The sequence below is a fragment of the Panthera uncia genome, chromosome A2, assembly GCF_023721935.1.
Source record: "Panthera uncia isolate 11264 chromosome A2, Puncia_PCG_1.0, whole genome shotgun sequence".
Taxonomy (NCBI): domain Eukaryota; kingdom Metazoa; phylum Chordata; class Mammalia; order Carnivora; family Felidae; genus Panthera; species Panthera uncia.
In genome coordinates, this window is record NC_064816.1 from 1,973,714 (window position 1) to 2,106,192 (window position 132,479).

General features: G+C 51.6%; 4 protein-coding genes and 1 long non-coding RNA gene across 11 annotated transcripts in view; 2 read left to right on the forward strand and 3 right to left on the reverse strand.

Annotated features, from left to right (window-relative positions):
• Positions 1–15,088: 15,088 nt before the first annotated feature.
• Positions 15,089–33,414, reverse strand: LOC125930515 (zinc finger protein 77-like). The gene is made up of 4 exons (XM_049642341.1): positions 32,982–33,414; positions 25,626–25,752; positions 17,836–18,016; positions 15,089–17,431 (listed from the first exon to the last, which is right to left on the reverse strand). The coding sequence occupies exons 1-4, from the start codon at positions 32,982–32,984 to the stop codon at positions 16,420–16,422; spliced, it is 1,323 nt and encodes a 440-aa protein (XP_049498298.1). The 5' UTR covers positions 32,985–33,414; the 3' UTR covers positions 15,089–16,419.
• LOC125930511 (zinc finger protein 77-like) lies at positions 15,089–73,113 on the reverse strand. Of its 2 annotated transcripts, XR_007460169.1 has the most exons (5): positions 72,784–73,113; positions 54,052–54,178; positions 52,625–52,805; positions 49,810–52,215; positions 15,089–15,154 (listed from the first exon to the last, which is right to left on the reverse strand). XR_007460169.1 is itself a non-coding variant. In XM_049642332.1 (4 exons), exons 1-4 carry the CDS (start codon positions 72,784–72,786, stop codon positions 50,520–50,522), a joined length of 2,007 nt encoding a protein of 668 aa, XP_049498289.1. In that variant the 5' UTR covers positions 72,787–73,113; the 3' UTR covers positions 49,733–50,519. The 2 variants fall into 2 exon arrangements, 1 of the variants encoding a protein (XP_049498289.1); XM_049642332.1 differs by lacking the exon at positions 15,089–15,154 and having other exon boundaries at positions 49,733–52,215.
• Positions 62,642–63,507, forward strand: LOC125930533 (uncharacterized). The gene is made up of 2 exons (XR_007460172.1): positions 62,642–62,786; positions 63,297–63,507. It is a non-coding gene; the product is annotated as an uncharacterized LOC125930533 (long non-coding RNA).
• Positions 73,114–104,373: 31,260 nt separating the features above from the next.
• TLE6 (TLE family member 6, subcortical maternal complex member) lies at positions 104,374–113,838 on the forward strand. 4 transcript variants are annotated; one of them, XM_049642338.1, is made up of 16 exons: positions 104,374–104,482; positions 105,020–105,078; positions 105,435–105,480; positions 106,484–106,525; positions 109,486–109,614; positions 109,702–110,020; positions 110,132–110,154; positions 110,404–110,464; positions 110,544–110,647; positions 110,736–110,773; positions 111,344–111,596; positions 111,693–111,943; positions 112,231–112,372; positions 112,794–112,944; positions 113,195–113,271; positions 113,557–113,838. In XM_049642338.1, the coding sequence occupies exons 1-16, from the start codon at positions 104,414–104,416 to the stop codon at positions 113,659–113,661; spliced, it is 1,869 nt and encodes a 622-aa protein (XP_049498295.1). In that variant the 5' UTR covers positions 104,374–104,413; the 3' UTR covers positions 113,662–113,838. The 4 variants fall into 4 exon arrangements, 3 of the variants coding, with proteins under 3 accessions (XP_049498295.1, XP_049498294.1, XP_049498293.1); XM_049642337.1 differs by lacking the exons at positions 104,374–104,482; positions 105,020–105,078; positions 105,435–105,480; positions 106,484–106,525 and adding an exon at positions 107,318–107,549 and having other exon boundaries at positions 109,552–109,614; XM_049642336.1 differs by lacking the exons at positions 104,374–104,482; positions 105,020–105,078; positions 105,435–105,480; positions 106,484–106,525 and adding an exon at positions 107,318–107,549 and having other exon boundaries at positions 109,552–109,614; positions 111,344–111,943.
• Positions 113,839–115,648: 1,810 nt separating this feature from the next.
• Positions 115,649–132,479, reverse strand: part of TLE2 (TLE family member 2, transcriptional corepressor) — a 22,937-nt gene continuing 6,106 nt past the window's right edge. The window contains exons 6-20 of one of the 3 annotated variants that reach the window (XM_049642322.1): positions 132,115–132,189; positions 131,714–131,897; positions 131,322–131,341; positions 127,127–127,234; positions 125,811–125,855; positions 125,111–125,260; positions 123,521–123,659; positions 122,591–122,751; positions 121,562–121,638; positions 120,588–120,837; positions 120,144–120,391; positions 119,908–120,055; positions 118,235–118,385; positions 117,267–117,343; positions 115,649–115,957 (exon numbers count right to left, since the gene is read on the reverse strand). In XM_049642322.1, the coding sequence (XP_049498279.1) occupies positions 115,850–115,957; positions 117,267–117,343; positions 118,235–118,385; positions 119,908–120,055; positions 120,144–120,391; positions 120,588–120,837; positions 121,562–121,638; positions 122,591–122,751; positions 123,521–123,659; positions 125,111–125,260; positions 125,811–125,855; positions 127,127–127,234; positions 131,322–131,341; positions 131,714–131,897; positions 132,115–132,189 (1,941 nt within the window). In that variant the 3' untranslated portion in view covers positions 115,649–115,849. Of the gene's footprint in view, positions 115,958–117,266; positions 117,344–118,234; positions 118,534–119,907; positions 120,056–120,143; positions 120,392–120,587; positions 120,838–121,561; positions 121,639–122,590; positions 122,752–123,520; positions 123,660–125,110; positions 125,261–125,810; positions 125,856–127,126; positions 127,235–131,321; positions 131,342–131,713; positions 131,898–132,114; positions 132,190–132,479 lie in introns of those variants that run through there. The other 2 variants (XM_049642323.1, XM_049642324.1) reach the window with 2 other exon arrangements.

Below are 132,479 nucleotides of genomic sequence, written 5' to 3' on the forward strand. Positions count from 1 at the left end.
CGTGGTTCTGACTCGCATCGTCCTGATGGGAGGATCGTTTCATGTGTCTATTAGACACTTGTGCGTCATCTTAAGAGAAATGTCTGATCAAGGTTTTGCTCCCTTTCTGATGGTGATGAGTTTTTGTCATTCAGATAGGAGGTTTTTGTGTATTCTGCAGGATAAAGTCTTATCATACATGCGATTTACAAGGACGTTCTCCCATTTTATGGGTGTCCTTATAATCTCTTGTTAGGGACCTTTGATGTGCAAAAGATTTTCATCTTGCGGAAGCTTCGTTTACCTACTTTTTCTTGTGTTCCCTGTGATTATCAGGTCACAGTTAAGAAATCTTACCGAATACAAGTTCATGAGGATTTCTCCCTGGATTTCTTTCACTCTCAGGTCCCCAGGACAGGCCCCTCAGGGCTGGGGATTCTCGGCAGAGATGTTTCCAAGGCCTGGAACTGAGATGCTCTGGTATCACACATGTCCCTAGACAGTTGTTTAACGCGATAGGCCATGAAGGAGTTTCTGGTTTAAGTGATGATCTTTGATTCTTATGCAAATATACTTCTATACGTCCGTACCTTCCCCATTATGCTTCCAACACACAAATTCTTGATGACTGCTCAATTTGGGGTAATTCCCTCTGCCTCATTATATAGAAAAGCATGTCCATGATCGAACACTTGTTCTTATGTATAAAATTCTGAAGTGGGATTTGTGACGTTCCAAGAAAAACTTGGTTATAGTATTGATGGAGTTCTACTGACGCGATCCAACTATTTGTTAAGTATTGACACATTGGAACATTTCCTTGAATCTCTTTCTCAGCCCACCTGCAAACCGGGAAATTCTCATGGCTCCAACTCAAATTCTATCTGCACTCCAACCTCCACGTCATTGCCACTGCTACAGCCCAGCATGATCCACCATCGTGGCGGACATCACCAGCCTAGTGCCCGTCGTCATGGCAACAGAGGGATCCTGTGAGGCTGCCCGATCGGCTCATGTTGGGCATCCACACCACCCACCATCAAAGCGAGACTTCTTGGTCAACCAGGGCATGGAAACCACCCCATCCACTCCTCTCATGTCTGTTGTTCCTCCTCCCCCCACCCCCTCACTCCTCTGCAGCGACACTGGCTTCTGGTATCCTTTGAATCCAAGGTCCCCTCCCTCCTCCAGAATGCATTCATTATATGGGGCTGCCGTAACACAGTGCCAGACAAACGTTCGTGGTGTCACAAATGAGGCGCCTGGAAGCCTGAGATCAAGTTGTCTGCAAGGTTGGTTCCTACTGGAGGCTCTGAAGGACGATCTGCCCCAGGCCTCCCTCCCAGCTTCTGGGGGTTGCCCACAACCCTTTGCATTCCTTGGCCGGTAGACCCATCATGCCAATCCCTGCTTCTGTCTCACATGGTCAAGCCCTGTCTTCAGAGCAGGCCTCTGTGTCCCAATTTCCCCGTTTTATAAGGACACCCATCACTGGGTCAAGACCTACCCTAATCCAGTGTGGCCTCATCTTCCTTAAATGTGCAAACACCTTATTTCTAGATAAGGCTGTATTTTGAGGTTCCACGTAGACAGGAAATGTGGGGGTACAATACTGAACCCAGAGTATGTGTGTGTTTGTACTGCATATACCTTGTCATGAATTTAGGTATCAACTTCCAGTGTTACGTGAAATCACTATTTTACTCTTTCACTTTCCTATTCCCACCAACCTCCTGTACCTGTATCTCTGATACAAGTTTACCCAAATAGAAGATGCTATGCATGTTTCCCAGAATAGTCTTCTGAACTGTGTTTAAATATGACCTGTATATTAACAAATGACACCCTCTTCACCTTCAACTGGCAGAGAGTTATATCAAAATACCTCTTTGGGGCGCCTGGGTGGCTCAGTCGGTTGAGCGTCCGACTTCGGCTCAGGTCATGATCTCGCAGCTTGTGAGTTCGAGCCCCACGTCAGACTCTGTGCTGACAGCTCGGAGCCTGGAGCCTGCTTCGGATTCTGTGCCTCCCTCTCTCTCTGCCCCTAACCCACTCACATTCTGTCTCTGTCTCTCTCAAAAATAAATAAACATTTTTTAAAAATTTAAAAAAAAAAAAAAAGGAACTGATCTGTGTCAACTGGGGGCACATCAACAGAACCATGAGTGATCTGAATAAAAGAGAAAGGCATGGCCCATTTTTCCTCCACTGGCATCACACAAGGAGACACCACTGGGTGGGGCATTACCAATCAATTACCCACCCATCACAGGAAGAAACGTCCTGTTCGGCATAGTCAGCACTAGTCCTAGCAAGAATAAGTAAGGGGGGAAGGACAGGTTTCCAATTCTGGTATCAATTTTCATGTAAACATTTAAGAGCTCTTTGGAAAACACACAGTGGGAAGCAGCATTTCCAGAAATTAGCAGTTTCCTCAAGGCAGTTATGCCTGGAGCTCCGTGTAAGAACTCATTCCCACCACCTCTAAGACTCACCTCACCAAAAACACTGTTCTGGTTGTTCGCAGGCAAGCAGGGAAGGTGCGTGTCTGTCTCCCCATTCCCCAATGTTTAAAAAAAAATTTTTTTTTAACATTTATTTATTATTGAGAGACAGAGAGAGACAGCATGGGGGGGGGGGCGGGGCGCAGAGAGAGAGGGAGACACAGAATCCGAAGCAGGCTCCAGGCTCCGAGCTGTCAGCACAGAGACCCTCGCGGGGCTCGAACTCACAAACCATGAGATCATGACCTGAGCTGAAGTCAGATGCTTAAAGGAGGGAGCCACCCAGGCGCCCCTCCCCCTTCCCCAATCTCAACCTGCAAGAGGGTGACTCCCGGTTCTTTGTCCAAGGCCATTACATAAGCATCATTAGGAATGACTAAGGCGTTTCTAGAACCAAAAGGTGGGAGCCGCAAAAGAATTAAGGAAAAATCACACCAGAAAGAAAATGAATACAAAAGCGAACCCTCCACAATGAAGGCAGGAGGCCAGCAGGGGGCGCTCCCCATCCAATCCCCGGGCAGCTGTAGACGCCACACGAAAGAGGCGCGGGCGCACAACTTTACTGCCCCCGCCCGCGTGAGAAAGCTTTCCTCTGCCCAGCAACAGTCCAGCCAATGAGAGACGGACACAGCGCAGCCAATGAGAAGCCACCATCGTCTAACCACCGGTTTGCCCCCAAGGATTTTTTTCTTTATAACAGCCGCCCCCAACTCCGCCCCCACCGTCCTCCCCCTCCCCCGCCCTCCCCCTTACCTGTAAAAGAGCATCCTCCCCTTTCCTCTCTGAACTTGCGCCTGCATTTGCCAATTCTGGCGCGTCCTGATTTGCAATTCTTGCTAGTGCCAATAAACCCACTTTTTTGCGGGTGGAATACGCGATGCTGAAGGTCAACCTTACTCGGCGTCAGAAACTGAGCCCGTTGGCAGTGTGCTGGCCTTCTGTCCCAAGTCCTCAGCAAGATGTGATGGGAAGTGGGGCTCAGGAGTGAGAGAGAGGTCAAGAGCCCAGAGCTTCGGATTCTGTGTCGCCCTCTCTCTCTCTGTTCCTTCACCCCTCACGCTCTGTCTCGCTGTCTCTCAAAAAAAAGAAACAAAGAAAAAAAGAATTCTGGAGATGTTTTTAGTGCAAAAAAAAGTGGTTTGTAAAGCGTGGGGACAGGACCTGTGGGCAGATAGAGCTGCAGTGCAATTGATTATCCTTTGCAGTTCGGGGAGGGAAAGACAGAGGAAGTTTCCAAACCCATTTTATTTTATTTTATTATTTATTTTTTAAAATTTACATCCAAATTAGCGTACAGCGCAACAATGATTTCAGGAGTAGATTCCTTAGTGCCCCTTCCCCGTTTGGCCCATTCCCCCCTCCCACAACCCCTCCAGTAACCCTCTGTTTGTTCTCCATATTTAAGAGTCTCTGTATGGTTTGTCCCCCTCCCTGCTTTTACATTATTTTTGTTTCCCTTCCCTTATGTTCATCTCTTTCGTATCTTAAGGTCCTCATATGAGTGAAGTCATATGATTTTTGTCTTTCTCTGACTAATTTCACTTAGCATAACACCCCCCGCCCAGTTCCATCCACGCAATTGCAAATGGCAAGACTTCATACTCTTTGATCGCTGAGTAATACTCCACTGTGTGTGTGTGTGTGTCTGTGTGTGTGTGTGTACACCACATCTTCTTTAGCCATTCACCCATCGATGGACATTTGGGCTCTTTCCATACTTTGGCTATCGTCGATAGCGCTGCTATAAACATTGGGGTGCATGTACCCCTTCAACACAGCATACCCGTATCCCTTGGATAAATACCGAGTAGTGCAATTGTTGGGTCGTAAGGTAGTTCTATTTTTAGTTTTTTGAGGAACCTCCAGACTGTTTTCCAGAGTGGCTGCACCAGCTTGCATTCCCATCCAAACCCGTTTTAATAGGTTAAAGAAGCTTACAGGATCCTGGAGGCCTAGCTATTGTCAAACTAAGGTTGTTGTTGGGGTTTTGTCTTTGTGTGTTTGTGTTTTTGTTTTGGTATTTATTTATTTATTTATTTATCTCTAGCAAGGGATTAAGACAGTTGGGCATTCCTGGAGGAAAGTCCTACTCCGCCAGCCTGAAGTATTTCTCAATGGGCTACAAGCCATAAGGAAGTTTAATTGTATCTACAGTTCTTTTCGCCTTTCCTCTCTGCATCATGTGGGCGCAGACTGTTCCTGGGTAGGTCTTTGACCAAGTCCTTCTGGAACCAACCTGTTCCTGTTGAAACAGTGGTATTTAGGAATTTCTCTTTCTGTTCTAAAGAAAAAGCTAAGGATCCCAGTCATCAAAATACTTGAAGAGCATCCCTCAAGACCCATTGTGTCATACCTTCTGGGGTTTTTTTAATTTTTTTTTAACATTTATTCATTTTTGAGAGACAGACAGAGACAAAGCGTGAGCAGGGGAGGGGCAGAGAGACAGGGAGACACAGAATCTGAAGCAGACTCCAGGCTCTGAGCTGTCAGCACAACAGAGCCCCACGCGGGGCTTGAACCCACAAACCTTGAGATCATGACCTGAGCTGAAGTCACATGCTTAACTGACTGAGCCGCCCAGGCACCCCACCCTCTGGTTTTATATTTAAAAAATTATGGTCTCTCCTCACACACATTTCTTTTTTTTTTTTAACTTATTTTTTAAACTTTAAATCCAAGTTAACACGTAGTGCAACAATGATTTCAGGAAGAGAATTTAGTGATACATCCTCTATGCATAATACCCAGTGCTCATCTCAGCAAGGGTCCTCCTTAGTGCCCCTTCCCCATTTAGCCCATCCCCCCTCCCACAACCCCTCCAACAACCCTCAGTTTGTTCTCCATATTTACGAGTCTCTTCTGTTTTGTCCCCCTCCCTGTTTTTATATGATTTTTGTTTCCCTTCCCTTATGTTCATCTGTTTTTCTCTTCAAGTCCTCATATGAGTGAAGTCATATGATTTTTGTCTTTCTCTAATTTCACTTAGCATAATACCCTCCAGTTCCACCCACGTAGTTGCAAATGGCAAGATTTCATTCTTTTTGATTGCCAAGTAATACCCCATTGTATATATGTACCACATCTTCTTTATCCATTCATCCATTGATGGACATTCGGGCTCTTTCCATACTTTGTCGATAGTGCTGCTATAAACACTGGGGTGCATGTGTCCCTTCGAAACAGCACACCTGTATCCCTTGGGTAAATGCCTCGTAGTGCAATGGCTGGGTCATAGGGTAGTTCCATTTTTAATTTTTTGAGGAACCTCCATACTGTTTTCCAGAGTGGCCGCACCAGCTTGCATTCCCACCAACAGTGCAAAAGAGCTCCTCTCTCTCCGCATCCTCGCCAACATCTGTTGTTGCCTGAGTTGTTACTGTTGGCCATTCTGACAGGTGTGAGGGGGTATCTCATGGTGGTTTTGGTTTGTATTTTCCTGATGATGAGTGAAGTTGAGCATTCTTTCATCCTCATACACATTTCTAACTAACTTCATTAGAAGTAACTTAGAACATCAATGGCCATTATTAGAGACTTCTGATCTCCCCAGATGGATTCTTAACAAAGTTGAATTGGACAGCTTTGGCTCTAAAATTGCCAAAACCAGATTGATGAGGGGGCGCAAAGCAAGCTGAGACCCGGCAAACTCCCTCCCCCACGCCCCAGAGTGGGATCTGTGTGACATTCCTCAGGCAATCCTGGCTGCCCAAGAACAAAAGAAAGGGGGGGAAAAAACCCAATGGTCAATTGATGGAGAGCACAGTCGTGCAGGACGTGAGTCTCCATCAGCTCACAAATGTCCTAGTAAATTACAAGGAACAAGGCAATCTTATCAATAGCGTCTAACCACCAGAAACCCATAGACTCAATTTCCTGAAGCCCTAACATCACCCTCCCACTCCATGGTGATGTGGGGAACAAACGCCAGATAAAAATTTAAATAAAATTAAACCTCTTGGGGCGCCTGGGTGGCTCAGTCGGTTAAGTGTCCGACTTCGGCTCAGGTCATGATCTCATGGTTTGTGGGTTCAAGCCCTGCGTGGGGCTCTGTTGTGCTGACAGCTCGGAGCCTGGAGTCTGCTTCAGATTCTGTGTCTCCCTCTCTCTTTATCCCTCCCCTGCTGGCACTCTCTCTCTCTCTCAAAAATAAATAAACATTAAAAAGAATTTTTTTTCTAATTAAATTTCTTTGTAACCTGTGGCCCATTGGCAAATATTTGAGACAGGCAGAGTAAAACATTCCTCCAATTAACTCTCAACTGTCTTGTCTTCATGTTAACGCCTTACAAGAGGGAAAACCACCTTAGCTTGACCACAGCAAGGCCCCTGCTATCTTAGGAGTCCTCTTTAGCATATGAAAGTCCTTTTGGAAACTTTCCTTCTCTACCTCCCCCAAGTCTCAGGTCACCCCCCAGACTAACGACACAGTGCCTCTGCCCACAGGTCCTGTCCCCGTGTTTTACTAATAGCACCTTTTTGCACCAAAGATGTCTCAAGAATTCTTTCTTGGCCATTGGCTCTGGACCCCCACCATCGCCCCAAAACCCCATCAAGATGGGATGTCTACTTCAATGGGTATTTGGAAGCTTCCAAACACTATCAAGATGTAAATTCCCTTCTCTGCAAAACACTATTTCTAAATGATCAGAGACAAACCACTGAAAGATGTCAAAATACCTTCCGAGTCTCCTTCTCCTTCCCCATCTTCTTTGTCTCCAGACACATGGGCGCCTCTTCCAGTGCAGACCAGGCCATCAGTGCCCCCTTCCTCTCTTCCCTCTGCTCCCTCCCTACCACCTGTGTACCCTGCCCTCCTCCTACTCCTTTCAGTGAAGGTCCTTTTCCTCTGATTCTCTCCCCAATCCTTGCTCTCCTGAACCTGTTAAAACACGCCCCTGTGGGGATCCAAATAAAGCCCAAGGTGAAGCCTGGTGGTCAGAGGCTGAACTGGGAGCCAGAGTTAGACTTTCCCAAAGCGACTGAGGATCCCCAGTGGTTTGCTGAAGAATTTAACAGTTATTCAAACTCACCACCCTGGTTTCTCAGATTTATACCAGTTGGATCACATGCTTGCTGGAGACGGCCAGGCCAAACACTGGATGAAGCTAGCCCAGTGGGAACACCCTAAAGAGTATTGGGGAATCAGACACCTACATGTTGGCCAGGATGCTAGAACATTCACTGGAAATACTGAGCGATGCCCTCTTCCCTTAAGCCTGGGGAGGGGAACAAAACTCAGCCTTGCACATCACAACCTGATGAACCTTTTCATGATGATTACAATGGACTCCAAATTGCCTTTCAAGAAAATTCTGGTTGAACTTTCGTTACTGAATGTACCTGGGTAGCTCATAACTCTGTTTATGCATGAGCACAACTGAATTCTTTCTCATTTAGGCAAAAGAAACCAGCGTGGAATGAGAAACTGTGACCATTCCAGACTCAGGTAATTTCACGGACACGCTCCTCACTTGAAGAAAGACGAATACGAATACGTTCTCAATTTCCACTTATGGCAAATGGAAGCCCCTACCAAAATGATGAAAACAAAAAACTCTGCTTTCTGCAATTATTGCAAAGAGCCAGGGTGTTGGGGAAAAAGCTTGTTACAAATGTAAGCACTCCACCCCCTGTGTCCCTCCAGCCAGCCCTTCCCACACCCTCCTCATTCCCAGCGACGGGGCTCCAGGGTTCCCACCGGGGCTGTTCTCAGTCCTCCCTCTCAATCAGCTTGTGGAACTGAAGTTTTGGGGTGATGGTGGGGTGGTCCGGAGCCGACAGCGAAGAAAGAATTCCTGAACACATCTCTGGGGTCAAAAGATGATTTTATTAAAGCACGGGAACAGGACCCATGGGCAGGAAGAGCCGCACTGGGGTTGTGACGGGTGACTCATTATACGCCCTCAGGTTGGCAGGGGGTCAGGGATAGAGTAAGTCTCTAAGGTATTTTGGAAGCAAGGTTTCCAGGACCTTCAGGGGCTGGCTGCTGCTAGGGAAAACACCATTTATTACCATTTAATAAAACCTCAGTCATGAGACCCTTCAGATGTATATCAGGGGTCCACAGGCTTGGCGGACGATTGCCAGCATGTACCTTGGGGGAGGTGAGATAAAGGGAGTAGACTGACAGGGTCCATGAGGTCGGGATAATGTTAAGCCCAGATTCCCTTTTGCTCCCAGCAAAGTGTCCTCATGGAGGCAGCTGAGCTCCTAGAAGGAGGTCGCTCTGCCAGTTTCAAGGACTTGTTAATGAGCTGTAGGCAGTAAGGGAATTTAATTTTTCGTTTGCCTTAGTTTCCCACATTGCCATGGCAAGCACTTAAACCCCTTTCCTTTGTTCGTGGGTAGCCAGGAGTGTCCGAGGAATGTCTCACATATCTCACCTGGTGTGTGTGTGTGTGTGTGTGTGTGCACGCCGCAACCTGTACCTTGCCCTCAGCTTGCCCCATCCTCCCCCATCAGAACCACCTCCACATTGGGAAGGGATCTCTATCCTTGTCGACAACAGTACATTCTTGGTGCCCAGCCCCCTGCTGTAACGCAGCCCCTGCCTGGAAGGGCTAAAAAACAGCTCCACTATGGGGGGGGGGGGGCGTCTCTAAAATATCTCAGCAGGTTCCTGCCTGTCAGCCTATTCCTTGTCTAGGCGCTTTGAGAAATACCCTCTTCTCCTTCCTTTCGCCTCCCCTATTCACGTCTTAGGCCGAGTCTTCCAAGAAAGGTAAAATCCCAGAATTTCATTTCCTCAAAATGGGCAAGTAATTCTGGAATTGGACAGTAGTAATCAAAATAGCCAATGAGAGGAAATAAGTGAGCCCAGGTCCTCTCTTCTATGCTCTGTCTCTGAGACACTAGAGCAGAGTCTAAGAACACCGGTCATTTGTTCCCAGTGGATCAGCTACCATGCTCTTTCTGGGCAAAATCCTCAACTGACATTGGCAGAATCCAGTGACCTCCCATCAAGACTCAACCAGATCCTTCAAAACCTCTTCCCAGGGGCGCCTGCGGGGGGGGGGGGGGGGTCAGCTGTTTAAGCGTCTGACTCTTGATTTTTGATTTCGGCTCAGGTCATGATCTCAGTTCTTGGGATGGAGCCCCACACCCAGCTCTGTGCTGACAGCGGGGAGCCTGCTTGGGATTCTCTCCCTGCCCCTCCCTGCTCATGCTCTCTCTCTCTCTCTCAAAATAAATTTTATTCTATTTTTCATTCTTTAAGTTCACTTATTTTTGCAGAGAGAAAGAGAGCGTGCGTCAGCATGAGTGGGGAAGGGGCAGAGAGAGAGGGAGACACAGAATCTGAAACCGGCTCCAGGCTCTGTGCCCACAGAGCCTGACGCAGGGCTTCAACTCACAGACAGCGAGATCATGACCTGAGCCGAAGTTGGACACTCAACCGACTGAGCCACCAAGGCACCCCTCAAAATAAATTTTAAAAGTAAATAAATTTTAAAAGAAAGTCTTATTAAACAAAATTTTTTTAAAGGGTGCCTGGGTGGCTCGGTCGTTGCGCAGAATCTGACTTTGACTCGGGTCATGATCTCACTGTTCGTGAGTTCGAGTCCCACATCAGGAGAGCTCAAGCCTCGCTCTCTCTCTGTTTCCCTCTCTCTGCCCCTCGCCCACTTGCAGTCTCTCTCAAAAACAAAAACAAAACAAAAAAACCAATAAAACAACAAAAAAACACCTCTTCCCAGAATTAGTCCATACCCTATAAATAAGGAAGCCCTCTAGGGCATCAAGCCGATGGCAGACTGAAAGCCTCAGTGTCTCATGAACCCCCGCACCACTCCCTGTAACACCCATCTTACTTAGCAGAAAATCCTTGGACCTGACCTTGGACATCTGTCCAAGACGTCTCGGCAATAAGTAACATCTTCCCTCCACACCGTCGATCCCAACCCCCATTGGCTATAGACGCCCACTGCCACTGAGAGCAAACTTTTCACTGAGACTTATCTATGCAGTGGATTTTCGTATTCCAGTTGGTAAGCGTAGCGAGTTTTTGCTCACTTGGAGGCACAGAAATACACCGGACAGCCGTGCCCCAGGGACCCACAGAGCGTCTGACTTCCTAAGCCCCTAAAGCTGATCTGGAGGATAGACAGTTTTCTGCCTCTCTCCTTTGTTACACTATGGAGAGAATTCCATTCTCTGCTTCCCTCCAATGGAAGACATTATCTACCTGTTAAGCTCTGGGGTTTAAAGGGACCTAAAGTCTCAAAAATCTGCAGTCTGCTCAAACTCAGGATCAATACTCGGGGTACTCGATCTTGGAACTGGACCACATTTGGATCCAGACAAAACCCCTCATGGCTGGTTAATGCCGACACATCCTTTGGACGCCCTATGGCATTGAACATGCCACCCCTCTACACAATATAGATTTTTCATAGCTTATTGATTGGTGTTTTAAAAAGGATCAAAGTGGGGGCGCCCGGGTGGCTGTCGGTTAAGCGTCTGACTTCAGCTCAGGTCACGATCTCACAGTCTGTGAGTTCGAGCCCCACGTCGGGCTCTGTGCTGACAGCTCGGAGCCTGGAACCTGCTTCGGATTCTGTGTCTCCCTCTCTCTCTGCCCCTCCCCCACTCACACTGTTTCTCTCTCTCCTCAGCCAAGGGTAAAACCACACATTTAGACCAATAGCTGGTACAGATTTCCTCAAAAGGCAGCAGGCAACATCTGGGTCGCAGCCCTCCTGAGACGTTCAGCCTTGCCTGGGTTCCTTTTTCTCATCGTTGCTTCTTCTCTGTCCTTCGTGGAAAGAACATGCCCTTGTCCACCTTTCCCACACTGTTACAAAAGAGGGGAATCTCTTCTTCGAGTTGTGGCCTTTCAGAAACCCCCTCATCACGGCCCTGTGATACAGTCATTTTCACGGGCTTTCTCCTAAGAGGTAAGACGTTCAGAATTTAAAGAAGTCTTTCTTTCATCTGAACTCTTCACCGACACGGGATTCTTACGCAGTAGTTTCTAAAAATGCAGCTCTATAGGCTGCATTTGATAACACATTTGGTTCCAAACAGTTCTTTTGGAATAACAATACCACTTTTTTTTTTTTAAGTTTATTTATTTTGAGAGAGAGAGAGAGACAGAGAGAGCAGGGGATGGGGGGTGGGGGGGGAGACAGAGACAGAGATGATGCCAAGCAGGCTTCGTGCAGTCGGTGTGCAGAGCCTGATGTGGGGCCTGAACTCACGAAATCGTGAGACGATGACCTGAGCCGAAATCAAGAGTTGGACACTCAACTGACTGAGCCTCCCAGGCGCCGCTAACAATACCATTTTAAAATGTCTTTTGGGGCGCCTGGCTGGCAGGGTTGGAGCAGCCACAGGACACTTTTTTTTTCTTTTTTGAAAGAATTTTATTTTAATGCTTATTTACTTTTGAGAGAGAGAGAATGCAAGCAGGGGAGGGGCAGCGAGAGAGGGAGACACAGAATCCGAAGCAGGCTCCAGGCTCTGAGCTGTCAGCACAGAGCCCGACGCGGGGCTCAAACCCATGAACCGTGAGATCATGACCCAAGTCGAAGTCGGATGCTTAACTGACTGAGCCACCCAGGCACCTCCATGGGACTCTTGATCTTGGAGTGATTAGTTTGAGAGCCACGTTGGAGACAGAGAGAACTTAAATAAATAATAAACTTTCAAGTTTTGCCATTATTGCAAAAAATTTCATCAGCTACTGCTTTGCATTATTTGCACTACATCTGCCCCAGTCCCCTGAATTGGTTCTTGTGCTCCTACAGGACCCACTATTGTTTTTAATAATAATTTAAGCAATTCCTATGCTCAATATGGGGCCCAAACTCACAACCCTGGGATCAAGAATCACATGCCCGGCACCCCTCCACTGTTCTACCTTCTATGCTGCTTCTCCAAGAGACTTCCAGGATGCATCCAGGACTCCGGGTTTGCTTTTATAAATAAGACCTTTCTCCCCGAAGTCTGAGTAAGTGACAATAAACACTTCAGTTGAGTACTTTCAGACCTAGGGTCCGGTTTAGAATATTCACCTGTTGGGGCGCCTGGTTCATTCAGTCAGTTAAGCATCCGACTCTTGGTTTCGGCTCAGGGCATGATCTCATGGTTTGTGGGATCAATCCCAGCATTAGGCTCTGTGCTGACAGGACAGAGCCTGCTTGGGATTCTCGCTCTCCCTCTCTCTCTGCCCCTCCCCTGCTCACACTTTCTCTCTCTCTCAAAAACAAATAATCGTTTTGAGGCTCCTGGGTAGCTCAGTTGGTTGGGAGCCTGTCTTTGGCTAAGGTCATGATCTCACAGTCCATGGGTTCGAGCCACGTGTCGGGTTCTGTGCTGACAGCTCAGAGCCTGGAGCTGCTTCGGATTCTGTGTCTTCCTCTCTCTCTGCCCCTCCCCCGCTGGCACTCTGTCTCTCTCTCAAAAATAAAAAATAAAGATTCAAAAAAAAATTAGAGAAACAAATAATTATTTTTAAAAAAGAATATTATTCACATAATGTAGAATTGCCAAGCTAAGCTACTTAGTTTTGTATATTTATTCTAAGGTGTCTATATTGTTGCCTGTCAAACTTTTGTGAAAATGATGTACCTAATAATTAGATGATTCCCCATACTTACCATCTCTGTCTCTTAAGATTTTATTTTTAAGTAATCGCTACACCCAACGTGGGGCTTGAACTCACAACCCTGAGATCAAGAGCTGTGTGCTCTACTGACCGAGCCAGCGGGCCGCCCCTCCGATGCTTATCAGCTTGATAAATACAGACGGGGTGGGAAGTGGTAGAGAGTTTCTCCAGCTTTCCTTCGCGGGGCCCTAACTGGTTTCCACTGCCGTGCACCTTCCCTCTCTAACGTGAGACACAGAACCAAGACACATCCTCCCCAGCACCGAGGGACAAAACCACTAACAACGTAAAGCCGGTCTCTTGGTCAGAAATGCCTTTGAAGAACGATCTTGGGGAGGTCTCATGACCCAGCGCTGATTGTCAACTACACACTCAGAAGGAAAGACACCCTCGGATTCGATACGCCTTCAGCTACTGCTTTACTGTCCCACCAGGAGGAAGAAAGGTTTTCTCCTCTGCCATGAATGGCCTCGCCAGTGGCAGACCGTCACAGCTCAGCCCATGAAAATACACTCCACTTGAACTCCTGCTTCACGACAATGCGCTGTTATACCAGCCCCTCCTAGAAACCCCCCTCTCCTCTGTAAAAGAGCATTCCTCTCCTTTGTTCTCCAGACACGTCTATACCCTTGCTGAAGCGTTCCTCTACTGAACTGCTAAGAACAGATCAACATTTTTCCTGGCGAAGGAACTGGTCAGTTTTACTTTTAAGATAAACAGTATTTAGTACTATTGCTTCTGAATATGTATGGAAAAAATGACACACTCCAAACATGAGTCACTTCCCCAGCAGATCATATTTGAACATAAAATCTCGGGTAACGAATCAGAAAACACTTATAAAGATGTAAAAGATGGGAAAACCCAGGTAAGATGCTTCCTAAGAAATAATGGGGGGAATTGTTTCACAAAAACTACAGTGCTTTGAACCACGTATTAAAAACAACAGAATTAAGCACTGGGAAATCACGTGTAACAAGAGTCAGTAAGCATACTGGGTTTCTCTCTTAAGACAGCGGCCAGCTATAGAGGAAAACTCCCACAAACTGCCAAATACACTCACAGGTCCTAATTCCAATCACGGAAACATCCAGAAAGAAGAAAGGCAGGGTCAGCACAGCCTCTCTACAATGCAACCAGGGACAGAGGTCTCCTGCATCTGTGGCTACAGCCTTTGGTCTGAGGGAGGCAGGACACAGACCTACCCTGAGATGCTCACCACAGAAATCACGTATGAGGAAAAGCATGGAGGGGGGTCTGGGTGGCTCAGTTGGTGAAGCGTCCAACTCTCAATTTCGATTCAGGTCATGACTTCACGGTTCGTGAGATCGAGCCCTGAAGTCGGGCTCTGTGCTGACAGTGAGGAGCCCCCTTGGGGTTCTGTCTCCCTGTCTCTGCCCCTCCACCACTCACTCTCTCTCTCTCTCAAAAAAAAAGTAAAATTAACATTTTTAAGAAAAGTATGGAGATGAAGGGGTCACAGGATAAGAGAGCTCGCTAAGCACGACAGCCTCAAGAGACGGCCTCACGGACACAAAGAGTCACAGGGCAACGTAAGGATCCGTGGGGACTGGGAAGCCAAGACGGTCTGTCACGGGACAGCTCGTGGAAGTCTCTGGAACATGCTAACAAGAACTAATGTCAAACTTTTCTTACAGGGGGGCTGTTCCAGACGGCAGACCAGAAGCCAGGACAACACGCCGTGACTCGGGCCCACCTGGGTCCCCACGCGTCTGTCCCCTGGCGGCACGGAAGGATGGAGAATCACGGTTCCTCACTGCAGCTCTCCAAGCCCCACACAGCTTCTCTTCTCTGGGCCTTCCTCTCAGAGCCACACAGAGGAGGACTCTGGGACGTACGGCCTCCCGCCTCACAAAGCTCACAACGAAACCCAGCAGAACCAGCTGGACACTAACTTTCCACTTCAAGCCACAAGGTTTCTCTTCTTTTTTTTTTTTTTTTAAGTTTATGTATTTACTTTGAGAGAGAGAGAGAGAGAGAGAGAGAGAGCTGTCAGCACAGAGCCTGACACGGGGCTCAATCCCACGAACCGCAAGCTCATGACCTGAGAGCCGAAATCAAGAGTGGGGCGCTTAACCCACTGAGCCACCCAGGCACCCCCAACAAAGTTTCTCTTCGTAACTCAGTGGGTCATGACTGATGAACAACCGAGCTCAAGGGCGATGAGCGGAGGTCAAACCATGAACACGATCAGAGGAGACTGTCCTCCTCCAGTATCCTTGCGCGTTTACTAACGTCATGGGGAACACAGGTGGGCACACGGCAGCAACAGCACACGTGGAGACACAACTTTCAATAATAAAGACCGCAAGGAGGGGCAGGGCGGAGTCGGGGAATTCTAGTCTCTGCACCAGAGGACGAGATACACGTACAGACCACTGATCGGCCCCGGGTCCAGAAGACATCGTCGTGGAGACACGTTCGCCATAACTGTATGCGGTTTTCGGATCTGAGATAACAGAATAGCGCCCTACAGGTGAGAAGGACACAGTGGGATGCTTCTTAGGCATGCGCTGGAATTAACGCACTTGGGATCCCTGTAAGGAAGAGGCATTTGCAAAGACAAATCCATATTTACAACAATTAGAAGATGCCGGGGCGGCCCGACCTGCCATGGACAAAATACGTGACCTACGATCCTTCCAAGCTTTTCCGACACTTTTCCCATTGAGAAGATTTCTCTCCGTGGTGTTTGCTCATGTTTTAAATATGACCATTAGGGGAGAATGCAGGCTTTGCCACAGGTGCTGTGCTCAGGGCTCCTCCCCAGTGTGTGCGTGCTCACAGGTCCCTGGGATGCCCGAAGGCTTTTCCACGGTTCCTACGTTCTCAGGCTACACTTCGCCGTGTTTTCCTTCACACGTGTCCTCGGTGGGAGGAGGGACGACTGGGGGCTCTCCCACAGTGCCCGGTGTGAGTCGTCACACGCTCCCACAGGTCTACGGGGCACTGGAAGGCCCCACCAGAGTCCTTAGATTCACCGGCTCACCGTCCACTGTGCAGCCTCACGTGTTCTGGACGGGAGCCGTGACGCCTGAACGTCTTCCCACAGTGCCGACCTTCCAAGGGTCTCTCCCCACTGTGCGTCCTCCAAGGAAGGAGTAAGCCCGCTACGCTTTCCCACACTCTTTACTCTCCTAGGGTTTCACGCAACTGTATCTCAAATGACTTTGCAAATGCTGGAGCTGCCTGAAAGCTTTCCCACACTACTCGCAAGCGTCTCTCCCCAGCGTGCGTTGTTCCGTATCGAAGGAATGAAGAACGATAGAACGGATTAGGAACGACACTCCGTACTCTCAGATGTTTGACTCAACTGTGGGTTTTCCCGTGCCTTCGAAAGGAGGAGACACGACTGAAGGTTTTTCCACACTCCTTACATTCGTAGGGCCTCTCCCCGGTGTGTGTCCTCACGTGAGCTCGCAGGTTTGCGGGGTATCTGAACGTTTTCCCACAATGCTGACACACGCAGGGTCTCTCCCCAGTATGTATCCGTGCATGTATCTGAAGGTACGAGGACGAATAGAAGGCTTTTCCACACTGCTGGCACTTGAAAGACTTCACTCCACTGTGCTTTCTCAGATGACTTTGAAGGTAGGCCCGACGAGTGAAGGCTTTTCCACACTCCTGACATTTATAGGGTTTTCCCCCAGTATGCGTTCTCACGTGACTTTGAAGGTAGGTCCGACGAGTGAAGGCTTTCCCACAGAGCCCACACTGAAAAACTCTTTCCCCAGGTTGATTACTGGAGTGACCTTGAGCGTAAGAGAGGCAGCTGTAAACCTTCCCATAGTCTATGCAATCACTGGGCCTCTCCCCGGCGTGAGTTCTCACGTGACACGTAAGACGGGAGTGAAACATAAAGGCACTCCCACACACGCCACACGCATGGACACTCTGTCCACAGGAACCTCGCACGTGACCCTGAAAGGAAGACGTGCAAATGAAAGCTTTTCCACATTTCTTGCACTCTAGAGATATTTTACTACTGAGACTCTTCGCGTACGTCTCCGATGCTCTCCCGGCGTCCTGACCTTCATAGGGTTTCTCTACGAGGCCTGCGTCCACCTGAGTGCTGAGGCTCGCGACACAGCTACAGGCCAGCCCACATTCCTCACAGGGACTAGGTTTGAGTCCTGGGTGAAATCTTCGCAGATTCCCTAGGAAAAAACCACCTGTGAGGGCTTCTCTACACTTAGCGCATTGACAGGGTTTGCCTCCGATGGGATACCCCTGGTGCGCGGTAAGACTTGTAATCGGGTTCAGGGTGCCTCCACGTTGATCTCCTTCGATACGTTCACAGACACTCTCCACGAAAGGACTTCTGTTCAAAACGGGAAGGCACACGGTTAGGGACTAGTGATGAGAAGCGGTCTCTTTATTCACTAATGATCTATTATTGACGTTTGCTAATCAGTGTTGGGACTGCACAGTGGCCACTGTCAATGAACGGGTACGTTTGTGGCACTGTCTCCATGCTTACAAAGTGGTACAAGCTTACTGGTCTGGCTGAGGACTCAAATAGAGTCGTAACATTCAGGGCTTCTTACGTAGAGTTTTCCCTGACCGTGGTTTCCAACTGAATGGGGTTTCAGACGATCAATACGTAGAATGCATTTTCCCCATCAATTACACAATTGTTGCGTTAGGTTTTCAGCTGTTCTTTAATTTCAAGTTCGTCTCACAATCTGCCAACGTCCCCCCCTCCTCCCTGCAAGTGTCACTCACCTCAAACGCCTTTCCTGGGTTTGCGTGTAATCTCCTCTGCTACGAAATGTCTGGTTTTCTCCAAAAACAGACCAGGAATCATTTCTTGCAAATCTTACTATTTTTTCTTCATGAGATGGTTCATCCTCCAAAACATCCCACTGAGGACTTGATCCACTGGTATTAACTCGAATGCAATAATCTGCAACATTTGGTAGCAAAATTTAGTTTGCTGGAAAAGAATTAGTGGATAAAAGAAAGAAAACAGACCGAATGTAGACTTCCATTCATATACTGATCTCAAATGTAAATGAAGTTCATCAGGAAGAAAGGTCAGGTGACCAAGGAAAAATTCTGAGGACCTTGGTAATCTGGGACTTTGGGAATGATAGGAAAACTATCAAATGGCAACTTGTTCACTCAGAAATACTTCAATATAGATGGAGACTAATGCAGAGATCAGTATTTTTTAGAAAAGCAAAATAGGAAGGAACTGGGCAAGATACACACATCGACACACTACCTCTGTAACAAAACTACAGAAAGGCTCACCATGTGCATAAGGATGGATGAAAAGTCCAACAGGGAAGCCAGGTAAGTGACAAACACCACCCTTCTCAAACAGACTGCGTCATGTTTCTTTCTTTTTATGAAGTTTAGTTATTTTTAGAGAGAGGGAGAGCACGAGCAGGTGAGCGGCAGAGAGAGAGGGACAGAGAGAATCCCGAGCAGGCTCTGCACTGTCAGCCTGGAGCCCGACACAGCATTCAATCCCACAATCCATGAGATCACGGCCTGGGTCAAAACCGAGAGTCAGATGCTTAACAGACTGAGCCACCCAGGCGCCCCCGAGTCATGTTTCTAATGGATGTGTCCAAACGCCAATCCCTTCTCCAGAACCTGGTCCAACCGAGGGTTGGCCTGTTCTGAAGGCACATAGGCCCTCGGAGGAGGCTGCCTGCACTGCCCCAGCTGCCGCTAGGAGATTAGATGGTGTGTGTGTGGCTGCTGTCCTGCCCCTGAGAAGAGCTCAGCAGGAGGGAGGATTTGAAGGACAACAAGCAATCTGGAAGATGGGCCTGACTTTCGTCTTCAGGGTCATTGATGATGGGTAAGTGAGGGCTTTTTTTTTTTTTGTTTTTTTGTTTACTAACCTGTACACCCCACGTGGGGCTCAAACTCATGACCCTGACATCAAGAATCACATGCTCTTCTGACTGAGCCAGCCAGGAGCCCCTGGGCTTTTTTGGGGGGTGGAGAGGGAACCATATTGACCTATAATATTAGTGTCAGGGGTACAACATAGTAATAGGACAGTTCTATACATTACAAAATGCTCACCACGATAAGTGAAATTACCACTAGGCACTATACAAACTACAATATTACTGCCCGTATTCCCTGTGTGGCACTCTTCACTCCCAAGACTTCTTTATTTAATAAGCTCAACTCTGTACTTCTCAATCCCCTTCATCCATTCACCCGTCCCTCCAGCCCCTTCCAACCTCGCAAACACCATGTTGATCTCCTGTTTTTACACCTGTTTCTACTTTTTGTTGTCTGTGCCTCCATTTTGTTGTTTAGATCCCACGTGTGAAGTCACAACACGGTGTTTGTCTTTCCGTCTTATTTACTTGGAATGACACCCTGTAGTCCATCCATGTGGTCATAAATGGCAAGACTTCATCCACTTTATATGGCTGAGCGATGCCCCTTGTATGTATGACATCTTCCCCATCCGTTCATCTGTCGACGGACTCCTGGGTTGCTTCCACATCTTAAATACCATAACTAGTGCCACAGTGAACGTGGGGGCGCACATATCTTTGCGTGTTAGTTTTTTTCCCCTATGGTCAACTACCCAGAAGTGGAATTACGGACCATGTGGTACTTGTGGTTTAGTTTTTTGTGGAAGCTCCATATGGTTTTCCAACATGGCTGCACAAGTTTACCTTCACACCAACAACGACGGGTTTCCTGGTCTCCACACCCTCACCAATACTTGCTATTTCCTGTCTTTTTGATACTAACCAATCTGTCTTCTCTGAGATGATATCGCATTGTGGTTTTGATTTGCATTTCCCTGAGGATTAGTGATACTGAACAGCTTTTTGAATGTCTATTGGCCATCTCAACACCTTCTTCAGGAAAATGTCTGTTGTTGAGTTCCTCTGCCCATTTAATAATCAAATTTTTTTTGGTGTTGAGTTGTAGGAATTATTTATGTTTTAGATACAGGCCTTTTATTGGAAATATCATTTGCAAATATCTTCTCCCCTTCCCATAAACAAAGGGTTGCCTTTTCATCATGTTGATAGTTGCCTCACTGCAAAAGCTTTTCAGTTTGATATAGTCCCAATTGTTTCGTGTGGGTTTTTTTTTGTTTTTTGTTGTTTTTTTTTTACCCTTCCCTGAGGGACAAGTCCACAAAAATATCACTAAGGCTAATGTCCTTACAGTTTACTGTCTCTGTTTTCTTTCAAGAGGTATATACTTTCAAGTCTTATGTTTAGGTATTTGATCCATATCGTTTACTTTTGTGTAAGCTGTAAGAAAGTGGCCCCGTTTTGTTGTTTTAGTTTATTTATTTTGAGAGTGAGCGAGTATGAGTGGGGGCGGGCCAGAAAGAGAGGGACAGAGAATACCAGCTCGAGGCTTGAACTCACGAACTGTGAAATCACAAACTGAAACCAAGAGTCGGATGCTGAACTGACTGAGCCACCCAGGCGCCCCTTCAAGTTTTCACTTAAATTTGTTAGTAAATATGCATTATATTGGTTTCAGGAGTGGAAGCCATCATTTATCACTTATATACAACACCTGGTGTTATCCCATCACCCATCTAGCCCATCCCCCCGCCCACCTCCCTCCATCAACCCTCGGCTTGTTCTCTATCGTTAAGAGTCTCTTATTGTTTGTTTCCCCCTTCCCATATGTTCATCTGTTTTGTTTCTTAAATTCCACATATGACTCATATCATATGGTATTTGTCTTCCTCTGTCTGACTTATCTCGCTTAGCTTAATACACTCTAGTTCCATCCATGTAGCTGCAAATGACAAGATTTCATCATCATCTTTGGTGGCTGAGTGATCTTCCGTTGTGTATATAAACCACATCTTATTTATCCATTCATCGGTCGATGGACATCTGGGCTGCTTCCATAGCTTGGTTATGATAAATAATGCTGCTATAAACATCAGGGTGCGTGTACCCCTTCAGATCTGTATTTCTGAATCCTTTGCGTAAATACCTAGTAGTGCAGTCGCTGGGTTGTAGGGTAGTTCCATCTTTACTGTTTTGAGCAACCTCCATACTTTTTTCCAGAGTGGCCGCACCACTTTGCATTCCCACCAACAGTGCAGGAGGGTTCCCCTTTCTCTGCACCGTTTCATTCTTTTGGAGGTCGCTGTCCAGTTTTCCCCAACACCATTTACTGAACACAGTCTTTTCCACGTCGTATATTCTGACCTGCTTTGTTGTAGATATTTGGACGATATAAGCATGGCTTTCTTTTTGGGATCTCTATCCTGTTCCCTTCATCTATGTCTGTTTTTGTGCCATACCATACTGTTTTGATTACTACAGTTTTGCAGTATATTTTCAAATCTGGGATTATCATATCATCAGCTTTGTTACACTTTCCTAAAACTGTTCTGGCTATTTGGGGGCTTTTCGGGTTCCATACAAATTTTAGGATATTTTGCTCTAGTTCTTTGAAAAAATACTATTTATTGGTAGGTTGGTAGGTACACTAAATTTGTAGGGTGCTTTTTGTAGTACGGACTTTAACAATATTAATCCTTCCAATCCATGAGAATACTGTATCTTTCAACTTTTTGTATCATCTTCAATTTCTTTTTTTTCCATCATAAGGGTACTCTTTAATCCCCATCCCCTACACCCCCCATGCCCCCCACCCACCTCCCCTCTTGTAACCACCAGTTTGTTCTCTATAGTTAAGAATCTGTTTCTTGGTTTGTCTCACCTTCATTTTTTCCCTTTGCTCGTTTGCTTTTGTTTCATGGACTCCACATGGAAGTGAGATCATTTGGTATTTGTCTTTTTCTGACTTATTTCATTTAGTGTAATCTGTCTAGTGCCATCCATGTTGTTGCAAATGGCAAGATTTCATTCTTTTTTATGGCTGGGTAATACTCCATTTGTATATGCACCACTGCCTCTCTATCCATTCATCTAGTGATGGACACTTGGGCTGCTTCCATAGTCTGGCAATTGTAGACAATGCCACAATAAACACAGGGGTGCGTGTATCCCTCTGAATTAGTGTTTTGTGTGTGTGTGTGTGTGTGTGTGTGTTGGGGGTAAATATCCAGAAGCGCGATTCCTGGATCATAGGGCAGCTCTATTTTTAATTCTTTGAGGAATCTCCACGCAGTTTTCCACAATGGCTGCACCAGTTTGCATTCCCACCAACACTGCACGAGGGTTCCTTTCCCCCCACATCCTCACCAACACTTGTTTTCGTGTTTTCTCTTTCAGACATGCTGACAGGTGTTAGGGGATATGTCTTTATAGTTTTGATTTGCATTTCCCTGATGAGTGATGCCGAGTCCCTTTCACGTGCCTGTTGGTCATCTGGATGTCTTCTTTGAAGAAGTGTCTCTTTGTGTCTTCTACCCATTTTAAAAAATTGTTTATTTATTGGGGCACCTGGGTGGCTCAGTTGGTTGAGCTCCCACTTTGGCTCAGGTCATGATGTCATGGTCTGTGGGTTCGAGCCCTGTATTGGGCTCTGTGTTGACAGCTTGGAGGCTGGAGACTCTTGCAGATTCCCTCTCTCTCTTTGCCCATCTGACACTCATGCACTGTCTCTCTCTCTCTCTCTCTCTCAAAAATAAATAAACATAAAAAAAAAAATAGGGGCACCTGAGTTGCTCAGTCGGTTAAGCTTCCGACTTCAGCTCAGGTCGTGAGCTCACAGTTGGTGAGTTCGAGCCCCACATTGGGCTCTGTACTGACAGCGCGGAGCCTGGAGCCTGCTTCAGATTCTGTCTCCTTTTCTCTCTGCCCCTCCCCGCTCACGCTCTCTCTCTCTCACAAAAATAAACATTTTTATTTAAAAATAAAAAGTTTAAAAATAAATTTAAGTAAGTTTTAAAAAATTAAAATATTAAAAATTAAAAATTTTATTAAAAAAATTTTTTTAAATCAAAAAACTTATTTTTATGGGGCGCCTGGGTGGCTCAGTCAGTTAAGCGTCCAACTTCAGCTCAGGTCACGATCTCACGGTCCGTGAGTTTGAGCCCCGCATCGGGCTCTGGGCTGATGGCTCGGAGCCTGGAGCCTACTTCCGGTTCTGTGTCTCCCTCTCTCTCTGCCCCTCCCCCGTTCATGCTCTGTCTCTCTGTTTCAAAAATAAATAAACGTTAAAAAAAAATTTAAAAAAACCTTATTTTAAAAAATATGTATATATGTATTTAAAAATATGTATTTATCTTGAGAGACAGAGAATAAGACAGCATGAATGGGGGAGGAGCAGAGAGAGGAGAATCCCAAACAGGCTCCTTGCTATCAGCACAGGGCCCAAGGTGGGAATCGATCCCACAAACCGTGAGACCATGACCTGAGCCAAAATCAAGAGTCAGACGCCCAACAACCTGAGCCATCCTGACCATTTTTTATTAGATTGCTTCTTGTGGGGTATTGCATTGTTTCAGTTCTTTATATATTTTGGATACTAACCCATTATAGGATGTATGATCTCCCATTCCGGAGACTGCCTTTTACTTTTGTTGCTTGTTGCCTTCACAGTGCAGAAGCTTTCTATTTGGATGCCGTTGCAATAGTTTATTTTTGCTTTTATTTTCTTGGCCTCAGGAGGCAGATCTAGAAAAATGTTGCCATAGCCAATGTCTGAGAGAACTGCCTACACTCCCTTCAGGAAGTTTTATGGTTTCAGGTTTCAAATTTAGGTCGTTAATCCACTTTGAGTTTATTTTTGTGTGTGGTGAAGAATGTGGCCTGGTTTCATTCTGCATGTGGCTGTCCGGTTTTCCCAGTGCCATTTGTCGAAGAGACTATACTTTTCCCACTGTATGTTCTTTCCTCCTTTGTCAAAGATTAATTGACGAGGTGCCAGAGTGGCTTAGTCAGTTAAGCATCTGATTCTTGATTTTGGCTCAGGTCATGACCTCATAGTTGGTGAGTTCAACCCCTGCATCAGGCTCCTTGCTGACAGTGCAGACCCTGCTTGGGATCTATCTCTCCCTCTCTCTCTGCCCCTCCCCTGCACTCACTCTCGAGCTCTCTCAAGATAAATAAACTTAAAAAAAAAAAAAAAGGTTAATCGACCATATAATTGTGAGCTTATTTCTAGGTTTTCCGTTCCGCTCAACTGATCTCTGTTTCTATTTTTGTACCAGTACATCCTGTTTTAATTACTACCATTTTGTAACAGAACTCAAAATTTGGGATTGGAATACCCCCAGTTTCGCATTCCTTTCTCAAGATTGCTTTGGCTTTTGAAGTCTTTTGTAGTTCCATACAAATTTTAGCATTTCGGGGCTACCTGTGTGAAAAATGCTGTTGGAATTTTGACAGGGATTGCATTAAATCTCTACATTGCTTGGGGCACTACAGTCTTTCCATTTCTTTGTGTTGTCTTGAAATTCCTTCATTGGTGTTTTACCGTCTTGGGAATACAGCTCTTTCACCTCTTTGGTTGAGCTTATTCCTAGATATTGTATTGGTTTTGGTGCAATTGTAAGAAGGGATTCTTCATTAATTTGACTTTCTGCCCCTTCATTATTAGTCTATAGGAATGTGACAGATTTCTGTACATTGATTTTGTATCCTGGGGGCGGTGGGGGTCCTCTGGGGGGGATGCTGTCGTGTGGCAACTGGTGTTGGCAGCATAGATGCAGAGCATCAGAACTGGCTCCCACAAGCACCTGACCATCTAGGGTGAAGGGGGGCAAGGGAAATGACACCTGCCTACACGTCTGTTCCTGGAGGAAGTTCCCTGAGCCTCCAGTGCGTGTCCTAAAATTAATCAATAAATCTCTATCACATACAACTAAGGTGATTTTCAAAAGGCTGCCCCTATGCTGGACCTTCTGCCAAACGATAGAGCCTAGAGTGAAGCCCTTGTGAGGTTTCACCCCCAAAACTTAAGGCTCATTGATTTTCAAAGGCAGGTGTTATGGGTCCTGGTCTTTCCACTGTAGTCCCCCGGGCCAGGGGTGCATGGTGTGGGGACTGATTCCCCAGCTTCTCGGTAACTGGGATGTCCCGTCCACTTGTGGACAGCCACACTGGGGGGTTTGGTTTCCAACCACATCTCCCCCCTGCCTACCCTTTTCCATGTAGCCTTCATGTTAGCTTCGAAAGACCTGTTCCGCCAGTTTTCGAGGCATCGCAGAGTTAGTGGGAGTACACGTTCCTATTGCCTCAGAGCGTCCGGGGAACGCGGTGAGCTCAGGATCCCCTACTCTGCCGCCTTCCCTCCTCGTTAAGTGAGGATTTAAGTGCAGCAATATTAAGGTGTCCAATGTGTATTCGCCGTGTAACTTCCACAGGAGTAAAAACCACAAAACAGCACTCACCAGAGACCGCATTCACATTTATTAAATTAGGGAGTCTCAGACCTTAATCCAGATGAATAGAGCAAGTTAACACATAAGACTTTGCTCATGGAAAAGCTCTGTGACTCTACGGAGGTTCCATGAAGGCTCGGACCATGTCTACCTCTCCTCCAACGTACTCCCATTCCTCGGCCCCGGTAGGATAGGACAGTTGTAAGAAACATTTGTTGCGCCAAGATGAGGGAAGGGATGGAGCCATGCTTACCCACGGAGGCCAGGTTCTTGCAGGTCTCCAGCATCACATCTCTGTAGAGGTTCCTCTGACTGCTATCCAGCAAAGCCCACTCTTCCGGGGTGAAGTTCACAGCCACATCCACAAAGACCACAGAGTCCTGAAACATACCACACACTCTGTTGCAGCAAAGCTCCATCATCACCTACGTGTGCGGGAGGATAAAGGGTGACAGGCGGGGAGCTGCACTCCATTCCTAGGACCGTGAGTCACACGTGAGTAGGAAGTGACAACACCCAGGCAGACCCACTGCACTGCGCACAGTGACGGGAAGGGCTGGGACTTGAAGCAGAGGGCGATGACAAGAGCTGCCATAGACTTGCACACACCCAATTTACTGGGTTATTTCTACTGGGACACACCTGAGCAGACCAGTTCTGTACAGACTGAAAAGTGAGATATGCACTCAGACAGCACACAAATCGGAGGACACACGCTTGGCTTGCTCTAAGACGATTATGCCTCGTCAGCTCCAAGAACTGGGACCAGAATGTCAGGATGCTGTGGACACTCAGATTCCAGGGCTGCTTGATGGGAGCAGCTCTCACCCTGGAAGGAACAAGGTCAAGAAGCCTGGCGGAGTCCCCTCTCTTCCGACAGGCAGACACGACCCTTTCCCCGGATTAGTTGGACTCTGGGCACGGACACAGGCCAGGGCCCGGGCGCCTGGCACACCTGGTGTGTAAGACAAGTTCTGGTTCCTGAAGAAACTCAGAAGTCAGCAGGGCCTCTGAAACATATAACCCAGTACCCAGAATTCAAGCAAAAGGGCACCAGAAAGAAAAGTTCCCCGAGAGATTGATCCTAAAAGAGCAAGAGGTGACTTTAACAGAGAGGGGAAAAAATAAAACCACATAATATCTTTTGAGCAAAATCAGAGGACACTGCATCATTGAAATAAAGAGCAGACAACTATGATAAAAATAATCAGAAGTTGCAAAACAAAAGACACGTCCCCAAAATCTAAGGACACAGAACCCAGCTACATCAGTTACGACAAAGGCAACACCCCCTCGTCTGGGGCTACAATGTGAGTTTGCTAGTCACACAGCTGATACGAGGTTTGTGATCTAAACAGGTTTTTAAAAACTCATGTAACAACAATAAAAAAGACAAATAATACAACTAAACAATGGACAAAGAACGCGAGTACACATTTCCCCAGGAAGATACACAATGGCCAAAAAGCACATGAAATGATGCTCAATGTCACCATCATCTGGAATCTATCCACAAAATTTAATTGTGCACAGACACTTCCAACCTACTCTACGAGGCCAGTTTATGGTGATACCAAAACCAGTCATATATAAAATGGATTCTACAACGTGACCAAGCGGGATTTATCTGGGAATAAAATGGTTGGTTCAGCAACCAAAATAGCAGTCATAAACTTCAAGAACAGAAGAGAAACAAAAACCCCATGATCACTTACACACAGAAGAGGTATCTCCTTGAACCCACCACCCTCTCTTGACAAAAATACTCAGCCAACTAGGAACAGAAAGGAACTTCCTCATCCCGGAAAAGGGGCGGTGGGGAAAAGTCCACACCTAACATTTGCGCACCCAGACACTTCTCCAAAGAACATATGCAAATGGCCAGTGGGTCGATGAAAAGATGCTAGACATTCGTCACGCGGGACACGCGCCTCGAACTACCAGCTGAGGCCCCTTCGCACCCACCACTCTGGCTATAAAGACGCCCCGGGAAGCGCTGGCGAGGACGTGAGCAGGGCGCATTCTCCTTCATTCATCCTGCTGCGGATGTAAGAGGGGGCGGCCGCCTTGGAAGAGTCTGGTGGACCCCCAACACGAGCAACGTGGAGTTCCCACCCAACACGGCAGGTCCGCTCCTCGTATCCACCTGCCCCAGACCCGGGAGGACGAGCGCCATCACACACACGCGTGCGCACGCGCTCTGCTCTCCGCGGCACGACTCCCGATCGCCAGCGATGAAAACCACCCAGAAGCCGGGCGCCTCTTCCAGGCTGAGTAAAGGCGACACGACTGAAGTGGAGTCAGGAGTCCACAGGGGAAGCTCCCCAACCCGCCGCTCAGGGCCAAGGGCAGACACAACACGGAGAGACGCACCCGCACACCCATAATGCATCACTGCTCATGCAGGAGGAAGAAAGACTATTTCCTCGGGTGGCAACAGCCCAGCCAATGAGAGACAGTCACAACCCAGCCAATGAGAGACAACCACGGCTCAGCCAATGAGAGCGAGCCAGGGCTCAGCCAGTGAGAGAGTCACATGTCAGCCAATGAGAGACGACCACAGTCCAGCCAAGGAAAAGCCGCTACACCTGGATTCTCCCAGTTTGCTCCAATGGACTTCTAGCTTGGCACAGCCCCTCCCAACGCCCCCTTCTCTTCTAGAAAAGAGCGTTCCTCCCTTTGTTCCTCCCTTTCTTCTTCAGACTTGCCTGTGGTTTTCCTGAGGCTAACCTGTCCCAAATTGTAATTCTCTGCTATACCCAGAGACACCCACTTGTTCCTGGAAAAATAACTGACTTCTGTTTTGCTTTTGTTTGTTTTTTTGTTTGTTTGTTTGTTTTTTGAGAGAGAGAGAGAAAGAGAGCGACCAGGAGCAGGGGAGGGGCAGAGAGAGGGAGAGAGAGAGAATCCCAAGCAGGCTCTGCACTGTCAGCACAGAGCCCAACCGGGGGCTTGAACCCATGAACCATGAGAACATGACCTGCCCCGAAATCAAGAGTACCATCATCAACCAACTGAGCCACCCAGACACCCCAAGAACAATACTTCTGGGAGGCCAACAGGACTCCGGGTCTGCCTCCACAGGGAGAACTTTCTCCCCGGGGTTGGAACAAGTGCCAATAAACAGTTCAGTGGGCTGCCTTCAGACCCGGGGTCCCAGATTAGGACAAACCATAGAGTTATGCTACTTTTCTTCCATATTTTATTGCCAGTGACCCGTGTGATTCATACAAGTACACGCTCTGCAAGGCGGACACTGCTGGTGAACACGGCCTAGACGACAAGTGTCTGACGGCATCTCCCTCCGAACCGTCCCTGTTACTCAGCTGTGGCCTCGACTGGTTTCCGCTGCTCTGCTCGTTCCCTCCAACACAAGCCACGCCAAGCGGGAGACGTCCTTCCTGGCGCTGAGGGACAAATCCACTAAATACAGCAAACCCGCCTCTCACTCCCAGATGCTTCTCAGGAAACACTGAGGTTAAACAGAGGAAATGTAGAAATTCGCACACGGAAAGCTCCTTAGGGACGGAGTGGGGGGCCGGCAGGGGGCGCCCTCGCGTCCTGCCCCGTCCTCACCGGGGGCCCCAGCCGCAAGCCCAGCACCCTGCAGGCCCATCCTGCCTCAGCTGGGACGCCACCTCCCCACCCCCACCCTGCCAGGGAGGAGCCACTGTGCTTCCAGCCCTAGGTTCTTCCACATCCCGTGTTTCCATCCCGGCCCCTCCTGGCCTCTCTAGGAGAGCGTCCCTCTCCTCTGTTCTAGTAACTGCCTGTGGTCCTGTGGTATCTTACACGTCCAGAACTAAATCTCTGCTGTTCCGGAACAGCCTCAGTTTTGGGGGTAAAGTAACTGACAGTTTCAATTTACAAGTTACCAGTAACCAGAACACGTGGCAGCAACAGACAGACGGATAAACACCCTGATCGACAAAGAAATGCACAGACAGGCGCCCCTGACTTTAGCAAGTGGCATCAGCAGAGATGGGGACACTTGGACACATGGGGCCAGGGAAGGCTGGTTATCTAAGGGGTAAAAGGAATCCTAGGGAGCCTGGGTGGCTCAGTCAGCTAAGCCTCCGATTTCGGCTCAGGTCATGATCTAGCAATTCGTGGGTTTGAGCCCCACGTCGGGCTCTGTGCTGACGGCTCAGAGCCTGGAGCCTGCTTCGGATTCTGTGTCTCCCTCTCTCTGCCCCTCCCTTGCTCACACACTCTCTGTCTCTCTCTCAAAAAATTAAACAGGGGCGCCTGGGTGGCGCAGTCGGTTAAGCGTCCGACTTCAGCCAGGTCACGATCTCACGGTCCGTGAGTTCGAGCCCCGCGTCAGGCTCTGGGCTGATGGCTCGGAGCCTGGAGCCTGTTCCCGATTCTGTGTCTCCCTCTCTCTCTGCCCATCCCCCGTTCATGCTCTGTCTCTCTCTGTCTCAAAAAAAAAAAAAAATTAAACAAACATTAAAAAAAAAAAAAAAAAAAAAGGAATCCTTTCCCTTGTCCACTTCATGGACAGTAACCAAGACCTGTGGATTTAACCGTCATGGGAACAAGTGGAACACACAGAAAGTTCCAGCACGTGTGATTATGACCTGAGTGAAGGAGTTTTCTCACAGAACAAAAGAAGGTTGTCTGCACAGGAAGAGATGAGGAAGTTCAAGTCCACTGAAAATGTGCAGGGGGTGCCTCGGTGGCCCAGCCTGTTAAGCGTCCGACTCAAGATTTCAGCTCAGATCATGATCTCAGGGTTGAGGAGATCGGGCCCGGCGTCGGGCTCTGTGCTAGGCCCGCTTGGGATTCCCTCTCTCCCTGCCCCTCCTTCCCTCATGCTCTTTCATTCTCAAAATACATAAATAACCTTAAAAAAAAGGGAAATGTGACAGGTCCATCCACGCAGGCAGCACAGAGAAATGACACACCCTGACCTGGACAAAACACAACACGTAGAAATGAAACAGACAAATGTCCATAGGCTGGGAAGGAAACAGAACATCAGGAAGCAGACACGTGAGTTACAGGTGACAACACGCTGGAAACGTTTCCACAGAAGAGGGAACCCACATGTGAGAAACGCTCAGCCCCGGGGGAATCAGATAAACCCATGTGTGACTTCCAGGAGATACGAGTCGCGCCCTCGAGCCGGACAACATAAAGCGGGTAACTCCCACTGCACTGATGGCTGACTCACACGCCGCATCCCCATCACTTAGTAAATTTCAACTTACCCTCAATCTACAATATGCAATTTTCCCCATCATGTAAAAATGGCGATGCATTTACACTTAGAGACATGAAGCCACAAGACAAGCAGGAACTTGAGACCTGGGTCTTTGCTTTGAGCTTCGAGCACCCTGGGTCATCCGAATGACACAAAGACCCCCTCCCAGCATGGGAAGGAAAACGTGCAGAATCACTGCTTCTACGTGTGCTTGAGATGAAAGAAAGAAAGGAAGTTCTAGGGCACTCTCTGGTTTTAAATAAATGGAAACTGTTGATCCATTTCAGAGAACAGGTGCTTGTTAACTTTAGCCTCATGATAGCAAATCGTAAGTCACAACTGAACACAACCCAGTTCAAGGAATTTCTGTGTATCTCAGACCACCATCAATTAACCAGAAGTGGGTCAGGATCACAGTTTTCCAGCTCTGGACCCTGCGTGGAACCATCACCAGCATTTGGATGAATCCTCTGATCCATGACTCCACCCACCTGGCATGAAGGTGTGGAGCCCCCTGCAGATCCCCCCCAACCCTCATGGAGAAGGACAGTTCTGTCCGGAGACACTTTTCCCCAGGGGACGCTCTCTGGATAAAGGCCAGAGTAACCCGAGTCAGCAGGGACAGGAACAGGAACGACCTGACACATTTACCACCCTCTCCCCTGAAGGGGAAGAAAAGAGGCAGAAAGAACTCGGGCATTTTACACCTGCTCAACAAGAGGCTGGCAGAGGACCCGTGCTGAGCTGGACAGGGTGACAGGTCCTGCTCACAGGTGACAGGTGACATGCAGACGCCTACTTGAGCCCTGTGCTCCCTGGAAAACCTCAGTGGAAGGGAAAGGCACTCCCTCCCCCACCCTGTTGGGGTCTGGAAAACAGCAGGCTGCACGAGGGCCCCTCCCCCATCAGACCAGAAGACTCACAGGACGTCCCCCTGTTCACCCACGACAGGGCCACGCGCAGACCCCCACACCCACACTTTGTGCCTCATCTGTGATCAGCTCAGCTGCTTGTCCCCGTGACCAAGGGGCACAAAATGCTGGCTGGTCCCACTTTGCTTTGGCTTCTCTCCTTCCTCCAGACCCCTGAATGTGGGCTTGATCTTAGCCTGAGCCACACACAGCCCCTCCTGGGGACAGGGGGACAGGCTGGCCGCAGGGAACCCCAACGTCAGCACCACACCTGCTCATGCCTGGTTTCTTTCCTCCTCTCCTCCCTTCTACACGACTCTTGAGATACTCGCTGGTCTTAGGCTCACAGTGTCCTCCCTGTCGATGTAGCCCCCCGCCCTCCTGCACAGCCCTTGCCCCTAATGCAACAGCCCGCCCCCACCACCGACCTGACCTTAGTGCAACAGCCTCCCTAGCCCCCTGCACAGCCTCTGCCCCTAGTGCAACAGTCCTTCCCCCCCTGCAGGGCCCCTGCCCCTAGTGCAACAGTCCCCTCCCCCACCTTTGCAATCATTTTTGTCAATACACGTCTCTCCTTACTCAGTTTGGATTTTTCCTTTGAACCTGGTTTGACCAACTGTCCACCACTGCCCCTTTCCTACCCAAACTTTAGCCAGGCCACTGTCCTCCCCACAGGCCCCTGGCTGTGGGTGGCCCACACGCTGAACATCCACTGAGCTGAGGAACGAGGCCCGGGGGACCTGAGCTAATGAGGCCTTCCTCCACCGCAGGGGTGGGATCCTGACACTGGGCCTTCTTGCCCATCCCCCTCTTGCAGAACAGCCAAGGCCGGTTCTGTTTCACTGGAGAGGCTGAATCTCTGAGGATCCGAGGATCTCTGAGACGGGACCTGGCCCCTGTTGGAACTCCTTTGTAACAAAGTGTCCTCGACAAGCTCAAATCTGGATTTATCTCTCAGGTCCATCGTGAGTTCCCGGACTCCGATTCCCAGGTTTTACTGCCCCCGCACGTGGTGGTCCCCGCCTCCTTCCACCAGCCAGGACTCGGGTGGTCACATGGAAACCCGTGATTGTGACGGGACACGGGGACCCCACCCCATGGCCAAAGACAGAGACTTAGGTCAGGACCTGCGGAACCCACACGAGGAGAGGGGATAGGACGCCGGAACCCCACCCCGCGGCCCACAGATCTCTGGACAGGACCCCCGGGACCCCACGAGGAGAGGGGACAGGACAAAGGAACCTCACCCCGAGGCCCATGGCCGATCTAGGGTTAGGACTGCGGTCCACGGCGGAGATTCGGGTAGAGACTATGAGACCCACACGCGAGGATGGGAGAGAACGCCGGGATCCCATCCGAAGGCCCACAGGGGAAACTCGGGAGAGAACTCGCGGGGAACAGGGAAATAGGGGTCCGCGGTCGCTACAAACCGGTTCAGGCCGGTTGGAACCAGCCCCTCCGCGTCCCGGGCCAGGGACCGGCCACTCACCATCTCGCGGCCGCACACGCAGCTCTCCGGGCGTCCTCCTCTTGATCCCGCGACCCGGCGACTCCGCGGCCCTCACGTGCCCCTCCTCCAACCGAGGAGCTAGCGGACCGGAAAACTGGGTGAGCGCGGGACAAGCGCACACCAGCAGCCACGACTCAGAGCTCACACTCACCGAGCGGGATGGCATCACCCCATCCCCCACCCACCAGGGCCTGATTGGAGTGTTTCCGGACCCGGTAATATAAATGCACCGCGCTATGCGCCCCCAAGCACGGATTGGGCGTTGCTTCAGGCAATGCGACCTGATTGGATGCTGTTCCGAAGATAACTCCCCACCACCTCGATTGGACAATTCTCCGAGACACCGCACTGCCGCACTGTGATAGGGCAGCCTGAGGCCCTTCACGTTCTGATTGGAGGGTGGTCCCGGCACCGCCCCTGTGGCGCCAGATTGGGCAGATCCCCCAGGCCCCGCCTCCTACGCCCTGAGTGACGGGCCGGCGGTACACACGTGTCTGATCCGCCCGCCCTAAGGTCGGCTCCGGCCGAACGCCCTCCCGGCCGGCTGACCCGCCTGCCTCTTCCTTTGTCCTGGGAATCTGACTCGGTTTCTCCGCGGAGCCTCCCTTGTCCCGCGCCGGATCGGAACGAGACAGAGCAGAAGGGCCTGGTGACGGTTGTGTCTGCGGTGGACACGCGGGCGAGGTGACGGTGCCCCTGTCCCATGTTTAAGAACAGTTCAATGACCAGTGATGTCACGGAACAGAAGATAAGGTCTCCCAGCGTTTTGACCTGACTCTTGACACCGCAAGGCCCCGCTCCCACTTCTCTGTCCCCAGGTCAACCTAACATGCCCGTGCTCTCAGCCTCCGTGGGACATGGGACCCCTGGGCCCCAGCAGGACACAGCCACAGGTGTGAGATGTTATAGTACTCAGGCGTGCGTTATATTCTGCAAGGAAAATCACCGCAGTTTGTAGTCAGTTCCTGTGAATGTGGAATGTAAAAGGCTCTATTTCCCTTCTGCATATGGTACACTGATGTGGCACAGCTCTGTGACCATACAAAAAACAGAGCACTGAGTTTTACTCTTAAAAGTGTGAGCCCCGGGAGCATGGGTGGCTCAGTCCATTAAGCATCTAACTCTTGGTTGGGGCTCAGGTCATGATCTCACCGTTTGTGGGTTCATGGGTTTGCACCCCTAATCCCGCTGGTACTCCCAGTTGGGCTCCCTGCCAATGGCATGGTGCCTGCTTGGGATTCTCCCTCCCTCTCTCTGCCTCTTCCTAGCACTCTCTCTCTCAAAGAAAAACACTTAAATAAATTTTAATAAATAAAATAAAACTAAATAAAAATAAATCTTAAAAAAAGTGTGAGCTATGGTATGTGAATTACAGCTCCATTTTTTCAAACAGATTTAAAGTTCAAAACAGCCGGGCGCCTGGGTGGCTCAGTCGGTTAAGCGGCCGACTTTGGCTCAGGTCATGATCTCGCACTCTGTGAGTTCGAGCCCCACGTCGGGCTCTGTGCTGACAGCTCAGAGCCTGGAGCCTGTTTCAGATTCTGTGTCTCCCTCTCTCTCTGACCCTCCCCCGTTCATGCTCTGTCTCTCCCTGTCTCAAAAATAAATAAACGTTAAAAAAAATTTTTTTTTTTAAATAAAGTTCAAAACAGCCATGAAACCATGTCTCCTGGTCACAATATAGTTTATGTCTCTATGGATTCGTCTACTCTGCATTTTATATATGAGTATGTGTCCACGTGAGTCTGGTCTCTTTCACATAGGCTATTTTCTCTTTTTTAAATTTAAATCCAAATTAGTTAACATATAGTGTAATGATAATTACAGGAATAGAATTTAGTGATTAATCACTTATGTATAACACCTAGTGCTCATCCCAACAAGTGTCCTCATTACTGCCCCTCACCCCTTAGCCTTCCCCCAACCCAACAACCCTGTTTCTCCTCTGTAATTCCGAGTCTCTTATGGTTTGCTTCCTCTGTTTTTATCTTATTTTTGCTTCCCTTCCTTTATGTTAATCTGTTTTGTATCTTAAATTCCATACATGAGTGAAATCATGTATTTGTTTTTCTCTGACTTATTTTGCTTAGCCTAATACACTCTAGTTCCATCCACATTGTTGCAAATGGCAAGATTTCAGTATTTTTGATCTCCAAGTAATATTCCATTGTGTGTGTGTGTGTGTGTGTGTGTGTGTGTGTGTGTGTGTATCTTCTTTATCCATTCATCAGTCGATGGACATTTGGGATCTTTCCATACTTTGGCTATTGTTGATAGTGCTGCTATAATAAATCGGGGTGCCTGTGCTCCTTTGAATCGGCACTCCTGTATCCTTTAGATAAATATGTAGTAGGTGCAATCGCTGGGTCATAGGGTAGTTCTATTTTTAATCTTTTGAGGAACCTCCATATGTTTTCCAGAGTCGCCGCACCAGTTTGCATTCCCACCAGCAGTGAAAAAGAGATCCTCTCCCTCCACATCCTTGCCAGTATCTGTTGTCACCTGAGAAGTTAATTTTCACCATTCTGATACCAGTGAGGTGGTATCTCACTGTGGTTTTGATTTGTATTTCCCTGTTGATGAGTGATGTTGAGCATGTTTTCATGTGTTGGTTGGCCATCTAAATGTCTTCTTTGGAAGTGTCTACTCATGTCTTTTGCCCATTTCTTCCCTGGATTATTTCTTTTTTGGGTGTCGAGTTTGATAATTTCTTTATAGATTTTGGATACTAACCCTTTATCTGATAGGTCATTTGCAAATAACTTCTCCCATTCTGTCAGTTGCCTTTTAGTTTTGCTGATGGTTTCCTTCGCTGTGCAGAAGCTTTTTATTTTGATGAGGTCCCAGTAGTTCAATTTTGCTTTTGTTTCCCTTGCCTCCAGAGACACGTTGAGGAAGAAGTTGCTGTGTCCAAGGTCAAAGAGGTTTCACCTGCTTTCTCCTTGATTTGATGGCTTCCTACTTATGTTTAGGTCTTTGATCCATTTTGAGTTTATTTTTGTGAATGGTGTAAGAAAGTGGCCCAGGTTCATTCTACATGCTGGTATCCAGTTTTCTCAACACGATTTGCTGAAGAGACTGTCTTTTTCCATTGGATATTCTTTCCTGCTTTGTCAAAGATTAGTTGGCCATATGTTTCTGGGTCCATTTCTGGGTTCTCTACTCTGTTCTATTGATCTGCGTGTCTGTTCTTGTGCCAGTACCATACTGTCTTGATGATTACAGCTTTGTGATACAGATTGAAGAGCGGGATTGTGATGCCTCCAGCCTTGGTTTTCTTTTTCAGGATTGCTTTGGCTATTTGGGGTCTTTCCAGTTTCCGTACAAATTTTAGGATTTAGCTCTGTGAAGAATGCTGGTGCTATCTTGATAGGGATTGCACTGAATATGTAGATTGCTTTGGGTAGTTACTGACATTTTAACAATATTTTTCCAATCCATCAGCATGGAATGTTTTTCAGTTGTTTTGTGTCTTCTTCCAATTTCTTTCATAAACTTTCTTTTTTTAATTTTTAACGTTCACTTATTTTTGAGAGAGGATGAGCATGGGAGGGGCAGAGAAAGAGGGAAACAGAGGATCCAAAGCAGGCTCTGTGCTGAGAGCAGAGAGCCTGATGTGGCAACTGAACTCACAAACCATGAGATCATGACCTGAGCCAAACTCAGACCCTTAACCTACTAAGCCACCCAGCTACCCCTATTTCACAAGCTTTCTAGAGTTTTCAGTGTATAGCTTTTTCACCTCTCTGGTTAGGTTTATTCCTAGGTATTTCATGGGTTTTGGTGCAATTGTGAATGGGATCAATTCCTTGATTTCTCTTTCTGTGGCTTCATTATTAGTGTATAGAAATGCAAACAATTTCTGCACATTGATTTTATATCCTGAAACTTTGCTGAGCTCATGTATCACTTCTAGCAGTGTTTTGCTGGAGTCTTTTGGGTTTTCCACATAGAATATCAGGTCTTCTGCAAACAGTGAAAGTTTGACTTCCTCCTTGCTGATTTGGATGCCTTCCATTTCTTTGTGTTGTCTGATTGCTGAAGCTAGGACTTCCAACACTATGTTGAATAATAGTGGTGACAGTGGACATCCTTGTCATGTTCCTGACCTTAGGGGGAAAACTCTCAGTTTTTCCCCATTGAGGATGATATTAGCTGTGGGTCTTTCATATATGGCCTTTATGATCTTGAGGTATAATCCTTCTATCCCTACTTTCTTGAGGGATTTTATCAAGAAAGCATGCTGTATTTTGTCAAATGCTTTTTCAGCATCTATTGAGAGTATCATGTGGTTCTTATCCTTTCTTTTATTAATGTGATGTATCACATTGATTGTTTTGTGGATATTGAACCAGCCCTGCAACCCAGGTATAAATCCCACAGGGTCATGGTGAATAATTTTCTTAATGTATTGTTGGATCCGGTTGGCTAGTATCTTGTTGAGGATTTTTGCATCCATGTTCATCAGAGAAATTGGTCTGTGGTCCTCGTTTTTAGTGGAGTCTTTGTCTGGTTCTGGAATCAAGGTAATGCTGGCCTTGTAGAATGAGTTTGGAACTTTTCCTTCCATTTCTTTTTTTTTTTTTTTTGAAACATCTTCAAAATTTTTTTTAACGTTTATTTATTTTTGAGACAGAGAGAGACAGAGCATGAACGGGGGAGGGGCAGAGAGAGAGGGAGACACAGAATCGGAAGCAGGCTCCAGGCTCTGAGCCATCGGCCCAGAGCCCGACGCAGGGCTCGAACTCACGGACTGTGAGATCGTGACCTGAGCTGAAGTCGGACGCTTAACCGACTGAGCCACCCAGGTGCCCCTGAAACATCTTCAAAAGAACAGGTGTTAACTCTCCTTAAGAGTGGTAGAATTGCCCTGGGAAGCCATCTGGCCCTCCACTCTTGTTTGTTGAAGGGTTTTTTGTGTTTTTTTTAATTTTTTTATGTTTTTTTATTTATTTTTGAAGGACAGACAGACAGAGCATGAGTAGGGGAGGAGCAGGGAGAGAGGGAGACACAGAATTTGAAGCAGGCTCCAGGTTCTGAGCTGTCAGCACAGAGCCCGATGCGGGGCTCGAACTCACGAACCGTGAGATCATGACCTGAGCCGAAGTCGGACGTTTAACCAACTGAGCCACCCAGGCGCCCCAAAGGGTTTTTGATTACTGATTTAATTTCTTTACTGGTTATGGGTCTGTTCAAATTTTCTATTTCTTCCTGTTTCAGTTTTGGTAGGTTATATGTTTCTAGGAATCTGTCCATTTCTTCCAGATTGCCCAATTTGTTGGCATATAATCGTTCATCATATTCTCTTACTATTGTTTGTATTTCTGCTGTGTTGGTTGTGATCTCTCCACTTTTATTCGTGATTTTATTTATTTGGGTCCTTTCTCTTTTCTTTTTAATCAATCTGACTAGGGGTTTATCAATTTTGTTAAGTCTTTCAAAGAACCAGCTCCTGGTTTCATTGATCTGTTCTACTGTTTTTTGTTTTGCTTGGTTTTGTTTTTATATGTATCATTGACTTCTGCTCTAATTTTCTATTATTTCCCTTTGTCTGCTGGTTTGGGGCTCTATTTGCTGTTCTTTTTCCAGCTCTTTTAGGTGTAAGGTTAGGTTGTGTATTTGAGACCTTTCTTACTTGTTTAGGAAGGCCTGGGTTACTATATACTTCCCTCTTACGACCGCCTTTGCTACATCCCAGAGGTTTTGGGCTGTTGTGTTTTCATTTTCATTGGCTTCCATGTACTTTTTAGTTTCCTATTTAATTTCTTGATTAACCCATTCATTCTTCAGTATGATTTTTTTTTATCTCCAAGTATTCATGGTCTTTCCAAATTTTTTATCGTGGTTGATTTTGAGTTTCATAGCACTGTGGTCTGAAAACATGCATGGTATGATCTCAATCTGTTTGTACTTGTTGAGGGCTGATTTGTGTCCCAGTCCCATTCTGGAGAATGTTCCATGTGCACTCGAGAAGAATGTGAATTCTGCTGCTTTAGGATGAAATGTTCTGAATATATCCGTTAAGTCCATCTGATCCAGTGTGTCATTCAAAGCCGTTGATTTTCTTCTTCGATACTCTGTCAACTGCTGTAACTGGGGTGTTGAAGTCCCCTACTATTATGGTATTATAATCAATGAGTTTCTTTATGTTTGTGATTAATTGATTTATATATTTGGGTGCTTCACGTTGGGGGCATAAACATTTACAATTGTTAGATCATCTTGGTGGGTAGACCCCTTAATTATGATATGACACCTTTCTTCATCTTTTGTTACAGTCTTCATTTTAAAATCTAGTTTGTCTGATATAAGCATAGCTACTCCAGCTTTCTTTTGATGACCATTAGCATGATAGATGGTTCTCCATCCACTCACTTTTATCTGCAGGTATCTTTAGGTCTAAAATGAGTCTCTTGTAAACAGCATATAGATGAGTTTTGTTTTTTGGAGGTCTGGTTTGGTGGTTATGAACTCCTTTAGTTTCTGTCTGGAAAACTCTTTATCTCTCCTTCTATTTTGAATCTCTCCTTCTCCTTGCTGGAAAAAGAATTCTTGGCTGCTTATTTTCCCAATTCAGTATGTTGAATATATCTTGCCGCTCCTTTCTGGCCTGCCAAGTTTCTGTGGATAGGACTACTGTGAACCTGATCTGTCTTCCCTTATAAGTTAAGGACTTTTTTCCCCCTTGCTGCTTTCATAATTCTTTTCTTGTCTGTGTAATTTTGTGATTTTGACTATGATATGCCGTGGTGATGGCCGTTTTTTGTTGAACCAAATGAGCTCTCTGTGCTTCTTGGATTTTAATATCTGTGTCCTTCCCCAGATTAGGAACATTTTCTTACATAAACATTGCTCACATAAACCTTCTGCCCCTTTTTCTCTCTCTTCATCTTCTGGGACTCATATGATTCAGACGTCATTCCTTTTTAATAAGTCACTGAGTTCTCTACGTCTTGTATCATGATCTTTTGCCTTTGTTTCCCTCTTTTTTCTGCTTCATTATTTTCCATAATTTTATCTTCTAAATCATTGACCCTGCTCTGCTTTGCCCATCCTTACCGTCATGGCATCTATTCAAGATTGCATCTCAGTAATAGCACTTTTAATTTCGTCCTGACTAGATTTTATTTCTTTTATCTCCACAGAAAGGGAGTCTATACTTTTTTCAACCCCAGCTAGTATTCTTATTAGCATGGTTCTAAATTCTAGTTCAGACATCTTTTTTTTTTTTAATGTTTATTTTTGAGAGACAGCGAGACATGGAGTGCAAGTGGAGGAGGGGCAGAGAGAGAGAGACAGAATCTGAAGCAGGCTCCAGGCTCTGAGCTGTCAGCACAGAACCCGACATGGGGCTCGAACTCACGAACTGTGAGATCATGACCTGAGCTGAAGTCAGACGCTTAACCGAATGAGCCACCTGGGCACCCCGTTCAGACATCTTGATTATGTCTGTGTTGATTAAGCCCCAGGCTGTCATTTCTTCCAGTTTTTTTCTTTTGGGGTGAATTTCTGCCTGTTTCTGATTTTGGAGGAAGAAAAATTAATGAAATAAAAAACTAAAATGAAAAAATTAAAAACAAAAGATCAAAGGAAGCTAGATCCTAGGTGTGTTTTGGTCTGCTTGTGGAAGGAAGCTTGGTAGAATAGAGGGGGGAAAAAATGGAAGGAAAAGTAAAAAAAAAAAAAAAAAAAAGTAAGAAAAATTTAAAAATTAAAAAAATATATATATAATAAAATAGAACAAAATGAAATGAGATAGAACAAAAAAAGTTTTTAAGTACAAAACATACAAATAAGAATACATTTTTCTTTCTGTATCCAAGAATGAGGTAGAAAGAAAGAAGGAAAAAACAATTTAAGCAAAAACAGAAGTAAAGAAAATGAACAAATAAAGGAACCAGCCCACAGAATGAAACCAGAATGAAGTTACATCTAGTTTTCCCTAGAACTTGAACTGTGAATCCTTTTATAGTCGTACACTAAGCAGGTGGAGGGGCTTGTCCTGGTCTTCTAGGGGATGAGCATGGAGGGCACAGCTGCGTGGGGCTTGGTGTCAGGGCTCCATTCCCCAGTTGGTGGCGCTGCTTAGCTCACTAGGGTGGATCAGTGTGGCACGCATGTGCGTGGGCGGGAGAGGCGGAAATGGCTTCACCCAGCTGCCTCCTCTCTGGGGCAGGAACTTCCTGCTCTCATGGACCGGCGATCAAGCACCCCTCCTTTGTCTCAGGCCGCTGTCCCCTCCACACCTCTACCTGTCCACGTCCAAGCTGTCCGCCTGCCAGGCGGCAACTCCCTCCTGAGTTTTATCTTCGGATGGGGTTGTTTCAAAACCCCACGCTTCAGAGACCCTTGCAGCTTGGACCCGTGCCAACTCTCCGGGGGAGGGTCTCACTGAGCAAAGGCCCCAGAAAACGTTCGTGCGATTGCGCAGCAGCAGAGGTTCAGACTACGGCAAACCAGGCCCCGTGTTTCACCGCACTCTGGCATCTTTCTCCCAATACCAGCAAACGAGTCTGCCCTCCAGGGTCCACTGGGACCTTTGCCCATGGGGAGGCCGTATGGCCTCTACCAAATGCACTCCAGGCAGGGGAACCGCTTCTCCCCGTGTCGCCCACGGACCCCTCAGACCCCGCTGCCTGCTCCTGGGCATTCACCCCGCTTTCTCACCGGAGCACCGTCAGGCACCGAACTCAGGAACTTCAGGCTCCACTTCACTGTTTATACAAGCCTGGTGGTATTGAAACCCACTCCTTTCTCCCCATCGGTGGTTTTGGGGAACGGGTTTCTTGTTGAGTCCCCTGCCAGTGTTTTTCACTCTTTCTCTCTCCTTCACTCCAGCTACTTTCAGAGGAGTACTTTTCTTGCACTGCCGATGCACCCCACTCTCCCCCTTTCTTTCTCTCTTTGTCCTCTCTCCACAAAAACCGCTGCCTACCTTCCGCAGCTTTCCTCTCCCCCAGTTCACCTCTGGGCACCACGTACTTGCCAAGTTTTGTGGCTCGAGTTCTGCACATCGTTGTGTTAATCCTCTGGTCGACCTCCTAGGTGTCCAAAGTCTTTTGGTGCTGATCTAGCTGCATTTCAGGGACGAGACTCGCTCGGGGTCTCCGGGCTGCTCTGCCATCGTAACTCCCCCTTCAAGATTCACTCATTTTACAGCACGTGTCCGTGCCTCATTCCTTTCTGGGGCTGAATCACCTGCGCCCTGTGTCTATGCCGCACCCGGTTCATCCATCCACACACCGGGGGACACTTGGGACGTGTCCCTCTTTTGCGGGGTCTGCAGAGTTTTGCACCTGGCATTCGTGTGCACACATCTGAGTGTTTCCGTCTACGTAGGGCTGGAACACTTGGGTCACACTGCCGTTCTGTGTTTCACTTCTTGAGGAACCACCAAACGTTTTCCACGTCAGCTGCCCTGACACTCCCACCAGCCAAGCACACGGTTCCGCTTTCTCCACATCCCGACTGCCGCTTGTTTTCTGGATTCTGGCTCCTAGCCGTCCTCGTGAGTGGGAAGTGGTATTGTCTTGTGTTCTGTCTTGTGTTTCCCTTCAGTTAGTGATGTTGAGGATTTTTGCACGTGTGTATTAGACATTTGTGTGTCATCCTAAACGAAATGTCTACGCAAGGTTTTGCTCACTTTCTAACTGGGTCGAGTTTTTGTCATTCAGATATAAGCATTCTTTGTGTATTCTGGACGATAAAAATCTCATCATACATTTGATTTACAAATATGATCTTCCATTTCATGGGAGGCATTTCAATCTCTTGATGTTGACCGTTGATGTACAAAAGATTGTGATTTTCCTGAAGCCTAATGTCCCACTCTTTCTTGTGTTCAGCCCACAACCAAGCCAGGAAATTCTGATGGCTCTAACTTCAAATACTATCTGGGCTTCAACCTCCACATCATAGCCACTGCTACCAACCCAGTGTGACCCACCACCTTGGCCGACATCACCTTCCTAGTGCCTGTTGTCATGGTAACAGAGGGGTCCTGTGCGGGTGCCTGATCAGCTCATCTTGAGGGTCCACGCCACCCACCACCAAAGTCCGTCTTCTTGGTCAGCCAGTGCATGTGACCCACCCTATCCTCTCCTCTCACGTCTGCTATTCCTCTCCCCCCTCACTCTGCTAGGGGCACAGTGGCCTCTGGTGTCCTTCGGACATCCAAGACTCCCTCCCTCCTGCAGAATGCCTTCATTATCTGGTGCAGCCATAACACAGAGACAGACATTTGTGGTGTCATAACTGAGGCTGATGGAAGCCTGAGATCAAGATGTCTTGCAAGGCCGGTTCCTTCTGGAGGCTCTGAAGGACAATCTGTCCCAGGCCTCCCTCCCAGCTTCTGGGGGTTGCCCACAACCCTTTGCATTCCTTGGCGGGTAGACACATCATGCCAATCCCTGCTGCTGTTTCACATGGTCAAGCCCTGTCTTCAGTGCAGGCCTCTGTGTCCCAATTTCCCAGTTTTATAAGGACACCCATCACTGGGTCAAGACCTACCCTGACCCATTATGGCTTCCTCTTCATTACATGTGCAAACACTTTATGTCTAGAGAAGGCTGTAGTCGGAAGTCCATTTGACATGAAACTTGGGGGGGTACAATACTGGACCCAGAGTATGTATATGCCTGCACTGCGTATATCTTATCATCAATTTTGGTATCAACTTGCAGTGTTATCTGAAATCCTTACTTTACTATTTTGGTTTCCTAGTCCTTCCAACCACATGCACAACATCTCTATGAAACATACATAAACATTCCAGATTATATACACATGTGTATTGCTGAGACACATTATATGAACTCCACATACATCTTCCTTCCATCCCTTCACTGTACTACAATACTACTATGCAAGGTCAATGAAATCTACATGTAGATAACTATGGTTCTGCTGAATTGTGTTATTTAATCGTGGGTAAGGCCAGCAGGCATATTTCCCAGAATCCCTGTCTTTATGATTCTAGGTGACAATTCACCAATGGTCAAATTGCATGAGTACTGGAAGCACAAACGAAGGGGTACCTGGGTGGCTCAGTCGGTCAAGCATCCGACTTTGGTTCAGGTCATGATCTCAGTTTGTGAGTTCAAGCCCCACATCGGGTTCTCTGCTCTCAATGCAGAGCCTGCTTTGGGATCCTCTGTCCCCCTTTCTCTGCCCCTCCCCCACTCGCACTTTCCCTCAAAATAAACTTTAAAAAGGTACACACAAGTGAAGATGCCCTAGTCTAGAGTTGGGGTCACCACACAGACGGATCAATGCATAGGGGCTCGCGGCCCATCTTTCTGAGTACTAGCCTGTCATTCAACCATGTACCCTAACCAAACACCAAACTTTACTCTTCCATTTTCTTAGCAGTCCTGTGTTCCACTCATGATCTTCCCCATCATGGTACAGATTCTAGGGTCAGAAATCCATAGCTTTGGGTTTTCCAGCCAGTCACACCTTGTCCCCCAGGCCCCTAATTTAGGTTGTCACGTTTGTTGATTTTCTTTGGTGCTTTGACTCCCCTCTTTTCTAGATCATACCGTATTTGTATAATAACATAGCATTTGTGGGTGCCAGGCTGGCTTGGTCGGTGATCAGTCTTGATCTCCAGTTAATGAGTTTAAGCCCCACATTGGCTGAAGAGGTTACTTGAAAAAAAGGGGGGGGGGGATTTCATTTGTATAGCAAATATCCGTCATCTCAATAATTTTAGGAGATCAGGGATCTCGATGCCAGGACAACAGATATAACAGCACAGCTAAAAGGCACATGGAATTTTGACCCTCTGCTGCTTTGTTGAGTGCATATTCTATCCTTCCGTGTGAGAAATTAGCACCCTCCGCATATCTCAGGGTAAATGTACGAGTTCTCCATTTACACAGAGCTGAATCCAAGTCATTGGTAAATGCTGACTTATTCTATTTACGTGAGATTAAAACAATGTGCATTTAATTTTTCTAATGTTTATTTACTTTTTGAGAGACAGAGACAGAGCATGAGTAGGGGAGGGGCAGAGAGAGAGGGAGACACAGAATCTGAAGCAGGCTCCAGGCTCTGAGCCATTAGCACAGAGCCCGATGCGGGGCTCAAACTCACAGCCCATGAGATCATGACCTGAGCCGAAGTTGGATGCTCAACCGACAGAGCCTCCCAGGTGCCCCCCCCCCCAATCTACATTTGTTTACTCAAACAGATGATTCTACTTGTTTCCCAGGAACTCCTAAGTTGTGTTTAACTATCACTTGTATACTAACAAATCTAACTCTCTTTACAAGAGAGATTTTATGAAAATATCCCTTTGCACTTATTTAGTGTCAAGTCAGCCTCGCTATTTCTCATTTAGGACAATTCTTGGTTAATATTTTCATGCATTCTTAGTCATGGTACCAGCTGCACAGGATTTTAGGGATTTTTTCTTTTGGGTCGATATTTTAAATTCTTATATACTTACGATCTTTGTCATTACCATGATTGTAACACATTACTAAGACTAAGGCGATGACTTCATCAATGCCCTCCACTCAAAGACCACCAGGACCACACCTGTCGGCAGAGAGGATCACACTGCATCGGGACATTGGATGACCACAACTCATGAAGGTGGGCGGAGGTGTCCGTGTGAGGGACACACTGTGACATGTACCACGTGAGGACATGTTCTGACATGACGCATGCAGACGTGTGACAGATGATGGGGGCGTGTGGGAAGGGCTCCCTTATTCTGCATTAGATGCCGTCAGGACGTACAGGTAAGTTTGTGATTGGAGATCTTCACACTTCTTGTCTAGAAAGCAGGCGGGATGCGGTGCAGCTCAAACTATGAATAAAGAGGCAGCACAGGGCGCCTGGGTGGCTCAGTCGGTTAAGCATCCTAGGTCATAATCTCCCAGTTCGTGAGTTCGAGCCCTGTGTCGGGATCTGTGCTGACAGCTCAGAGCCTGGAGCCTGCTTCGGATTCTGTGTCTCCCTCCCTCTCTGCCCCTCCCCTGCTCATGCTCTCTCTCTCTCAAAAATAAAATAAACATCTTTTAAAAATTTAAAACAAGAAAAGAGGCAGCAGGCACATCAGCAAGAAGCAGGGAATATGTGGGGAGCTGTGTGGACTGGACTCTATTTTTTAGCCTCTTTACACACATGACCGTATCGTGGTCTTCATGTGCCTTGACGCCTCACAGACAAGGGAGTGCCTCATCCGAGGACAGGCGGGTGAAATGGTTTCTGCTCGGTGAATGTCACAGCCCGGTACCGAGCGCCGGGCCGGCTTCCGTGTCTGAGGCTATGACTGCCATTCTCACCGACTGTGTGAACACGGACGTGCTGCTTACTCATAACCGGCAGTGTGTTAAATGTCCTCCCGAAAGGAACCCTGTCAGCACATATAAATCTAGTTGCTGCTCAGCAAATTCTACAAGGTACATACTATTTTTATCTCCTCGTAGGAGGTAACTGAGGCCTGTAAGTGCAGGTGATTTTCCAAAAACCGCAAGAAAGGAACCAACTCAGGATCAAGATGCAAATCCAGCCTTTCTTTCCCAGACTCTATACTCAGCGTCAGGGGCTGATTACTGACCCTACTTCAGGTGCCACACACCTGGCTCAAAGCACACCATCACATTCCATGCTGATCCAGGCACTGTAAGCACTTGCCCGCATGGCCTCGGGCTCACGGCCGCCCACCCTCCTGCTCGTGCTCACTCCCGTGGTGCTCCCTGGACACCCCCTCATTACATGCACTGACCATCCCTCTCAGCCCTGAGTGTAATAAACTGTTGTCCTGGGGCTTCCTGTGCCCCCTCCTGTGACCATACGACACTGGCCAACCCCTAATGGCCACAGAACAGGTGCCCATTCACAGCCTCTAAACGTGAACTCTGGGGTTGTCCCTGCAAAACTGCAGAGTCAGAATCAGAAAGGCACCAGAGAGAAAAGGAACACCACTTCACAAGGAAAACCTCACCTGGGTATTTGCAGACCGTGTTTGAAATCAGGGATTTCACGGTTATGCTATGCACAAGCAAGAGTCCCACGGAAAATGTCACACACAGACTATTTCCCACCATCGGTGCTGAAATCGCAACGTTGTTGTGATCCACACCTTCCGTGTTGTTAGGTCAGTGTGTTGTCGGCCGGTGACAAGGTCATACTGGGGGACTGAGGACAGCAGAGAGGAAAGCCCATTCCGACATTGGCTGGAATGACTACACATAAGTATTACTCTCTGAAGACACAGATATCTTTATTTTCCATTTATACTACCAACTTCCTGTACATTTCCTCTGCCATTTCCTTCCCCAAGTCCCCGTGGAACCGCTCCCCTTACACATCATCTCAGACGTGAAGCCCAACCAGCCCCACCCGAAATACAACCAGACTCCCACCACGCCAGATCAGTTGATATCTCTGTGTCAACCGGGGCAGATCAACAAAAGCATGAGTGGACTATTCTGCCTCCCCTGGGAATAATACAAGGAGACATCACTGGGTGAAGCATTACGAACCAATTACACATCCGTCACAGTTAGAAGTGTCCTGTTCAGCACAATTCCCAGCAAGGAGTAAGGGAGGAAGGACACGTTTCCATTCTGGGGTCAGTTTTCCATTATCCCTCTGAGGTATGTGGACAGCACACACTGGGAAGCAGCATTGCCAGAAACTGTTAGTTTCCTCAAGGCAGTTCTGCCTGGAGCTCCGTGTAATAACGGATTCCCAGCGCAACTAAGACTCACAACAGCAACAACGCTGTTTTTTCTAGTTGTTGACAGACAAGAAGGGAAGATGAATGTGTTTGGGTCCCCTCCCACACTCTTGAGCTGCAAGACCATGACTCTGGGAGGAGGCCACTACATAAGCAATATTTGGATTTTCACCCGTTAGGAGTTAAGTCACTTTAAAAAAATTTTTTTAATGTTTATTTATTTTTGAGAGAGAGAGACAGAGCCGAGGGGCAGAGAGAGAGGGAGACACAGATTCTGAAGCAGGTTCCAGGCTTTCAGCTGTCAACACAGAGCCTGGTGCAGGGCTCGAACCCAAAAACTGTGGGATCATGACCTGAGTCAAAGTCGGATGTTCAACTGACTGAGCCACCCAGGCACCCCATGAGTAAGTCATTTTACTGAGAAAATCATGACGGCTGTAGAGGAATTAAACAAATACAAACCAGAAGGAAAATGTCATAATGTTTATGTACTTAGCATTATCAACCAAAATATATACTTCAAAAAACTAACACAAGAAGTTAATCTTCTAGAATGGGATATTGTAAACTAATTTCTCAGTTGTGAAACATAAAACATATAATCTTTTTTTAATTTTTTTTAACGTTTATTTATTTTTGAGACAGAGAGAGACAGAGCATGAACAGGGGAGGGTCAGAGAGAGGGAGACACAGAATCTGAAACAGGCTCCAGGCTCTGAACTGTCAGCACAGAGCCCGACGCGGGGCTCGAACCCACGGACCGCGAGATCATGACCTGAGCCAAAGTCGGCCGCTTAACCGACTGAGCCACCCAGGCACCCCAAACATATAATCTTAAAGTGTGCAACAGATGTGGAGTGCCGGGGTGGCTCAGTCGGTTAAGCATCCAACTTCGGCTCAGGTCAAGATCTCGCGGTTTGTGAGTTCAAGCCCCATGTCGGGCTCTGTGCTGACAGCTCAGGGCCTGGAGCCTGCTTCAGATTCTGTGTCTCCCTCTCTCTCTGCCCCTTCTCCACTCACTCTCTTTCTCTCTCAAAAATGAATAAACATTAAAAAGAATTATGCAATAGATTTGAAAACCTTGGTAATGAGACTTCTATGAAGCAATGTAGAAAACCATGTTTGACCAAAAAAAAACAAACAAACAAAAAAAAACCAAACGCACATTGTTTTGAATCACATATTAAAAATGACAGAATTAAACAGTGGGAAATCACACATAACAACAGACAGTCATTAGACATACTGGGTTTCTCTCTTAGCAGTCAGCTATAGGGGAAAACTCCCACAAACTGCCAAATACACTCACAGGTGCTAATTCCAATCATGGAAACATCCAGAAAGAAGAAATGCAGGGTCAGCACAGCCTCTCCACAACGCAACCAGGGACAGAGGTTTCCTGCATCTGTGGCTACAGCATTCGATCTGTCAGGGGGGAGGGAGGCAGGATACAGACCTACCCTGAGAGGGACAAGATGCTTACCACAGAAATCATGTAAAGAAAAAGCATGGAGATGAAGGGGTCACAGGATAAGAGAGCTCGCTAAGCACGACAGCCTGAAGAGACGGCCTCACGGACACAAAGAGTCACAGGGCAACGTAAGGATGCGTGGGGACCGGGAAGCCAAGACGGTCTGTCACGGGACAGCTCGTGGAAGTCTCTGGAACATGCTAACAAGAACTAATGCCAAACTTTTCTTACACGGGGGCTGTTCCAGACGGCAGACCAGAAGCCAGGACAACACGCCGTGACTCGGGCCCACCTGGGTCCCCACGCGTCTGTCCCCTGGCGGCACGGAAGGATGGAGAATCACGGTTCCTCACTGCTGCTCTCCAAGCCCCACACAGCTCCTCTTCTCAGGGCCTTCCTCTCAGAGCCACACAGAGGAGGACTCTGGGACGTACGGCCTCCCGCCTCACAAGACTCAAAACGAAACCCAGCAGAACTAGCCGGACACTAACTTTCCACTTCAAGCCACAGGGTTTCTCTTCTTTTTTAAGTTTATGTATTTATTTTGAGAGAGAGAGAGAGAGAGAGAGAGAGAGCGAGAGAGAGCGCTATCAGCACAGAGCCTAACAGAGGCTCAATCCCACGAACCACAAGCTCATGACCTGAGCCGAAATCAAGAGTGGTGCGCTTAACCCACTGAGCCACCCAGGCACCCCCAACAGTTACTCTTCGTAACTCAATGGGTCATGACTGATAAACAACCGAGACCAAAGGCGATGAGCGAAGGTCAAACTACAAACACAATCAGAGGAGACTGTCCTCCTCCAGTATCCTTGTGCGTTTACTAACGTCATGGGGAACACAGGTGGGCACACGGCAGCAACAGCACACGTGGAGACACAACTTTCAATAATAAAGACCGCAAGGAGGGGCAGGGCGGAGTCGGGGAATTCTAGTCTCTGCACCAGAGGACGAGATACACGTACTGATCGGCCCTGGGTCCAGAAGACATCGTCGTGGAAATGAGACACATTTTATAGAACTGTACAGTCTTTTCATGTCTGAGATAGCAAAATATATTTCATACAGAAACTGGGGGTGTTCAGGAATGTTTTATCTTGGGTGTTCATATCAGTAGCATGCAGTGGAAATAAATACAACAGAGATCCCTATTACAGACGAGGCACTTCTGAGGCACAAGCAAATTTATAACAAAAACTGCCGTCCAGCCCTGACGTTTTATGTACAAAATAAATGAGGTGCTATGCCTGAAGGTTCTCCAACATTCTTTACACTCGTACATCACGTTTCTTGCCCGTGTGTCTGACCGGACTTACAATAAGATATGAGGGAAAATCGCGTGATTGTGTATTCAGGGTTTCTCCCCAGTGTGCATCTTCACGTGCGCCCGCAGGTTTGTGGGATACCTGAAGGCCTTCCCACAGTGCGGACATTCGTAGGGTCTCTCCCCCGTGTGTGTCCTCACGTGCGCCCGCAGGTTTGCGGGATACCTGAAGGCCTTCCCGCACTGCTGGCATTCGTACGGTCTCTCCCCCGTGTGCGTCCTCACGTGGACCCGCAGGTTTGCGGGACACCTGTAGGCCTTCCCGCACTGCTGGCACTCGTACGGTCTCTCTCCCGTGTGCGTCCTCACGTGAGCGCGCAGGTTCACGGGATACCAGAAGGCCTTCCCACACTCCTTACACTCGTAGGGTTTCACTCCGTTGTGCTTTCTCGCATGTACTTGCAGGGAGGAGTGACAACTGAAGGCTTTCCCACAGTGCGGACACTCGTAAGGTCTCTCCTCCGTGTGGGTCTTGACGTGCGCCCGCAGGTTCGCGGGATACCAGAAGGCTTTGCCGCACTGCTGGCACTCGTAGGGCTTCTCTTCACGGTGCGTTCTCACGTGCTTCTGCAAGGACGAGGACCAACGGAAGGCCTTCCCGCACTGCGTACACTCGTAACGTTTCTCCAAACTGTGTGCTCTCACGTGACCTTGGAGGGAGGAGTGACGCGTGAAGGCTTTCCCACACTGCTGGCATTCAAAGGGTCTCTCCCCCGTGTGCGACCTCACGTGTTCCTGAAGCGACGTGGAACTACTGTACGCTTTCCCACACTCCTTACACACATAGGGTTTCACCCCACTGTGCATCCTCACGTGCCTCTGGAAGTATCGGGGGTGTCTGAAAGCCTTCCCACACTCCTTGCACTCATAGGGCCTCTCTTCGCTGTGCGTCCTCACGTGCTCCCGGAGGGATAAGGAACAACTATAGGCTTTCTCGCATAACGTACATTCATAGGGCTTCACCCCACTGTGCGTTCTCACGTGTCTTCGAAAGTATTTGGGACAACTGAAGGCTTTCCCACACTGCTGACACAGATAAGGTCTCTCTCCAGTGTGCGTCATCAGGTGTCCCTGCAGGGATGCAGGGTACTTGAATGTCTTGCCACACTCCTTACATTCATAGCGTTTCTCTCCAGTGTGTGATCTCATGTGTTCTCGAAAATATGAGAGGCAACTGTAGGTTTTCCCACACTCCATACATTCATAGGGTCTCTCCCCAGTGTGAGTTCTCACATGACGGGTGAGGTAGGAGTGATACAAGAAGGTTTTCCCACACACGTCACACGCATGGACATTCTGTCCACAGGGACCTTGCACGTGACCCTGAAAGGAAGACGTGCAAGTGAAAGCTTTTCCACATTTCTTGCACTCTAGAGATATTTTACTACTGAGACTCTCCGCGTATGTGTCAGATGCTCTCCCAGCGTCCTGACCTTCATAGGGTCTCTCTACAAGGTCTGCATCCACGTGAGTGCTGAGGCTCGAGACAGAGCTGCAGGCTGGGCCACACTCCTCACCAGGACTAGGTTTGAGTCCTGGGTGAGATCTTCGCAGTTTCTCAAGGAAGGAACCATCTGCGAAGGCTTCTCTACACTTAGCACATTCACAGGATTTGCCTCCAGTGGGATACCCCTCATGCACAGTAAGACTTGTAATCGGGTTCAGGGTTTCTCCACATTGATCTCCTTCAATACGTTCACAGACACTCTCCACCAAAGGACTTCTGTTCAAAATAGGAAGGCACACGGTTAGGGGATGACGCTTATAAGTGATCTCTTTATTAATGACCTATTGATGTTTGTTAATGATTATCGGATTACTAGTAGCCATTTTCAAGGAATGGGCATGTTGGTGGTACCGCCTATACTGCTGTAAAGTGGAAGAAGTTACGTGCTCAGGAGAAGGGCCCAGAAATGTCCTGTCAGGATTTCTTACATGTGGGTTCTCCCGATAAACGTTTTGAACTCAATTATGTTTCTGATGATCAATATCTACATCACATTTATGAAGATATTATATTGTATAATTCCAACTACACAATTACGGGGCTAGGTTTATACTTTTTCTTTAATTCCAAGTTAGTCGATCAATCTGGGAAGATCCCCCTTTCTCCTACGGGGAGAGGCACTCACCTCAAACGCCTCTCCTGGGATTGGGACTGATCACCAATGTTATGAAACACCGGGTTTTCTCGAAAAAGAGCCCAGGGATCATTTCTTGTAAATCTTACTATTTTCTCTTCACTGGATAGTTCATTCTCCAAAATATTCAGCTGAGTCCTTGATCCACAAGTTTTAACTTGAGTGCAACAATCTGCAAGAATTGGGAGCATAATTTAAATTCTTGGGAATGATCTGATGTGTAAAGGTAAGAAAACAGACCATATGCAGATTTCTATTTATATACTGATCCCAAATGTGAATGAAGTTCATCAGAATGAATGGACAGGTGACCAAAGGAAAATTCTGAGGACCCTAGTGATTTGGGGCTTTGGCAATAATGGGAAAAGTGTCTACAATGGAAGCCCATTCACTTAGAAATACTTCAAAATAGATGGTGACTAACGTGGAAATAGGTATTATCAGAAAAGCAAAGTAGGGGGCGCCTGGGTGGCTCACTCGGTTGAGTGTCCGACTCTTCATTTCGGCTGAGGTCGTGATCTTGAGGTCCTGAGATTGAGCCCCGTGTTGGGTGCCTTGTTGAACCTGGAGCCTGCTGGGGACTCTCTCTCCCTCTGTCTCTCTGCCCCGCCCCCCCCCCACTCATGTTCACGCTGTCTCTCTCAAAATAAACACATATTAAAAGGACAAAAAAGAAAAAAGAAAATTAAAGAAAAGAAGGAACTGGGCAAGATACACACATCCACACGCTACCTGTGTAAGAGGTTCACCACATGCATGAGGATGGATGAAAAGTCCAACAGGAAAGCAGGTAAATGACAACCACCACCCTTCTCAAACAAAGACTGAGTCTTGTCTCTAATGGGTGTCTCCAAATGCCATTCTTTTCTCCAGAACCTGGTCCAAACGAGGGTTGCTGGACTGTTCCGAAGGCACAGAGGCCCTCAGTGAAGCCCGCCTGCACTGTCCCAGCTGCCATTGGGAGGGTGGGTGGTGTGTGTGGCTGCTGGTCCTGCCCCTGGAGGACAGCTCGGCAGGAGGGAGGATTTGAAGAGCAACAAGCAATCTGGAAGACGGGCTGTTTAATTTGGTCTTCAAAGTCACCGAAGATGACGAAGTGTGAGTTTAACTGCAGGATGATTACCATGAGACAGGTGTATTAACCAGTGTATCTTCCACAGAGCAGCACTCTCTGCCCCAGAGCAACACTGGAGACCATCCCCACACTGATAAAATTAGAGAGTCTCAGACTTTGATTAAGAGCAACAAAACTTTGTGTTCCTGGAAAAGGTATGTGACTCCAGGTAGGCTCCGTGAAGGCTTGGACCGTGTCTGTCTCTTCTGCAACGCACTCCCATTCCTCGGCCCCAGCAAAATCGGACAATCGTAAGAAACATCTCTTCCCTAAAAGACTAGTGAAGGTATGGAGCCATCCTTACCCACGGCGGCCAGGTTCCTGCAGGTCTCCAGCATCACATCTCTGTAGAGCTTCCTCTGACCTCGATCCAACAAAGCCCACTCTTCCGGGGTGAAGTACACAGCCACATCCTCAAAGACCACAGAGGCCTGAAACATACCACACACTCTATTGCAGCAAAGTTCCATCATCACCCATGTGTGTGGGAGGATGAAGGGTGACAGGCGGGGAGCTGCACTCCATTTCTAGGACCCCTGAGTCACAACAGAGGGTGAGGACAACAGCTGACATGGACTTACACACACCCAATTTACTGGGTTATTTCTACGGAGACACATCTGAGCAGACCAGCACTGTACAGACTGAAAAGTGAAATATTCACTCGGACAGCACACAAATCGGAGGACACACGTTTGGCTTGTTCAGACGATTATGCCTCGTCAGCTCCAAGAACTGGGACCAGAATGTCAGGATGTTGTGGACACTTAGATTCCAGTGCCGCTCGATGTGAGGAGCTCTCGCCTTGGAAGGAACAAGTCAAGAAGCCTGGTGGCGTCCCCTCTCTTCCGACAGAGGCAGACATGACCCTTTCCGCGGATTAGATGGACTGTGGGCATGGGCAAAGGCCTGGGCCCGGGTGCCTGGCACACCTAGTGTGCAAAACGAGTTCTGGATGCTGAAGAAACTTGGGGGTAAGCAGGGCCTCTGACCCAGTGCCCAGAATTCAAGGAAAAGGGCACCAGAAGGAAGAGTCCCTGAAGGATTGATGGGGACAGATCCAGAGACAGCTTTAACAGAGAAAAAAAAAACAAGGCTAATTCATAACTTTAGAGGAATAAGGGTTGACACCACGCTCATGAAACACAGAGTAAAAAAATTATTTTTTTTAAAAATCAGAGATTGCTTAAGCAAAAACTATGTTCTCAAAACTTAATGAGAGAGAGAGAAAAAAAAAAAAAAAACCCAACCATATCACCTAGAAGAAAGGAAATTCTACTTCAACTGTAGTTGTAACTGGGGTTTGCATATCACACACCTGTTAAGTCTTATATTTCAAACATTTCAAAAATGACAACCATAAAAAATAAGAGACAACAATATAAAGAAAAATAATATGATTAAATAATGGGTAAAGAAAGTGAGTGGACACTTCTCCAAAGATATACAAATGGGAAACAGGTCGATGAAAAGATGCTAGACATTCGTCACGAGGGACACGCACCTCGAACTACCAGCTGAGGCCCCTTCGCACCCACCACACTGGCTATAAAGACGCCCCGGGAAGCGCTGGCGAGGACGTGAGCAGGGCGCATTCTCCTTCATTCATCCTGCTGCGGATGTAAGAGGGGGCGGCCGCCTTGGAAGAGTCTGGTGGACCCCCAACACGAGCAACGTGGAGTTCCCACCCAACACGGCAGGTCCGCTCCTCGTATCCACCTGCCCCAGACCCGGGAGGACGAGCGCCATCACACACACGCGTGCGCACGCGCTCTGCTCTCCGCGGCACGACTCCCGATCGCCAGCGATGAAAACCACCCAGAAGCCGGGCACCCCTTCCAGGCTGAGTAAAGGCGACACGACTGAAGTGCAGTCAGGAGTCCACAGGAGAAGCTCCCGAACCTGCCGCTCAGGGCCAAGGGCAGACACAACACGGAGAGACGCACCTGCACATCCAAAATGCCTCACTGCTCACGCAGGAGGAAGGAAGATGATTTCCTGGGGTGGCAACAGCCCAGCCAATGAGAGACAATCATAGCCCAGCCAATGAGAGAGAGCCAGGGCTCAGCCAGTGAGAGCCACAACCCAGCCAATGAGAGACAGCCACAGCCCTGCCAATGCAGGATAGTAGCAGCCCAGCCAATGAGAGACAGTCACAACCCAGCCAATGAGAGACAGTCAGAACCCAGCCAATGTGAGACAATCACGGCTCAGCCAATGAGAGAGAGCCAGGGCTCAGCCAGTGAGAGAGTCACATCTCAGCCAATGAGAGACGACCACAGTCCAGCCAATGAGAAGCCACTACACATGAAAACCCCAGTTTGCTCAAAAGGACTTCGTGTTTGGGACAGCCCCTCCCAACGGCCCCGTCTCCTCTACAAAAGAGTGTTCCTCCCTTTCTTTTCCAGATTTTCCTGTTCTTTTGCTGGGGCTTCACATGTCCCAAATCATAATTCTCTGCTATTCCCAGACAAGCCATTTTTGGGTTTATTTTTAAGGTCAACAGTGCATCACGATCAGCCTTGTTCATGACAATTAAAATCAACTCCAGTTCTCTTTAAAGAAAATTGTCCACCTGTAGATATAGAATCCCCCCGGGTAGCATCTAAGTTTATGTTTATTAAAGGGCAGAGCCAGTTATCTTTCCCTTTTCACTAAGAGGACAGGGATAGAATGGTAAAATATGTCTACTGCAGATTTAGTTTGGCAAATGGCTCACACACATCCTAGATGAGTTACAAAAATACCACTAAAATTCTGTTTTGATTTACTGATTTTTATTATTTAAAAAATTTTTTTAATGTTTACTTATTTTTAAGAGAGTGAGCATGAGCAGGGGAGGGGCAGAGAGAGAGAGGGAGACCCAAAATCCGAAGCAGGCTCCAGGCTCTGAGCTGTCAGCGCAGAGCCTGGTGCAGGGCTTGAACCCACGAACCATGAGATCATGACCTAAGCCAAAGTCAGACGCTTAACCGACTGAGCCACCCAGGCGCCCCATTATTTATTTTTTGAAGTAGAGTCCATGCCCAAGTGGGGCGTGAACTCATGACTCTGAGATCAAGAATAGCACGCTCTACCAACGAAGCCACCCAGGTGCCCCAAAACCACTAAAATTCTTGATTTTCCATTCTGGCAATGCAGGTTCCTAAATAAAACCAGAAACTAACTAGGTTCTCCTATTCTTGCAGAGGGCCAGGACACTGGAAAAAAGACCACTTGCTACCAGTTTAAGTGCTCCCATACCTGCATCCCTCCAGCCGGCCTTTCCAATGTCCTCCTTCCTCATTCCCAGTGACGGGGCTCTAGGGAACCACAGGGACTCTTCCCAGTCCTCCCTCATAAGCAGCTCAGAGAAACCATTCTCCACATCGGGAATGAATCTCTGTCCTTGTTGACCAGAGAGCTACATTCTCGGTGCCCAACCCCTTGCTGTAAAGTAGCCTCTGCCTGGAAGGACTAAAACAGTTCCAATTGGGGGGGGGGGCGGGGGGGGAGGCGGCATCTCTAGTGAACGTTAACAGGTTCCTGTCTCTGAACCCACTCCCCTTTGTCTAGACCCTTTGAGAGATAGTTCCTACACCCCTATTCGACAGAGGAAATAATTCCAGAATCTGAAAACAGTAATCGAAATAGCCAACCAAAGGAAATACATGGCCATTCCACATCGTTTATCTGCTCTATCTCTGACGCACCGTAATGGACCTGGGGTCACTGATCATTTGTCTCTGTTGGATTCCCTACCCTCCTCTTCCTGGGCAAAATCCTTAAGCGATATTGGCAGAATCCACAGTGTATCTCCCATCAAGATGAAAATAGATCTCTCAAAGGACCTCCTTGCAATTAATCAATACCTATAAATAAAGAAACTCTTGGGGCGCCTGGGTGGCTCCGCTGGTTAAGCGCCCGACTCGATTTTAGCTGAGGTCATGATCTCACAGTTCGTGAGTTCGCCCTCCACGTTGGGCTTCACCCTGACAGCGCGGAGCCTGCTTGGGATTCTCTCTCTCCTTCTCTGTCTACCCCTCCCCACCCCCCTCCCCTGTGCGCACATGTTCCCTCTCTCTCTTTCAAGATAAATAAACATTAAAAAAATTTTTTTTATTAAAAGAAAAAAGCTCTTTAAGGCATCAGGCCCATAATAGAACATTACAAGCCTCAGAGGCCCATCATCCTCTACACTAATCCCTGTAATGGCCTGTTTTTACTGGTGTGAAAACCCCACGGCTGAAGACGGAGGTTTGTCTGGAACCTCTGAGCAACATATGCCATTGTTAACCCTTGGCACCCTGTGCTTCCTAACCCCCATAAACTACCGACCCAGTTCCTACTGTATGCAAATTCCAGGAGGAATACATGACTCCCAGTTTTTATCAATAGAATAAAAAATTTGGAGGTGCCTGGGTGGCTCAGTTAAGCGTCCGACTTCGGCTCAGGTCATGATCTCATGGTTCGTTGAGTTCAAGCCCCGAATTGGGGTCTGTGCTGACAGCTCAGAGCCTGGAGCTGGCTTCGGATTCTGTGTCTCTCTCTCTGTCTCTGTACCTACCCCACTTGTACTCTGTCTCTCAAAAATGAATTAATGTTAAAAAAATTTTTTTTTAATTTTTCCCTGAGTCTGAAAACTGCCAATATTCGATTAGCTACTTTCAGATCTAGGGTCCTGGTTCAGAACCATCATACAATTTGGAATTCCCACATCACTTCTGCCTTCCCAGTTGTTACGTGCCAAAACGTTATAAAAGTGACGTACCCACGAGGAGATAATCTCCAACGCTTACTATCTTCATAAATAGGGACTGGAGATGAGAAGTGCCTGACACTGCTCCCCTCTAATCTTTCTTGTTACTCAAATGTCACCTTAACGAGTTTCCAACTGCTATGTGGTTTCCCTATGACGTGGGACATGACGATCAGGAAAGATCCTTCGTGGCACCAAGGAACAAAACCACTAAATATGGAAAACTGCCTCTTAATGATGCATTTAAGAAAGGGTCTCTATCAAAAGGGGAAATTGTGAGAATTAATACAGGGAAACCTCGTGAAGAATGGAGTCAGGAGGCCAGCAGGTGGAGTTCTGACACCCTACCACTCATGGTCAACTGCAGACCCAACAACAAGAGGAGGACCCTGCGGTTACAAGTGGGCATCACTTTACTAGAGCAACAGGAGGAAGATTATTTCCCGGTGTGGTGACAGCCCAGCCAATGAGAGAGTCACAGCCCAGCCAATGAGAAGCCGCAATACTTCCGCGTCCAGCTTGCTCCAATGGACTTTTTGTTTACGACGTCCCCCTGCCCAATTCCCAGTTTCCTCTATAAAAGAGCCTCCCCTCTCCTCTGCTCTCTGGCTTGCCTTTGGTCTCGTTGTAGCCTGCTTTTCCGAGTTGCAATTCTCACCTATTCCAGGATGAACCCATTTTTGCTGGTAAAATTAATGGCAGTTTTACTTTGAAGGTCAGCAACCCATTTCAAAATGACCACCGTGTATTCAAACAATGGGATGTTATTCAGAAATGCGCACAACGAAGTACTGATCCAGGTACTGATTCGCAAAATCAATGAACCTCGAGAACATTAACAAACTTCACGAGGACACAGAGCAGGATATCATTTATACGGAAATGTACAGACTCAGCAAATCAATAGAGAGAAAGATTGAGAAACTGTCTAGAACCCAGGGTAGGGATACACTAGAATGGGGATGACCACCCACTGATGCAATTATCTTTATGGAATGATTAAAATGTTTTAAAATGAGAAAGTGAGAATGGTTGAACAGTTCTGTAACTGCAATAAATGCCACGGAATTTTTACTTTAAGCAGATAATCTTCATGGTACGGAACCTACACCTCCATGAAAGCTGTTTTTAAAAAGTCATAGGAGCTAAAAATATATCCTTCTTCATCTTTTGGCATTTGTGATCAATAACAATAGAAATCGGGCCAATTAAAGGAAGTATGAAAAAGAAACAAAATTACAGTTTCGGAGATTAAGCAGATTGAGGAGACACTACAGGTGTTTTGGAAGAAAAGGAACGAATGTGAACCAACTGGTAACATACCTGAAATGATGCAAGGGAACAGAGCATCTGAGGATGTCCTTGGTCATTAAAGAAATGAATTCCGTAGATTCAACTACCCCCACACTCTACATGCAAACCTCAAACACTGCGTGAGCCAAGCACCAAGTATTTTAACATCTGTGATTCCCAACTGCAGAAAGGAATCACAGGGCATTACCAACACAGGAAAAGAATAACTTAAATAGTATTAAAACGCAACATGCATACACGCTAATCCTTTTTTCTTAATTCTTTTTTAGTGTTTATGTTTTCATTTTTAAGAGAGAGTGCGAGCGGGGTAGGAGCAGAGAGAGAGGGAGACACAAAATCCGAAGCACGTTCCAGGCTCCGAGCTGGCAGCACAGAGCCCGACGCGGGGCTCGAACTCGTGAACCGCAAGATCATGACCTGAGCTGAAGTCGGAGGCTTAGCCAAGTGAGCCTCCCAGGAGCCCCAGACTGAAGTCTTTTTAGAAGGAAACCTTATACATAAATGTAGAAATAACCTTTGACAGCAAAACCAAGTCTATTTTATTCCAGAAATGCAACACGGATTAAACACTGATTCTTCAAGAAGTACAACTTATGCCACTAATGGAAAAAAAAAGACAAACAAACCCCAGGCTTCCAATCCATACAGGCTGAGGACACGCCTGCCTCACGTCACCACACACGAGTGACGACTGGCTTACAAACCAGATGGAAACATGCACCGTCAGAAAACCATGGTGTCCACACTAAATCTAGAGCCGACTCCCTATTTGGTGGTGAAATGGGAGATCGGGAACAAGTTGCTGAGGATGCATATGTACATGCCTGTGAGGGCTCGGCCAGCGCTGCAACCAAAAACAAGGAATTGGTGGGGGCGGCCGGCGGGGCTCAGTCGGTTAAGTGTCCGACCCTTGATTTCGGCTCAGGTCATGATCTCGCTGTTCATGGGTTGGATCCCCACGTTCAGGCTTTCTGCTGTCAGTGCGGAGCCTGCTTCGGATCCTCTGTCTCCCTCTCTCTCTCTGCCCCTCATGCTCTTTCTCTCAAAAATCAAACATTAAAAAAAAAAAAATCTGCCAAATGCATGTGAGGAGAAGGGCTGGTTCCCATTTAAAACCTGTCCCCGCTACATGTACCACCAGGATGGGAACGAAAGGTGCCTTCACAGGTTACTTTGCATGGTTGGAGACCAAGAGTTTAATAAATCCCTCTTTATCTCCTCCTCTGCACTTTTAGCTGTTAGATAAGTGAGGTTTTCTAAATTGATTCACATGAAACCACATTTCAAGCCTTATTTCTTGTCTGAGTCTTCTCAGGCATCCAAATGTGCTTCTCACCCTGAGCTACCGGTAATGATAGACGGAGAAATCTCTCTACTGCTCAAGTGCAGTACACGCTTGATGTTTTGTAATCGTTTAGAGAGCAAACTAACAATGTAGTTTCGCCTAAGGAGAATATTGTAACCGAAAAACATTTTTTCCTTTACTCCTAACTCAAATGAGCGTGTAGCTCGCGCCCGAAAAGAATAGAAAGATGATCACAGAAACGGATTTTTAGTTTGCAGGAGGCAAACTCATAAAAAGAAATCTCAGGGTACAACGAGTCACTAGAAGCGAGCAGTTGAAAATTAAGTGTTAAAAATACTTTCTAACATTAGCCTTTATAACTGCTATTAAACTAATTTTCCTTAAGTCCTAAGATATGTCTCATGAAGGGTATAAAGTAATTTAATGGAAAACCTACAAAATGTTATTCAGTGACACCACAACACAATGAAATAAATGAAGAGATGCTGTGTGTCTTCCAAAATGAGACCATAATATCAACTCTCCCAAAACATCAAGAGATTAAAAAAAAAAAAAATCCCATTAAATCTGCAATCAGGTTTGTTTGTGGCTTTGTTATGGGATTTATTTCTGTTCTCTTTGAACTTAAGATTTTGTTTTAAGTCATCTCTCTGTCCAACATGCAACTCCAACTTACAACCCCAAGATCAAGAGTCACATGCTCTACTGACTGAGCCAGTCAGGCGCCCCAAAGGACACTATTTCTCATATTGCAATGTAACACAGATTTCTCAGAATAGGGGAGATATGTTACAGAACTGGTGGGACTTTGCCCAATAGAAATCAGTTTTTAAAGTACGTGAATATGGGGCGCCTGGGTGGCTCAGTCGTTAAGCGGCCGACTTCGGCTCAGGTCATGATCTCTCAGTCCCTGAGTTCGAGCCCCGCGTCGGGCTCTGTGCTGACAGCTCGGAGCCTGGAGCCTGCTTCGGATTCTGTGTCTCCCTCTCTTTCTGCCCCTGCCCCGCTCGTGCTCTCTCTCTCTCAAAAATAAATAAGCATTAGGGCGCCTGGGTGGCTCAGTCAGTTGAGCGTCCGACTTCAGCTCAGGTCATGATCTCGCGGTCCGTGAGTTCAAGCCCCGCATCGGGCTCTGTGCTGACAGCTCAGAGCCTGGAGCCTGTTTCAGATTCTGTGTCTCCCTCTCTCTCTCTGACCCTCTCCAGTTCATGCTCTGTCTCTCTGTCTCAAAAATAAATAAACGTAAAAATAAATAAATAAATAAATAAATAAATAAATAAAGTACGTGAATATGAAAACATGAGAAAACTCTGTTTAGAATCGAGTGGGGAAACCAGCAGGGGAAGCTCTCAAGCCCTAAACCTCACCATCAAGAACAGGACTTTGCAAGTCTACATGAGGTATATTACTGTCCCAGGAGTAGGAAGGAAGGGTTTTCCTGCCCTGGCAACAGTCCAGCCAATGAGAGACAATCACAGTCCAGCCAATGAGAAGCCACTACACCTGGATTCCCGTAGTTTGCTCCAATCGTTGTTTAGTTTCCCACAGCCCCTCCCAATGCCCCCTCCCTCTCCTCTAAAAAAGAGCGTTCCTCACTTTGTTCTTCCGTTTCTTCTCCAGACTTGCCTGTGGTTTTGCTGGGGCTGGCGTGTCCCAAATTATAATTCTCTGCTATTCCCAGGTAATCCCATTTTCGCTGAAAAATAACTGTCAGTTTTAATTTTTTTAATTTTTTTTTTGTTTTTTTGAGAGAGAGAGAGAGAGAGAGTATACGCAGGGGAGGGGGAAGAGAGAGGGAGACACAGAATCCAAAGCAGGCTCCAGGCTCTGAGCTGTCAGCACAGAGCCCAACAGGGTGCCAACCCCTTGAACCACGAGATCACGATCTGAGTTCAACAGACTGAGCCACCAAGGCACCCCTGACGGTTTCATTGTTAAGGTTAACGTTAGTGATCCCAGAGAAGACCCCAACCACTCCAGGCTGGCGAGCAAACAGGTGCAGGTCCCACAGAGCCCAATGAGCTGTTTTCTCCCCAACCCTGAAGCGGAGGTTAAGTTTTGTGCTGGGATCAGAGCCCCACTCCCTGGGTCTGCGCTCTCCTGTGTCTGTACTCTCAGGGGATTATTCGGAACCTGTTTTAGGGGCTTGTCCTTTCTCAGAGAACTCATTTTTGTTCCGACTACTTTCCAGAACTGGACTGTTCCTCTTGGAACCATGCCTGTTGGAAATGAGCTGGCCCTTCGTCTGATTTCTTCTGGAACAAGGCTACTCCTGTAGAGACCAGTGTCTATAAACTTTTTTTCTGGTCTAGAGAAAACTACCAAGAAATGGATTCCAATTATCAAAGCGCATGGAGGGGGGACCCAACTGGGACCCTGGCCAATCTTAGGTTTAAAAACCATGGTGCGTCCTTGTGCATTTCTAACAAACTGACCAACTGAACAAATATAATTTAGAACTACAAGGGCCTTTATGGGGAACTTTCGATCTCCCCAAACTTGTTTTATTGAATATTGTTAGGGAAAAAAATTAAAAATTAAGAAGTTAGGAAAAAAGAAAAGAAAGGAAAGGAAAGGAAAGGAAGGAAAAGAAAAGAGAAAAGGAAAAGAAAAAAATTAGGAAGTCATGAATCCAGCAAACTGAATTTGATACAGATTTTATTCAGTACCTCAAGACTTGCAAATATTGGGGCGCCTGGGTGGCGCAGTCGGTTAAGCGTCCGACTTCAGCCAGGTCACGATCTCACGGTCCGTGAGTTCGAGCCCCGCGTCAGGCTCTGGGCTGATGGCTCAGAGCCTGGAGCCTGTTTCCGATTCTGTGTCTCCCTCTCTCTCTGTCCCTCCCCCGTTCATGCTCTGTCTCTCGCTGTCCCAAAAATAAATAAACGTTGAAAAAAAAAATTAAAAAAAAAAAAAAAAAGACTTGCAAATATTTTCAGGATCTAAGTGTACCTCTTTGCAAAAGACTATTTAAATTGAACCAAGGCAAACAACTGAAATATGACAAATGGCTTCCGAAGGGTCTTTCTCTCCTGCCCCGGCTTCACTCTATACCCAGGACCTGCCTCCAACCACTTCCCTCGACATGCTCTGAACTTCCCTTTTTTTCTGAACCTGCCCTTGATCCCTCCTTACCTCAACCTGTTAACCAGGCCTCTTTAAGGTAAAGCATCTCAAGATTTGAAACCCCATGTTTCTCATGTTCCCTGGATTAAGGCAGAAGTTTCCAGAAGTGCCCGGGAACCCCCATAAGCTCGCTGAAGAACATAACACGGCTATTCAACTTACCAACATGGTTTCCCAGATTTAGATCAATTAGTCCACATGCGTGTTGCTGGGGCCCAGGCCACACATGGGATGAAACTAACCCGAGAGAGACAGACGCCCATTTCTGGAAAGATGCTTATGACACTGGCTGGTAATCCCCACCAAGCAATTAAGGTACTTTTTTTTTTTTTAAGTTTTTTTTTATTTGCAAGTAATCTCTACACCCAATGTGGGGGCTTGAACCTACAGCTCTGAAATCAAGAGTCACACACTCCAACAAGTGAACCAGCCAGGTGCCCCAACGGTAGCTTTCCCGAAGACTGGACGAACACAAAATTCAGGTTTCCACTCAAAAGCCTGATGAATCTGTACGTGGCTATTACAATGGACTCCAGCTGGCCTTTTTTTTTTTTTTTTAATTAATTAATTTTATTTTTAAATTTACACCCAAGTTAGTTACCATCTAGTGCTATAATGATTTCCAGAGCAGATTCCAGTGATTTATCCCCTACGTATATCACCCAGTGCTCATCCCAACAAGTGTCCTCCCTAATGCCCCTCGTCCATTTAGCCCATCCCGCCCACCCACAACTGCCCCAGCAACCCTCAGTTTGTTCTCTGTATTTAAGAGCCTCTTATGTTTTGTCCCCTTCCTTGTTTTTATATTATCTTTGCTTCCTTTCCCTTATGTTCATCTGTTTTGTAACTTTCATTCCTCATGAGTGAAGTCATATGATATCTGTCTTTCTCTGATTAATTTCGCTTAGCATAATCCCCTCCAGTTCCATCCACGTAGTTGCAAATGGCAAGACTTCATTCTTTTTGATTGCCAAATAATACTTCATCGTGTATATATACCACATCTTTATCCATCTGTCCGTCGATGGACATTTGGGCTCTTTCCATACTTTGGCTCTTGTCGACAGTGCTGCTATCAACATGGGGGTGCATGTGCCCCTTTGAAACAGCACACCTGCATCCCCTGGATAAATACCTAGTAGTGCAATTATTGGATCATAGGGCAGTGCTATTTTTAACTTTGAGGAACCTCCATACTGTTTGCCATAGTGGCCACACCAGTTTGCGTTCCCACCAGCAGTGCAAAGGGTTCCTCTTCCTCCGCATCTTCGCCAACATCTGTTGTTGCCCGAGTTGTTTATTTTAGACTTCTGGTCTTTCTTCGCATGTGGAATCCACCAGGCAGCATTTAATGGGCTGGACTGGAATCTTTCTTTTTAGTTAAAAGCACCAGGATGGGCTGGGAAACGTCGTCCCCTGCATATTTAGTTATTTTGACAAACTAGGCCACTGACACCCCACATGAAAGAAAGAGAGCTAAAATTCTTCATTTTCACCTCGGGCAACTGAAGGCTTCTTCTATAAGGAGCGCCTGGGTGGCTCAGTTGGTTGAGCATCCAGCTTCAGCTCAAGTCATAATTTCACGGTTTGTGGGTTTGAGCCCCGCGTCGGGTTCCGTGCTGACAGCTCAGAGCCTGGAGCCTGTTTCAGATTCTGTGTCTCCCTCTCTCTGCCCTCCCCCACTCACACTCTGTGTCTCTAAAAATAAACAAACATTTAAAAAAAACCCACCAAATACCTCCTAGTTTGCGCTATTATTGCCAACATCCAGGACATGTGAGGGAAGGTTATCAGCAGCCTGAATGCTCCAGGTGGGAGCCCTCCTCCCGGCCCCTCCCAAGCCCTCCTCATGCCCGACGGCTGGGCTCTAAGGACCACAGGGGCTCTGCCCCAAATTCCCTCCTGATCAGCTTGGAGAAACCACTCTCCAGATGGGGAGGCACTCTCTCTGTGCCGCCTGACACGGGACCTACACTGTGAAGCAGGTCCCGCCGCAGAGAGCTCACGGGGCTCCAACAGTGGGGTCTCTAATGAACCTGCACAGGTTCCTGCCTCTGAACCCGCCCCCTTGTGTCTAGTCCCGTGTGACAGACACACCATTTTCACGTTAGTTCCTCCACCTCTAGTCATTCACTGCACGGATCCTCAGAAGGGATCACGCTGGAATTTCATTCTCCCACAAAGGGGAAGTAATTCTAGAACTGGATGAAGGTACTCAAAATACCTAACCAGGGGATGAAATGCCCCTTGAACATCTTTTTTTTTTTTTTTTGGACAGGGGAGGAGCAGAGAGAGGGAGACACAGAATCCGAAGCAGGGCCCAAGCTCTGAGCTGTCAGCACAGAGCCCAACGCGGGGCTCGAACCCACAAACGGCGAGATCATAACCTGAGCTGAAGTTAGATGCTCAACCACTCAACTGACTGAGCCACCCACGCGCCCCTGAACATCTTTTATTTAACCCTTGGCACGCCATCATTCCCAACCTCCAACACTACTGACATCCATTCCCACGGAAAGCAGCTTTTTTATATAACTACCCTATGCAGTGCATTTTCATATTCCAGTAGGGATGACCCATGTGTCCGCTTTGATTTGAAAGGAATAGAAACACACCAGGGCACTCACGCCCAGGGCGGCACAGGCTTTCTTGCTTTTCTTGAATCTCAAAAGCTGGTCTGGATGATGGAAAATTGCTGAAGGCTCTGCTCTCTGATGATATGTAGATGGTTTCGGTCTCTGCTCCCCTTCTCAGACCGCTTCCCGGGAAGCCCGAATCCACCTGTTACACCTTTTGGCCTTGAAAGGACAAAATGTCTCTAAAGAAATATTGCAGGTTGCTCAAACTCAGGATCGATACGTAGGGCGCCCGATCCTGGCCCCACGTGAAACCCCTTGTGACTGCTTAGCACGGACACGGCACCTTCCGACTCCCCGTGCAAACAGGAAGCGCCTCTCACTGACGCACAGGTTCCATGCTTTACTGACGACTCTTATTTACAAATGGAAAATGGCAAATATCGTGCTGGGGATGCGACTCCAAGTCCCTTGAGGTCACTGAGCAGCACTTTACCTTTGGGCTACTTCGGCTCAACACGCTGAACAACTGGCCCTTCCTCTGGCCTTGTACCTTCGCCAAGGGTAAAACCACAAATGTTTATAAGGCCGGTCGCCATGCCTGTAAGGGAGCTCATGACCTTGGACTATTATAGAGACAAGATGTCCTTACCCACATGGGAACCAATTAAAAATGGCTCCTCTGTCCCAATTTGATTAGATGCCCTACTTGAACTGACTTCTCTGGCATTACGAAGGGTCCTGGCTCCAGATTTGACTCCCTGGAGGCCAACAGAAGCCATTTTTGCTGATATTTTTTTCCAAACAAAAACAAACTCAAAAACAAAAAATGAAAAGCAACTCAAGAAAACCGAGAGGCAAACCTCTGTCTTGGTCCAAAGGGATGTTCTTCCCAAATAATACTTTAGAGAATTGCTAAGAGATACCCAACAACCGGCCCCATGAAGGATAAGCAATATTGGAAATCTAGTCACTGTGACTTCAATAAAAAGGGACAACTCTGGTTTGGCCCAAATAACAATCTGGCCCTTCCAGAGATGCTACCACAGCCCAAACTCACCACTACACATGCGTGAAACCCCTGGCCCAAAACAACACAATATGTTCAATCCCAAGATTCATAAATGCACAGAAAGTGCCTACTCCCTGGTCCCACCTGTCCAAGTACAACCCAGGGACGTCTGTTAACACGAGCGGATTTCACACAGCTCCCTCTCTCACGGACATGAATACGGTTTAGGCATGGCTTACATGTTATCTCACTGGACAGAAGCCTTCTCTTGTAGATACCCCACTGCTTATCCTGTGGCTGCAGTGCTGTGAGAACTTGCTGTCTCACCTGGGGAACACACCTCTCACTTCACAGGGATCCAGGAACCCAGCTTACCAGCCAGGTGCTTCGACAGGTCTGTTCTGTTCAGGCCGTTTTACACCTTCGCTGTGAGTACCGTGCCCCATACGCAGGCTCAGTTGAACACATTAATGGCACTGTTGACACTCAATGGACACACTGTGTAGAGACCCCCCGACACACACACACACGCACACACACACACACACACACACACACACACACACACCGTGTCCGAAAGCACTGAGGTTGGTCCTTCGAAATCTCCCATCCACCCTCCAGGGCCTTCAGCCTCCCACCCTGATATATCACAGCACGTCCAGTGCAGTGACCCCTGCTCCTTTGACCCTCACGTACAGGTCAATGTTGGAAAGGAGTGATCACCTGACAGTTTTATTTTTAAAGTCATCAGTAATTAGGGGCACGTGGGTGCCTCAGTCAGTTGAGCGTCCAACTTCAGCTCAGGCCATGGTCTCCCAGTTTGTGGGTTTGAGCCCCGCATCGGGCCCTGAGCTGACAGTGCAGAGCCTGCTTCAGATTCTGTCTCCCTCTCTCTCTGCCCCTCCCCTGCGCATGCACTCTCTCTAAAAAATAACAGTAAAAAAATTTTTCAAGTTATCGGTTATTAGAACACTTGGCATTAACAGGAAGAAAAACACCCTGGTGGGCAAAGGGAATGTACAGATACGTGCCCCTGATTTATGCTGGTGGATATACACCCAGCAGGCGCCCTAGGACAGCAGCAGAGACAGGGACACTGGGACACACGGGGCCAGGGAAGACCGGTTTTCTAAAGGGTAAAGACAATCATCAGCATCATGGACAGTAACTGAGTCCTGTGGATTTAACTGTCGTGGAAACGAGTGGAACACACAGAAAGTTCCAGCACGTATGATTATGACCTGAGCAACGGAGGAGTTTTCTCACAGAACAAAAGATGGTCATCTACACAGGAAAAGACCGGGAAGTTCAACTCTACTAACAACGTGAAGGAACCATCCACGCAGACAACACAGAGAAATGATACACCCTGACCTGGAGAAAACACAGCAGGCAGAAATGAAACAGCCAAATGTCCCCAGGAAGTGAAGGAAACAGATCATCAGGAAGAAGACACGTGAGTTACAGGAGACAACATGCTGGAAACGCTTCCACGGAAGAGGGAACCCCACACGTGACAAATGCTCAGCCCTGGAGGAATCAGATAAACCAACGTGTGACGTCCAGGAGACCCCGTGTCACACACTCGAGCTGGACGCCATGAAGTCGCAAGTGACGGGACCCAGAACCGACATGTGGTTCACACTCCACACCCCGTTTCCTGCTAACGTGTAACTTACGAGCTACAACATGCAATGTCCCCCCAGCGCAGAAGGACTTACGAGGCTTTTACCCTGGAGACAAGACCACACTGACGGCAACAGCAGAGCCCACAGAAGGAAAACATGAACTGGAGACCCCACGCCCCACCATCCCGGGACGGAGGGCTTCACCGGACACACTGAGCCGCAAGCACCCGCCCGAGAGGCACAGACGAGCCCTGGGCAGCCACACATCACCGGTGGCACTGCTGACATTCCCTTCTCGCCCCGCAACAGAGATCAGGTCGAGTGACGCCTGCTGGGGGGTGACGACACGGAAAGCTGCCAGCACAAAGAGGTATGGCCAAGGGACAAAAGTCCTAAGTGTCACCCACACTGGATGCCCGGGGCAGCGAGAGCCTCTCCAGAAACAACGGGCCGAGCACCAGAGCAGGAGCCGCTCAGACTGGTCACCCACGGCGCCCACACCACACATGACACCCCAGTGCACAGGGTGACACCCAGTCCCCCCATGAGCGCCAAGCTCTCCCTGCTGACACCGGTCCTCTGGGATGGAAGGAGGGGACCAGAGACCCCTGGGGACTGGACTCTGAGCTCCACACGCCCTGCACCTCCTCCTCTGGGGCCACAATTCTCACCAGAGAGGAAACCCTCCCAGTTTAGGATCTGACCCCTACACGCTCTGTGTTCATGACCCTTCCAATGGCATTTGACCCCGAGGAGCCTTCCCTCAGTCTGACCTGCACAGACTTCCTGTTTCCACAGATCCCACTTAACCCCACAACCCCTTGGACGATGCCAACACCGGTCCTCGGGAGACACCCCAGGGCGGCCCCAGCCCCTTCCCCACTGGTCCCCACTGATCCCGGGGGCTGGAGGCCACCTGCAGGCGAGCGAGACCCCACCACACCCTCCCTCGCCTCCCACCAGGCCCAGCTTTGGGGGTGGCCGGTCCCCAGCCCAGAGGAGGCCCCAGCTTCCAGCAACTTGGGTCACCCGAATGACACGGGGACCCCAAGCTGCTGTGTGGACAACCAGGTGCAGAATCACGGCTTCCACCCTGAGGTCAAGGTCACAGTGGGAGGGGCGGCTCCAGGGCACCTGTGTGGTTTCACAAGAATGGAAGCTGTTTATCCCTTTCAGAGAACAGGGACCTGGTACCGTTAGAATTGAACCCGTCTCAGTTCACAGAATTTGTGTGCGTCTCTGACACCGGCAATTCCCAGGGGACAGATCAGGAAGACAGTTTCCCACCTCTGGACCCTGCGTGGAACCGTCACCAGCATTTGGATGAATCCTCTGATCCATGACTCCACCCACCTGCATGAAGGTGTGGAGCCCCCTGCAGACCCCCCCCCCCAACCCTAATGGAGAAGGACAGTTCTGTCCTGAGACACTTTTCCCCACAGGATGCTCTCTGGATAAAGCCCCCAGTAACCCGAGTCAGCAGGGACAGAAACGACCTGACACATTTACCACCCTCTCCCCTGAAGGGGAAGAAAGGAGGCAGAAAGAACTCGCATTTTACACCTGCTCAATGCGAGGCTGGCAGAGGACAGAGCCATCAGTGCTGAGCTGGACAGGGACAGCACTCTTCACAGGTGACAGGTGACATGGAGACGCCTACCTGAGCCCTGTGCTCCCAGGAAAACCTCAGTGGAAGGGAAAGGCACTCCCTCCCCCACCCTGCTGGGGTCTGGAAAACAGCAGGCTGCACGAGGGCCCCTCCCCCGTCAGACCAGAAGACTGACAGGAAGTCCCCCTGGTTCACCCATGACAGGGCCACGCGCAGACCCCCCACACCCACACTTTGTGCCTCATCTGTGATCAGCTCAGCTGCTTGTCCCCGTGACCAAGGGGCACAAAATGCTGGCTGGTCCCACTTTGCTTTGGCTTCTCTCTTTCCTCCAGACCCCTGAACGTGGGCTTGATCTCAGCCTGAGCCACACACAGCCCCTCCTGGGGACAGGGGGACAGGCTGGCCTCAGGGAACCACCACATCAGCACCACACCTGCTCATGCCTGGTTTCTTTCCTCCTCTCCTTTTACACGACTCTTGAGACACTCGCAGGTCTTATACTCAGTGTCCTCCCTGTCGACGTAGCCCCTGTCCATAATGCAACAGCCCCCCCCCCCCCCCCCCCCCCCCGCCCAGCCCTTGCCCCTAATGCAACAGCCCCCCAACTCCCTGCCCAGCCCCTGCCTCTAGTGCAACAGTCCCCTCCCTCCCAGCCTTTGCAATCATTCTTCTCAATACCGGTCTCTCCTCCTCAATTCGGATTCTTCATTTGACACTGGTCTGACCAACTGTCGGCCACCGCCCCTTTCCTACCCAAAGTTTATCCAGGCCACTATCCTCCCCACAGGCCCCTGACATTGCCTCCCCATCGGCACCTGGTCAGAACAAGCCCTGAGTTGCCCACCTGAGCAAAGAAACCTCTGAGCACAGGGAGCCCGTTCCCGTCCAAACACCTTTCGGTCACTGCTCCTCATACAGAAAGCCTGTTTCTGAGTATTGGAGGTGCTGGGGGTGGGGGGTGGGGGGTGGGGGGAGTCTCCGAACCCAGCGTCCTCTGCAGCGGTCTTCGGAATGTTACAAACAAGACACCAGAGCCAAAATGGAGTCCCTCATACTAAGCTCCTGGTCACCAGACCAAGAGTTAACTTAATTGCAGTTTTGGCCTCTCCCAGAAATGGAATCTTAAACCAGTCAATCAGGAACAACCTGGTCAGCCCTGGTGAGGTCGCCGGGCTGCTAGACCCCTGCCCTCCCGGAAGGAAAGGTGACCTCCCACCACCCATCCACTTTTTGTCTAACAGAACTTCCTGTCCCCACTCCTCCCGCCTGTGAGCCCTTCATTTTGCGCAGCTCCTCCGAGCTCCCTTGTATCGGCGAGATGGCATGCTGCCCGATTCATGAATCATTGAATAAAGCCAATTACTCAGCTGAATTTTGTTTTTTAGCAAGAACAAAGTCTCCTTAACCAAGTATGGATTTGATTTTATCTGTCAGGTGGGGGGCGGGGGTCTTCCACCTCAGCCACCCCCACTTGCCCCCGAGCCCTTGATCGCCGGCGCTGGGGTCCTCCCACCCTCGCTTCGGACCCCCGCCCAAGGACGACCCGCGTGGGGACCGGGAAGAGGAGGAAAGGGCAGGACGCTGCAGCCCCACTCCCGGCCGAGGGCACAGGCTCGGATTAGGACCCCCAGGGGCGGTGCCACCTGGGCCGGGGGGCCCCCTCCAGCCGGTTCCGGCCGGTTCGAACCAGCCCCTCGGGGCTCCGCCCAAACCCGCGCACTCACCATCTCGCAGCCCGCTCCGGACTGTCCCGGCGTCCAGGCAAGCGGCTGTACGACACCGACCGCGACACCGAGCTAGACGCCGCGCGAGGCAGGTGCGCTCCGACGCAGGGCAGCAGGGCAGCGAGGGACTCGCCTCTGGAGCGTGCCCGCCCCCCGTCCTGATTGGACGGCGCTACGGGACCATGCGTCCTGATTGGTTCGTCTTCCGGACCCCGCCCCCTCAGAGACCGGGCCTGCGGTTGCCCACCCACAGTGCCTCCGCGCCTCCGCACCGCCCCTGCCCCGCCTGATTGGACAATCCTCCCAGATCCTGCCCCTTGCGTCCTGAGTGACAGGTCATTCGGACACACGTGTCTGGCCAGCGTGGGCTTAGAGCTGAGACCGCTCCCTGCGGTTGGACCTCCGGCGCCTGCAGCTCAGCCACCCATCCTGCCTGCGTCCTCCTCCTGGACCGTGAGATCCTGACTCAGTTTCCCTGCGGAGCGCCCCTTGTCGGGAGCTTGGACAGGAGGGGACAGACGGGAGGGGCTGGTGAGCCCTAGGGTCAAGGGTTGGCGCGGGGGCGAGGTGAAGAGCGGATCTGTGACTTTTGTTTAAGAACAAAGATCCTCCTGACGCCTGGGTGGCTCCGTGGATTCAACCTCCGACTTGGGCTCAGGTCATGATCTGGCTGTTCGTGAGTTCCAGTACCTTGTCGGGCTCAGTGTTGACAGCTCGGAGCCTGGAGCCTGCTTCAGATTCTGTGTCTGCCACTCTCTATCCCTACCTTGCTCAAGCTCTGTCTCTCTCTCTCAAAAATAAGCAAACATTTAAAATATATATATTAAAAAAGAACAAAGAGCCTCAACAGTAAGGGCAGAGCCAGGGTCCGTGGGTTTTGACCTGTGACCTTTCACGCTAGGAGGCCCCGCCTCCTCTCCCGTCCCCCACCTCTGGGACTTGAGGTCGGTCAACCTCACCCCTCAGCACAGCCACAGGGGTGGGATGTTGGCATTCTCAGACCTGCGTTTTACTCTTTTCAGCCAAAAAGCCCACAAGACTGTAAAGCAACCCAAAGCGTTTATTTGGGGTCTTAGGGATTACAATCCGGAGAGCCAGAGTCAAAATACAAAGCGTGCTCCAAAATGCTAACAAGGAGAGCAGGCTTATAAAGGCAAAAAATACAAGGTTACATAAGTTGTTTTGAAAGAATTATGATTGGTGCTGGCAGAGTTTAAACTGACTGTCTAATACACGATTGGCTACTTGGCTAACAGGCATTACATGATCTCTATTTCGGTCCCCAGTAGGAGGAAGTGTTCCAGGAGGAGGTGGAATTGCAATTGACAAAAGTCAAAAGTTCACGGTGTTCTGAAAATTGAAACAGGGGACGTGCGCAGTCCCTGCTTCCTGAATGTCCTTCCGACTGTATTTTGAGTGACTCTTTTAGGGCTATCTTCACTGAGTCGTCTTTCACACTCTGCAAGGAACTGTTTTTCAGATCTCTAGCGCATTTTGTAAAATTAAAGGCTACGATATCCTGAAGGCAATTGAATTCCTATTTTAACTGATTTAAAAGTAATAAAAGCTGAAAAAAATGAAATAAAAGCATCAAAAGCTGAAATAAATTTATGTTGGACCTGAAACACTAAATACATCAGCAGCATGTAATACGACTGCTCATTTCAAAAATACCCGCCCAGCGTTGGGTAGACAAGTGTAAACTCCAGCATCATCGACCCTGTTACTTACAAACATAATTATAAAAATTAATTTTCTCTGTTTTGCAAAAAGGTATTATTCACTTTCATAAAAATGAGTGTTCAGGGTGTTAAGAAATAAAATTCATCTCAGCACATCTGAATATGTAATTTGGCTTTATTTCACGATTCATGAATCAGACTACATCTCTTCTTACAAAGGAGCTCTGAGGAACCACACAAAATAGAAGCCTTTCTTCAGAAGAAGGGGATGGGGAAAAGAAGTTTCTAGCAAAGGCTGGATTGTTTCAGGCAAGGTCACCTTCCTTTGGTGGAAAGTGTGTGTATCAGGCAGGTTATCTCACTGGTGCTGACCAGCAATTCCAGACTGACCGGTGAAGTTCACGTTCCTCAAGAGAGGCCAAAACTGCAATTAGATAAGGTATTAAATCTCCTGGTGCTGATGTGGGACTTAGCACCAGTGACTCCATTTGAGATCTGCTGTTTCTTTTTTAAGAAGAGGAACATAGGGGCGCCTGGGTGGCTCAGTCGGTTAAGTGTCCGACTTCCACTCAGGTCATGATCTCGTGGTCCATGAGTTCGAGCCCCGCGTCGGGCTCTGTGCTGACAGCTCCGAGCCTGGACCCTGTTTCAGATTCTGTGCCTCCCTCTCTCTCTGACCCTCCCCCGTTCATGCTCTGTCTCTCTCGGTCTCAAAAATAAATAAACGTTAAAAAAATTTTTTTTTAAATAAAAAAAAGAAGAGGAACATACGGGCGCCTGGGTGGCTCAGTCGGTTAAGTGTCCAACCTCAGTTCGGGTCATGAGTTTGAGGTTCATGAGTTTGAGCCCCGCATCGGGCTCCCTGTTGTCAGCACAGAGCCTGCTTCGGATCCCCTGTCCTCCTCTCACTGCCCCTCCCCTGCTCTCTGTCTCAAAAATAAAGAAACATTAAACATTTTTTTTTTAAAGAAGAGGAACATATTTGAGAATAATTTCCTATGTAGAAAAGTGACTTCCAATTAAAAATAAATCCCTTTTGACTTACAAACTAAACATTTCTTTCTTGGTATGGATTAATAATAAATAAATGCCACATATAAAAAAATCCAGCCTGGGATTCAGAAATCCTTCGAAGACTCTCTGGTAGCATGTCCTTCAGCAACTCATTTCCTGTCCATCTGGTCAGTATTTATGCAAAAAGTAACAATTTCATATACCTATCTTGCTTTCTTTGTTACATAAAAAAGGAACATATTTATACGGCAATAGAATTTGATGTTTTGGTTCAATTAGAAATAAATCCCACGCAGGGCACCTGGGGGGCTCAGTGGATTAAGCGTCCAACTCTTGATCTCAGCTCAGGTCTTGATCTCTGGGTCACGAGTTCAGACCCCGTGTTAGTCTCCACCCTGGACACTGGGTTTATTTCCAAACTTTTGCTACTCAAATACCGCTCTCTGTTGGGAAAATATAACTGAAAACCAAACCTCCTGCCAACCCAGGAAACCCGTCACAAAGACTGAAGAGAAAGAGACCAGGAGAACGGTTTTATTTCTGAGTCAGCACTAAGCCAGAATGTGACCTGCATCTCGGGCAATCCTCTTGAGAACCTGGAAAGACAAAGAAATCTCTCCCCCTTACACAGCCAAGCACAGTCAAGCCATTCCATACACGTTCTCAGGATAAGTGATAACCAGTCCTCCCGTGGCCAATCCCAACAGCCTTTGTCATACAATCATGCATCCTCCACCCACCTGGTGACTCGGTGACCGTCCGTATTAGTTACTTGGCTTTGTGCAAAGGAAAAACAAGCTTCTCTTTATGACAGTCGGTAGTTTTGCAAGTGAGAGAAGCCCCCATGGAGAGACCGCTCTCTCTTTTGCTGATTGCATTTCAAAGTGAGCTCCCAGGAAAGAGTCCCGGTGGTAAAGCAGGCGAACGCTTTCCTTAGCTTTTACAGAGGTTTACGTACATTTCAAAGGAGAAGGGGTTTATAAACACAAGTTCTCTAAAGAAAATGCTCTAAGAAAAAAAGGAGGGAGCCATCTCTTTCCTCATTTTCAACAGGGAGAATGAAAGCTCTTACTCTCGGTTCCATTTGCCTGTAAACCAACTAAATTTCAAAGCACCGGGTATGAAAGGCTTGAGAACCTCTTCCAAACTAAGAGTGAAACCAAAGCTGGGGGATGGTCAGGGGCGCCTGGGTGACTCAGTCTGTTAAGCGTCTGACTCTGGCTCAGGTCATGATCTCTCAGGGTTCATGAGTTCCGTCTGTCTCTGTGCTGACAGCTCGGAGCCCGGAGCTGATTAGATTCTGTGTCTCCCTCTCTCTCTGCCCCTCCCCTGCTGACACTGCCTCTCTCTCTCTCTCTCTCTCTCTCTGTCTCCCAAAAATAAATAAACATTTAAAAAAAAAATGGGAGAGGGTCACATCATGTGGTAAAATAAATATTTGAAAACTGTGTATTATTTCATGCTTTAAAAATTATTTAGATTGGTATCGTGAAGTACACTGGACTGAGGAAAAAAACGCACTAAATGTTTTAATGTTAAGTTTAATCATTTTAACTAGGGCTGCCTGGGTAGTTCAGTCGGTTGAGCATCTTGACTCTTGATTTCGACTCAGGTCATGATCCCAGAGTCGTGGGATTGAGCCCCACTCAGGCTCTGCGCCGAGCGTGGAGCCTGCTTAGGATTCTCTGTCTCTCTCTGTCTCATTCTCTCTCTCTCTGTCCCTCTTCCCCACTCATGCTCTCTCTAAAATTAAATTAAAAACAATTTTAAGCAAAAAAGTATGTGAAGTTGAAGGAACAAATAATAAATGTGCTATAGCCTGGGCACCCACGTTCATGAACAAACTGGGCAGCTACTCATATCTTGGGGTGCCCACCACCTGACTCATCACCCTTCAGCCACTGGATAGAATCACTACCCTGAATTACGCCGCTGCTCTTCATCAATTCACCATCTATTATTTATGACTAAGCAGGGTTTGGTTTAATTCTGTCTCTTCTGGGGGCGCCTGGCTGGCTCAGTCATTAGAGCTGGCGACTCGTGATCTCAGGGTCGTGGGTTCAGGCCTGACGTTGGGCATAGAGCTTATTAAAAAAAAAAAAAAAAAAAAAAAAAAAAAAAAAATCAGTCCTGGCTGTTTTGGAATGTAGGTTTTATTATTGTTCAGGTCTGATGAGGCCAGCAGGTTAGGAGACGAAGGGCACTGAAAAGGCTGTTTGAGACACAATTGACATAGGACATTGTATTACCTAACATTTAATAGCCGTGTACCCCGAGAGACCATCACCACGCCGTCTGCTCACATCCGCCGCCACACAACGTTGTAATGGAAAGGTAATCTGTTACTCACAGCCCCGGAAGAGAGGGCATGCCACTCTGTGCCACGCAGGGCCACTCGGAGAAGAAACACCAAACGCCAGGAGGAGAGGGATAAAGGGGGAAATGTAGCCAAGTGTTTATTGTGGTTCCATTGGGCGGAAATAGCCGAGGCAGGGATGCAGGCTCGGGCCAGGCTAGCTTGAGTGCAGCTACTCTGGGGTGTAGAGGCTACCCCTTCCTGCTTGGTACCTGGCCCTGGGGTGATTAGGGCAGGGGGACAGTGGCCTGAGAGTGAAAGCCCCATAGAGGAGGGGACGGGGAGGTGGACTCTGAATTGGCTGATTTGCATATAAAAGGTGTGCTGTGGGCAAGCTGTTTCCTGTCTCTAGCGATTGGCAGCCTCTGTGGGGCCGTCCCTCCGGGGTCAGTGAGGCCCCAGATGTGACAGCATCAGAATACAAAAAAGGGGCACCGGTCACGATCTCATGGGTCATGAGTTGGAGCCCTGCATCAGGCTCTGCACTATCAGTGAGGAGCCTGCTCGGGATTCTCTCGCGCGCTCTTTTTCTGTCCCTTCCCCCTTCAAAGTAAATAAAGTTTTAGAAAACATAGAAAGCAAAAAGGCACCAATGATTGGTGAGGATGTGGAGAAATGGGGGGGTTCTTGTGCACGGCTGGTGGGAACAAAAACAGGGCAGCCGCTTTAGAAATGTTTGGTGGTGCCTCAAAAAGTTAAACATAGGGGCGCCTGGGTGGCTCAGTCGGTTAAGCGTCCGACTTCGGCTCAGGTCACGATCTCACTGTCCGTGGGTTCAAGCCCCGCGTCGGGCTCTGTGCTGACTGCTCAGAGCCTGGAGCCTGTTTCAGATTCTGTGTCTCCCTCTCTCTCTGACCCTCCCCTGTTCATGCTCTGTCTCAAAAATAAAATAAAATGTTAAAAAAAATTAAAAAAAAAAAGTTAAACATAAAATGACCATGTGACCCAGGAATTCCACTCATTGGTATATACCCACAGGATCTGGACACCGGTGTTCAAACAGATACTTGCACATCTGTGTTAATTGCAGTGTAATCCACAAGCTGAAGATCAATGGAGGGACAAACGCAGGGTCTCCCTCCACGCAGGCGCACGTCCACAGATGAACGTGTCCACCGCGCACGCGCACGTCCATCAGGTGCATCCACCGCGCACACGCACGTCCGCAGAGGCCCGTGTCCACCGCGCACGCGCACATACGCAGAGGAACGTGTCCACCGCGCATGCGCACATACGCAGAGGAACGTGTCCACCGCGCACGCGCACGTCCGCGGAGGACCGTGTCCACCGCGCACGCGCACGCGCACGTCCCTCAGCCAGAGCAGGAGCGAGGCGCCCACACCCGCCACCCCGCCGACCGGCCCCCGAAAACACGACGCTCAGAGATGGAACCAGACACAGAGGCCACACTGGCTGTGGGTCCAAGTGTGTGAAACGTCCAGAACAGGCCCATCCACGGTCAGGAAGGGGTTTCGTGGGGGCTGGAAAGGGGACAAAGGTGATGGCTGATAGGAACAGGGCTTCCTTTTGGTGTGATGGAATGTTCTGGAATTGATTGTGGCGATGGTTGTACGCACACCATGTGAATGTGCTAGAAACTACACGTTGAGTGGGTGGAATACATGATATGTGATTTGTAGCTTAATAAAGCAGTTATTTAAGGAACAAAATGAGTCGGTGCTTCTCTTAGTGCAATGTGGAAGTTTATTTCCTAGGATGGTGTGGTGTCGGGCCCCAGATTAGGGCTCAATATTATGTTCTGCCTTCATGCGGTAAAATCGGGCCTTGAATGGCCTGAGCACAAGTCCCCCAGCCCCCAACTCTGCTCCCACCGATAAAGGCCCCCAAAGCCCCCCTCCGGGGGGGCCTGCCATGGCTGTCACTTCCCCCCCCCCCCCGCAGCCTCGGAATCAGTCCAACAAGACAATCACATCCTCCCCCAGGACCAGGACCACCACCACCCCGCATCCCTGCAAAGCCTGCCTCCCGCAGCCCCTGTGCCTCACTCTGTCCCTGAGTGTGCCCCCTGAGTGGCCCTGCGTGGCCTGTGGTGTCCTGCTCCCCCAGGCTGTGAGCCATCTGATAAACCTCCCGGGGTCACATCTGCTCAGTGTTGCGTGTCACGTGTTGGTTGTCCCTGTAACCTTGAGGTGGGGGTCCCTCACTCACCAATGGGTCAGAGGGAGATGATTAAAACAGATAGTGTCTTGGGGTGTCTAGGTGGCTCAGTCAGTTGAACATCTGACTCTATTTCAACTCAGGTCATGGGCTCAGGGTGTGTGGGATCGAGCCCCAGGTCTGGCCCTGCGCTGACGGGGTGCAGCCTGTTTGGAATTCTCTCTGCCCCTCCCCTCCCCGAAATAAATCAACATTAAAAAAAAGAAAAGAAAAAACAGATGGTGTCTCACATGGCAAGGTATGTGATGTCTGTTTATTCCCTTGGACCAGCTGACTCTGTCCACAAGAATGGATGAGACGATTCTTGGTCACCACTGTGCCCTCGGCACAGAGTGGACTCAATGCACGAGAGGGAGAGAAAGTGGAAAACATTGTGGGGCGCCTGGTGGCTCAGTCAGTTAAGTGTCTGACTCCAGCTCAGGTCATGATCTTGTGGTTTACGGGTTCCAGCCCTGTGTCAGGCTCTGTGCTGACAGCTCGGAGCCTGGAGCCTGCTTCGGATTCTGTGTCTCCCTCTCTCTCTTTGTCCCTCCCCTGCCTGTGCATTCTCTCTCTCAAAAATAAATAAACATTAGGAAAAAAAAAAAAAAAACATGAATCTTGTCTTCCCTGGACTAAGGCCAAATTCTAAGCCATAAAGCATTTCCTAAAGTGACTCAAGATCACCAGAGGTTTGGTGAAGGATTTAACAATCGTTCTTCAAACTTACCAACCTGGTTTCTCAGACTGATATCAACTAGTCCACAAACGTGTTGGTGAGGGCCAGGCTGCACACAGGATGAGGCAGGCCCACCAGACACTCCCCGAAATGGATTTAAATATTTGAACTCCTAAATTGGGCGAACGTTGCTGGAAATCTCCAAGAAATGAAAGTAGCTTCTCCTAAGCCTGCTGATGGGAACAAAGCCCAGGCTTGCCCAGAACCTGCTCAAGATTATTACGAGCAACTCCAAATTGTCATCAAAGGGAATTCTGGCCTTTCCGTAGACACCGAGGCCAGCCGGGTAGTGTTCAAATCTATGTCTATTAAGGAGCTCAACTGGTATCTTTTTCTTTAGTTAAAAGGACCTCGGTGGGAAACTGTGTCCACTGCAGATTTCGTTAATCTGCAAACCAGCTTGCTTGCGCCATAGATGAGTCATCTAAGAATGCTAATTTCTTAATTCTCAACTCCAAAAGTCTAAACAAAATGAGTTATCTCCTAGTTTCTGCTGTTATCCTAGTATCTCCTATCCTGCTATTGCAAAGAGCCAAAGTCATTAAAGAAAAAAAAAAAAAGGTCACAAATGTAAGCACTCAGCAAACCTGCGTCCTGCCAGCTGGCCTTTCCAGAGTCCTTCCAATTCCCAAGTCCTCTCTGGTAAGCAGCTCAGAGAAACCACTCTCCACACTGGGAATGAATCTCTCTCTGTCCTTGTGGACCCTGGAACTACACTCATGGTGCCCAGCCCCCTGCTGTAATGCAGCCCCTGCCTGGAAGGACTAAAATAGTTCCGATAGCAGGGGGCCTCTAAAATATCGAAACAGGTTCCTGTCTGTCAGCCTATTCCTTTTGTCTATGTACTTTGAGAGATACTCTCTTCTCTCTCCTTCCTCCTCCTCTAGTCACGTATTAGGCTGAGATTTCTTAGAACAGGGTCATGACAGGGGCGCCTGGGTGGCTCAGTCGGTTAAGCGGCCGACTTCGGCTCAGGTCATGATCTCACGGTCCGTGAGTTCGAGCCCCGCATCGGGTTCTGTGCTGACAGCTCAGAGCCTGGAGCCTGTTTCAGATTCTGTGTCTCCCTCTCTCTGACCCTCCCCCGTTCATGCTCTGTCTCTCTCTGTCTCAAAAATAAATAAACGTTAAAAAAAAAAATTAAAAAAAAAAAAGAACAGGGTCATGACAGATTTCTTTCCTCCAAAAGGGGGACATAATTCTAAAATTTGACAGTACTGGGGCGCCTGGGTGGCTCAGTCGGTTGAGCGTCTGACCTCGGCTCAGGACATGATCTCACGGTCCGTGAGTTCGAGCCCCGTGTCGGGCTCTGTGCTGACAGCTCAGAGCCTGGAGCCTGTTTCCGATTCTGTGTCTGCTTGTGTCTCTGACCCTCCCCTGTTCATGCTCTGTCTCTCTCTGTCTCAAAAATAAATAAACATTAAAAAAAATTAAAATTTGACACTAGTAACCAGATTAACCAGGGGCATGAAATGATCCTTGAACATCTTTTATCTACGTCATCTCTGACACACTAGAGTGGCATCTGGGGACACTGATCATTTGTCTCGACTGGATCACCTGCCATCCTCTTTCTGAGCAAAATCCTCAATTGATATTGGCAGAAGCCACAGTGTACCTGCCATGAAGATTCATATAAATCCCTCAGAGCGCTGCCAGGAATTAATTCCCTTTAAATAAAGAAGCCCTTAAAGGCATCAAGCCCATAAAAGATTACAAGCCTGAGGCTTATGATCCCATCATACCTGCACCCGTCCGTGTAATACCCCCCTTTTACCTGTGAGAAAACCCAGTGCCCAGACGACGGAGGACTGTCCAGGACACGGTGATCACTGGCACCTGCTGTTCCCAACTCCCACACGCTGACATCCCTTCCCACTGAGAGCAAATTTTCAAGGAAATGAAACTGCACAGTGCATTTTTCGTATTGCAGTTTGTGCGGATGAACGCAGTTAACTCAGCTTGCATTTGAAAGGAACAGAAACACACCAGGGCACTCACGCCCAGGGCGGCACAGGCTTTCTTGCTTTTCTTGAATCTCAAAAGCTGGTCTGGATGATGGAAAACTGCTGCAGGCTCTGCTCTCTGATGATATGTAGATGGTTTCGGTCTCTGCTCCCCTTCTCAGACCTCTTCCCGGGAAGCCCGAATCCACCCGTTACACCTTTTGGCCTTGAAAGGACAAAATGATCGATACGTAGGGCGTCTGATCCGGGAATGAGCATGACACCTGGACCCACGTGAAACCCCTCGTGACTGCTGAGCACGGACACAGCACCTTCCGACTCCCCGTGCGAACGGACAGGAAGTGCCTCTCACTGAGTTTCCATGGTTTACTGATGGTTCCTATTTACACATTGAAAATGCTAGGGGCACCTGGGTGGCTCAGTTGGTTAAGCATCTGAGTTCAGCTCAGCTCAGGATCTCCCAGTTCATGAGTTCGAGCCCCGCCTTGGGTGAGCTCGAGCCCTGCTTCTCCCTCTCTCCCTCTTTCTCTGCCCCTCACTCACTCACTTGCAAGCAAGCAATAGATAGATAGATTGATAGATAGATGAAATGGCTCCCCTGTCCCAAATTTATTAGATGCCGTACTTGAACTGACTGCTCCGGCATTATGAAGGGTCCTGGTTCCAGATTTGACTCCCCGGAAGCCAACAGAAACCACCTCACTGACATTTCTAAAACACACACACAAAAATGAAACGCAGCTCAAGGAAACCAAGAGGCAAACTTCCGTCATAGTTCAAAGGGATGTTCTCCCAAATAATAACATGCAGAAATTGACCAGCGGTGCCCCCAAAATGGGCCCCAGAAATGCGAAAACATTATTGGAAATCTAATCACTGTGACTTCAATGAAGAGGGAGAACTTGGGGCACCTGGCGGGGGGCAGGGGGCTCAGTTGGTTAAGCGTCTGACTCTTCAGGTCACTGATCTCATGGTTCGTGAGTTCGAGCCCCACGTCGGGCTCTGCACTGACAGTATGGAGTCTGCTTGGGATTCTCTCTCCCCCTCTCTCTGCTCCTCCCCTGCTCATGCTCTGTCTGTCTCTCAAAATAAATAAATAAACTTAAAAAAAAAAAAAGTGGGAGAAGAACTCTGGATTGGACCAAAAACCAATCTGGCCCTACCAGACATGCAACAATATCCACTACTCACCATTGAACATGCAATAAACCACTGGCCCAAAACAACACGATATGTTCAATAACAAATACTAGTGGGGAAATATTAATAAAGCCACAGAAAGTGCCTGCTCCCTGGTCTTCCCCCCCCCCCCCCCCCCCCCCCCCCCCCACCCCGGGAAGCCTGTTAGCACAAACGGATTTCACACAGCTCCCTCCCTCGTGGACACGAATCCTCTCAGAGCCTGCACGCCCCACCGGAAGGCCAGCAACATCCCCATTTTGCAGATTAGAGACCAGCTCAGAGAGATCTGGCTGTTGGCCGGGCCAGGGTGGCAAATGAACTCACGAATGGGGTTCCGGAACCGCCTCCCCAGAAAACTACCTCCCCATCTCAGACACCAGCCGGCTGGTGCTCGGGGCCTTCATCCGGTCAGCCTCTGGCTTGACCACGCGGCATCCCCCATCATGTGATGAGATGGTGCCCACCAGCCGGCATCACCGGGACCGGGGGCTCACCAAGGCTCCAATCAGCAGCTGCCACCTGGCGAGGTCACAGCCGGCTCACTGCTGGGCTGATCGGCCCATGGCCCCTCTGGGAAGCGTGGTTTCTGGAGTCCTGTCTGAACCACTAACACCGATCAACGGCCATCAGCCGGGCACCAGCCTCTGCTCCTTCCCCATCCCAGGGAAGCAGGTTTAATGTGAAAGCCACTCCCCCTTGTAAACAGGGCACAGCCTCGGTAATGATTAGACACCACGGCGGAGCAGCGGTGACGAGGCCACGGGCGCGGGAGGGCTCGGTACCTTTTCCTAAAAAGCCGATGCAATTAGTCGGTTTCCACCACCAAAACAAAATACCAGGGGCAGAGCAGCTGAAACAACAGACACGTCCCGTCACGGCTCTGGAGGCTGGGAATCTGAGATCAAGGTGCGGGCAGGCCTGGTTTTCCGGAGGCTTCCCCCGGGGCTTGCAGTCACCCCTCTTGCCGTCTCTTCACGTGGTCCCCGTCTGTGCACGCGTGCCCGAGAGCCACGGCGTACCCTGATCTCTTTTTCTTACGAGGACACTGGCCAGACTGGATTACAGCCCACACCAACAGCCTCGCCTTAACCTTAATCACCTCCTCAAAGACCCTTTCTCCAAATAAGGCCGCTTTCTGAGGTCCCGGGGGTCACAGTTCAGCCAGTAAGTCCTGCAAAGGGGGAAACTGATTTTGACTCAAGATGGGGGGGGGGGGGGGGGGGTGGTGCTGGTAGGAGCGGCTGACACAGCCCAGCAGGGAAGTGTGAATCCAGGCTGTGCCTCCTGGGGCCTCAGGTGCTGCTGGGTGGGAAACTGGCAGGTAGATTTTCCCCATCTGAGAAATGGGTACAAGTCTCGGTCCTTTCTGGCAGCTGTAAGAGAATAAACAACAGACCCCGGGCTTGTAAACAACAGGCCTACCCCATGGTTCTGGGTGCGGGAAGTCCAAGATCAAGGCCCTGGTGGATTCGGTGTCTGGTGAGGGCCCAGTTCCTCGGTGCCCATCACATTGTGGCAGGAGGTGGGAGGGAGCCTTCCGGGGTCTCTCCTCAAGTGGTAGTCCCACTCCTGGGGGCGCCAGCTCCTGACGCCATCACACGGGGGGTTAAGTTTCAACATAAGGGTGTGGGGAGACACAGACATTCAGACCCCAGCAGATACTAAGCGTGGATGTAAAAGAACCAAAGCGGTGGAGTTCATTTTTTTTTTTTCAAATTTGAGGAGAAAAGAGAAGGCAATGGGGAAAAGCGATGGAGTTTAAAGTTGTACAAATACTGCACTGAAGGACCAGAGAGTAGAATAAATCTCATCCCAGGGCGCCTGGCGGGGGGCTCAGTCGGTTAAGCGTCCAACTTTGGCTCAGGTCATGATTCCACGGTTCGCGGGTTCGAGTCCTGCATGGGGCTCTGTCCTGACCGCTCAGAGCCTGGAGCCTGCTTCCGATTCTGTGTCTCCCCCTCTCTCTGCCCCTCCCCTGCATGTGTGCTCTCTCTCTCTCTCAAAAGTAAATATACATACATACATAAATAGGGAAGTGAGTTTCTCTGAGTTCTGTGTAAATTAACGAACCTAAGGAAGAGGCCGTGGCCCCAGCTGGTGTCTGAGGATTGCTTGGGCTTATGGGTGGGGGTCAGTCCCTTGCACACACGTGGGCATTGGGCCCAGGAACCCTCAATGAATGTGGAAATGTGGCCAGACGGGAGAACAAAGGGAAGAAGGGGGAGAACTCCAGCAAAAGCAGGAGGCCCCCCAGCCGCCCTCCCACAGCCGCCCCTGCCCTGCAGCCTCTGTTCCCCGAGACCTTCTCCTATCTCAGCTCTCGGGCCTGTTTGCAGTGAGGACAGTGGCTGCTGCCCAGTCCCTCCACAAGCAGGAGGCTTTGTCCCCCTCCTTCCCCAAAGGCTCACCCTCCCCGTTTGTGCTGCTCTCCTCGGGGTGCCCCCCACCCACCCAGAGGCCATCACCTACTTCCTCCCTGGTCTTTGTCACATGCCCTCCCCTGCCTCCCCCCGTCCCCCCCACCCGCCCTGACTCCCACCCTCAAACCTGCAACATCCAGGGTCCCAAAGTCCCGGACAGGGAGGACCCAGTGTTCTGTCCTCCAGGCACATCCTCACTGCCCGACCTTGTCCCCAGCTCCCAGGGGCCCTGCACCACCCTGGCGTCACCTGCAGGGGTTTCTGCTGCACTGTGTGAAATGTGTCCCCCAAAAAAGATCTGTTTGACCCGTGCTCGCCCCAGGTGGGTCTCAAACCCAAACCCTCGGCTGCCTCCGTTTCCCCTCCAGCTGTGCCGACCCCTCCTCCTGGCCCACACAGACCACGAGCGGCCCTGACCACTTCGGAGCGCCCCCTGGTGCGAGCCCACCCACCCAGCGGCTCCCCCGGGGTCCCGCCGCCCCCTCGATCCACGCGAGGAAGCGCTGACTTCGCTCAGGTCAATGAAGCCTTCGGGTCTGGGTGGCCGACACCGCTCGGAGGGGAACCAGGCGGCCCGAAGACTGGAGAACGCGCCTGCGAAACCTGTACGCTCATAAAGAACGTGTCCTGAAAATGCACCAAGAATCTTGAAAGCTCAACAATAAAATAAGAGCCCGATTAAAAATGGGCCACGGATCCGAAGAGACTCCTCGCCTCGCAGACAGATGCCCCATTTCGCGTGCGGTCGGGGGACGCGAGCTAAAGCCGCACACGCCTGTTAGAACGCCCCCACCCCCACCCGGGGACCCAGCGCGCACTCACCCCACTGGCGCCGTCGCAAAACGGGCCACAGCCACACTCGCTCGGGCCCCGGGGCGGCTTCTCACAAAACCGACCATAGGCTCAGGGAGCTTCCAGAACACAAGGACCTGCGCGTGGATGCGTGTGGCAGCTTTATTCCTAATTGAGGAAACCGGGAACAATCAAGATGTCTTTCTGGAGGGAAATGGATTCGCGGAGCGTGGGGCAATCGGACAAGGGGACGCTATCCGGCACTAAAGGGCAAGAAACTATCGCGCCGGGAAAGACATGGAGGAATCTTTTCTTTTTTTTTTTTTTTAATTTTTAAAAATGTTTATTTTTGAGAAAGAGACGCAGACAGAGCGTGAGCAGGGGAGGGGCAGAGAGAGAGGGAGACACAGAGTCCCAAGCAGGCCCCCAGGTGCTGAGCTGTCGGCCCAGAGCCAGAGGCAGGGCTCCAACCGGGGAAGGTGAGATCATGACCTGAGCCAAAGTCCAATGCTTGACGGACTGAGCCCCCCAGGCGGCCCTTGTTTTATTTTTTTTCATGTTTATTTATTTTGAGAGACAGAAGCCCAAGCAGGCTGCACGCTACCGGTGCAGAGCCTGATGCAGGGTTCGAGCCCACCATCCTGGGATCGTGACCTGAGCCGCGATCAAGAATCGGATGCTGAACTGCCTGAGCCACCCAGCCCCCACCCCCCACCCCGGGTAGATTTTATTTTTTTAGAAGTGGTTTTAGATTTACAGAAAATTTGAGCAGAAAGCAGTTTTCCCATATGCCCTACTTGGCCTTTCTTCTATTTATTAACATCTTGCATTCTTGCAACGTTTGTTATAGGGGATGAGCCAATATTGGTAGATTATTAATCAGAGTCCACAGTTGGCATTGGGGTTGATATTAGTGCTGTATGTACTCCATGGGTCTGGACAGATGTATAATCACATGTATCCGTCCTTGTGTCAGAGTAGCTTCACTGCCCCCCCCAAATCCCTGTCTCCCCCTGTTTGTGCATCCCCTCCTTCCCATGAACCCCCACAACCACCCATCTGTGTACTGTCCACAGCTTTGCCTTTTCCAGAACGTCATAGAGTTGGAATTATGTAGGACTTGCCTTTTGGGCTGGCTTCTTTCACTGAGGGAGATGCATTTAAGATCCCTCCATGTCTGGGGGCCCCTGGGTCTTTCTGTCTCTCAAAAACAAATAAACTTTAAAAAAAAAATTTTTTTTTAATCTAAAAAAATACCACGAGATATCACTTCACAGCCACTAGGATGGTTAGAATCAAAAAGACAGGCAGGAACAGTATCGGCAATGATGTGGAAAAATCAGAATCTTCATTCACTGTTCGTGGGAGTGTGAAACAGTATAGCTGCTGTGGAAAAGTCTGGTAGTTACTCAAATGATTAAACACAGAGTTTCCATATGACCCAGCAATTCTACTCCTAGGTATTGGTCACACACACACACACACACACACACACACAATTTATCTGAGTAAATTTTTTTAACGTTTACTTTATTTTGAGACAGAGAGTAAGCAGGGGAGGGGCAGAGAGAGGGAGACAGAATCCCAAGCAGACTCCACGCTGTCGGCACAAAGCCCGATGTGGAGCTCGAACTCACGAACCGTAAGATCGTGACCCAAGCCAAAATCAAGAATCGGACAACTAACCGACTGAGCCACCCAGGTGCCCGTCTGAGTACACTTTAAAGATCTCATTGGCTTGGGGCGCCTGGGTGGCTCAGTCGGTTAAGCATCGACTTCGGCTCAGGTCATGATCCCGCGGTCCGTGAGTTCGAGCCCCACGTCCGGCTCTGTGCTGACAGCTCGGAGCCTGGAGCCTGCTTCAGAGTCTGTGCCTCCCTCTCTCTCTGCCCTTTCCCCCTCTCAAAAATAAACGAACATTAAAAAATAAAAAAGGCCACAAATCATATTATTCTCTTCATACAAAATACCCAAAGAGAGACATGTATAGACAGAAAATACATCAGCGGTTGCTTAGGGCTGGGGTGGGAGATTAGGGAGACAGGGCAGTGGTAAAACGAAGGGTATGGACTTTTATTCCGTTTGGAGGTGATGAAAATATTCTAAAATTATGGCAACGGTTGTGCAGCTCGGTGGGTACTAAAGGCCATTGCCTTTTACACTTTCTCTTTCAGTAAAGTGATGCCAAAAAAAAAAAATGCACACTAAACTCTTTAAATAAAAATACAAGTTTTGGGAACGGCCACATGTAGCTACCACATGGGACAGCACACGCTGAAAGGAAAACCAGCACAGAAATCACAGCTCGTAGGGAACATGGAATTTCAAGAATTAATTCTGAGAAATGACGGAGGTGTGGGGGGGAGACCTGCATAAAAGTGACCGAAGAATCAAATCTTCTTGACAAAAGGGAGGTCTGTGAAACCTGGCCGGAGAGTCTTGCCACGGAAGGCAGCTTCTAAAAAGACAGAAGCCGGGGCACCGTGGGGGCTCAGCTGGTTGAGCATCGGACTTCGGCTCAGGTCATCATCTCACAGTTCGTGGGTTCAAGCCCTGCGTCGGGCTCTGTGCTGACAGCCTGGAGCTTGCTGCCGATTCTGTGTCTCCCTGTGTCTCTTCTCCCCTGTTTATGCCCTGTCTCTCTCTCTCTCTCTCGAAAATAAACATTTAAAAAAAAAACTTTTTAAAATAAACATTAAAAAAAAAAAAAAAGACAGACTAAAACGCCACCAACAAAATGGTTCAGTAAGTCCTGTATACACCAGGAAGGTCTAAGGAACTAATTTCAGCTTCGCATACAGCTGGTGCTCGACCAAGTGCGATTTTTGCCCTCCAGGGCGACACTGGCGATGCCTGGAGGCAATGTGGGTGTCAAAAGTAGGTCTTTTACTGGCATCTGGTGGGTGGGGGCCGGGGAGGTCCCGAGTTTGAGAAACCTTGATGTATAATCCACACTAAATGTGAAAACTCGCGTTGAAGTTCTAGACGCAAGGCTGACCATGAATGTGTGCAGGATTCCATTAGGGCAGCTTTTAAAATCACACACACAATATTACCGTGTATTGTCTAAGGGCACAGACACACACGTGAAAAACAAAACAAAACCCCACATAAACATGGACTACAAGGTTACATGTCAACTTAGAAACGGCTCCCTCTGGGGAGAGAGGATACGCTGTACTGTTTTTCTTTTTTGTGTACTGTTTTTCTGTACAAATATTTGCAGCAAATACGGGTGCCTGTTAAAATTGCGTATTACTTTTGTGCTTTTGTTTAAATTATTTCGTGAAAAGGCAAACATACGATGGATAAACCATCTCTCCGTGAAAATTCATCAGTCACAAAATAACGTTAAAGTTAATAACGATACATGCCTGGTAAATGTCTACTCTATGCCAGGCACTCTTCTCCCATAAGCAGAGCATTTCAAGGCGGCACTATTAAACACGTGGGGCGAGCAGCATCACTGGCCTCCACCCACCCAATGCCAGTAACAACCCCCTGTGACCCGGCTGTGACGACCACAGTATCTCCCTACATTGTCAAGTGTTCTCCTGGGGATAAACTAGTTCTTAAGGGTGGAAATCACTAGTCTCATTTGACCCTTTATTCGATCCTGGAGTGTTTTTGCCAAAGTCCACGGTCATAACCACTTGCCATTCTGCCACCTGCACGTCAGTGGTCTAAGCCTTTAATATTGAGAATGAGGACCAAGACGATGAGCGCACGTTAACAATCCACACTTTACATAGCAGTCATTACTTCCCCAAAATGCAGGTCCGGTTATGCACTCTCATTTTACAGATGTGGAAACTGAGGCTCTGAAAGGCTCCGCAAATTGTGTAATATCCCCAGAGAAGTGATTAAGGCTATGGGGCCAGGATTGCAGCCCAAGGCCGGCGCCCTGCTGGGCAGAAAGTCTCGGTGCACTGGACGTGAGAGATACTAAAAAAAAAAAAATTTTTTTAACGTTTTATTTATTTTTGAGACAGAGAGAGAGCATGAACGGGGGAGGGGCAGAGAGAGAGGGAGACACAGAATCGGAAGCAGGCTCCAGGCTCTGAGCCATCAGCCCAGAGCCGGACGCGGAGCTCGAACTCACGGACCGCGAGATCGCGAGATCATGACCTGAGCTGAAGTCGGACGCTTAACCGACTGAGCCACCCAGGCGCCCCATGGATGTGAGAGATACTAAAAATCAGCTGAGGAGGTAAGTACTTGCCCTGACATTCATCAGGCCGGGAGGCCAGGGGCAGTAAAGCCAGCAGCAAAACTTAACAGGAAGCATTTCCTCCCTGCAGCGTCAAGTGTCAAAACAAACCCCTTTTGAGCCATTCCCATTTTCTAACTCGCTGCAAGCTCTGTCCATTCAGTGAAGAAGAAAACATTCCTGTCTTGCCTGGAACATCTGACACTCGAGAATCAGGCTCCATTTCCAGCACCGGTGCGGAGGCTCGGATAAGGGGCTTCCGAACACAACCACCTCCCGCTTATCCCATCTTTGCGGTTCCCAAGGAAACAGGACCGGGGTCCACCTCGCGTTCCAGACGCGGCGCTGACCCCTTGCACGTGGCCCTGCTTTGTTCTGACACCGTGGGAACCAGGCTGCATTTATGCTGCAACCACTCCCACCCACCTTGCGTGGGTTCGGCCCGGACCCCAAGGTCCAAAGGGTCGGAAGACCCCCCAGTCCAGACCTCGGAAGCCCAGCCGCGTCCCCGCGGCCTCCGCCCGTGCTGGGCCCCGCCCCCTGCCCCGGCCCCGGCCCCGCCCCCCGCCTCTACCCCGGCCGGGAGCACACGCAGTGTCCTGCAGTGGACACACAAACAACCACGCCCAGGAAAGACGAGCATCCCGGGACAGGTACCGCCGCCGCCGCCCACGGCGGAATCATCGCTTCCGCTTCCGGGGCTGCCTGGAGCGGAAAAGGAGGCAAGCCTGGGGCTCGGGATTGGTGGAGTCTCGACGGTGGGAGGGGCTAGCCACTTCCTCCAATCGGTGAGCAGAGAGGCACTGGTCTCCCCGCCCTTTGGAACACGATTGGGCCCAGTCTCCGGATCCGCCCTGGGGTGGACCTGAAGTCACATGGTAGTGTGGGCGTAGTAGAGACTGGATCCGCCCTGGGGCGTGGCCAGGGGCAGGAAGAGGCCCGGGGTGCGGCTGGGGGCGTGGCTGCCGAGCTCTCTCCGTGCGCCCCGTTACGTTAGCAACAAATGCTTATTTCCACAACACTTTCCACTTGCCAAACACTCCTGTGAAAAGATAGTCCCATATTGGAATGACTCTCCCTGGAATGTCTCTTATTTCTTCCAGAAATGGGGTCCTATTTTGGGCATTTCTCTACATGTGTTTTTTTTTTTTTTCCTTCCTGATGGGTGTAGTATCCTGTCTTGGCCACTCGATGGCGACCTAGTTCACATTTTCACGTTTGTGACTCTTCTGTTTGTTGCACTGGGTGGGCTCAGGAAAAGTGCGTGTGGATTCCTTTCGTACATACTCACTGGGCAACTTTTATATCCCGGACTCTGTTCTCTGCACTGGGGTATACGGCAGTAAATGGACACAAAAATTCTTGCCCTCATCCTTCTTAGATTGCAGCTGGGAGGGGCAAAAAAATTAAGCATGTTAATAAATGATATATATATAATAAATATGATATAGCCCAATGTAGATGGGGAGTGATGGCGAGCACCCGTCCTTTCTGCTGGGTCCTCCAGGCCCTGCACAGCTGTTTGAGACCCATCACTCCCAGGGAAGCCCCTACCCTGCCCCCCACGCTCCCCAAATTCCCCACTCCCCCTTCTGGAAACCAGCCCCAGACTTTCCACGTTCTAGGCAGGGCGCTTCTGGGGGGTGGGGAGCTGGCCCAGGGTGCCTGAGAAAGGGCTGGGGCAGGCCTGGGGACTCTGTGAGCAGCTGCTGGCTGTGAGCTGCTATCTCAGGGACCCGGAGAAGCCCAGATGTGCTGGGACAGCTGGCTACAATTTCGTTAAATGAACAGGCTCAATTTAAGGCAAACTGAAAATTCTTACAGGTTTTCCTTTTCTTTTTTAATGTTTTATTTATTTTTGAACGAGCATAAGCGGGGGAGAGGCAGAGAGAGGGGAGACAGGGGATCTAAATTAGGCTCTGTGCTGACAGTAGTGAGCCTGATGTGGAGCTGGAACTCACCGACTGCGAGGTCATGACTTGAGACCAAGTCGGCTGATCAACCGATTGAGCCACCCAGGCGCCCCTGAAAGCCACTTTAAACCAAACTAGGAGGCAAGTGACAAGAGAAAATATTTGCAAAACATACTGACAAAGTGGTTATTTCTAGAAGATATGTGGAATTCTTCCAGTGGAGTGGAGTGTGACCACAAGAGTGCCTCTTACACCCTCAAAACCTCCTCATTCACTGAAGTATTTTGGGAGCAAAGGGGCACAGACCGCAATTGACTCTCAGAGTTAAGAGGAGAAATATACATAATTTGTATATGCGTATACACACACACATACATACATGTACACACACGTACACAATACACACATACATGTGCATACACATGCACACGCGTACACACACATATACACGAAATCTTGGTACTATTCTTGCAACTTTTCCGTAAGTTTGAAATGATATCAAAATGGAAATTTACCCAAAAGTAGTTTCCTATCCTGGACTATCCTGTATATAGAAAGCCAGCTAATGATCAGGGAGTAAAGAGTGAGCGATTTTAATTGTTTGCAACCATTTCCTTTCGTTCTTTTGCCTACAGCTCTTGTTTCATTGCTGCATTTGCCGAGAATATAACTGGTCATGTTACTGCTTCCAGAATTGTAGAATGGCTTATGTGCAGTTGAAAACAGTGGGTCCTAAACAAAGCCATTTCCCTGCGTCATCCAGAAGGTGTCCTTTTTGTTTTTCATTCCGAATTTTATCCTCACATCTTTTCCGTAAAACTGATTGGACATTGGACGACAGCACAGGAGTTCCTTCGTTGAGCGATACGAGATCCTTCCATTTTCTTTCCATGGCCTCTCATGTTACTGGCATTCCCATTGTGATGCTATTTTCTTATGTTCCTATCAGTAGGTCTCTTTTTTAATAGAAATTTTTATTGAAAGAATGGCGGAGGGGCGCCTGGGTGGCTCAGTCGGTTGAGCGTCCAACTTCAGCTCAGGTCACGATCTCGCGGTCCGTGAGTTCGAGCCCCGCGTCGGGCTCTGGGCTGATGGCTCAGAGCCTGGAGCCTGCTTCCAATTCTGTGTCTCCCTCTCTCTCTGCCCCTCCCCCATTCATGCTCTGTCTCTCTCTGTCTCAAAAATAAATAAATGTTAATTTTTTTTTTAATTAAAAAAAAAAAAAGAATGGTGGATTCACTGGCGGTTGTGAGAAATAGTACAGAGAGACCCCAGTTTACATTTCCTTCGCCTTTGTCTAGTGGCAACATTTTGCAAAACTGGAGTTCAATGGATATTGACATTGATACAGTCCATTCATCTCAGGCAGACATTCCCTTTCACGTGTGTGTGCGCGCGTGTGTGCACGCGTGTGTGTATCACGTGGGTAGGTTCATGTAGCCACAGCCAAGATACAGAACATTTGTGATGGCACAAGGATATCCTGTGTCCTTTTTATACTCATACCCACCTCACTCTCAGGCCACCCTATTCCAGCAGGAAGCTTTTTTTGTTTGTTTGTTTGTTTGTTTATTTTTGAGACAGAGAGAGACAGAGCACAAACGAGGGGTGGGGGTCAGAGAGAGAGGGAGACACAGAATCTGAAGCAGGCTCCAGGCTCTGAGCCGTCAGCACAGACGTGTGTCCAAGGCGGGGCTCGAACTCACCGACCGTGAGATCATGACCAGAACCGAAGTCAGACGCTCAACCAACTGAGCCACCCAGGCGCCCCTAGCAGGAAGCTTTTTAAAAAGAGGCCCAGTCTCCTAGGAACCCCTAATTTCCATTCCCTCTCCTACTGTGCTTGGGCTCAGAAATCTGCATGTTTGCAAGGATGATCCCAGTGCTGGGGCAGGAGAGGGGCAGGAGCCTGGGCCATCTAGTTATACCTGAAAGCCAGGAGGCACTCAAAACAAAGATGGGGCATGTCACCAAAGTACGGAAGCCAGCTTGAAGTCTGGCCAAATCTCAGACCATGGGACCATCGAGATAATTACAGAGAATAATGAATAGAGAAGCCATTTTAAAAATGGGGCTCTGAAATAAACAGGTTCACAGGGGAAAAGGAAGGCTCTGGCTTATGGTAGAATACTAAGGGCCCACTGGCAAATGCGGGGAGTGTTCGGGGTACAAGGTGATGGATCCTGGCAGAGCCTGCTCCAGGCAAGAAGCATCCGTCGTAAGAGCTTCTGGAATGGTTTCCAATGAGCCTCGCCTCCTAGTTTCCAAACTAATATATGGCTGTCCGACGGTGAAAAGCGGTGTGAAACAAAAGCAAATAAGGTAAGAGGACTGGGAAGCGCCTTGGGCAGAGGTAGGGTGCGGTTTCATGTAGGTGGGGGTCAGGGAAGGCCTCTCCGAAGAGGTGACCCGGAGCTAAGACCAGGAAGTACTAGAGGGAATGAGTCACAACACAGTCACGGAGAAGACTGTTCCAGGTGGGCAGAGAGCCGGTGCAAAAGTCCTGTGGTCGTCTGTGAGGAATGGCAGGAACGTCTGTGGGGCTGAGTAAAGGGACTGTGGTCCGGCATTAATCAGAAGGGGTTGTAATCCGGTAAAGACCCTGCAGCACTTTTGGAAGCCCCCTGAAGACTTTGGCTTTGCATCTGCGGGAGGGCGGGGGGGGGGAAAGAGTTTGAGCAGGGGAGGGACAGGAGTCCACTCAATGTTTGAACCATTTTCCGGCTGCTTGTTAAGAATATATTGTAAGCCAAAAAAAAAAAAAAAAAAAAAAGAATATATTGTAAGCAGAGGAAAAACAGGATGAAAAAGGCAACTAAATACTAATGTGAACAACTTCAGTGTACGTGAAATAGCGAACGCGGAAACACAATGCGTCCATCGCGCACGCGCACACCCACAGACGACCGTGTCCAGCGCGCACGCGCACGCCCCTCGGGTGCATCCATCGCGCATGCGCACGTCCACAGATGAACGTGTCCACCGCGCACGCGCACGTCCACAGATGAACGTGTCCACCGCGCAGGCGCACGTCCACAGATGAACGTGTCCACCGCGCACGCGCACGTCCCTCGGCGGGAGCAGAAGCGAGGCGCCCAAGCTCGCCGCCCCCGCGGACAAACCCCAAACGCACGACGCGCAGGGAGGGAACCAGACGCGAGAGGCCACGCGGGATATGAGGCCACGCGAGTGGAACGTCCACAACAGCCCCATCCACGGACGGGAAGGGGGCTCGTGGGGGCCGGGGGCCGGGGGAGGAGGTGGGGGTGACCGCTGATGGAGACTGGGTTCCTTTTTGGGGGTGACAGAATGTTCTGCAATTAGTTGTGCTAATGATTGCACAACCCTGCGAACATACTTCAAACAAACACACAAACAAACACGGAATTCTACACTTGAAATAGGTCAGTTGCGTGGCGTGGGAGTTACAGCTCAAAAAAGTCGTTACCAAATAAACGATGAGCCAGAAAACGAAGAAAGAGCAGGCTGATAACAGGGTCATCTGGAGGGCAGTGACGGCCAAGGAAAATAAGGGGTGAGCTGCGTATGCAGTTGAAATTTTTCCAGCCACGTTTTTTTAAAAAGGAAGAAAACAGAAGTAAAATTACCTCTAACAGTATATTTACCCCAATTTGTCTGAAGTCGTAGCCTTTCAAATGTAATCGGTATGGAAAACACTCAAGAGCATCCCACCTTTTTTCGGGTACAAACTCTTCAAATTCCCGAGTGCTTGACACCCTCAGTTCGACCCCGTGGTTGTCACTGCAAATCCTTGACCCCCCCCCCACTGAGATGTCATAAAATTTGCCGTGAGAAAATTAGATTTGCACCCCCAGATCGTCCCCAGTTGTCCCAAACAGAAACACTTTCTCTTATCGTCCTGGTGGGACCAGCACCGTCCACTTTCGGTCCCTAACATCCTGCCAGACACACCGGGAGGCTTAGTCACCCCTAATCAAGTATCGTTTTTAAAATCTAAACTTTAATTAATTTAATTTAAAGAAAATTAGGCATCCATTTCCTCGGTTCCATGAGTCCATGTTTCCTTCTTCTTTTTTTTTTTTTTTAACGTTTATGTATTTATTTATTTTGAGAGAGAGAGAGAGACAGTGAGCAGGGGAGGGGCAGAGACACAGAAGGGAGATAATCCCAAGCAGGCTCTGAGCTGTCAGCGCACAGCCCCACGCAGGGCTTGAACTCACGAACCACCGTGAGGTCATGACCTGAACGGAAATCAGTCAGTCGGGTTCCTTCACCGGCTGAACCCCCCAGTTGCCCCCATCCACTAGCCCGTTTCTGTCGCCACGTGTACCAAAGAGGTCAGAAGACAACAGCACTTACCATCACAGTAACGGCGAGGCCCCTAGTCGACCTAACTGAACTTGACGGTGGGGAAGGGAAGCGGATGGGGAGACAGGGCTGGGTGCGACGGGCTAAGCCCTGCGTCGTCACATGAAGCCACCACGTCCAGCACTGCAAAAGCCATGGAGAGTTTCGGTTCCCAGCAGGGCTCCGCGCCAGCTGTAACGAGGTCCCCTGGGAGCTAACTCAAAATATAGACCCTTGGACCCCCACCCACAGATCTCCTGCATCGGAAACTCTGAGGCTGGGGTGCAGTGACCTGTGTTTGCACGACCCCTCCCCCGCGGATGCTGGTGCCCAGCAGCTTGAGAACCGCCCGACTTAAAGATATGTAGGCAAACACCTGAGGAAAAGGGTAAAAGTAACATGTGGCCGATGCCTAGGAATCCCACTGAGGACCCAGCAGGTGATGATAATTCTTCATTTGAAACCTTTGAGGTTTGTTCTGTGTTTGGAAGCAATGCACCAGTGTGGTTCTTTGGGGGGACACTTTTATTTTATTTTATTTTATTTTATTTTATTTTATTTTTAGAGGTTATTTTATTTATTTTGAGAGAGAGAGAGAGAGAGAGAGAGAGAGAGTGCGCACTCATGGGAGGGGCAGAGAGAGAGGGAGAGAGAAGATCTCAAGCAGGCTCCACGCTGTCAGGACAGAGCTCGAACCCAAGAACCGTGAGATCATGACCTGAGCCAAAACCAAGAGTCAGATGCTTCAACCAAGCGAGCCACTCGGGCGCCCCCAGTGGGACATTTTTTAAAAGCATCCGTAGGCAGTAAATAATAGAAAGATGGATAAACAGAGACAAAGTGAAGGCACAGGTCCTCACCCACAAGGACCCACAGTGCCTGGGCATCCCAGACCCGCCTGACTCTGAGTCTGGCGTCCAATCTCAGAGGATGGGGGCAGAAATGGAGCTCACGATCAGGCCCGCAGCCAGATGAGGGCAAGCTGGGCCTGGCCGCCGGGAGACCCTTCTGAGAAGGAAGAAGTCCCTGGTCCGGGAATCCCCTAATTGAAAAGTTTCCCCACTGTGAGAATGGGGAGCCTCTGGGGCCTCACACACAGCTGGTGGGAATGCAGAATGGTGCAGCCACTTTGGGAAGAAAGCCTCTGGAAGCTTCCAGAAAAGTTAAAGAGACACCTTATCATATACCTACCGATTCAACTCAGAGGATCCACCCGAGAGAGATGAAATCAAATCCCAACACAGACATACACGGATGTTCGTAGTAGCCGGATTCGTGATCACCCAAACTGGAAACCACCATCAAGGGCGCGTGCGTAAACACAATGGGGTCCGTCCACGCAGCGGAACGCTCGTGGGCAACGACAAGGCACACGAAGTGCTGATCCACGCAGAAACGTAGATGAACCTCAAGAACTTACCTCCAGTGAAGGGAGCCAGATACAAAAGACACATTTATAAGCCCATTTATATGACATTTCTAGGAAAGGAAATACCCCTGGAGGACAGAAAGCTAGGGAATGGGGGGGGGGGGTCAAAATGGACCAGAGGGACCCTTCTGAGGTGACGGAAATGTGCTAAGGTTCGGTTGTGGTGATGGTTGTACGCCGGGACAAATTTACTAAATTTACGTGCGCGGCTGCAAGCTGGCGGCCTCACGGTGCAGAAACGCTGCGGCAACAGCGCTGTAATAAAACATCTCGCCAGCAGAGGGAGCCAGAGACCACAAGTTCAACTATGAATGGGCGTCGGGATAGGGCCTAGTAGGATTCACCTTCCCCTCTTCCCACCTCCTAAAGGCAATGAACTGGCCCCTCCGGAAGGCGAATGCAGCCTCTCCCTGCCTTTGGGGGGGGGGGGTCTCTCCGGGACAAGGCTGCTGCCTTCACTGGGAGGACGTCACTGGTATTCACAACTGGCCACGTGCGGATCTGCTGGGAAGCCCTCAGCAGCCCAGGGCTCAATTAACCAGCCTGGGTTACACTTCGTCTTAAATCTCCCGAGAGCTGGCTGGATGCGCGAGTCTCTGCACTACGTCACAGGAAGCGGTGATATGGGGGCCTCATTCGGGTCACATCTCCTCCCCAAGTCCTCTGACAGCCTTAGCACCAGCCCCAGTGGGGGAGCATGTCCAGGGCGGGGGAGGCGAAGTCACCTTGGACCCCACAACTGAGACACCGACATCCGAGGGAGAAGAACACAAAAAAGGCATGTGGACGGATGCAGGTGTTATCCACTCAGTCACCCTTAGGGCCGCCCATGAACAGGACAAAGAAGAATTAACAACAAAGCACTGGGTAGGGAGTAGGATTAGGGACACAGGAAAGTGATGGGGCCTCAGTGAGATTTTTAAAGCGACTTCTGGGTGGCAGACCATGTCCGCTGGGGAGGGGGGCAGGGAAGCTGGAACAGCTATTTTTTTTTTTAATGTTTTTATTTATTTTTGAGACAGACAGAGCGTGAGCGGGGGAGGGGCAGAGAGAGAGGGAGACACAGAATCCAAAGCAGGCTCCAGGCTCCGAGCCGTCAGCACAGAGCCCGACGCGGGGCTCGAATTCACGGACCGCGAGATCGTGACCTGAGCCGAAGTCGGACGCCTAACCGACTGAGCCACCCAGGCGCCCTGGAACAGCTATTTATCAGCCACCCAATGATGACCCAGCAAAGCCACCTCCAGATTCCTGGCTACCGGAGCCTGTGTGAGATGATACGTGTTTATTGTTTAAGCCACTAACTTTGGGGACAGTTTGTTATGCAGCAGTAGCTAATACATCTGGATTTCATTGGAGGCGAGAGCCAGGTCCAGGTGATCCCAAATCCACTCCTAGAATGGACACACCTTCCTGCATGTTCGGGTCCAGTTCAATGACAGGAACCTACTTTAGACCTGAGCATAATGGTGTCAGGGTTACAAGGACACTTCTCACAGCAAGGTGACCCGGGTTCAAATCCTGGATTAGCCATTTAATAACTGTGTCACCCTGGGGAGGTCAGTTAACCTCTCTGGATTCATGGAGGATTGAATGGGTTGATTTATCCACTTAATTTCTCTCTGAGCTCATAGAGAACATAACTGTGCCCTTCAAACAGTTTCTTTCACATCCTCATCTCTCGTCTCTGGGAATGTGACCTTATCTGGAAACAGAACGACTTCAGGTGTAACTATTTAAGACGAGGTCCTACTGGAGTAGAGTGGCCCTAAATCCAATGACCGGTGTCCTTATAAGAGGGGGATTTGGACACAGACACACACGGGGAGAACATGTGGAACGGGAGGCCGGACAAGTGAGGACAGACACAAAGATTGGAGAGATGTGTCTACACGCCAAGGGACACCAAGGCACAGTGGCCACGCTAGAAAACAGGAAGGGCAGGAAGCATCCTCCCCGAGAGCTGCTGCAGGGAGCACAGCGCTGCTGACACGTTGATTTTGGACTTCTGGCCTCCAGAACATGATAGAATAGATTTCTGTTGTGTCAGGCCCCTGGGCATGTGGGGCCTGTTAGAGCAGCCCCGGAAATGAATACAAGGCTCTCTCCACCAGATGGCAGGAGGCAAACTTCAATCAATTCTGGGTAATTCAATCAATTCGCTTTTCCTGGGGCCAGGTCTAAGTTCAAGGGTGTTCCTTGTGGCATTGGAGAGGGGCAGCTGAGGGGCCTCCTACCCTCGAGTATCACTGGGCCCCGCCACTGTCTTGGGAGGGTCCCTGTCCTTCTGCCTGTCAGTCATTCATCTGCTGGCTGGACACCGAGGTCCTTCTACCCGCTGGCTTTCTACACCTGCTCCTTCACCTGTGTCACTTGGCTTTTGTCTCTTGCCCACGAAGGCCATTGAGATGTCCTGGGGATAGGGGAGAAAATGGAGGCCCAAGGCTGAAACCTGTCACCACCTCCCTGCTGTCACCTCCCTGTAGGCACTCCACAGCCCCCTCTGCACCCTGGGCTTTTTCTTGAGCCTCGTGCCTGGCCTGTCCCCAAGGCAAGTAACCCTGGACAGAAGGCAGAACCTGGGGGCTTGAGGTCATCTCCAAAGCTTTGGAAATGGAAACCCCTTTTCTGTCAAACTTTCATCCAGACCCTGGGGCTTCCCGGGCAACCACAACTCAAAAGCCAAGAAGGAAGTCTTTGCTTCCTCCCTGCCCCCGCCTCCTCTGTGCCCTGAGCCCTTCCAAAGGGCTGAAGGAAGCCTGCGTCCCTGCTAGCCAGACCAGGGCAAGCGGGGGACAGCGAAAGGAAGGACAGGGTGAGCACAGGCCAGCCCAAGTCCCAGCTATTAGCCCACCGGCATGCGGGGCGTCCACGGGCGAGAGGAGAATGGATGATGCCGTGGACGGCTCCTGACCTCTGTGTGGACCTAGGCATTTTTCTGCTTTAAGGACCTCAGATCTGCACTGTCCAGTGTGGACGGTCGTCCCCAGCCGCGGGTGACTGTGCAGAAATTGACACGCGGACAGTGAGCCTGAGGAACGGAGTTTTAAATTCTGTTTAATTTTAATTTGTTTGAATTTAAACAGCCACAGGTACCCAGCGGATCCCGTATGAGACCGACTGCCTTGGATAAACTGGTGTGCCCAGCAACCACGGAGAGGAGAGCCAAGCGCACAGGGGGAGGCAATTAGCAGACTGGCCCATAAATAAAATACGCTTCAATTAAGGGCCAGTTGAGGGATCGTGGGTGAAAACCTTTTCTGCGGCTCCTACGCGGCAGCCCTCGCTTTCTCCTCCACAGACCAGCCACAAAACCCAAGTTGTGTGTTTACATTAGGACCTCTGGGGACGGTGCATCCCAGGATCTGAACTCCCAGGGTGCCCACCTCCCCCAGCCCCAGACAAAGCGCAGATGATGGGCAAGCGGACTGTTCACTCACTCACTCGCTCATTCCTTTGGATCCCAAGCCAGCACACCTACCCAGGTGTCCTGTGGCCTGTGCAAGAATGTCTGAGAATCCTATCAGCGTTGTGTGTTATGTGAATTTTGAACACAGCATGACCTACAGCCACTGAGATTGCAAGATTAGTGCCAATTCAAACCGCATTTGGGGAAAAATTAAGAAAGGGAGAATGGGGGTGGTGGTGGTGGTGTTGGAAGTTCATTTTTTAAAGGGAATGTGAGGGGAGGCCTCCCGGGGGTCTGGTGACCTCTGAGTGGCTGTCAGGGGGAGACTATTCCTGGCAGAGGAGAGAATGGTTAGTGCAAAGGTCCTGGGGTAGGCAAGACCACGGCACACCTCCAGTAGGCATTTGCAAACCAGGCCAAAACAGAAACCTAGAATCCCTGGCCTCCTACAACCCAAACTCCTGAATTCCCCGCCCCCCCCCCCCCCAGCTTATCTTTTTACCATCCCAAGCCTGGAATACCCACGACCCATTCCTACCCTGGCCTTGAAAACTTTGGTACGTACCAGAGTCAAGGCCTCTGCAGTTCCCGCTTTTGGTGCTCAGACGCTGGACTGGGGGGGGGGGGGGGCGCGGGGGAGGGCAGTTGGGAAAATTCACTGACAAAAATACAGAGCCCAGGGCTTGGTGCTGGGTGAAAGGGGCCTGTTATGTTTTCCCCATTAAGGGGGCTTGAAGCGTCCTTCGTCTGCCCTGCACGTTATTAATATTGAGGGGAAAACGTTATCAGCCCCCGTGCGAGGACCGGAATGAGTGCGAAAGATTCGGCCCCCAGCCCCAGCCCCACCCCTAGCCACCAGCCACTCCCGGGCAAGGCTAAAGACGGTCCTCTCTAAACAATGCAACTGCACGCCGCCCAGCTCCTTCCCAGGTGGCACCCTCTGACCCCAAGCCCCAGACCCTTCTAAATATCCTCGCCCCTGCCTGGACCCCGAACTGCCCGCGGCTCTGCCCGCTGCCCTCCCCCCCACAGCGGTACCGCGAGGGTTAAGCGGCGGCGCCGGGCGCGCTGATTGACAGCCCGGCCGGCGGCTGGGGCGAGCCGGCCAATCAGCGATAGCGGCCGTGGGCCACGTGGGCAAGCGGCCTCGCGATTGGCCAGAGCCCGCAGCGGCCGCCCGCGGAGTCCGAGCCCACGTGCAGCTGCTGCCCGTTCATTGATCGTCCTCGTGGTGCAGGTGGCGCCCGGCGGGGCGGGGCCGGGGCGGGCCGGGGCGGGGCCCGAGGGGTCAAAGGGCTCCGGGATGAGGGGGAGAACTGGAGGGGCGCTCATTCTCAGCCTGAACTTGGTCGCCCCCCCCCCCCCCACGTCGCTTCCTTCTTGCTGTTCTGGGCCTCCGTCCTAAGGGAGGTGAGTGGGCAGGCGAGTCTCCTGGAGGACCCCAGAGGCCGCGGGGTTGGGGAGGAGGCTGGAAGGCTGGTGAGGGGCAGAAGCCGAGTAAAAAGGGGGCTTGGTGCCACAGGAGTGACTGGGGTGGAGAGCGGTCCCTTTCCTCGCGTCTGAGACATCCTAATTCCCCTGGCCAACTCTTACTCATCCTTCAAAACCCCTTCCCAGTGATGTTCACCCGTGCTCAAATTTGTCTCACACTGTCTCAAAACTGAGGTTGAAGTTTAGCGTCGTTCTCGGGGGGTTCCCCCAGCCCTGGCAGCAGCTGGTAGGGGGGGTGTAAGTGTTTGACACCATCTCCCTCCCAGCCCATGGGATGAGGCCCCTGGATGCGGCCCAGCATCCGTGGGGGCAGCTGGAGGCCCCAGCGTTTGATAACCGAACACAGGATATAGGTCATGCAGTGCGCAGGTCAGGGAGGTGATGGGGATCCAGGCCTGGGTCCTGGAGGGGAGACTGGATGGGGGGGTGGGCGGGTGCTGGTTCTGTCCCTGGCTGCTTGGCCTTCTGCCCTCAGGACCCGCCATCACTTTGTCGCTTTTAGAGCCTCCTGGCTAACGTCCTTGTGGCTACTGCCTAAAGATGACCTCTTGGGACCATCTCCGCCCCCAGGAGCACCCTCAAGGGCTGAGGAGGCCCCCAGGAACTTTGGTGAGGAGGGCCTGGTGAGGCATTTACCCCTGTGGGTGCTTATTCCTGGAAGCTGGGCTCAAACCTGGCTGTCCTGCTCCTGCTGGAGGGTCACGGGCAAGTGGCCAGGCCTTCAGGCGGGGGGGGGGCGCTAACCGGTCACACCTCCCGACAGGTGCCAAGGCCCTTTGTAAATTACACTAGCTTCTTATCCCCGGGGTGACGAACACATGACTGCAGCATCTCTGGTTAATATTTTACAAGTAGAAGCGCCTTGCTCCAGAAACGACCCCTTTCCAACAGTGTGGGCAAACTTTCTCTCCAGGACTTTGCAGAGAGTCCGTGTTTGAGACTTTAGGCCAAGCTGCAAAATGGGAGATACTCCCGGGGTGAGGGGGCTGGGTGGGGACTCAGGTGACCGGAGAAAGCGAGCTCCCCTGGAGGTTTCAGGAGGCCCCAGCCCACCCCCTGGGGGGCGGGGAGGGAGGCGCCGATGGGAGCTGTGGCCTGAGGGCGGAGGGAGGCCGCGGTGCATCTACCTCCTCTCCCCTTCCCCAGGCTTCTCCAGAACTGAACTCCCCGGACGTCCTGGATCAGCTCCGGCGGCAGTTTCCCAGGTGACGGGCGCGCTCAGGGCCTGGAGGTCCCGCTGTGGCCCCCCGGAGGGAGAGAGCGTCCCGTCCGCGCTCTCGGTGGCCCCGGAGCCCCTCGCCCCAAAGACAGAACTAGTAATGGCAGGCGGGGAGCCTCCCTGGAGCCCGAAGCAAACGGAAAACCAGCAACAGCAATCCTGGCCCCCGCGTACCTTTTCGAGTTGTGTTGTTTAGCACGAATGTACTTGCCTCGATTGTGTGTTTCAAGACCTATAATCGCGTGTCCCGACGCTGCCTCCAGGGCCTCCCCGGGCGGGGGCGGGGCTGGTTGGGGGGCGGGGCTTGAAGGCGCTTCTCACCGGAGGTTTTCTTCCGCTCAGGCTCCCCCCTCACCTGACGGCGCAGGTGGAGAGCACGTGCCACGCGGTGAGCCCCACCGGGCGGCCCCCGGGCGGCCTGGCGAGCCGGGTTTGGGGACCCCCTCTCCTGCGCCTATTCCTGCTTCCTTTGGGCCAGTTTCTTCAAGGGGGTTCTTCGTGAATACTGGCCTCGCTGCAAAAGTTAGAAATTCCGCGCGTTTCTTTGGCTGACAGTTCATCCTTGAAGGATAGGTAACAGGAGCCCCTGCTCCTGGGGAGGGTATGCGCTAAGTATGGTGCCGTCTTCTAGAACTTTCTGCAATGAGAATGTTCTGTATCAACGGCGCCCAATATGGCACCCCGCCGGCCACACGCGGCCCATGGAGAACTTGTGAGGAACTGAATCTTCAACTTGACTAAGTGTACACTCTTGACTCGTGGCGAGCTCCTTGGACACAGCGCACCTCTAGGCGGGGGGAGAGAGAGAAGTGAGCGGAGAAACCAGATTCATAAGCCGTAACCACTATAAAGAAGCCGGAAGATGATGGGGGTGGACGGGAGTAAAGATTTTGAGCTGAGATAGTCAGGAAGGGCTTCCTGGAGGAAGTGATGTTCCCTGTGAGGTATGGAGGATAAGGAGCTTTTCAATCCTGAGAGAGCAGGGAAGCCCTTTCCAGGCTGAGGGTATAGCCTGTGCAAAGGCCCCGGGGCCAGGAATGGGCCTGGAGGAGGAAAAGCCAGGAGGCCCCTGTGGCTGGAGCAGGGAGAGTGAGGGAGGAAGGCAGGGAGGGGACAGGGACAGGGGCAGGTGTGTAGGGCCTTGTGGTTCTGGGGAGTCTTTGAACTTCACCATGAGAATGAAATCCAAGGGTGTCCCTAATTAGCTCCCACTCTGTGTGGTGGGTCGTGTCCCACCTGATAGATGTAGTGACCAGAGAGGTAGGGCACCTTATCCAGGATCACATAGTTGGGGAGAAGCACGCACAGCCTTCGATTCCTGCTCTTGTCCGCTTCCATTGGCCACCCCACCCCTCCCCCACCTCGGTGCAATCCCTGCTGTTCCCTTGCAGCTCCAGAAGATCCGGCAGGGTCTCCAGGAACATCACGAGCAGGTGAGTGATTGATGACCAGGAGCTGGGCTGCGGCTGCCCCTCCTTGAAAGACAGGAAAAATGGGGGGAGAGACAGAGGCTATGACAGGGGCAGGTTGTGGGGGCCCTTGTGGGGCCCGTGGGGAGGACGTGGGCTTTCACCCCGAAGGAGGTGGGAGCCCTGGAGTGCTGTGGGCAGAGGAGGGCAGCCTGACCCGGAGCCCCCACGCACCCGCACATCGGAGCCCGTCCCCCATCCTCTTGAGGCTCCTCCCCGGCCTGCTCCCAGGTCCCTGCGTGGCTCAGAGGAGGCCAGGGACCTTTTCAGTCAGCACTTTGCAGGTCTGGGTCTGTCACTTCTGCCCCAAAGGGCCTGTCATGTGCCAGGCACACCCGGATTGCGGCCTTCCGTGCGCCTGAGGGTTCTCAGGGCCCGGATCGCACATGAGCTTGGGGGGGGGGGGGCAGGTCTGCACGGGGGCCCGGGCTCCCAGCACAGGGCTCCGTGCCCGAGCCGAAGCCTGTCTTCCACTCCTGCCTGTCCTTCCGCCACCTGGCCCCTCTCTCCTGGGTGCTGGCAGGACTTTCTGCCTGTGCCAGATGTGACTGGCGGAAGGCCAGGTCCATGTCTGCAACTTAGCAGGGCCTGGGGTGGGCAGTGCACAGAACAGGGAGAGACTGATGGGGGGGGGGGGGGCGGGGGGGCAGGAAGCAACCAGAACACGGTTATTCATTCAACAGCTCCTTATCCATCACCTTCTTGCCAAGTGTGGTTGCAGGCGCCAGGGAAATAGCAGAGAAGGACACAGACGAACCTGTGCCCTTGGGGTGATGAGAGCTTGGTAAACAAGAGTGTCGGGTGGTGAAAGCCGGGCAAGGCGCGGGGATGGGACCGAGCCGCCCAGGGGGACATGAGGGCAGGGGTGGGAGTGAGAAGGCCTGCTGGGAAGGTGACCAGGGAGGGAGTGCAGATGTCCAGGATGGGAGGAGCAGAATGGGCAGAGGACACAGCCGGTACAAAGGTCCTGGGGCAAGACCATGCCCGGGTAAGTGGCTGGAGCCTAGTGATGAAGGGACGAGAGGAAGGGACGAGAGGAAGGAAGGTGCAGGGCTGTGGGGGCCTCGGGGAGGACTTGGCTTTTCCCACAGGGTGCTGCAAGCCTTGGAGGGCTGCAGGCAGGGAAGGGCAGACCTGACTTGGGCGCTCATGGGCACCCTTTGGAGGATGGACTGTGGGGGGCAGGGCAGGAGAACAGCACCATCGGGGTGGGGTGGTCACTTAATGCTTTGCTGGTGAGAACTAATCAGATTGTGGATTCGGGGGGATCCCCGCGGCACTTGCTGACTATAAGGATGTAGGGGACAAGGCCCCCGAGAGTTGCTGTTCAAGCCAGGAGCCCCCCTCACACCCACTCAGGGGAAGATCCCTAGAACCCTTGCTGGCCACGTAGTCCCTCAGAGACTCCTCTGTCCTCTCCCCTCGGTCTCCGCTCCCTGTTTTCCCAGCCTCCTTGCTGCACATTTAAAATCCCGAGGAGCGGCAGGCTGGCCCAGCCAGCTCCTCTCCCCAGGGAGGGCCGGCTAGCAGGCAGGAGGGAGCCGCTCTTTCCATGCTGAGTGCACTCAAGTGCCAGTAAATTGCGGATTAACGAGCCAGGGCGAGTTGGGGAAGGCTCCCCTGGGCGCGTGCTGCTGGGAGGCCCAGCTGGGGAACCCATCACCGGCTGCCCCAGGAGGCAGCCCCAGCCCACGGCCACGGGAGGGGGTCCCGCTGCCCGCCCCCTCCCTCACCCTTCTGCCTGCCTGACCAGGCTCCAGATGGAAGCAGGTAAGCCCCGTCCTGACTTCGAGAAGTTGCCTCTGCTTCTCTGGGCCTCTGTTTTCTCATCTGCAAAACGGGAATGCCCGTAGCTCCTGTTAAATAGGACAGACCACGGTTGGCACCCACACCGTATTGCTTTATCGGCTCTCTCTCTCCATGGATCAGGGCGTCTTCCCAGGATTTTGGAGGTTGCCCTGGGCCAGACAACTCTGGGCGGCTTCTCCGTGCCCACCACGGAGGGGTGCGCGTTGTTGACGAGGCAGGGACGCTGCTGGCACAGCCACAGACCCAAGACCAGCTCCACGCCGTCTTCTCCGGGAGGCCACGGGAGCTGGGTTGACATTAAACACGTGGCACCAGCCACATTTCAAGTGCCCGGTAGCCACTCGAAGCTAGCAGCCACTGCATTAGACGGGCAGGTCTAGAACATTCCCACTGTATTTAGTCTGGCACTGGACTAAATGTAGCTGCACTTTGTTCCCATCGAGGTCCTTATCTCACCACGGGGGGGGGGGGGGCCCCCGGGGGGGGGGCTCCCCGTCACGGATTCTTGGGAATAGTGGCCAAGAGGTTTGGTCTGCCCACAGCCCTGACGCAGGCACGTTCTCGGGACCCCTGCTTCTGGGGTCTGTGCTGTCCTGCTTGGCTGTTGAGACCTGCCTGAGACTGGAGGAATTGCATTTTTAAGTTTGTTTATTTTGAGACAGGGAGAGGGAGGGGCACAGGAAGAGGGAGAGAGAGAGTCCCAAGCAGGCTCTTCCCTGTTAGCAGAGCCCTGACATGGGGCTCAGACCCATGAACCGTGAGATCATGACCTGCCTGGAAATCAAGAGTCGGACGCTCAACCGACTGAGCTACCCAGGCGTCCCCCTCGTCGATTTCTTAATACGCCTCCAACACTTAAGCAAACGCACATGTCCCCATGCAGAGGGGCAAATGTCCTGGGGTGAGGACAGATCGGATCCTACCTTCTACCATTTTATGAAAATGACTGGCCTTTAGGGTTAGGCTTTACCACCTGCTGCTGAGTTCTGGGTACAAAGAACTTTCTTCACACTCAGCCCGGTGCTGAGGGCTCTGTGTTACCACCAATCAGTCCGCCCAGAACCATTCAAGGCAGGCAGTGTGTCCCCGCCTCGCACACTGAGGGACCCTTGCAGGAGGAGGTCTGCGCCCCGGGGCTGTCCAGCTGCAGAGGCTTAGCTGGGACACATCTGCCCCTCCAGGCAGAAAACTTCCTGCGGACCATGGAGACCTGGAGTCGACCCCGGGGCTTCCAGCCGGAGGAGGTGGGTGCCTGGCCCTCGAGGTGGGGAAGGGGACGGGCTCGGGGCCAAGGGCGCCCCCTCCCACCCCTCCCAACCGTGTGCTTGCAGGAGCCCTCGAGCCAGGTCTCGGGTGGGCTGGCTGACCGGCACTCCTGGGGGCCCCCCAGCCCCGAGGCTTCCCCGCACCCGGCGCTCCCGACCCCGCCGCGCTCCAGTCTCCGGGGGCCACACTTCGAGGATGTCGTGGCCGCGAGGTCCTCAGACTGGCTCACGCAGCGCTCGGGGGTGGACGACGCCCCAGCCCACCAGCTGGACACGCCGGCATCCTGGGACTCGGAGCCCCAGCTCTGGCAGGACGTCCTGACCGAGCAGCTCTGGCAGATCTTCGCCGGGACCCACAATAAGGGGGAGCGGCTGCAGCACACACGTGAGCCTCCCGCGGGCGAGGGGCTGGGGGGTGGGGTGGGAGGGGGCTGTCCAGGGGCGGCACAGTTGAACCTTGTCCTCCTGTTCACACCCCCCCCCACCATCGTCCTAGTGACAGAGCAGGCGCCAGGCCTGGTGAGTGACTCTGCTACCTGGAGGGCTGGGCTACTGGCTGGCGGTGATCTGGACTGGGCCCTCGGGCTGGGTGCTGGGGTCCTGGGATCCGTTGGGTCCTTAGCCGCGCATGCCCTCGGGGGACTCGGGACTTGGGGCTGTTGGCGAGTGCTGTCTATACCGCCTGGGCCTCCCTGAGGTTTCCAGGGTCTAAGACTGACCCTGGGCTGGTCTTTTGGTCTGAACTGATCGCCCCATTCCCACGGGCAGGAGAGTCAGGACCTGGGACCGCGCTACTCAGGACCGGAACCACGTATGGAAGACACTTTGGGTAATCCCAGTGCGGGGAGGGGGGGCAGCCTGCCCCGAGGACCCACACCCGCCACTCATCTGCTCTTGTCTTTGCCCAGTTCTCAGCCCACCTGTGCCCTCCCTCAGCTCCCCTGAGGGCTCCCACGAAGGGAGCACAGAGCCAGGCACCGAGGCGGACGGGATGCTCTCCCGAGTGGCCCAGGTGAGGCCCCAGCCGGAGCGGTGGCCTCCGTGAAGGCTGGGAGGGCTGGGGCAGAAGGAGCTGAGCTCGACCCTGGTCCCGCCCACAGGAGCCTGCTGGGAGAGCCCGCCCTTTCCTGAAGCCCGTGTAAGTATCTGTCACTCTCCTACCTGCACCTCTGTCCCTGGCAGGTAGAGGGGACCAGGGATGTGGGTGTGTCCTCCCCTTCCCCACCACCGTATTACTGTCCTCAGTAACCAGAGCTGAGGGATCTGGGTGGAAAGAGGCAGCTCGGAGACCGTCAGGCCACCATCACTGTCCCTCCCCACGTGACTAGCTCTGGCTTTGCAGAAAGGACTCCCGTGGAAAGAGGGTGTTAGAGCTGGGTGCAGACAGTCCTGACCTTGTGGTCTGAGGCTGGGGGAGCCCAGCTGGGGACGAGAAGGCTACCTGGAGGGAAGGGGCATAACGGTTAGGGTCTTGATGGATGAGTAGGAGTTTGCTAGGATGGGGCAAAGCATTCCAGGTGGAAGGGGGTGATGTTTGGCTCTAGGAGAGGGAGAATACTTGAAGGGGCACGGGTAGCGCCGTGGGGGAAGTGAGGCCTGAGAACCCCAACGTCTGCAGAAGAATGAAGCTCCTCGGGTTTGAGGGGTGGTCCCCTCCGGGCGAAGAGGCTCACCAGTAGGCTGGTGCCCCGGGGCTTCCCCTCCCAAGATGCTGGGACCCTGAGGACTTTGACGACACGTGGAAGAGACCGGACGCCTTGCCCTGGCAATCCAAGAAGCGGGCCATCCCACACAGAATGCAGAAGGTGCGCACGCTGGAACACGGGGAGCCCGTGCTGGCCACGGCCGTCAGCAGCTTCGTGCGGCACGCCTTCACCTGTGGCAGGGGTGGCGTCAAAGTGTGGAGCCTGGCCAGCCAGGTGGTAGAGGACAGGTATCCCGAGAGCCACCTGTGCGTACAGGTGAGGGAGGGGCTGGCTCTGGGGGCGGGGCCTGCGGGAGCCGGAAGAGCCCCGGAAGAGGACGAGGACGGTCCCCTGCGTCTCTGCCCACCACAGACCCGCCGGGCCTACCTGCGCACCTGCCTGCTGTCCTCGGACAGCACGACCCTGCTCGCGGGTGGCCACAACCTGGCCGGCGTGGGCGTGTGGGACCTGACCGCGCCCTCCCTGCACGTGAGCGGTGAGCTGCCCTGCGCGGGCCTCACCTGCCAGGCCCTGGCCTCCAAGCCTGAGGACAGCCTGGCCTTGGCTGGTTTCACGGAGGGCACAGTCAGGATCTGGGACCTACGGGACCAGAGTGTCATCAGGTGAGGCCTGGGCGGGGGAGGGGCGCGGAGTCATCCTGAAAGCCTGAGTAGGGATCCAGCAGCCCCAAAGCAGAGAAACCCCTGGACCACTTACGTTTGCATCCGAGAGCGTTGAAGGCCTGAGTTCAGACCGTGGCTGGGTTTCTTCAAAACCCAGTCCTGGCACTTTTGCCTGCCCCGGTTTCCCCATCTGTCACCCGGGTGTGGTTCGGTGGGGCAGGGGAATTCCTGGGGCTTAAGGCTCAGAGTCTCAGCCCTGACCCTCTCCCAATACCCCTTCTGGCCAGGGACCTGCCGGGCCACCCGAATGGGGCCAAGAGCATTGCTGTCAAAGACCAGAACGTCTGGACAGGGGGTCTGGACACCTGTCTGCGGTGCTGGGACCTGAGGGCTGCCAGAGAGCCTCAGGAGTACCAGTTTGAGTCTCAGGTGTGCAGGCTGGGAAGGGTCTGGTCGGCCAGGTAGTAGTAGCTGGATCTCAGAACAGAGAAGGAGGTGGATGGGGGCTGGGGAAGGGGGCTGGATGGGACCCCACATCTCAGTGGTGCTGGCAGGAATAGGGTCGTTAGAGATGTTCTTCCCCCTCCAGCCCCAAGAGCATCAGACACTTTCATATTGTTTCAGGTGCTCATAGCCCCCTTTAGTCTCCGCAGTCAGCCCTTAAGGTAGAGGGAACCAACCTGCTTTACAGATGAGCAGACTGAGGCCCACAGTGTGAAGTTGCTCATTAGGCCCTCGAAGCCGGGAGGCTGGCAGGAGGTCAGCCCCCAGGGTGGCTCCCTGTGCCCCTGTCCGCGTCTTGGGCCAGGCTGGGACCTGACTAGCTTCTTCCCTGCCGCCTGCCCCCCAGATAATGAGCCTGTCCCCTAGTCCCCAGGAGGACTGGGTGCTGGTGGGCACAGCCAATGGCCAGCAGTGGCTGCAGCCTACCCGAGGGGGCCAGAAGCACATGGTGGGGTGTAAGGACGGCACCATCCTGGGTCTGAAGTTCTCCCCCCTCGGTGAGTGGCCAGGAAGGGGCAGGCAAGTCCCCTGTGGTCCCCAGACTCCCACAGGATCCTAGCCCGCCTTCCTGACCCCTCCTGACCCCCCCCGACCCCCCAACACCCTTCATCAGCAGGAACCACTCAGTGATGCTTTCCACAGAGGCAAGAGGGAGGTGGGGGGCCACCCCTGCGTCCCAGACCCCCAGGGGCCCTGCCCTCAGATGCCAATTTCCCCCACAAACTGGTCCCTTCCGCCTCCTCCCAGGCCAGTGGTGGGTGAGCGTCGGGACGGACGACCTGGTTGGCGTCTATAGCATGCCAGCGGGGGCCGTGGAGCTCCAGGTACCCTGGCGGGGGGGGGGGGGGGGGGGGGGTGGGGGGGGGGGGGGGAAAGGGGGGGGGGGGCGGGGGGGGCCCCCGGGGGGGGCCTTTACCCCCCGGGGGGGGGGGGGGGGGCCCCGGGCCCCGCGGGGGGGGGGGGGGGGGGGGGCAGCGTTCAGGTCTGGGAGCTGAACACAGGGGTCCTCATGCAGAGGCCCCCAGAGGGACCAGGCTTGAACTGCCAGCAGAGGTGAGGGGCGGGGTGGGTGAGCCCCCTCAGCTCATGCTGGCCTTCTGCCTTCCAAGGTACCCGAGACCTCCTCCATCCTGTGCTGTGATGTGTCCCCCAACAACCGCCTGATTGTCACGGGGTCCAGGGACCACGCCTCTGTGTACCAGGTCACCTACTGAGGGGCTTGGTACCAGTTGTCCTGACTTGGGATCCTTTTTTTCTTTTTTTTTTTTTGTACTTTTCCCCCAGCAAGGTGGAGGCATAATGGTGGAGGGGTGTGGTGGGCGAGCCGGGTCTCTTCCGCATTGCGCAATGGGGCCGGCGATCTTTGTCACATGTAATAAAGCAATTGGAAATAGCAGAGGGTTCTGTGCGTCCCCCCCCCCGCCCCCACCCCCGCCCCCGCCCCCGCCCGTCTTGCAGAGGTTTGAAAGGACTCTGTCCAGCTGGGTCTCCCAGCCTTAAGTCCACGTTCACTGAGAATCTCCTCAAAGCCACTGACCGCCCTGTTGGGAGTGGGGGTGGTCATGGACCGCTTCTTCCTGTCCCCTCATCTCCCGGAGACGGGTCTCCCAGCCATTTGTGCCATCGAGGGGTAGGGCTCTCCGCCCTTCCCAAGATGCCCTATCGCTTTAGATGGGTGCATCTCACCTGGGCAAATCTGGACATTTCTGGTCATCGTGACTGGGGGTAGGGGGCTATGCCTGGCACCAAGTGGGTGGGGGCCGGGGATGCTGCTCAGCCCCACGGTGCCCAGGATGCCCTCCCGAGAGTGATCGGGTCCCTCCCCCACCTACCCCCCACCCCCAGAACACAGTAGTTCGCAGCAAAACAGCAATTAGTCTCTGGCAGGCTTGTCCTCCCCCCATGGGGGCTCTGACCCCACCTGCTCGCCCTGTCCCCTCCAGCATAAGCACCCCCAATTGTCCCAAGAGGTCTGCTTTCCTTAGAGAATTGTCCTCTCCCCCAAAAAGCACCTCCAAAACTCCACCCGGGGGACCCTGCCATCTCCCTCCAGAAGGTTCCCAGGGGCGTCTGGGCCTCCCACCCAGCCACCCACTCACCATTCTCCACAGCAGCCCCTAGGAGCTTCAGGAACACAGACGTGTTATGTCCCCGTCCCCGCTGGCCCACATTTCTAGGGGCTCTCTCTGCTTAAGCCTGGGCTGGAGACCTCGCTCCCCCTGTGGCCGAGGAGGAGCAGATTTCCCTCGATTTCCACCTGGCCGAGCGCCTTACCTCTGAGCCTTTGCACATGCTGTTCCCTGTGTACCCACAGTCTTGCATGACCCTCCCAGCTGGTGGTTTCACCTGTTAGCTCCCGGCTTACCATCACCTCCCCTGGGGTTCTGGTGTTTGCTTGGCAGCTTATGCCAGGCCAGGTGTCCCCGTGCACCAGGCTCTCAGGAATTATCGGTGGGTGGGTCTCAAAGGAAAACTGCACCCCAGAGAGCTCCGTTCTCCTCTATACTCCCCACCCTTTGTACATGGGCAGTGGCTTGGGATGATTCCGTCCGAAGGGCTGGCAGTGAAAGAGATACAGGCAACTTTGGGGCCAGGGCACTGAAAAGCCACGTGTGGGGCACCTGGGCAGCTCAGTCGGTGAAGCGTCTGCTCAGGTCATGATCTCGTGGTTCGGGAGTTGGAGCCCCGCGTCGGGCTCTGTGCCGACAGCTCGGAGCCTGGAGCTGCTTCCGATTCTGTGTGTCCCTCTCTCTCTGCCCCTCCTTCGCTCACACTCTGTCTCTCAAAAGTGCACGTTAAAACAAAAATGCAAAGGCATAACTAAATAAAAACCACGTGTGACTTCCTCTCCCCTGCCACGTTGGATCCTGCAGCTACACGTGACGGCAGAAACGGGCCCCGAGTGACTCCTCGCCGTCGAGCCCTGCAAACCACGTGGACACGAGCGGCAGAGAAACGTCCGCCGCCTTCAACCACTGAGGTCTGGTGGCTCCTTGCCACCGGGCACCACGTAAGCCCTGCTGCTCGACAGCACTCCGACTCTCCCGGCCGCCCCTGCAGAATGCAGTCCTCCGGGGTCCAGAGGAGGAAAGGGAGGCTGAGGGACGGGATGCCACTCACCCTCGGCCGCACAGCCTTCCGCGGTAACAGCGCCCAAGAAAAGCAACAGCCCTGGTTCCCCAGCCCAGGACAGAAAGGTAGTTGCGATAAGCACATTTATTTCCCCGAAGTCCACCTGCCCGTCCAGCGCTGTGTCCAGCAGGGGAAGATGGCAGGGAGCCAGCCGGAGGGCCGACGAGGCTTGGCGCTCACGGGTATGAACGGAGACGGGTGCCGGGCTCTCTGTCCTGGATGCCCCTCCCCCACGAGCCAGGCCAGGGGCGCAGAAAGATGGTGGGGGGCTCAGTAAACCACCTCGTAGACCGTGGCCTTCTTGTCCCCCGAGCCTGTCACAATGTACTTGTTATTTCCGGAGATGTCACAGCTCAGCACGGAGGAGGACTCCTTGGACTATGGGCAGGGGTGGGGGAGGGAGGGAGAGAAGGGGAGGTGAGGCGTGGCCGATACTAGCACCGTCTGGTGTCCGGTCCGTGCCCCTGACCGCCCTGCACGACGTTCAGAGGGAAGGGGCAGGGCCAGTGGGATTGGGCGGACAGGTGACAGATCCTGGGAAGGGCGGGTCCCCTGTTCTCGTGACACCAAGAGAGCCGCAACCGAAGCCCCGCCCTTTCCTGGGAGGCTCAGAGAGGGTGTGGACGGGGCACGAGGCCACACGGCACAGCAGAGGGCCAGCCGAGGCTTACAGCGCAATGACCCTACACCAGCAAACGTTTCCTGTAAAGGACCCGGCAGTAAGTTTTCAGGCTTTGCCAAAGGTCCAAATGAGTCTCTAGCCAACAAGTCCGGGGGCCAAATAAATCTACGTCACATTATCGTCCTTTCGTTTTACACCCCTTTAACGATGTAAAACTCAACTGCACGCCCACTAGAATGGCTGTAACAAAAAAGGACACAATAACAAGTTGTTGAGGACGCGGAGAGTTTTGAACCCGCGTACACTGCAGATGGGATGGAAAAGTTGGAGGACAGTCCAGAGGTTAAACAGCTCCCAGCAATCCCACCCCAAGACCTCTCTGCCCAAGAGCAATGAAATCACGTCCACGGCAGCGCGACTCACAGCGGCCAGAACGCGGAAACAAAGCAGGTGTCCGTCAAGCGGTGGATGGATAAGCAAGACGCAATCCATCCAGACTACAGGCTGTGACCCAACCTCAGGAAGGAAGGGCAGCCTGCCTCCTGCCACCACGTGGGCGGACCCGGAGGACACTGAGCAGTGACAGAAGCCAGACACAGGAGGACACGTCCTGCGTGACCCCATCACAGGGGGTCCCCAGAGGAGTCCCGTCCAGAGAGACAGAGGGTAGACGGTGGGAGCCAGGGGATGGGGCAGGGGGCGGGGAGTCCGTGCTTCATGGGGACAGGGTCTCGGTCTGGGGAGATGGAAAGCTCTGGAGACGGATGGCAGGGGTGGTTACACAACAGTGTGAGTGTGCGTGCGCTTAGAAACGGTCACGATGGCAAGTCTTAATGTATTAAAAAGAGGAAGCACGCACAAAAAGGACCCAGGCTGCACGCGGATGTGGCCCGCAGGCTGCAGTTTGCAGACCCTGCTTTAGTAGCTTGCTGGCTGGTGGGGAAGGGGGGGACCTCGCAGGACCCGGGGGAAGTTCCGCGGCTTAACCACCAGCTCAGCCACCCCGGGGCCCCTGCGTGCAGCACGTCCTGGCCTGCAGGGCGGTGGCTGCACGCGGCTGGGTACCTGGAAAATGCTGGCTCCGTATGGCGTCCTCCAGGCATTCAGTAAGTTGTCTTTCCCGGTGCTCACAAACCAGCGCCCTGGGGGAGGGAGAGCAGGGGGTTCCAGCAGGAGAGACCAGAGAGCCCCCCACCCCCACCCCCCGGCTGTGGGCCGCAGGCAGACAGGGTCCAGCAGGCCTGGTCTCTCCCTTTCTTTCTGGCACCTCCGCTCTCACAAAGGGACCAGTGGGCCCCTCCTTCCCCCCCATTTTCCAGATGGTGAAGTCAAGGCGCCCCTGGGGGCGGGGGCCCATCTGGCCTTCAAGAAGGGGGAGCCCCCAGGAGAGCGTGGCCAGATAAAACATAAGATGCCCAGGTACCTTTGAATCTCAGATAAATCACAAACCATTTTAATACAGATGTGCCCCAGGATTTCATTATTTATTTTCTTTTAATGCATGTGTGTCCCACGCGGTACTCGGGGCACACTTATGCTGAAAATCATTTGGCTGCTTTTTTTTTTTTTTTTTTTTTTTTTTTTTTAGTGTCAGTGTATCTCAGGCAATATTGGGGATGTATTTGTATCACCAAATCAGTTGCTTTTAAGCGTAAGCATGTCCTGGGTCGCACTTGGGAAAAAGTTCCGCTAACCAACGATTCGTTAAGATTCAAAATTCCACCGAAGGGGTGCCTGGGTGGCTCCAGTCGATTAAGCGCCCGACTGGGGCTCAGCTCACAATCTCCAGGCTCGGGGGTTCGAGCCCCGCGTCAGGCTCTGTGCCCACAGCTCGGAGCGTGGAGCCCGCTTCGGGTTCTGTGTCTCCCTCTCTCCCTGCCCCTCCCCTACTTGCGCTCTGTCTCTCGCTCTCAAAAATAAACATTAAACAGAGAGATTCCAATTCCGCTGGGCGTCCTGCGTTTTGTTGTGGGGGCTGTCCGGTGGGTGTGGTGTTCCGGTCGCCCCGCCCCGCGCCCTCCAGGCACACACACCGCAGGAGGCGAACTTGAGGGCCAGCACGCAGCTCTCGTGAAGGTGCAGCTGGTACTTCTCGGGCTTGCGCACGTGCAGGACCTCCACGCTACTGCTCTCCATGCCCACGGCCAGCCAGTCCTGGTTGGGGCAATGGCCCAGGGAGAAGATCTGGGGGTGCAGAGGAAAGAGGGGACATCGAACCCCCCCCCTGCAGAGGTTGGAGGAGGCCCAGAGCGGCAGGGGAGGGGCCCACCGCTCTCCCGCGGCAGCCCTGCGTGGAGAGGCAGCTGGCCCAGGGCCTGGAACGCAGCAGGAACTGCATGTCGGATCATTAATATTAATCAGAATTACACGGAACCCTGGGGCCTCACATCCATTATCTGCTCAGAACGCACAACAGCTCTGGGAGGGAGGGAAGGAGGGAGAGGGAGAAGCCGGGCGAGGACAGTCGCCCCCCTTGAGCAGATGGCAGAAGGGAAGCTCGAGGCCAGGGCTCGCTCAAGGCCAGAGATCCGTGAAAGACGAGGCCTTCGGACTCCCAGCTCGGAACTTTTCCCCGCTTGCCAACACCTCCTTTTGCTTGGATGTGAAAGGACTCAGTGGCCTCAGGCAGAGAGAGGCTTAACGCCTTGTTCTATCCTAACCCTGTCGAAGTCCTACGGACAGGACGCGTGTGGAAAGAACCACAAATGGACAGCGGAGAGAAGACTGGAAGTTTTCACGTGTGCTCTCCTGCCCGTACAGAGTTCCTGCACAAAGACGGGGGCCCAGTGGGATGAGAGATACTCACCATGGGGTCCCCAGAGAACAACCCATCTAAGTCTCAGGGCCAGGGGATGGACAGCCATATCCACCTGCCCCCTTGAGTTCCTTATCAAAGAAACTTTTAAGCTAAAGAGAAGAGAAGGTAGAACAGAAAGAGTTTGGGCGTTAGCTACTATCTCCAGGCTTCAAGGGAGGGGGCAAAAATGGAGATGGGTTTTGAAGGATGAGTAGGAGTTCACCAATTGGAGAAAAGGGAAGGAAAAGCATGTCAGCTAGAGGGAACAGTAAGTGGAGAGGTCTAGATGCATCTGAGGGCATGGTGTGTGTGAGAGAGACTAGAGCACAGAGGCCTTAAATGTCAGGCCAAGAAGCTCCCGTCCTGCCCCCAAGGCAGTGGGAGAGAGGATCTGGGTGACTCTGTTCAGCCGTGAGGAGTCTCCAGATCCTGTCCAGCTCCTTCACTTCATCCTTTAGCCTGGATTCTCACAGAGCCCTCAACGGAGACCTCTCTGCCCAACTCCTATGTCAACCTCTCCCTGTCGACCTAGATCAGTGGCTCCCCAGTGGGTCCTGGGGGGTGGTCAGGAGCTCTCAGTCGGGTCAAGAGATTGAAGGCTGGGAAGAGAATCGGGCTACCGGAGAAGAGGAAGGAATGAATGGGGGCGTGACTTAGCAAAAGCATCTGGGAAAGTGATCCGAGGGTCTTAGTAGACCCACAGCTTACTCTGAATCAGTGCCTTTGTGTTTCCATGGGGTTGGGGGCGGGGTAAGGCCTATGGATTTGTGAGAAGGACAAAAAAGATGGACACGGGTCACAGGTATCTGGTCCCCACTCAGTTTCTGGAAGTGAGTGCCTTGTGGGGAGGGGAGGGGGCTCCGGATTCCTGAAGCTTCTATCGCCCTCCCGGCAGACCCACTGCGGCACCTGAGAGCAGAAATCGTGCTGCTGCAGCTGGCGGCCCTCCCGCAGGTCCCAGCAGCGCACCGTGTTGTCCAGACCCCCGGTCCAGAGCCGAGTGCCGTAGTCGGAGATGTCGATGCAGCTGGCACCATCGGTGTGGCCCTGGAACTGCCTGGAGGGAGAAGGGCCCAGGCGTCAGGCGACCGTCGTGGGGCTGGTTCTGCTCCAGCGCCGAAGCGAGGGGCGCGGGGGCCACCCACCTGACCATGGTCTGGTTCTGCAGGTCCCAGACCACGATGTTGCCGTCGCTGCAGCAGGAAAAGCAGACCTTGGCGTCGGGGCTGACGGCCAGGGCGTAGCAGGCCGGGGCCGAGGAGGTCAGCTCGGCCTTGATGCGCGGGGTGGGCGCCGCCAGGTCCCAGATGGACAAGGTGCTGGCCTCCCCTCCCACGATCAGACTGCGGCCGTCCGGCAGCAGCTTGCAGGAACGGATGTAGTTGTCCCGGTTCTGGGGCGGGAGAGAATTGACGGTGTGGGGCTGGCCCTCCCCGACGGGGCCTCCCCCCCCCCCCCGAGCGCCCCCCAACGCGCGGGGCCCCCCCCCCCCCCCCCCCCCCCCCCCCGCCTCGGGCCCCGCCCCCAGCGGCCCGGAAATCCCGCCCCTGCGGACAAGCCCCGCCCCCGCCGGCGGGCCCCGCCCTCACCAGGCAGTCGAGCTGCGCCACCGGCGTCTTGGCGCCCGGCTGCCCCACGTCCCACACTTTGACGCAGCCCTTGCCGCCGGTGTACACGTGCTGCGTGGAGCCGCTGATGGTGACGGCGCAGACCACCTCGCCGTGCGCCAGCGTGTGCAGCTGCCGCGCGTGCCGCGGGATGCCCGCGCCCACCAGCGCGTCCGAGGGGAAGGGCACCGGCTGCATCTGCCCGTCGGCAGACACGTGGAAGGAGTAGGCCCTGCACGGGAGGAGGGCGGTGACGCGCGGGGAGGGGACCGCCCTGGGGGTGGCGGCCCGGCCGGGTGCCCGCCCCGCTCCGGGGGCTCGGGGCCGGGGGGCGGGGGGGGGGCGGGGGGAACCCTGGATCCCAGGTGACGGATGGGACAGTCAGCGTGGCCTAGCCCGTGGCCCGCAGCCTGGCAAGCAGGCACTTAGTAAATGCGTGTTGAGTAGCGAGGATCCAGGGAGACGCCTTGAGAGCTCCAGAGACTGGGACCCATTGGGAGCCCCCAGCCCCGGGTGGCCAGTTAGACTGAAATCAATTTACAACTTCAGTGTCTCAGTGGCGAAAGCCACAGGTGGCCAATGGCAGTCAGGTTGGACAGCTGTAGGTATAGAACATTCCCATCATGGCGGAGAGTTCCTGGGTACTTGGGGCTGCACCGCCCTGGGGTTGGCGGGGGGCATTCTGCGCACTGTAGGATGTACAGCTGTATCCCAGGCCCCATAGAGGCCGGATGTGGGCCTGACCACCAAAAAATGTCAAAGACATGCCGAATGTCTCCGGGGTGGGGGTGGGGAAGGCAAAAGTACCCCCCACCCCCGTTTCTGCATTTTTCTTGTTACATACCTCTCCAGAGAGCTCCTCCAGAGACTTTCTGGAAAGACAGCAGGGAACCCCAGCCCCCACCCTACAATGTAAGCACCGGACAGGAGGCAGGGATCCCTGAGCCAATACTCACGGCTTCCCCCCAGGGATAGTGGGCAGGGAAGAGGAGATAGATGACCCTCGGAGATGTGGATGAGACTCAAATGCCATCTGCCAAAATGCCAAAGAGGAAGGGTCCTAGGGCAGGTGACTCAAACCCACCTCTGCCTTCCCCCATGCTCACCTGCCGTATTTCTCTGTTTATGAGAGGATCCCCAATCTGATCCCCAGTCAGCCCCTCCCTAAGAAGGCAGAGATGCCCTCTCCTCCCGCTGCACTACAGACAGAAGAGCAGAGGCTTGCACTTGAAGGAACCCCAAAGCCTCTGCCCAGGGAATCCTAGAATCCCAGGCTTGGAAGGACCCCGAAGAGTCTGACCGGCTCTAGAGCAAGAGTTGGCAAACTCTGGCCCCCTGTTCGTTTTTGTAAATAAAGTTTTATCGGTACAAAGCCACACCCGTTCATTTCTATGTTGTCTATGGTGGCTCTGAGCTATGAAGGCAGAGGTGAGTAGTTTTGACCCAGACCAACTGGTCGGCAAAGCCAAAACCATTTAATGTCTGGCCTCTTGCAGAAAACACTTGCTGACCTCTTTTGCACAACATCCCTTGGGTCTGGGATGTCCCCCGTGACAGCATTTTCTTCCCTCTGGAGGCACCCTTGTCTACTCCAGGGTGGCTCACTCTGTCAGCCGTCTGTCCTTGTGCTGCCCTCTGGGGCCCACCCAGTCCCTGTCTGCTCCCTCCGCCCCTTAAAAATCAGGGCCAACAACTGTATGCCCTCTGCCAGGAGGTTGAATGGGCCCCTTGTGCCCCGTGGCTGGGGCTCCCTGCTCCTCATAATGCGGCATAAGCACAGCTGCTCTTTCCAGTTATATGTTACTTGTATTAAGCTTGTGGAGCTCCTGAGACCTTCAGATCCTCTCCCCGCATGCGCTTGCCAAGCCAGGGTTCCCGTCCCTTTCCCTATCCCCTTGTCTCCTCTTGTGTAACTGGTTTCTCCTCCCGGCCCCCAGCCCCTGTGCCCTCCGATACCTCCCGGTGCCCCCACACTGAGGACTCACCATGGGGGACCGTCCATACACCACAGAGCCGCTGACCTGGGGGGACAGGTGGAGGCTAACGTAGGAGCTGGGCACAGAGAGGTCCCCGTTAAGGGCGCTGTGGGAGCTCAGGCTGAAGGACGTGGTGAAGGGACTGGACAGGGTCAGGGGGCTCCTCAGGGCTGAGTGAGAAGAGACAAAGATAGGTCTTCAGACACCTTGGACCCAGATCCGGCCTTCCACTGCCTTGGCTGGTCTTTCGGGGCTGCTGCGTTCCCGTCCAGCATCCACCACACCCTGTCATATGTCCAGATGTTTGAGAATACCGTTCCCTCTGGCTCATATGCTGTTCCCTTGCCTTCCTCGGTTGCTGAACTCCTACTCACCCTTCGACACCTAGACCCAAAGTCCAGCAACATCTCAGGAACATCACTGAGCCTGCTCGCCCCACCCCTAGCCCGTTCTGGCTCTCTGCCTCTATCCCCGCCACGATCACACGGGGCTGGAAGCTTAGGGGTCTGAGTCTCCGTCCCCACCATCTGGGAACTCCTCAAGGGCGCGTTCCAGGGCTGATTTCTTTCTGGGAACCCAGAACCACCGCAGGGCCTGGCCATATGACAGCAGAGCCCACGTTAACGAGGGGGGACCTGAGGCTCAGAAAGTTTGAGTCGCTTGCCCAAGGTCATGCGGCTGACGAGTAGTATCCAAGGCCGGCCTCAAACCCCAGGCTGTCTGACTCCAAAGCTTGTGTTGTCCGTGCAGAAGGTTAAACCTCTTGAGTAGATCGCTTCCCCTCTGGGCCTCTGTTTCCCCAACCGACAAGCCAAGACAGGAAACCAAGGCCCGGGGTGAGGCGGCATTGGGCTCAGAGTCCTGGAAGGGGTCAAGGCCATCCCAGCGCTGAATACAACCCCCCAGAAGAGACCTGTTCAGGCCCCAGTGGACACTCACCGACACTGTCCGTGCCAGGCGTTGGCTTGGTAGCAAGCTGGCGGAGGTGACTGGCTGAGCTGGGCCCTGGGGTGGGCGCGTCCTGGGGCGGGGAGGAGTCGCAGGACTTGGGGGCGGGAGTGCTGGCGGGAAGATCATTCTGGGGAGAAAGGTCGGGACTGAACGCCCCACCCCCACCCTGGCACCAGCACCTGGCCCCCTGCTGCCCACGATCTGGTGAGAAATTGGCACCGGAGGAGGGAGCTAGGCGGGGGCTCACAGGAGGTGTCTGCACGCCAAGCACGTGGGGTTCAAGGGCATGGGCCCCACCGCTGATGCCCTGAGCACAGGGACATGTGGGGTCCACAGGCCGGGAGCGCCAGGCGGGCAGCAGAGTGGGAATGGGCACGCAATGCCCGCAGGGCTGCACACGGCGTGGGTGGGGGGGGGACCGACACCCGCTGCCAGAGCCCAGCGGGCACATGATCAGGTATGAGGAGTGCGGGTGTAGACAGGCCTCAAGCAAGGGCACACGGGGCAGGGAGCGGGCATTGCGGAGGAAGGCGATAGTCGGAGGACTCAGGAGGAGGGGAGCACAGGCCTGCACCCAGGCAAGGGACCGGCAGCCAGCACTGGGGTGCCCCTGGCTGCTCCCAGGGGGCGGGGTGCCCCTGCAGCTGTCTCTCCCTGCGGGGACACCTGAGGAGAGGGGGAGGGGATCTCCAAGGAGGAGCACACGGGCTGTCATCTCTCTGCTGTCACCTCCTTTGCCTTTAAAGAAACTTCACGTCCCCGTCCCGTCTTTCCACTACACAATCACGTGTTTCCTGCCAACCCCACTCCACCAGGGGGAGTGGGTGGGGACACGTGGGACAAGGGAGGCCTTCTGGGGGCTTCTCCCGGAGAGCAGAGCTGCCCCTCCCCCTCTGGCCTCCCGGAGTGGAGGAGGTCACAGGAGATGCAACCGTCAGCCCCAGCCTCGGCGGTTGCCATAGCAACCTGCTGGGAGGGGAGGCCTAGAAACCGACGCACTCTCTGGGTAAGCGCAGGGCAGGGGTCTGGGTAAGATTTGGTGAGGGCAGGGGTGGGACCAAACGGAGCCCGGCTGTGAATGCCTAAGGGGCGTGCTCTGAGGGGTTCCTACACCTGGCACTGGGAAAGTTGTTCCCATAGTAATGCTCTTGCCTTTCGGGAAGGGGGGGGGGACAGGACAACCTCTCAGGTGGGGCTGCTGTATCTCCCGCTTCTCCAAGGCTTTAACACTTGCCAGGCTGGAGTCAGTCCCAGAGCAGCCATTCTGCAGCTGAGTGTTTATTTCCAAGGGATTTCCTATTTGTTGCAAGAGATGCTTCCCTTTCTCCCTAAGAGGGTGAGTGGTCTTTTGATATGTATTTAGGTTCAACAGAGCACGCCGACTTGGGGAAAATACCTGGATAAAGTCGAGGCAGATTTTAGGAAGGTGGCAAATAATCATGAAGGAAATGCTGGTCAACCCGCTGGAAAGACCCCAGCAGGGCTGCTTTCTCCTTGCTCGACATCTAATCGAGTGGCATCTGTTTCCAGGTCCCCAGGGTGCGTAAAGTGAGTTTCAAGGCCTCCCCTACTCCTTACCAGGACAAGCTCTTTGGCTCTGGGGAGCGGGGAGCCGAGGCTGGAGGCCAAAGAGGCCGGACTGTCCACGAGGTCCCGACGGGCGGGGACGCATATGGGCGCCTTTCCACATGGGGTGATAGCTGGGCTGGGGGGCTCCGAGGGTTGGTCCTGGGTTTGAGGAGGTGACATTGAGTGGAGGTGAACTGGGCAAAGAAGGAGAGCCCCTCTCTATATACCCCTCCCCAACCCCACCCCGCACTCCAGCCTGGGTCCCTACGATCCACCTTGGGAGGATTATGAACCCCCCCCCCCCCCGCCCCCGTGCCTTACTTTACGCATCTGTAAAATGGGATTGATAGTACCTACTCCATAAACCCACATAGAAATGACTGTGTAAGGGCTTGGCTCTGTTGTCCCCCATTAAACAGATGGGGAAAAGTGAGGCCAGGGACGGGGGCGTACTGTCCCAGTCACACAGTGAGCCAGGGCCGGATGCTACTTCTGCTGCCCATTGCCAGGGTTCTCTGGGCCTCAGTTTCCCCACCTGTGCTATGGAGAGGGGGTCAGCCTGGGGTGTCCCTCTATCCCCTACTCCCCCTACCCCCACATCACCCTCAACACAGCCATCCACAGGGGGGGCCAGGACCCCCCCTCTTCCCTCTGGGTCCCCCAACACTCGGGAAAGCCTGCCACCCTCTGGGCCCAGACCCCGACTCACCTCGTCCACCACCAGGTTGTAATCGCTCTTGTCTTCGTCACTCTCCTGGGGGGACACGGGGGAAAGAGCTTGTCCTGGCCATGCCGCTACCTCCGTGCCCCCTTACTGATCCCAGGAGACCGCCAGCCGCGGTCTGACCGGGATTCTGGGGCTTCAGAGGCCCTGTGCTTAGTTCAGACAGAAGGCTGCCATTTGCTCAGGTGCAAGGGGTTGGGGGCGGGTCTCTCATGGAGAAAAAGGAGGGGATGGAACTTAGGGCCCAAGACTTGCTGTGGGGCCCCGAGTGCCTCCCGGCCCTCCCTGGGTCCCAGTCTCCTCCTCGGTGACGGGATGGGACGTCCCGTCCGGGGTGGTCCCCGTCGGGGGACCAGGACTCATCCATAAACTCCCAACTGGCTCTCTCTCCACGGAGCCAGTCAACCTCTCGGGATCGTCTGCCCACCACCATCCCCCATGGCCTAGCACAGACCTCATCCCCTCCTTAGGCTCCTGGCCTTCAGCCTCGCCCCCTCCAGGTAGCCTTCCAAGCTTGCCCCAGAAGACTTTCTTTACACCTGTCCCCACATCTGTACTACGTCCTTCTATGGCTCCCCACTGCCCTTGGGAGAAACCCTGGCGTGTGGGGCTGCCCTCTGGTCTGGCTGGAAAAGCAAGGGAAGACCAAGGCTGCAGCCTGAAGGCCACATCTCCCAGCAGGGGCGGGGGGGGGGGGTTGACTGCCCCCTGCCCTCCACCCCCGGCCCCGTCCCCAGTTTTCTTCTTTAAAATACCCGTTGCTGACGGGTATAGAACAAGCTGCTATGTTTTTTAAAGATCAAAGGCATCTCTGAGAAACAGCAGGACTGGCCAACACTGGGCCTGCCAGCAGGCAGCTGGGAGAAGGCTGTCCCTGTAGATGGGACAGGTGCTTTCCAGCCAGCCAGTCCCAGCCCCAACTTGCAGCCTGGCCCCTGGGGCGCCAGAGTAGGAACTGCAGGTGCAGTGAGGGGCGGGGGTGGTCCTGACCCAGGAGGAGGGCCCCGGAGAGAGTATTCTGCGCCTCGTGGAGGGGCAGAGGGAGGGGAATGCCAGAGCGCTGAAGAGCCGGACCCAAAGCCAGGAGGTGGGCAAACAGATATGTGCCCCAGAGGCTACGGAGACAGAGCAACTGGAGTTGGGCCTGGCCCCACAGCTCCCCTCATTGTTCAGTGCTCCGTGCCCAGTGGGGAGCTATGGAAGGCCCCAGAGTGAGAGAGTCGCGGCCAGAGCTGGGCTCTGGGAGGCCCTGAGGGGCGGGGCTGGGGGGCCCACCCATCTTCCGCTTGCCCCCCACTTACATAAGGTCCCGACAGATCCTTGTCCTCAGCTCGCGGCTTCCCACTGCCCCCTGGGCCACCGGGTCGCACCTCTTCCACCACGCTCTCAGGGGGGGAGGGGGACGCGCTCTGCAGAGACACAAGGGCCGGAGAGAGGGTCAGGGCCCTGGGGCCCCAGACTCCGTCCCGGCCCAGCCCAGACCGAGGGTCCCCAAACACAGTTATTAGGATCTGTGCCTCAAGCTTCCCATCTGGGAAATGGGACCTTCCAAGGGCAGGCTCGATGCTAAGGTCTTGACCCCACAGCAAGTTCTTTGGGCAAGTGACGATTAATCCCATTGCACAGACAGGGAAACTGAGCTTGAGGAAGACAGGACTGCACAGCGAATTAGGGGCCGAGGCAGGATGCCCAGCCAGCCCACCAGATGTCGACAACCAACCTTCTGAGGTCAAGGGCTGGGTGTGCCAGCACAGAGACACAACATCAACCTGCCTGTGTGCCCTCGGACAGTTTTCTCCTTCCCTGGGACTCAGTCTCGCTAGCTGTACACAGGGGATGCCCCACACAGTGATTTCTCAAGCACTGCAGTTCTGGAACCATTTCTTCAACTGAGATCTTATCTTGAAGCCTGATTTCATGGGCAGATAAGACGTTGGGCCCTGAGAGCTGGGTGGCTCTGTGCAAACCGCACACAGGATTCAAAGCCACGTTCAGCAAGATGGGCCACTAGGAAATAAAGCAGGCCACAGATGCAAAAGCGTGCAGCCGCTTAAAAAAGAAAGCAGAGGGGCGCCTGGGTGGCTCAGTCGGTTGAGCGTCCGACTTCGGCTCAGGTCAGGATCTCACAGCTCGTGGGTTCCAGCCCCACATCAGGCTCTGGGCTGATGGCTCAGAGCCTGGAGCCTGCTTCCCATTCTGTGTCTCCCTCTCTCTCTGCCCCTCCCCCACTTGCTTTCTGTCTCTCTCTCTCAAAAATAAACAAAGATTAAACAAATTTTAATAAAAAAATAGTAAAATAAAATCTCTTGTTAAAGATAGTTTTAAAAAGTGTTTTTATTTTTATTTTTTTGAGAGAGAGAGAGTGAGGGGGAGGGGCAGACAGAGAGGGAGACGGCGGATCCCCAGCAGGCTCTGCCCCGACGGCAGAGAGCCCGATGTGGGGCTCGAACACGCGAACCGCGAGATCATGACCTGCGCTGAAGCTGGACGCTTAACCAACTGGGCCACCCAGGCGCCCCAAAAATAACATCTTAAAAAAGAAAAAAACAAGTAGAGACGTTAGAGATGTGACAGCACGGAAAGATGGCCTCAATGCATCACCGAGGCGGAAATCAGCCGGCAGAGAGGCGACTGGCTGGGCGCAAATCCCAGCTCGGCTTCTCATTGGCTCTGAGACCTCGGGCAGGTTACGCAACCTGTCGCACGCTCAACCCGTGTCCCGTGGATGATCCCGGGGATCATCGCAACAGTGCCCGCCTCCTAGGGTTGCGGGGAAGATACAGCGAGCTGCGGACGCTTTGCCGGACGCGGGGCCCGGCGCGCGGTGAGCCCACGTTCGTGCAGGGAAATTCAGAAACGCACAGGATGTCCCCGAGTTTCCCCCCACTCGGCACTGTGGGGGCTGAGCAGCGACCCTGGCCCCGCCCACTCGATGCCAGGCGTACCCCTAGTCATGAGAGCCACAGAGGTCCCCAGACACGGGCTGGTGTCCCCTGGGGGCGGGATCTCTTGTGCGAAAACTGCTACTCATACCCCTTCCCTCTCTGGCAATTATGTTCCCACCACGGAGCCTCTGCTGCCTCGAACCTGTGTCTCTGTGTGTGTGACACGTGTTACACAGGGGAGAAGTCTGGAAGGAGGCGCTGCAAAACGACTGGGGTCGTTCAGGAGACTTGGATGGGAGGGGGCTCGGGGCAAGGGTCAGGGGGTCCCGGTCCCTTTACGGGGTTGAACAGGGTCAAACAAAGTTACGTGCCCACCCAGAACCTCACTAGGAGACCTTATCCCAAAGTAGGGTTTTCGCAGAAGTGATTAATTGCGATGAGGGCATAGTGGGTCGGGGTAGGCCCTAATGCAACGGGGCTACGGTCCTGTTTTTTCAGGTTTTTAAATGTTTGTTTATTTTTGAGAGAGATAGAGGGCAAGCGGGGGAGGGGCAGAGAGAGAGGGAGACACAGAATCCGAAGCAGGCTCCAGGCTCCGAGGTGTCAGCACAGAGCCCGATGCGGGGCTCGAACCCACGAACCGTGAGATCGTGACCTGAGCCGAAGTCAGACCCTTAACTGACTGAGCCACCCAGGCGCCCCGGACTGGTGTCCTTAAAGGGCAAGAGACACACAGGGGAGAAGCCACGTTGAGGACAGGAGAGACGGAATGATTCAGCCACAGGCCAAGGAGCCCCAAGCCCAGAGGCCACCAGACGCTAGAAGGGCTCACAGCTCGGTTTCAGATTTGTAGCCTCCAGAACAAGGAAGGGAACAAATCCGTGTTGTTTTAAGCCATGCAGTGTGTGCTAATGTGTTCTAACAACCGTGGGAAACAAGTGCAGCCCCCTTTCCACACGGTCCCCTTCTCTGTAGAAATTGTCTTCGAGGCACCTGGGGGCTCAGTCGGTTGAGCTTCCGACTCGTGATTTCGGCTCAGGTCATGATCTCACAGTTGATGGGTTCAAGCCCCGCGTCAGGCTCTGCACTGACAGCTCGGAGCCTGCTTGGGATTCTCTCTCTCTGCCCCTCCCCGGCTTGCGCTCTGTCTCTGTCTCTCAAAAATAAAACATTAAAAAAAATTTTTAAGCAGTTGTCTTATATTTTTAAAATATTTTCTATATGATATATATATTTATATAATTATATAATGTATTATATATTTTTATTTTTGAGAGAGAGAGACAGAGTGTGAGCAGGGGAGGGGAACATACGTGTCACACATAACAGAGACACGGGGATCGAGATGCCCATCTCTAGGCCCAGCGAAGACTGAGGGTCCCCACCGCTGTTCTCAAGATCTGTGCCTCAAGCTTCGCATCTGGGAAATGGGACCTTCTAAGGGCAGAGGCCATGTGGTCGTGACAACCACAGATGTCCCCAGACACTGCCCAGTGTCCCCGGCGGCAGGGGGTGGGAGTGGGGGCCCGGTGCAAGCCGAGATGAGCTCTAAGAGCGAAACGCATTTGGATCGTGGAGATTTAGCACAATAAAAAGGACATAAAACATACCATTAGTAGTTTTTATGTCGATTATACGTTGAAATATTCTGCATACATGATGTTAAGTAAAATATACTATCGGAATTCATCTCATCTGTTTAACTTTTTAAACGTGGCTACGAGAGGGGCGCCTGGGTGGCTCAGTCGGTTGGGCATCCGACTTCAGCCTAGGTCATGATCTCGCCATTCCCAAGTTTGAGCCCCACGTCGGGCTCTATGCTGACAGCTCAGAGCCCGGAGCCTGCCTCGGATTCTGTGTCTCCCTCTCTCTCTGCCCCTCCCCTGCTGACGTGCGCGTGTGCTCTCTCTCTCAAAAATAAACGCTAAAAAATTTTTTTTAATTTAAAAATATAAATAAACGTGGCTACTAGAAAATGTGCAGTCACATAGTAGATTGTGATGCTGCGAACAAAGGCAAAAAAACCACACGGACCCCCCCCCGCCCCCCCGCAACACACACACACCAAGCTCACAGCACAATGACGGATGCTGGGGAGACTGTGGGCTGTACCCGTGTGCGGTTTCCTGCATCCTGTACTGTGTTTTATCCCAGACATTACGGTTGGGGGAGGCTGGGTAAAGGGCACACGGGGCTTCCCTGCACTTTTCTTTGCAATGCCCGATGCGTTGGTAACTGTTTCCAAATTAAGCAGTTTTTAAAAAAATTACACACAGGGCTCACCTCTATTTCCACTGGGCACCGCTCTGACAGACGGTGATATCGAGTGGATGATGGACAAGTTCATGAGCGGAAGGTGCCACGTGCGTGCATTTATTCAATTGCAAAAAACAAAACAAACCCCCAAAAACCAGCTCACGATTGAAAACCTTCCATAAAGAAAACTCTAGCGGTAGGGGCACCTCCTATACCAAAACGCTCCAGACGACCCAGCTGGAACACGGGGCGGGCGTCCTGCTGGGAGGACCTTAGCAGCTCAGAGCCACTGGCTTCAGCCACATTCGAATGCAAAGCCAATATCACACAAGTTCCCGGATGCCTCTCGACTTACCCTGCTCTGAGCTCTCTCCGCTGGCAGGTTGGAGGCGAGGCAGAGAGAGAGAGAGAGGGAGAAGAGGTGAGGGTTTCACGGCCCATGGTGCCAGAGGGCACACCCCTCCAGCGCTGACAGAGCCCTCTTCCGCGCTCAGGATCTCCCTTCTCCAACACCCTTGCAAAGGAGTGGATCGTTCCTTTCCTGAGCCATTCAGGTAGATGCCCAGAGAGGGCCAGTAACTCGCCCCAGGACACACAGCCAGTGGGGAGTGAAGTTGACCCCGACGGCCCTGCAGGCCCTCTTCTTCACTCCCTCGCACTTAAGTCCCCGTGCCACCCTCCCCCCTCCCCCCCCCCCCACCCCCCCCCCCCCCCGGCCAGGGCCGCCCCCGTGCTGCCCCCGCTCACCTCTGGGTCCCTCGGCCTCCACGCCTGCCCGGTCTTCCTTGGCAACGGCGGCCAGCTGAGCCTGGGCGGCCAGGGCTCCGGACAGGGCCAGCAGCCCCGTGGCACTGCCACCCACCAGGCCAGTGGGGCGAGGGGTGAGGGGCACGGGGGGAGCATGGTGAGACAGTGGCTGGAGTTGCTGCTGCTGGAGAGAGGAGAGGTGGGCCGGGGCCGGGCCACACGGGCGCCCAGCAGGGCCCCTGGGCCGGGGTGGGGGGCTGTGGGGGTCCCCCAGAGTCTCCAGGGAGGCCGGAGCCCAGGCCAGCTGCCCACCCGGCACCCTCCAGCTTTAGCACCTCCTGGGTGCCGGGGACGCAGGGGTGGGGTCTCCCCAGGGCAGGGCAGGGGCTGGGCGGACTCACCCCGATGAGGCTGTTCAGCTCCCCCACGGTCACCTGCTTGGCCCGCTCCACGGCTTGAAGCACCTGTTGCTGATGCTGGGAGGCGGGGGGCCGGGAAGGGGGGTGCTCAGGCTCCCCGTCTGCTGGGAGCCCCCACCCAGCCAGGCAGGGCCCTCTGAGGCCCCCCCGCCTCCCTCCACCCCATCCTTGTTCCCAGAGCTTTGTTATTTCTCTTCTCTCTCCCTTTCCATTTTCTTTTCTTTTAATTTGTTTAATGTTTATGTTTATTTTTGAGAGAGAGAGAGAGAGAGAGAGAGAGAGAGAGAGAGAGAGAATGAGCGGGGGAGGGGCAGAGAGAGAGGGAGACACAGAATATTTGAAAAAGA

What these genes read in the sequence shown, in the direction of transcription:
- LOC125930515 (XM_049642341.1), bottom strand. An exon ending in CAAGAACCTGGCCTCCGTGG is followed by an intron (nt 18,017 to 25,625) that starts GTAAGCATGGCT and finishes CAAATGTTGCAG; the next exon opens with ATTATTGCATTCGAGTTAAT. An exon ending in ACCCAGGAAAGGCGTTTGAG is followed by an intron (nt 17,432 to 17,835) that starts GTGAGTGACACT and finishes CGTTTTGAACAG; the next exon opens with AAGTCCTTTCGTGGAGAGTG.
- LOC125930511 (XM_049642332.1), bottom strand. An exon ending in CAGGAACCTGGCCGCCGTGG is followed by an intron (nt 52,806 to 54,051) that starts GTAAGGATGGCT and finishes CAATTCTTGCAG; the next exon opens with ATTGTTGCACTCAAGTTAAA. An exon ending in TCCCAGGAGAGGCGTTTGAG is followed by an intron (nt 52,216 to 52,624) that starts GTGAGTGCCTCT and finishes TATTTTGAACAG; the next exon opens with AAGTCCTTTGGTGGAGAGTG.
- TLE6 (XM_049642338.1), top strand. Translation starts at nt 104,414, where the DNA reads ATGACCTCTTGGGACCATCTCCGCCCCCAGGAGCACCCTCAAGGGCTG. An exon ending in CAGAGCAGGCGCCAGGCCTG is followed by an intron (nt 110,155 to 110,403) that starts GTGAGTGACTCT and finishes TCCCACGGGCAG; the next exon opens with GAGAGTCAGGACCTGGGACC. An exon ending in AGTACCAGTTTGAGTCTCAG is followed by an intron (nt 112,373 to 112,793) that starts GTGTGCAGGCTG and finishes CCTGCCCCCCAG; the next exon opens with ATAATGAGCCTGTCCCCTAG.